Source organism: Uloborus diversus, chromosome 10 (genome assembly GCF_026930045.1).
Source record: "Uloborus diversus isolate 005 chromosome 10, Udiv.v.3.1, whole genome shotgun sequence".
Lineage (NCBI taxonomy): Eukaryota > Metazoa > Arthropoda > Arachnida > Araneae > Uloboridae > Uloborus > Uloborus diversus.
The window spans coordinates 78,679,914-78,824,092 of NC_072740.1; the positions used below are offsets into that span (position 1 = coordinate 78,679,914).

A 144,179-nucleotide genomic window follows, 5' to 3' on the forward strand; every position below is an offset into this window, starting at 1 on the left:
TTGAAACTGATTAATTACGCAAAAGAAGTAAGATTTATATTTGAGAAGCAATCACAGAAAAGTTATTTCGAAATACTTGGATGTACATACATTTTGGTTCAAAAAGAAAAAAAAATCAATTGCTTATTAGAAATATGGTAATGCAAATATTTTCTAGTATTGTAATATGCTTCACAAAAAATGTGCCGGTATAATTTATCTTTTTTTATTATAATTTATTCATTCATTTAAAAATATTTATACCATTAGAAAATGACCATGTTATCTATTAGTAAGAACATAGTTATGAAATTAATTCATCTGCTTATTCATTTTGTTAAATGTGGTTAACAATAAAAAAATTCCTTGACATTAGTTCCGAAAATAACATTTCCTTCGTGGATATACTAGTTTAATGTAGGACAGTCAGGAGGAATGAGTCAGTGGCAAAAATGGAACAGCTGCATTTACATGCTGAAATAAAAAGTAATATTATTTCATGTCATCGTTTTAAAAGTGATCAGTTTTTAAATACTATGTTATTAATATGCAATGCACATATGGTGAGAGACTGTGCCATTGACATTTTCAAGGGGTTGCTTTTTTTTAAGGTGGGGGGCGCTTTATATCATTTTATTGGTGCACCATCACTCTTGTGGTGTGGGGGGGGGGGAGACTCTCGTATATATGAAATGGAATAATCATGTAATAGAGTTCAATGTTTTCATAAATAAAATATATAATGCATTTTGCGCACACTCTAAAAATAAAATCAGTAACCTATTTTGATTAAGTATCTATATTTGTGATAAACTGAAAAAGGGCAAGAACAGAAGAATAAACCCGAATGGTTCCAGCAGGGGGACTTTGGTGTCATATTTAAATTCATCAATTTCTCTGTTGGTACTTTTCGGTACACTATGTTCGTCAAAGAAATTGGCTTGACGTGAACGAATTTCGGAACGCAAAGTGTAGGTAAGTTCTATCAAATTTTATCCGAAAATAAAAGCTATCAAGTTTGATACAAGATATGTTTTTAAGTTCTGCATTAAAAATACAATATGTTGATAATTTTGTCTTGAAAGTATTGAGAGAAAAACTGAAGTTTAATTTTGTTTAACAAACAATCCCACTTTTGAGAAAGTACTCCCCTTCCCTCCCCCGACGATTTTGTGATTATGAATGAAACTACTATATTATTTCATAAATTTTCAAAAATTTATAACTGTGCATATGTTATGCTGTTAACCATGCTATTTGTCATTAGAAATTCAGAAAAAAAAAAAAAAATCCACGAATGATTCTAAAATTGCTTGTTTCATTGCTCTTAGATATGAAAGAATTGAAACTGATATGGCATGCAATGCTATAGTAAAGAATTATTTTTTAGAAAAAATCACGGAAAAAGGATTCCGAAATTCTCAGAAACGTTTTTGAAAATTGTTTGGAGAATTCCGAAATACTCGGAAACGTTTTCGAAACTTTCATGAACCACAGCTGCACAGAATACTCAGAAACATTTCTGGAAATTACGGAAAGAGGATTCCGAAATACTCAGAAACGTTTCTGAAAATTGTAGAAAGAGGATTCCGAAATACTCAGACACGTTTCTGGACATTACAGAAAGAGGATTCCGAAATACTCAGACACGTTTCCGGACATTATAGTAAGAGAATTCCGAAATACTCAGAAACGTTTTTGAAAATTTCATGAACCGCAGCTGCACGATATACTCAGAAACGTTTCCGATTTTTTTTTTACAGTGTGAGAAAGGCTGTAGGCTTTTTTTTTTTTTTAACCAGATTGACCAAAATATTTGTAATTGCAAATTAAATATTTAATTAAATTGTTTAGTCTATGAATTCCTAATAGATGGCGGGGTAGGTTCAGTTCTATGAGTTCCTAATAATTGGAGGGGCAAGTTAACTCATCCAGAAGGCGCAAGCCAACAGTGTCGATAGCTGAGAGGAACCATGCCGCGCAGCTCAGACGTGTGCTCGGCTAAGCTATTGTGGGACTGTTGTGGTCAGCGAACTGAATTTTTAACGCTTTTTTTTCCGATATTCAGGTACATAATTTGATTTTGTAGAATTTTTCTTGTTTTTTTCCCCTTATTACTTCAACGTTTGTTTTTGTTCTTATAGTTGAAGATAATTACTTATCTAAGTAAGTAATTTGATTTATCATACTATTCAATTGTGGTTGTTCTTTATAACGTTTTTATTATAGTTTATTCGGCGAAATATTTTAAATTGTTGAAAAAAAAACCGCGTCACTCGCTAGGGCAGGGGGCAGGGTTACGGTAGCATGGTTGTTTGGCGCGTTAAACGATGAACTATACAGCTGAAAAATGATTTCGAGATTTAAAGCTACTGATAATCTTTTTACGTGTATTGGCGAATAGTTTTAAATTCCAAAGAGACTAAGAGACTTTAACAGCCTTTTTGAAAAGGTGTGTACGAATTTTAGTAGAATAAAAATGATCATTTCACATCAGAAGGGGGGCGTGAAAGTCTGTTGAAAAAAATATTTTTTTTTTCAACAGACTTTCTTTAAATGCTTAGCACAGGCATCGCCGTGCGGGTACTGCTAGTTTCATTATAAAATCTTAAGTAGTCTGGGAGAACATATTTGTTCTCTAATTCCTTCGCACCTTTAAACTTGTTCACTTTGATCCTTATTGAACAATGATAAAGGATATTGTCTGATTCTGAAAAGGATAAAGTGGTATTTTGTGTTGGACGTTGGAATGCTTTTTTTAGTAATGCCAAAAAACTGCATTTCTCTTTCAGAGGTTGAGCATACAAGATTTGTAACATTTTAAACTTCGCGCTTTGAAATAGGTTGTAAAGTAGACAAAGGAAGAGAGCCTAGCTGTTTAGTACTCGAGTTCGTAGAGCTATTAGAGAATGACATTTTGTTAAGCTCAAAAATGGATCACTTTAGTGTTGTACTATTTTTCTTGTGACTCAAAGCCAGTTGCAGCCTCTTTCCCTTAATACTTTATGGAATATTGGTTGGAGTTGTCTTGTTCTTAGACAGAATACTATTTCCCTTAACATATTTCAATGTAAGATGCAAAGTCGGCTAAAAGTGGAACTGTCTCATTCTTGCTACACTGTGCTTAGATTCTTTGACCACATCTAAAACTGCTGAAATTTAGCAAAAAGAAAAAAAAAAAAACTTTGAATACTTAATAAATTCATTCAAAACTCTTTTTTTAAAAATTTATTCATATTCACATGTAATAATTTCAGCCTTTTATCACTTAATTATTTAAAAAATCTACTTCTGCTTTTACACATTTTCCTGTGGTTACATCCAAAGCGCTTACTTTTATTTCTGTGTCACCAAACATCATTCGTGTTTGAATTTCTCGGGACTGGATGTACCTACTGTCTGATAGATCTAAGATTAACGTTGCACAGCGCTTAACTCCAGGATCTGTTATAAAGTAGACATTATCTTTTTCGCTACAATATATGTGTATAACGATGCATGACTGTCCATCTTTTGCTGGAGTATAGCGTCTTACAACGACATCACCAACTCCTACAGATTGTTCATTAACTACAAATTTGTCAAAAACATCTGCACACCATTGTATGTTATCTTTTATCACCAGTTTTTCACGTGGATGTACTCTATGTATAAAACGATTTAGAACACCCACTCCATAAGTCATTCTTAAGCGTCTAATATTTACTGTTGTTGGATCTAATCCAAATAGAACCGCACCTTTTAATATCGCTAAACTTACACCTTGTGGTATAACTACTTTTACTTTAGAAGAAAAAGAGTTTTTAATTTCTTTTTGAAGAATGAGTGACTCAGCAAATCCTCCAACTAAGAAAATATGGTCTATGTGAATATCTTCTTGTGAGAGGATACTTTCAATATGCTCTCTGATTTGTTTTATAGTTCTTTGAAACAACTCTTCCATTGCTGATGGTTCTAATCGCAGCATACCTTGGGAAGACCATTTGACATCTTTATGACTAGACTTTTTGATTGCAGCAGCCACCTGTAATTCAGATTAAAAATAATTATGATTAAAAAAAATTGATCTAAATTATGTAGATTGAAACATGTGGTTAATATACTTACTGATCCACCATGGCATTTTTCGTAGTAGTCTATGAATGAGAAAGGGAGTGAAATGTTCAAAGGATTGTTCTTGTATGGACTTGCATTTCTTTTTCTTGCTTCAAATGCAATCATTAAATCAACGTAGCCTGTTGGACGCTTTGATTTGAATTGTTCAAAAAAATCTTCACCAAATATATCACGAAGTAATTTCTCGAACTCCATATCTACTCCCATTGAACCATAAGGGCCACCTGAAGCTTTCTGAAGCTCTTTAAGTGTTCCTTGCTTATCCAACAACTCATGAACTGTTATATCAACTGTTCCACCTCCACAATCTACTACCATGTATTGGGTTCCTAAAAAGCAATAACTATATTGTTGAAAGAGAAAAAAGAAATGTGTTACAGAAAATGTATTTCACTGCAACTATTAAAGTATTAGGAGAAAGAGAGGTGTATTATGTGAAATTTAAAAAAAAAAAAAAAAAAAAAAAAAAAAAAAAAAAAAAAACCTTCTTCATTCTTTCAGGTTAATGGTTTTTACAGTTGATTTTTTAACATTGAAATGTTATAAACAAAATTTGGCCTGGAATGAAAATAATGTTTATATTATCTCATACTTAGTACATGCTTAAAATGAACCTGTTTTTTTAACAAATAAAAAAGTTGAAAATGTGGTACAAGAATCATGTTGCTCAATGTGTAGTACACGTTGTAATTAAATGTTGTGTGAATATTTTAAATGTTCCAGGGGTAGAAAATCTGCTCAAAGTGAGGCAGTTTTAAATTTCCGATACAATTTGATACAAAACGTCCGAATTCGCGGTTTTTGCGGTGAGGGGTCTATGCGGGAAAAGGTGATTTTATTATCCAAAAACATTCACTACAAGAAAAACAAATAGCAGTTGCATTCGTTTTTTGTCATTGAAAGTAAAAAAAGAGCAAATAAGCAAAAGAGAGGGAAAGAAGTCTTTATGTCTCTCCTTTTCGCCGAAAATTGCATGCTGTGCTTTAAATTTCAACCCTTTAGCATCCTGTAAATTTTGCAATTATTTTGAAAAATGAAAGTTATTTTAACCTATGCTACTTTAAATTGATTTATTTTATTTCTTATTTTAATTATTATTTCATTTTTTTTTTGAATAAAATTAAGACTTGCGATTTAATAAAATTGTTTTTTGAGTTCATAAAAATATTATTATTATTATTATTATTTTTTTTTTTGAAAAAATCCAATTTAGAAGTATGATCTCTGCCACGTAGCCGAAAGTTCATTTCAGAAGAGAAGAACTATCTCAAAGGAAAAAGACAATGTTTGTAAATATGTTTCCTGCATGAAAAAAAAAATGAATAAAAATGGAAATAAATAAAACATTTGGAAATTTACTAAAGAAATAGAGAAAATTACATTTTGTTACTTTTAAAACCAGATTCGATTAAAAAACGCAATTACGCTTTACAATAAACAAATTAATAAAATTGGAATCTAGATTATTGTTATATCGGAGGGATTTCAAACGTCATACCTGGCAACTCATAGGGTTTTGGTGAAAGTCTAGCGAATTTCAAATCCCTTTTCCCATTAAAGAATCATTCAGATTTTTTTTTTTTTTTTTGCGTATTTCCCTTTTTGAGTTAATTTGAAGACTTAAATAATATTCATTAAAATTTAAAGAATATCTAATGTGCAGTGTTTTATATGAATTTTCTTAATTTTTGATTTCCGCAGGCAATAATTTATTTTTTGGAAACATGATTGAAAAATTAGCATTAAATGTCAAAATTTCTGTTTATATGCAGCGAAATGCAGAGATTTATCTTAAGAAATAATTACCCCTATGTAGTTTTTCAATTCACTGTCTAAATTCCTGTATCTGGATTACATTATTTAATGAATTTCTTTAAATAATAAAGCATCAATGTATTTTATTAAGTATGTTCATATGAACGAAAATTTATGAAATCTCAAAATCTAACTAGAGTGGTTGAATTTTGCTGTTTATCAAAATATTTCTGCAACAATATTTCTCAAAACGTGATTGGAAAACCACTTTTGTTAAGAAAATAGTTCCAAAACTTTAATTCAATATAAAGCATTTAATATTGAAGTGTTAGTTTTAATAACCACTTTTCATGTATATTTGTTTGGTACATACTAAACTGCATATATGTGTCTCAAAAAAATGTAACATGCGTAATGTTGGGTTATTTTATTATGTTAATATATTTGATTTTTCCTTCATTCTTAAAACTTACCGATAGTGAAAGACCCTTCGTTTCCTTGTCCTATTGAAGTTGGAAAGCTAAAATCTAAAAGAAAATTTTTATACATCAATGTAATTCCAACAAATCATTTTATTCTACAAATGTAAATTATTTAAAAAAAAATATCATTTCTGAAACGTACACCATTTTTCTCTATGGGTGTAGCTCTCTCCTCTTAAGAGAACCTAGTACTGGCATATGTATTTGACTCCTTTTTGTTTGAATTTTTTAACACATTGACTACGTCGTCGACAGCCTATATTTGGACCCCCTGCGCTAAGCTAATTATTTGAAACAATATGAAGCTAAACAGTTTTATTGAACTTTTTCATGAATAATACAGCATACAAAACAAATTCTATGTATTTTTTCTAGAAATTTTACACACTATGATATTTTTCAAAGCAATGGACAACACATAAGGTAGGTTTGGACGCACATGTTTTGCATTGATAATGCAATTCTTTTCGAATGTTCAGAGAGTGGCAAACGACGCATTTTCTTATATACTTGCATATGTAAGACATATATTTACATTTGCTCATTGTACGTTTTTATTTACTCAGACTACAGCACAAAAAACTCGCGCGCTATCCCGTTTGATCGCGCGCACGCCTGCTTGCATCAGAAATGTTTTCACAGCAAACGCAGTAGAGACGCGATCTTGTGTTCTCTTTTTGAACCTTGTCTAAATGTTCGTCTATGCGAGGCAGAACAGCCAGGAAAGCCAATGGAACCCGATGAAAAAATATAGCAACATGTTGGCTGGAGCACGAGTTATCTCGTCCCTGGCGCATACAGCATAATTCTGGAGGACGAGTTATCTCGTCCCTAGCAGTCAATGTGTTAAAGGCGCTTTTGAAATGTAGCAATAGCATTTTCTTAGTTTTCAACTAACAGAACTGCATAATGGATACAACACTAAGATCTTACTATTAATCCCTTGATACAAAATGGTGATTATACACAAACGCTCTTGTGTACAGCCATTATGCATATAGGGTGTTCCGTTTTAAACTACAAGACCTTTTTTTTCGCAACCGTTAGTCCTAGATGTATACTTCCAATCGCAAAAATGTTCAAAATCAAATGCAGAGTTAAGATATTGAAAGTTTGAAGCAAAAATAAAAATGAGTCAAAAAATACAAAATTTAACTTTTTATACAGGCCCTAAGTCCCCTAACTTATATTTAGGGAAATAATCTCCATTGAAACTATTACTGACACAAAAAACTTGACATTTGTGCGACCAAAACTCAAGGAGATATTCCAGTTCAAAGTTTTAAGGGACCATACAGAAGATGAGATTGGATCTTATCGCCCTTTCAGAAGAATGACAGGTCGTCAAAATTTATATTTTTTATTGCAATTCAAAAATAAATGCAAATGCTGTGCCGTAATACGCAAAAATACACTAAAAAACCTCGAACAATTTGAAAAACCGCACTCTATGCACGCATATAGTTTTAAACACTTGTTAACAGCTATATTTCCCCCAAAAGGTGTTATTGACAGCGAATAAAAAGTGATGTAAGTCACAAAACGTTGCGTTTCATACCTCGGTGAATATTGGTTGTACAAATTTCAAACTTTTTGTGTTGGAATTGTTTTTCAATGGAGATTATTTCCCTAAATATAAGTTAGGAAACGTGGAACCCGTATAAAAAGTTAAATTTTGTATTTTTTGACTCATTTTAAATTTTTCTTCAGACTTACAATATCTTAACTCTGCATCTGATTTTGAACATTTTTGCAATTGGAAGTATACATCTAGGACTAACGACTAGGACTTCTTTTTAATATTTTAATATTTATTAAAAGTGGACATCTTGAGTTCGCGCATGAGGCTGAAAGTTTGAAAGAATATATTTTTTAATAAATAATTCATATATTAAAAATAAAAAAATAATAAAATCATTTTTTCAATGCATTTATAACGCAACAGCCAAAAAATGTCAGTATATAGCGTAGTTTGAAATTAAAAATATTTTATAGCTTTGACATAAGATCTTTCGTTTGCGCATACGCCTTAGATTGGGCTAATATCTCCTGCCCAATCTAAGGTGTATGCGCAAACTAAAGATATTATGTAAAAGCTATAAAATATTTTTTAGATTCAAACTACTCGACAAACTGACAATTTGTGGCTGTTGCATTTTGAACAAATACAAAAAACTAATTTTATTATTTTTTAAAAAATTCAATTTTTAGCATATTTTTTCAAATTTTCAGCCTTATGCGCGAACTGAAGATGTCAACTTAGAATTTTTTTTATCATTTTTTCCCAATTGAGGATAACAAACTACAACTTTTGAGAGGTAACGCGATTGCGAAATAAAGAAATCGATTTTTTTCGAACCACCCTACTAGGCAGTGGTTTTCGAAACCTTTTCACCACTGAGGACCACTTGGTACCCTTCCCAATCCTAAGCGAACCATATAAGATAGAAATAATACTTCCACAACAATTATAATAGAAGGTGACATGAGATGAACCCAAAAGTTTTTTTTAATACATTTAATTACAATTATAAAAATGATATCGATTAATTCTCATTAGCCATTTCCGGACCACATGAAAGTTGCTCGTCAACCGCAGGTTGAGAACAATTAATCTAAAGTATGTTTTAACCATACAGTGGTATCATCTTGTGCATGGCAAAGAATTCATACAGCATAGAAGAACTATACTCCATTGTCCATTCGGGGGGAAAGGGGTGTGTTTAGATGCGTTTTGTTCACCTGTGGGTGAGAAGCGTTTTGCATGTATCGCACCCAAAACGGTAAATGCTTTTGATTTGTACTTTGTATGGAAAAAAGCAAAACTTGACTCAGATTTTAAATAGTATTTATTTTCGTTTTCATAGCTACCATACACCAGAAACTGTTTGCCTGCAGGATCGGATATGTTATTTATTACATACTCTGAAATGTACTTTAAAAGATTCCTTTTATTTTCAGGAATGGCTATGACACGAAACCACTGGTTTAGTACCTTGTGCATTTTATGGGCAAAGGAGACTTTCCTAAACTTCTGGTTTTTAAGTTATGAAACGACATTGCTGTACCGATCTTGTATAAGGTCCACTCGCGTAGTTTGACTATTAGAGAAAAAATATTATTCATTTTTATTTGGAGATCTGCAAAATCTTTGCTACAATTGAGAGTAGTGTGTGGAACACTATGGATCAGAGTCAGCCCATCAGTAGTTTGAACCTTGCTCTTCAAATAAGTTACTTCTTTCAGTTTTGCTGTAAGAATTCTCATTTTCAATTACGTTCACGAAATCGGACCTCGCGCTTTTCTTCAGTAAACCATTCTGATGAGCCTAACCTAGCGTAGGGCTTATTGTATAGGAATGTTTTTCAGATTTACTAACATCCTTTTTGAGGCTAAGATTACAGTGTAAATGGTTTTTTTTTTGGTTTGCTTTTGCTATTTTGCAGTTGCCATTGAAGACGTTGCCATTGCAGGACTTCTCTAGATAAGAGACTATTCATATTTTCTTTAACGTTCTACTGAAATTTTGATGCTACCTATGTGACAATAGCACTGCTCACTATGTTTCATAACTCATTAGTAAAATCTTCAAAAGGGTTGTCATCATCATTTATGAACTTAATAATAAGTTATACCACTTTCTGCTCAATTCTCAGTGCACAAACTCTTCAACCTCACCAGTAGGGTCTTGGAATTTATCTCAAAATTCTTGTTGGGGTCGACAAATGCCAGATTTAAAATTATACAATGAACACCAGTCTTGTATTGCACTTTCATTCAATGAATTCCAATGAGACCTTAGAAATGCACTCCAGCAGAAGAGCTAATTTAGGACTGCTCCAAAATATGACCCGAGGCAACATTATTAAATTGTCCTACTTTTATTCTTACAGAAAAATATCCTTGATTGAAGTCTACCTTTAACTCTTGAGGTTAACGGGCTATATCTGTAGGGTAAAATATACATCCCCTTGCATCGTTAACAAGATTAAATAGTAAAAGGAATGGTACGAATCTATTGACATCACTCTCAACTCTTTCAGCTCTAGTAGTCTAAAAGAATTTCAATAAATTATTGAAAATAGTTACACCACTATTTGAAGGTTTCGTAAGAAAGTGAATTATCTTTCAAAAATTCTTTAAACGCAATAAAAAAAAAGGGCCCCTTTTCCGTAATTACTTCGTACTTGCACGTTTAAGCTTTAAAAAGAAGTGCCATTGTGACCCCATACTAAGCAGTTATAATACGTTAAATAATTACTTAACTAGAACGTTGTTTTGATATTATAGCGAAATAAAACCGCCAAAACAAGAACCACAAAATTTGCCTTGGTTTAAGTCGAGTCGTCAAGGTACATTTTCCAAGCTTGTTATTTTCATGAATTACCACAAATGCTTTTTGAGTTTGCTTATATTTCGTTTTTTAACGCTTTGATAATAATTAAGTAATTTTAAACGAACTGGATAGTGATATTTCAGATTTTATTGGTTCTCTTAACAATTAAACAATTTTGATATTCGAAAAAAAAAAAAAAAATGCGTATTTTATCCAAAATTTTTGCTTGCTTGCGAAAAATGGAATTTTACTCAGAAACCAACAAAGATAGAACCATAATCATATTTAGCTTTTATAAAGCTCTTGTTTTGTTGCGTCGATTGACACCTTTTGTAGGGTTTTATCTAAATAGTTCGCGAGTTATGAGGGTTTTAGCAAACCCTTCCCCCCACTGCTTTCCCCCTCCCCCGCGGTCGTCGACCATCCAGGGGGGGGGCGACGACATGTGGTTTCATAATCACTATCGTGCCTGTAACAATAATCAGAAATAATATTGCGTCAACCTTTCCATGCATGCTCAACCCCCTTCAGATCCCAGTCTATATTGTGCATAATGTATTACTGGGAATATACCATCAGAAAAAGTGATGGGAACATCACTACTTTCAATTATGTCCCTCTGAAATTCGCGAAATTTTTAGCTCGCGAAATCATCGAGATCTTCATTTTCACCAAAATTACGGCTCGCGAAAATAAGTGCTTTTAGAGTGCTTATAAAAAAATCAACTATTAGAATCGGAAGCACACTGATTTACAATAGGAGCATTTGTAGTCTTCTATTATTTATAAAATCTCATGGTTATTCGGCGAAAAAAACTGCAATTTTTTAAATACCCGTTTTTTTTTTTTAAATAACAATTACATTTACCTTTATCACATAGCGATGAGTTAACTTCTGAGTCAGTATCATTTTCTTTTTGCCAATTGAAAGATGATCGTTGGAACTGAGTTTCTTCTGGAACCAATTGATGTAGCCTCATTCTTCGACAATAAATTGACGCTGCTTCAGGCTCTAAAGCGATTAGAAGTTGATCAGGGTATTCAGCAGTAGCAATACCAGCCTATTAAAGACGTAATTGAACATTTATTAAAAATTGACTCATGAATTTGTGTTTTTGTTCATAAAAAAAACTGGCCTTAAATTAAAGGAACAGTAAAGTGACAGTCATATTACGCTTTTAGTTCCTAAGAATATACATGAAACTAGAATATAAAATACTTATTTGCGATTTTTTATACTTTCCTTTTCAAAAAAAAGAAATTTATTTCACTTTTTACTCAGTCTAAAATAGGATAACACACCATATCACTGAAGTATGGTGCTATTTAAACGAAAGTGACGTAAATCATACTAGTTTCGAGTAATTGAGGGTTTTGTAAAATCTGCAAATAAATAAAGAAATAAATAAATAAAATAAAATATCAAGATTTCGTAATTTTTTTCAAGAGAAGGATTTGTATTTAGATATGGGTAATTTTTATTATGATGCATCAACTTGTATCAAAAGTTAAGTAACTTCTAACTTTTTTAAAAGTAATTTTAAATGACTACCACTGTTATTCAACTTTTATGATGGGTTTACCATAAAGAAAGTCAAGTACATGCAAATACTATTATGAACTTACTATCCTCCCCCTACCAGAAAGTTCTTACTGCTGAAGCAATCCGCGACATGTAAAATATCTTACACCACTACCGTGCTCACCTCGACAACATTCCAAGTTAGTGAACATTTTTTATGGTCCTAGTAGACTGTATATTTTTGTTTATTTTTAAGTAAAAGGTGTGCTTGGATAATTTTTTACAAAAGTGCACTCATTACTGCTAAACTGATCAAAATGACTACATGGTGATAAAAGAAAAGAATAAATTGATTAATTTTATGCCACCTGAAGTTTGGGGTTCCAGTTAAAATGCGTCAGATATTCGTGTGGTAATGAGGTTCTATTTAAGATTTATTTTGCATTTAAAAAATTAGGAGAAACTTTTTGGTTAAGAGTTTATAAACCTCCTTTTGCTACTTTCTGTTTGGATGAAATTTGAGAATAACTTATAGTTTTGTGACGAAAATGCCTTAAGTTTTTTAACAGAAATTCCTTTTGTGAATAATTAATCGACAATTTTAGAAAATATATATTTTGGAAAATTCTTACAATCTATATATATAGTGTTTTTTTTTTTTTTTTCAAGGAATATGAAGAAGAAAATAAAATTTGGCGCATTTTCAAAGGGAATGCAATGACCCGGCTTCTTACCGGGAGTAGATTTTAATATCTTTCGTTTACATTAGTACAACTTACTACTGACAGCTTCTTCCTCTAAACTATTCCACTTTGCACCTAGTGTGGAATAGATCCAAAGTTCTACTTGCATGATCCGTTTGTTTCCCTCCTTTTTTCCTTTTTAAGGTTTTTTTTTTTTTCGCGGTTTTAAAAATCCTGCAATGAGCCGGCTTTTTGATCAACGTAACCGGGCTCTAAATATTATTTAGTCAAATGAAGACATTTTGGATCAAAAAGAGAAAATATACAGAATGATTGTATGATGTAAAAATGAGAAGATGCTCTTACTTTATAAGCGGCAGCTCTCATAAATTGCTTTGCTGGTTGCCTCCAGATTGCTGGAACAGTTACTACCCATCGTACATCTTCATTTAAAATTCTCGTTGCAGATTGATCACTGAGCTCTTGCAATGCATGATCTTTAAAGTAACGCAGTGCATGTGCAAATACTGTCACTGCTTTCAGTTGTTTTCCATTTGCAGCTGCAATCTCTGTGTCCAAACTTAAGTGCTAAAAATATATTTAAAAAATATTCTTACTAAGTAAAAATTATAAATTAATTATATCAAAGCTTCGATTGATTTCACTGCCAAATTCAAAAATGAACACTGATTAGTTAGTTTTCTTTTATAAGATGGAAAATTTATCCATTTTACGAGTACATCAATTCTAGTTCTCATTGACTTTGTGATAACTTCTTCTTAAGTAATGAGCGAATTGTTTAAGATAATGGTTAATTTTTGTAAGAGAGAAGTTTGACTTTTTAGTACTGCTGAGAGAAAGCAAGAATAATTTTTAATTGAAAAACTAACAACTTTAAAAGACTTTTTTTTTTAATGCAGTTCTAAAATAATTCGGAATATTTTCGAAAAATTCGGCAGTTTTATACTGACGTTTTAACAAGAAGCTCATTAAAAATGGATCACACAACAATTTATACTTGTTATCACTAAAAAAATTAATGACTGTACTATTGGAGGCAGTGAGAAGCAAAGGGATGTAAGTGAGCAGTTTCAAGTTTTGAGTAAAACGCGTTTAAAGATAACTTCCTAGGTAGGCTATCATTGAATTTTTTTCTAAACCATGCTGTACAACATCACCTACTAGGGAATTCCAGGGCTTCCAGTACTATATTTTGCCCCAAGACAGAAGAGAGGTTCACCTATCATTTGTACTGGTTATTTCCAAATTTTAAATTTTGCCACTTTACATCTCTTTGCTTCTCACTGCCTCAATTGAAAAACCTCAAAATAAGAAAATATATCAGTAGTATCAGTAGTTCACGACAAATAATAAAAGCAAATATGGAGATATTAGTTTGAAGTTTCTAATTTTTTACGCTAATTACAGGTACTTCTATTAAAGTAATGTTTAAATTAATTTGGTAATTTTATCGTTTCAATTGTTGCTGCCATACCTTACCACATTTTTTAATTTATTATACTGTTAGATATTTATCTTAACTTGAGATTTGCAAGTAAAACGTCGGAAATGTAAATAATTCGAATCATTTTTAAGCTCATCATTAGAGTAAACCCCCATTAACCCGGACCCTATTAAACCGGACTTTGCTTAATCCGGACAGCCATTTAGATGTACATACTGGATAAATGAAAAATGAGTTAGCACAATAATATATTTTTGTGTGCCATATTTTATATATTTCTAATGTATTTTATATTTCACTCTCTTGAATTCAAAATACGATTTTTAATGTGTACATTACAGCATTGCTTTATGTACCTCGGCTGAATTTATAAGTTATTTTGTTTAATCCGTACTTTCATTAATTCGGAAGACCTGGATCCACTATTAGCCGAGATTAATGAGATTCTACTGTAGTTATAAAAGCTCAACGTAACAATTTCAGAAAAACTTGAGCATTTATGTTTTTGAATTTTATTTTTAGTGTTCGTGCTTTACACATTGCTCCAGGTACTAGAGCTGCTTCAAAAGTACGTTTCATCATTTGTTATATCCAAGCTTTTCTATAAATATAGACAGCAAAATTCTAACTTTTTTCCCCATTTCCCACCAAGACGCTAACGCTATCAATATTAATGTATTTTTCGTACCGTGCAATTAAGTTTCAAAAACCATCCTGATAAAAATTCGGCGCCCAGTGAAACAATGAGAAGTTCAGGGGGAAGATAGTTCTGTAAAGCTCTTGATGGGTACCAATTTTCCAAGGGTAGTTTTAGAATTTTACTTTACAGACAACACAAATGCATCAATGTCTATAACGACTATTTGGAAAAATTACCAATAGTTATTATTTTTATGCCACTCTTCACTGTATGCATGTAGTTAAATTCCTTTGAGCAAAAAAAGTGACGAACCTTACTTTCGGAACGTCTTTCGTTAATAGTTCACTAAATTAAACTTACCTCATTATTATGTAATGTCATTTTAAATTTTTCAAAATACAGCCAGTCTTTTGCTTCTTCTACATCTAAATCGTGATAGTAGTCACGAGCAGAGTAGCCAAAAGAATGGAATTCTCCCTCAGGAGTTAGAAGTAAGGTGGTTGGCGTTTTCTGGTTGAAAACACCCGGATCACCTCCTACAATAACAGTCATATTAAGTTCAACAAAATCATTCTCTACTTACCAGGAAACCATACAACAGTGTAATAATGAAATTTTTTAAATTAGTTGCAGTTAAAAGAGCATAGCAAGACGCGTTTCTGGATGCATAAATTATTTGCAATCGTGTCTCCGTTATCTAAATATAAGGTCTTAAACTGTTTTGAGAAAAGTTGCCAAATTTGGCAAGTTTCAGTGAGTAATGGGAGACATATCTCTCGCACATTGCAGATGAATGTCCTGCTACATGCAGGCAATGAAATCGCGTCGTATTTTCAATTTCACGACAAATCTTCGGATTTGGCTCTTTTCTTAAAATTTCTTTAAGAAAAGTCTTTGAGACCTTGTATCTCGATAACGGGGTACGAGGGCAAATAACTTTTGAGTCAAAATATGTCTCAGTACGCCTTTTTCAAACATTTACATTATTGCACTTTTATCGTGATTCCCAGGTTACGATATGACACTAAAAATACTGACTCTATCACAAATTCAATAGGTTCAAGAAATGTATTTCCTTTTAAAGATCTACATTAATAATGAGGCTTACCATCCCACTTTTTCATCATATGGATATTATCCGGATCTCTTGTGAAACTAAATGCATATCCACTATATGTAGTTCCAAAATCTATTGCCACGACGACAAAATAACCTTGATTATGAGAACTAGTCCCCGAATCCACTGAACAAGGACTTGTCCTACTGCAGGCCACCACATCCTGTGCAACAGCAGAATTATCGACAGAAACTTGCAGAGGAAGAACTGGAGAACTTTCTTCTACATGAATGAGAAATAAAATTTGAGATAAAATCCATTTTTAAGGCATACAGTAAATTCCCGATCATCCGCGGAATAGGGTGGCACGGTAACCGCGGATAATCCGAACAGGGTAAAAAATGGGTAAACTACTGTATCTAAAAAATATGAATAAAACTCAAACATTCATTCAAGTTATAGCTAAAAACATTGCTACATTGCATCTACTAACATTGAATGTAAAGAAATATACGCATTTAGAGCTAAAAACGAACAGTAACACAATCATAAGTTTAAAAAATATTTAATGACCGTTAAAAAAAATAATAAAATAAATCGTGAAAAGACCCGCGGATAAGCCGAGCCGCGGATAATCCGACCGCCGATAATCGGGAGTTTACTGTATTTGCATTTAACTTACAACTAGAAATTTATCTTTCTTACCTGAACTAATAGACATTGGTGGAGAAGACTCATCTTTAGCATTGGACATTACGTTGACTTTTTTCATTTCATCATTTGGCAAATCATAATCTGATAATCCTTCGCCACTGTATTGAGTTTTATTTAAATTACAAGTCCTGGTTTCCAAAGGTAATCTCTGCCGTGAGAATGAAGAACTTGTGCGAAATTGAAAATTGTCACTGTATTGGCTTTGAACAGACGTTTCAATTTTATTCTGTTTAAATCCAGGTAGATATTTTTGAGCATTTGGATGACAACCGAAAGGATAATGTTGAGTGTTCATGTTTGATATAATTACTGATATACTTTCTCCTTTGCTTTCAGAATCAAAGTCCTTTTGTTGACTAATGGGAACAGTTTTACTGGTATCAACCAACATCAATTCTTCGATTAAATTATCACACTGTATTTTGTCTTCTTTAACAATTTTAGGAAGTTTTCTCACTTCAGAACTGTTTGGTTCCCTTGATTTAATGATGTCAGGGTCTATTTCTGAATATTCACTTTCAATAATTATTGGTTTTTCTATCGCTTCCATTAATGATCTGTCTAAGGCACTAATAGCATCGATGACATCAGGATCTCTGATGTTCATTTTTTCCATTAGTTTGCTATTTTGAATTTCTTCTAAAAGTTTGTCAGAAGTATTTTCACTTTCATTTTGATATGAGAAAATGTCAATATTAATTTCTTCATCATTATTTTCCGATTCTGACGACATACTGTGTTCAAAACCATTTTTGGACTGTGAATCATTGTAGGATGTCGAAGGATTTTCTTGAGCCTCATGTTCATCTTTAAATTTGTTAAATTCGATATCATCTGCTTTTGGCTTCTTAGTCACAGTTCTTCTTTTTACTGTACCTGTATCTTGAGAGTCGATGCTTTCTTCTAACGATAACATTGTATGACAGAAATCATGAAAGCCTGCCACTATCACCTCTTCTGGAGCATCTAGTTTAACATTATAGCATTCATTGATGTCGCCATTTTGCATTCCATTTGTTAAAGAATTCGTGTTGCATTCCCCAAAATCTAAGGCATCATTTTGTGAATTATTACTCACAGAAACCTTTATTCCGGGGAAAATATTTGTATTTTTATCAATAGCGTCGTAGGAGTTACTCGATTGATTGCAGACTATACTGATTAATTGCGGCTGCGGAGTTTTCGACTTTAAACCATTTTGTGGTTCTCTTAAATAATTTTCTGATACTTCTGCGTGAATATTATTTTGGGGTATTGTTATGTTCTGATTGTTAAAAATAGTTGTAGGATGATTCGATCCTGATTTGTTTGAAAGACTTACGTTGTCAAAGAAAAATGTTTTGTTTGAGTTTTGCTGCACTTCTTTCGTAATTTTAGAATTTATTAATATGTCCTCATTAATGACATTTTCTTTCAAAATGAAATAGCTGGCATTTGTACTTTCGTTGGATTTGGTTGTTAATATCTCATTGCAACTTGAATCAGCAATTATTTTTTTTCCTTCTAAGTTTTCTCCAATATTTTCTTTCGTAACAGAAGCTAAACTCTCATTATGATTGCTATTAATTGATATTTGGTGAACATTAATTCCATTTTGCAAAGATGGAAAATTCCAAGATGCACTTTCGACACTTGTTTGTGCTATATTAAATTGGTGGTTAACTACAAAGTTACTTACATCTTCACCGAAATTCGTTCCGTTGTCCAACGTTTCATTTTGTGGTATCCAGTGGTTTATTGCTTCTGCGAGGGAATTTTTTTCTGACGATTCAATTTTAAGGTAAATTTTGCTGCTGGAAGTATGACTTCCACTTGAGACCTCTGAATTTTTAAGTAACTCATTTGAAGCTTCTGTTTGAAGTTTAACTATTTGGCCGGAGTTTATAGTCAGGTTGCTGGAAGTAATGTTATTTCCTTCTGAATGAGTAGAACTATGAGTTTTTATGTTATCACTGACTGAAAAATTTCTATCATTGCTCACAATTTCCGGCTTATATTCATTAATAAAGACTGCTTCGTTGCATACTGATTTTCCAATATTCGTATTAATTTCTGATTTACTTTCAGATCCATAATCTTTTCTATTCATAGAAACTTCTTCATAAATGTTTACGGAGTCCGTTAACTCGTCTGAAATATCATTTCTAGATTGGTGTTCAGAAACAACGCAAGCATTCTCTGAAACAATAATAACAGTTTTTTCAACAACTTCCGCATCAGATAAAGTTTCTGAGTTTCTTTTCTCTTGCAACCGGCAAATGTCACTGAAATCAGTTGAGCTTTGACATTCTTGATTAGGCCTGTACGTGTGGTATTTTCTTGGTTTATGAAAAGCAGATTCAACTCTGCCAATGTTTTCTCGTAATTTGGCTTCGCCACTTAATTGTAAAATATCATCAATGTTCTTTCTTTCGTCTTGTCCTGAATTACATTCTTTGCCTGCTTTTCGTAGTAACTCTGAATGGGATGTCCATTTAGTTAATTTGCAAATTTTATTGCGTTCATTTTTCAGTTTATTTGAGCTAGATGTTGAGTCTGTGGTTTCCGATTCTTTTACGGCTGTGGGAGGTATTTTCGGCCGACCCTCTGTTTGTTCTGTTATTGTTAAAGCAGGACAAGAATTTCTCCTTTGTAAAGGTGGCTTCAAAAGTTTGAAAAACTTTCCAACTGGAAGCAGTTTAATGGGTGAGAATCCAGATAGTTTTCGTTGGTAAAACCTTTTTTGTTCTATTGAGGACTTCTTATTCTTTTCTGTTAGGTTATCTGGAATGATGTAAAAGATATTTCTTAGTAAAATACAGCACTTAAAACTATTATCTAAACCGTGCACAAAATTGAATTATTAGTGTTTAATAGTGATGTATCATAGCAATAACTTTTATTTCGATTCACTTATAGAAAATTATTAAAGCATCTATTTGATAGTGATATTGAGTCAAATATTTTTTTTATATAAATATCTGCGAATGTATGGACAGTATTTTTAAATGCGGAGAAAATGGCTTTAGTCATTCATCTAGAAAGGATTTTTCTCTTTTGAAGTTTCATTCCCCCCCCCCCCTGTAATATGTTCAAATGACAACTAACTACTAACAACATGAGAAGAAAGTTTAACTCAATGCGTGCTATAAATTAGATGTTTTAAATCCTTAATGAACTTAAAAAAAAACCTTATCAAAATGGAATCAGTATTCGTAACTTTTCATTCGACTAATAAACTGCAAATTCAAAATAAATATATTTCTATATATTTTTTAATTTATTTCAAACAAATCAGCATACGTCACTATTAGTTTTAGAAAATTTCATTTAAAAAATTAGAATATTTGGCAAAAACTAGCGTTTAGAATCTTACCAGATGATAAAGCTAGTAGTAATATTATGACTAGCTTTAAGAATGTGAGAACTGCTTGAAGTGGACTATTTGAGTTTATTGATACTGAAGCATGAAATTCTAACCGCATGAGAATGGATCGTGTCTTAAAATTGGTGCTGACATACAGATTACTGCAAAGTTTTGTCATCAGAACCAATGAAAATTCTTTGATTTTGTTTACGGTGAGAGACATTCAGTTCCTCATCAGAATATAACATGCATTCCTTCTGTACAGTTACCTTCTTGTTCAAAATGTCATTGCATTTTACCTTGCTCTGCAACTGTTTCATCATTTAATTTATTGAAAGACTGTAATACTTATAATCTTTTCTCGAATTTATTTATAATAATACATACTTAGGGTTGGAATAAAATGCAGAAGGAATGCAAAAATGCAGCGATCTATTATGTATTAGATTTTAAGCTTGAATCTTGACAAGTCGTTGTTAAGTAAAACAAGTTGTAATGAGAATTGAATACGCATTTTCATAGTTAAAGAACTTCATCTTCAGCTTGTAGAAATCGAGTTGTATGATTACAGCACCATAGTTTTCTCATAGAACTCGCAACAGAAAAAGCACGTACATGCTTATTTTCATTGCATTTTGTGCCTTATTGCGTTGCTGTTCTTCATTCTATTGTGCGCAACGGATAGTTTCAATTCACCTGTGTTATATCCCGAATGGCATTTTTTTAAAACTAAAACTAGTTATCAGGAATTGTAGAAGCTTTAAAAAAGGTTACATATTATCCTAACATTTTAAATCCTTTAGCAATGCTGAGAGCTGCCCAAATTTCTAGCTTTTGAAAGAGAAAGAGGTAAAATTATATAAAGAAGAATGAACCCTGCCTCCCCCAGAAATACTTATTTTACAAAAGTAATAACAGAGTAAACTGAAAAAAACATGCTTGCTGTATGTTTGACTATTCATGCACAATTACTTTCAGAACAAAACACATCTTTAAGGAATAAGTTTAACAACGTTAAATCACAGAAGTCTCACAATTGACGCAGAGACGCGCAAGTAAGTACCCTCCACAATGCTACTATTCTACTTAAACTGCCATTCCAGGAATCTGATGCACTTTTAGTAAAAAAGTAAGATTACAGCAATTTCAGATCATGAATGGGGAAAGACATGATGGGCAATGTCTTGTCTTTTTCGATTTAATGACATTGCCAGTTCGACACGGGTTGTAGATACTAAGCTTCGTTCAATGGAACAAATGTGATTTTTCACGCATGGCAACATTGAAGATGGTTCATTGGATATTAAATTGCAGCAATGAAAGAATCATAAAATTTTCAAGAGTTACCTTCCGCATTATAGCAATTATTCTTTTTATGCGTTTTTTAGTGTTGAGAATAAAACTCATGAATAAGTCAAACATTTAATATACAGAAGTTTTCGGTTTAAAAATAGGGCAATACATTTGCCAGCAGCCGTGAGTTATTTGACTATCAAAGTAGCATATCCTTCTAGTAATTAATTTTCAGCTACGTGTTCAATGGAAATATTCTTGCCTTGTATTACATCTTACAAAACGTTACCCATTTTTTTTACGATAGTCGAATATCAATGGAAACAACTGAGTGTATCAGAGTCGTTATTTCTCAGTCCTTACTGTTTCTACATAATACGTTTTTGAAAAGCTTAACCCTCAACAACCTATTTTCTGTATACCGTGCATAATCAATTGTTACGATGACCATAGTAAAGATAAAATGTTTACTCTTTGTCATATTCTTCCTAGCTCTTTTCGAGCTCTGAGAGAACGTTTGATAATTAATATTCTGTGCAGTAGATTAGGGAATTCAAACACTTCAGACTAGAGGACAAGATAATAGTTGTTAAGTCCAAGCTCTTCTGTTTTTAAAGGAGTCATTATCATAAAAAAGAAAGGGAGTATCAAAAGGAAATTCAAGAAAGTCGTGACCCCCCCCCCTCCCCTTAAAGTCTGGATCCACGCCTGAGCCCAACAAAGCCAAATTCCAAGAATTGGTAAATGATAGAATCAGCATGGATAAAGCGTGATAGAATAGTGCGCTAACAGTATTCGACTTAAGTCGAATGCATGCAGATTAAAATGAGAAATAACAACGTCAAAAAGCACAAATTGCATATTACTGCAGACACGTGTTTAGGCGTCACAAGCAGGGCCGGATTTGGAGGTGTGGAGGCCCCGGGGGGCTACGAAGGAGTGCAGGCCCCGGGGGTTCGAAAAGATCATCATATTTTCGAAAATGTCCGATACTTTGATATATATCCAAATATTTTGATATATATGTATATATCCGATATTTTCGACCCGTGAAAGGTAGGATATTTTGTAAAAAATTGTACTGTGGGGGCCCCTTTGTTGTGGAGCCCCGCCTGCCCTCCCCTAAATCCGGCCCTGGTCACAAGGAACGACTTTTTAATGCAAAAGAAATGAGCTTATGGATGAAAAGATGTCATTTCATCCATAAGCTCATTTCTTTTTTTTTTTTCATTGGAAAAGGCGTTTCTTGTAACAGCAAAACACGTGTCTGCAGTAATTTTCAATTTCTGCTTTTTGACGTTGTTATTTCTTATTTTACTTTTCAGGACAAAGGTATTTATTAAACTTAAATGCAGATTGATTTCTGTTAAGATGCGTCAAATTACTGAGTTTTCTACTTATAAAATTTGGACTGTGACAACAACGGAAAGTTAATAGAATAATTGAGTCATCTGTGTGTGGATTGAACGAGGTTCAACTGTATTTGCGGTTAATTACAAATCATGCTGATTTCTTTTAATAAAAGGACGTTAGACCTTCCTTGAATGATTTCAGCAATTTATTGATACACATGAACCCATTTTCAAAAAAAAAAAAAAAAAAAAGGATTCATTTATTCAAAGCAAAAATGTTAAACGGTGGGCAAAAAAGGTGCTATGCCTTATTGGAACTTTTGATTGGAATTAACTCCTCGACTAGATATCTGAGTTCATACGGGAGCATTTGCTCACTCAATTTGAAGAAGACTCTTTAAATTTAGAAGAGCTTCGCCCTAAAGGTCCTCGCCTCCAGTTTTATGTATGATGAGAACGACAATTATTTAAAATTTTATTTATTAACAGACAGCACAACACAGGAAAGATTTACAGCGCCAATGAAATCACATGATTAGACACGGTGGCCCTAGCTCTTCGACTAGTAAAATATTTATATTAATCCTAACACGGAATCATAAGTAATAGTTTAAAGGAGCATCAAAATGCCTATTGAAGCTTTCAATTTTTGGCAGCTTAACATATCTTTTTATTCGCTATAGTGAAGATTTATTGGTAATTAAAGGATAAAAAGTTATATTCAATGATAATGCTTCTTTATCATAATAAATTACTAGTTGCATACTTTTCAATTTCACAATTATATAACATACGGCATTAGAGAGAGAGAGAGCCGTTACGTCGTAAAATTCGTGGTTCACCAGGTTTTTCAATAATTTTTGTGTGGTCTTTTCTAGCATGCCGGAAAAAACGAGGTTAAAAAAAATACTTAATTTAGTATAACGAATATATGTTTAACGTAAAATATAAAGTGCTAAAAACTAAATATTATCTTATTTTATTAACAAACGGTTTAATTTTGTAAAAATATTTATTAGCAATCCTATTCTTATTATTCCGATAAAAAATTCTAATTGATGAAGAATAATGTTATACAAGAATAAATTAAAAGAAGCAAACATTTATAGTTCAAAGATTAAAATATTTTACAGTTGCATAAAGAATTTAATAGAGCAAATCAAATTAAAAAAAAAAAAATCAACTGATATTTCTAATTGGAATTTAAACTAATTTATTCAAAAAATAAATCGGAATTGCCATGATTGTTTCTGAATTAATCATCTCATTGGACTATAACCAAATCTGAGGACAGCATGCAAAGCGCCTTGCCTCCGAATACACAGGACACATTTCGATTCGATTCGATTCAGAGTCACAACTGACTTCAACTGCATTTATGTCGAGGTCTGCATACTGAGTGCCTTACCTCCATTTTTTTATATACCGATAGATGGCAGCACCATCACCGGATCGAGCAGTTAATGAGAATTTAGAACTAGTCCAAGAGCTAATAGCTACCTGGTACTAGCACCCCCAGAGGTATCGTTTCACTTGGAGGACATTGAGACCACGAGCATATTTAACGTCGCCCAGTCCCCTTTAATGACAACGGTGGGTCTTCGACCAGCAAGGATCGAACCCGAGGCCCTCCGGTCCCGAGTCCAATGCCTTACCGATCAGGCTACCACGGCCCACAGGACACATTTACAACCCAAGTGAAGGAAATAACACCCAAACTACCGGCGGCAATCGAACCCACGACCTCCGGATCAGAAGCTGAGTCTTCTACCACAGAGCCACGAAGACGCCTCGTTTAACTTTAAATATTTGAAGGGTTCGGGGCAGAAATGTGACAAGCCACAAGGAGTGACTTTTTGGTCAAAATTTTTGTTTCTCATAGTTAAAATGGATTATGTCATTTGGAGAAAAACATATCTGGTTTTAGTATTGCAGAAATTGGCCTTCTGAAATTCACATCATGTGGCATCATTTGTATTTTTTGCTAAATAAACTAAATAAACAATGTTTTTTTAGTCTACTTTTTTTTTTTGCAAAGAAACCCCAAATTATCCAGCATGCCGGGAAATTCGAATTTCCTGTGATGCTGGTCAGTACTCGGGGCCTGAGGGTCTCGGGTTCGATCCTCGCTGGTCGAAGACCCACCGTCGTCGTTAAAGGGGACTGGGCGACGTTAAATATGCTCGTGGTCTCAATGTCCTCCAAGTGAAACGATACCTCTGGGGGTGCTAGCACCAGGTAGCTATTAGCTCTTGGACTAGTTCTAAATTCTCATTAACTGTTCGATCCGGTGATGGTGCTGCCATCTATCGGTATATAAAATAATGGAGGCAAGGCACTTAGTATGCAGTCCTCGACATAAATACAGTTGTAGTCAGTTGTGACTCTGAATAGGAATAGGAATAGGAATGCTGGTCAATCTCACTTATTTCCGGCATGCCAGCTAATGCGGAGTAATACAGTATTATGCACGAAGAGGCCTCTTGCCAAGTGGCGGAAAGCGCTTGCTTTGACATCGTACTGAGCACAGTAAAGATGGTTGCGGGTTTGATTCTCAGCGGTGACCTGGGTGTTGTTTCCTTCTTTTTGTGATGTTAATTTTTCCTATGTATTTGTCCAAAAGCACTGCGCTTTGTTCACAGACCTCTGATGTATGTGAAGCTGTTCAGCTTCTTCTATGGTAATAGTGATAATGTGGGAATATATTTTTTATTGCTGAATGTTTGAGCAGAAAAACTTAACATGATCATCAATAATCACTAGTATTTGGATGTACATTTATTTTGCGTTTATACTTGCATTTTGTTTCTTTAACCTTCATCTGTATTTGAGCTGTTGTTTCGTTTTGTAAAATTGATATTGCAGTTTAAGACTAGCAGTTAGTTTTTTTTCTTGTTTTATGTTTGCATCCATGGCAACGTTGTTCAGTTTTATCTTACTTGGGAAAATGTTAAAGGCCACACGAAGTTTCAAAGCATATATTTAACCTTAGCAAAAAGCAAAACAAGTATTTTTGAATTACAAAGATTTTTTGTTTCTGCTTCGTGTCGAATAGTATTTGGTTTCTCCAAGTATGACTTGTCGGTAAATAAGTTAAGTTGTTTAATGGATTCAATGTTTAACAGGTAAGTGCTTGTTCTGCTGGCTTGTTTTTTGGATTAAGTCTTTATTAAATAATATTGACTAAAATGAAATGAAAGAGGCAGACATTAAAAGCTTAAGAGGAAGATAGACATTATCAGTAACTTGAATCCACAATGGTTTTTAATATGCAATTAAAACTAAAGATTGGCATCGGAATGATTATCTGCTAACCAGTTCTGACACCTACTAATAAGTAGCTTTTCTGATCCATTGCAATCTGAACAAACTTTGCAATGACCTTCTTTTGTAATAAATTCTAGACGAAGGGCTTATTTGCTAATGAGAGGCTATGATAAAATCTGGATAAACATAATGCGTAACTTATTCACTGCGGGTGATGAATTAAGAAATTCGTATTTTTTTAACGTTTTTCGTTATGTGCCTGTTTTGAAGACAAAAGTTATGTTTTTATCATGTATTATGTATAATTTCCATACAACTTTCAATTTTTTTTTCATACTTTTAAATTAAAATATGTTTATCTAAAAGTAGAACTGCGAGCTACATGAGATAGTGCAAAGTTTACAGAAAAGATGAGATGAAATACCCTTTAGTGCGAATAGTTTTATTATGACAATTTCAATTTTTTTCATACCCTTCTTATTTGCAGATTTGTTAAAGTGCTCGAGTAATGCTGAGTTCTCGAAACGTGAATAATGGATAATGGTGTTTGTAAAAAAAGTATAGTCAAAAAACTTTGTAGTACGAAATGAGTAAAATGAGCCAACGCTTATAACAGTACAAATAAAAGCATTGCAGCAAAAGCAATAACAGCTAACAGCTGCTTCGAGGCTATCAAAATCAAGTCTCTTCATTAAAGCATAAAAAGAAAGAATAGTCCGAAGTAACTGTCAAGTGGTTGCTGCGTTTTCAGCACTTTTTAAAGCTTTTATTTGTACTGTTATACAAGTTGACTTATTTTACTCAGTTAATGGTGTTGGTGATAATTTTCGACGTCAGAGAAATTATGTATATAACACTACTCATTAGTAAAAAGTAAATTATCACTAAAGGTCAGATTAAAAAAAAATCCACCCAGTTTATTTAATAACAATTGCAAGTATGAGGCATGACAATCATCGTACTAGAGCCAAATTTATTCAAGGTAAAGCTGACAGTTTATGTTAATAAATGAAATTCAAGTTCTAAGACGAGAGAGAAGAATCGAAAATCCTTGTATATTGAATCTGGTCGGTAACTAATGCAAGTGACATCACTTTTACGACTATGAAAATTGCTCTGCAGTAAGTTTCCTTTTGGTTAATATATTGCTGGCGTGAAACTAGCATTTTGAAAAAATATTGTATTTAATGGAAATATGGATGATTGGAGTATACACGTTATGACTTTTAATTTGCATTTTAAACTAATACCTTCATAAGTGACTGTCACCATCTATTGTTTCACTAAACATATTTCTGTTTCTTAATTCAAGGTTTTTTTAGTTCAAATTAAGTTGAACAAATATAATATAATTAGGTAATAATTTAAAGGAAGTCATGAGATTCTATTTTTAGAAAAAAGAAGGCTCAAAAACTCACCACCAGCGTGAAATGACGTTGTATGAAGAAATTGCTATACAACTTTTAATAATATCTCTAAACAAAATAAGACTTCATGTTAAACTGTAACCAAATTTGACAACATTTGGTTCAGAATTTTTTTTGGTGCCATTTCAAAATGGCGCGTATGGGTTTTGTTTTCTGTCAGCTTGCTTAGTATCACGGTATTCTGTCATGTTGTAATATCTAAGTTTTGTTTTCATGATCTGGTATTCCTGTACCACGCAACGTTTCCAGTATGTAAGTGTTTTCGTGTGGCTAAAGTAGTTTCCCTTATCCAAAAAGGGTGCTACCGCTCTGATTGCACATCATATACCTAATCAAGATGACCACAAGCTTCAATTACTGCAAAGACACTGTATTCTTTGCTAGTTAATTTTGATAAGTGGATTATTTTACTTTTAAATTAAAAAATTGGTACAGATGTGATATACCCCCCCATTTGGCGACATTCGATTTTTTTGCACAAAATTAAAATATTTTTCTCGCCAATGAGGCGATAATTTTTTATGCATGGCATCCCTGGCCAAACTAACCTGTGTTTAGCAACCCGAAGGCAATCTTACAGATCTGTTCAAACTTGTTTACTTGGGTTGTTTGGGTTTCACGCAGGAGAGATACGTGGTGTTGTTTCGTGCAATATACCTTACAGGAATGCTTATTTTGTGTTAGTTTAAATTCAGTAGTTGTGTTTTGAAGTAAAAACATTAGAAAATGCCAGTTTCTTCAAACTTGAAGGTTAATTAAAAGTTAACTCCAACGTGGTGTGTAACTGTAACGTGCCATTTTCATATGATGTATTGTTTTAGACTGAGTGTGATTATTTATACCATATAAAAAGGTAAGTTCTTTATTTTAGAATTCAAAAAAAACCTCTCACTTCCAAAATTCTTTGTTTTTACAAATCCTTGAGGGGTTCTTGTAGTTTTTAACTTTATTTTTACTGTATGTAAATTAATTTTACAGAAATAGTACGGTTATTTTGTTCTAAAAGTTAATTCTTATCGATGCCACGAATTATTTAGACATTCTATTAACGTGCCTCCTTTAGGTACTGAATTTTATGTTAACAATTGAAAGTTCTTTCGGTTGTACTCTTAAAAATGCTGAATTTTATTAATAAATCTGCACAATAATGGTGCATATTTCACACTTAAAACTGTGTCATTATTGTACACTGAACGGAAGGAGCCACCCTTGGGTGTCTCCATGAAAATATACATAACTGTGACCATACTTCGACTGTAATGTATATTAACAGTCGGAGGGATAACGGACCGTGCGGAGCGAGGTCCTGGCGAGCCAGAGGTCTCATAGTACTTTGGTAATGAGACCGAGGCAGGGCCGGCGAGCCGAGGTCTCATTACGAAAGTACTATGAGACCGAGGGCTCGTATCCCGGAGAAATGATGAAAAAAAAAAATAATGCATTAATTTCGACTTGTAATTAATACAATAATTTATTTCATTGTATTTTAATATGTTTACAAAAAACCCCGGCCCTGTACATTTTTGAAGCATATATTCGTGATGTTTTTTGTTGTGCTTTTATGTTGTTTTTATATACATTGTGTTCTGAAGTGCTTTGATCATGTTTTTTATCTGATTTTTTCCTGTTGGCGCTAAAAAAGCATCGCTAAGAACGATGTATGACATATGTCGTCATACATCGTTTTCTTGGCGCCAACAGGAAAAAGTCGCCAAGGGTGGGGTATATCACATCAGTTCCAAAAAATTATTCACTTTGATGAATCTATTTTGAGAAAATTACTAAATTTATTACTTTTCTTGTACGACTGATCTTTTTTAAGGATACTTTGAATCTAGAACATTGGAAAATTTGAACTCTTTCACAAAAATAAGACTTTTCTGGACAGAATTACTAATGTGTCCGAGAATAAGTTTTTTGTTCAAGGAATTTAAAAGTGGGTAAAAAATTGGAGCACTGAAGTGTGTAGTGAATGAACTAGAACTGTTTATTCAGCATAAATATTCAAATTTTTTCATTGTATTTTCATTGATGTGGGTTTTGAAAATGTGATAAAAGAAAAGTATTGTCCAAAATGTAATCTTAATGTAAGCAGAGTACTCGTTAGTGTCTTCAACAGAATACTCATTTTCAAATTCTGCTATTCTGATTTCGAGACATCAAAGCAAAAAACGAAAGCTTTACTCGAATAACAAAAGAAACTGATAAGAACTTTAATCTTCTGGGCGAAATCAAGGAAAAGAACCTGTTTATACAAACCAGCTTCTGCATCTTACCTAAAGATCTATTTCTATGAAACAAGACTGGGGATCGTATATTTGCCTAGATAAAATACAATACCTTTTCCTCATTGTAATCAGATATGAGTTACTTTTTACGAAAGATCTATCTTGGCATTTTGACAATTGAAGTTTTGCTACAGTAACCAAAATCGGTGACTGACAGTTTTTATTTGAAATTTTTTTTGCTTTCTTCAATGTATTTACGTAGGAGTTAGACCTGTTTTTGGAAAGGATTATCTATTGTAATAATTTGATTCAGCGTGTTTTTTCATTATCAATTAACAATTATGATGATCCGTTTCAACGAAATAAGTTGTTTTCTGAACTTAATTACCATTTTATTGCTTGAATTTCACTACAACGAAATTCCCATTAAAACGAAAAAAAATTTTCCGTTCGCTGTAACTGAATTTCACTATAAAGTTGAATAAATACCTTTGTACTAGAAAAGTAAAATAAGAAAAAACAACGCATAATAGCACAGATTGCAGATTACTGCAGACACATGATTCGAGATGTCAAATAACCCCTTTTCCAATGCAAAATAAGTGAGCTTATGGATGAAAGACATCCGACAAAAACGACATCCGGATATTTTTTTCATCCATAAGCTCCCCCTACTTTTCACTGAAAAAGGGATTCCTTGTAACCCCGAAACCAGGCCCGGAGCTACGTACACGCGGTGCAGGAGGCCCCATGACTCTCAGGAACCCACGGCCCAGGAAACCAAAATAAATACATAAATAAATAAATTTAAAAAAACTGCGCTCAAGTTTTAACAGTTGAATATATTTTTGTAATGTTTTGGTAAAAAATAAGAGGAAAAATTGAAACTCAAGACTTGGGTTCTTGCTGACATAACTAAAAATAAAATGAATTCACAAAAATCAGAATAAAAACCCCACACACGTTCTCAGACCCCCCCCCCGGCCCAACCCTGAAGCATTCAAACAAGTAAGTTAAAAACCTTAAAAAAATAATAATACTAAATAAATAAGACATTTAAGCAAATGAATTGAAAATTTCAGCAGGAATATTGAAGATGTTAGAAACATACAATAATAACTCGTTAAAAAATCATTTTTTTGGGGAGGGGGGAGCGATCTAGTGGGGGGCGATTTTTTTCAGGGTGCAGAGGGCCCAAACTTTATAGATCCGAGCCTGCCCGAAAGTCGCGTCTGCAGTAATCTGCAATTTATGCGTTTTTACGCCGTTCTTTCTTACTTTGGGATTTAACTGTATCTGTAACGAAATTTCACCCGCTGATATCCAACGATCAACCCTCTTTATTTTCTTTAATCGCTCGTAAATCACTTTCGCTATAAAAAAAACAAAACATTTTCTTTTCCGTCTTCGAACCATCAATTTGTTTTCTGCAATCTCTTAAAATGATGCTTTGTAAGGTGAGACATCACGCGTAGAATGCAGAAATGAAACCGCAAGAACCGTTTTTATGCGTTCTTCTTTGTCTGGGTCACCGTGATGGAAAGCATTGCATTGCTACAATGAACGCATCACGCTGTGCTCTACTTACCGAAAGCCTTTTCAGTTTTGTTTCATGCCTGCATCGTCCACACCTCTAGTGATTTTGATGTTTACAAGCTGTTTCAATTTCATTTTTAATCCCTTGTGTCCAAAGAAGATGCTATTTTCTGAATCCGCTTCGATTTTTTTTTTGTTGGCCTACACTTGAAGGCATTTATCTTTCTAAAAATAAAATTGTTACATGTTGTGTTACGAAAAGGAATGTGTAGGGGAGAGTTGGGAGGAGTGGGATGGTAGGGTTTGATAGGACAGCTGCATTTACGCCGAAATAAAATGTGGAAAATTATTTAGATATGAGTCTCTTGCTTGATTTTATTCTACTACCGCTGCTGAATAAGCTAGAAATAACTCTTTTGGATGTAACGCATATCGAATACATCACCCCCAACCTCCAAATAAATTGCATCAGCTCCGGTGAGTTTTTGCCGTGACACCTTCATAGTAAATTACGTCGCAGTATCCAATTCCAGTGGATATGCCACATCCACTACAATACTAATTAAATCTAATTTTTTTCCATTTTTTAAATTTTGGCACAAATGGCAGCTGTTCCTTTCCTCCAAACTTTCTCCTAAGTTTGAACTGAAGAGTCAAACATGTATTCAGTGGAAAAACCCCTTAAGGTAAAATTAGTTTTTGTTAGTGAATGTACCATTAGAAACTATAGATAAAATTTTTAAATTTGGAGTAGTGCATATTTGCCCTCAATGCTTGCTTTTTTACTAGTGATTTTTTAAAACCGTTTTTGCGTGCTGTATTTATGTCAGTCCTGTTCAAGCATTCAAATTTTAAACAGGTTTTTAAATCAAGAGGCTTATTAAAAGTAAAATAAACATTGATCCCCTGATAAGTATTCATAAATTTGTAGAACATTATATCAACTACCCTTTGCTAAATAGAGCACTAATTCAAGAGGAGTTGTTATTTTTACCAGAAGTACATTGTAATACTTAACTCTAGTGTCAAATCAAACTATTTTAAGAAAAAAAAAAAAAAACAAACGATTTATTTGCATACTTACTCGATTTATTTCTCTACTTTATGTAGATTGTTTTAGGCTTAATTATATAAAGTGCGACGATTACTCATGATATTCACAACAATATCTTCCTCAGCTTGGAGGCTAATATCTTTGCATCTTAGACATGATATGATACACTTTAAAATAATTTGCATGAAATAAGTAGGTGAATGCACGTATTTATTTTTTAACAGATCAAAAAAATAGATGTCCGTTTGAGAGACAAATGTCTGTTCTGCACTGAAGAGTAGTGAGAGAGATTTCAAAAGACACATACAATTTTCAAATAACTACCTTATTTTGCAAAGCTCTACTTTCTTGCAGGTGTGATTTCGAATCGCGTAGATGCAGATTTCATTGCGAATTTGTGCGTAAAAACGTTCGATTCGTCAATATGCAGGTTGCTAATATTTTTGTGGTGGTTAATGAATATTGTAGTGGATGTGTCATATCCATTGGAATTGGACACTCAGACGTTATTTTCTGTGAAGGTGCAATGTCAAAAACTCACCGGGACCGGTGCTGATTTGCAATTTTTTGGAGGGTTAGGGAGTGATATATTTGACATACAGTGGACGCCGGTTAGTTAAATCAGTGGTTTATTGAATCAACCGGTTTAATGAATCAAATCGTCAAAAAAAAAAAAAAAAAAAAAAAAAAAAAAAAAAAAAAAAAAAAAACCAGCTTTATTAAATTAGCCGCTTTATGGAATCAAAACTGTTAGAAAAAAAGTGATTCATATAAGCAGCGGCCACTGTACCTTACACCCAAGGCAGCGACTTCATACATGGGACACGAAAGGGATTCTTATTAAAGCAGACAGTATTATTCGTTACCAGGCGATATGAAGTTTTGAGTAATTTTTCAAACAGAAAGAAATCAATTGAAGAAAGGGGGCAGATATGTATGGTGAAGTGTAATAACAACTATTGTTCCCCCTTAATCACCAGTATAAAATTATACCTCAGAAAAAATGTGAATTTTATGTATGGAAAGGCGAATAGGAGTAAATTTTTATTGATCTTGTTCATTTCCCCCTATGGCAAGTTTATGTGCCTTAATGATCTTTTAACGCAAAAGTGAAGTTATTTTTAATGCTGTTTGTTCATTTTTGAGCCATCTTAAATTCTAGTTGGAATTAAGTCAGGTTCAATTATTTAAGTTGTTGCTGTAGATTCCATCTGTAAGAACTATTTTCTCAGTGTAGTATTGTTCAGCTTAGTAAAATCTGCCCTTTGGAAAGGTTTCATGGGTGGGAAAGGATTTTAATAGAAAGACAACGTGTTTGTCAATTGTGAGGTTTCTAAATTAACTAGACTAGAAGTAAATAACAAAATAATTAAATTTGATTTCATTATGCCAAAATTGTTCAACATTGTTACACATTCCGTTAAACCCGTTAAACCATTTTGTTTCTGGAACTCTAATTTGTTGATCTAAAATTTTAACTTCGTTCCGTTGGGAGTTGGAGTTATAACTCGAGTTCGTTGAAGGGCGTTGTTGTTCTGACTCCAATTTGTTTTAACTGTAACACCTACTCTAGTTTGTATTATTATAATTCTATCTATTATTATTTTAACTTTTGTTTCTTTATCAAGCTCATGCAGAAACATAATTAGAAGGAAAACAAAATATATATTGAAAAAAAAAAAAAAAATCAATGGGGGGGGGGGGGTATTTTGCTAAAATTGAGAGGTCTATGACGGATGTTCTAAAGTGCGTCCTGCACGTGACAGGTAGTTTAAAAATAATCACCGAGAAAGATTTTTAAGAAAATTTTTTACTTAACAAATCACACAAGTAAAATACTTTAACATGGTTAGCAGGTTTTTAACTTTTAGCCTTAAATAGTTTGTGCATATGTAAAAGTGCAAGGAAAAATTCTGTGAAAGCCCAACTGATGGTGGAACAACAGATAAGAGGAAATCTTCGTTTGATTCGATGTTATGAAACTGAAACCCTATTTGATTCATGACATGATCCCCTATTTGCATCACAATTTTGACTTGAAAAATGGGAGTTGCGAAAAAATAATAAACGTCACAGTGGTTTTCATTCAATAATACCAGAATAATTCCTTGTATTTCAATCCAATTAATAAAAGTCTATTCACTTTCATATGTAAAAGCATTGGAAATACTACTTAATCAATTTGAATTTATATGTAAAATTATATTATTGCTCTTATTGTCGCGCAGTTTAAAAAGAGAGGATTGCTTCCGTTACACTTCATTCAGCAATATATTATGGTGCATCCCCACATTTCATCATGTCATTTCTTAAATCAATTAATGGTATTACAGAGACAGGAGTGTTCTTTTTTCATTCATACATTACTCATGCCAAAATGTAACAATGAAGAGTAATAATGACTGACTTGCGTGCTCCTGCAAATTCATTCTAAATAAGAAAGACAAATTGCAGTTCCAAAACAAGCAAGAGTATTTTTTATTTCACCTTGATAAAGTGCCTTGCACTTTTGATGGTTCGTTTAACAAGCAAAAAGCATGCATCTGCCAAGTACAAGGAAAAGAAAAGCGTTGAGTGAACAAAGTTTTTGAATGTAATCCCGAATCAGATTGCTTACTTCTTTCAGATTTGATGATAGCTTTATTACTGTATAACTCTCACTATAGAACATTTTGCACACTACTATTTCAAGAAAGTTTCATATTCGTTCTGGCTCTGATATCAGTAAAAAAAAAATCAGCAAAATACTTTTGCATCAATTAGCACTAAATTTTAGAAAACTTGCCTTTCACAATGGTTTAAAATTTACATATTTGATTTGCACTCTGCAAGTTTTGAAGAGCAAAATTACTCTAAATAACTATTTTAAAGGTTTCACTTCATATATATCAAGGACTCTTGAGTATTCCTCACTCTTACTGCTTCTGTCTTTATTTTATTATTGTTATTTGTATTTTTAAAATTGTTTCTTGTATTTATTTAGTGTTTTGATGTTCTTGTTGCTTTTTAGTAAGTTTTCTTAAATGTGAAGAAAGTAAAATTCGCAAAAGTGATGTTGTAAATGCAACATCACAAGCACGTGAATGTTCTAATACTCTGCAAATTAATAATTTCTCGTATTCTGGATTTTCATATTTTGGAGTTTGCAAGCACGATGTTGCACAATATACCCGACATTTCCCTGTTTGTCACTCACTATAATTAATTATCAGTTAATGTTAGGCAGGTTTAGGTTTTTTGTTGTACTTCAAATTTTTATGAATTAAAAGAAATTTATCAGATGTATGAAATTAATGTTAAAAAAAGGAACACAAGAGAAAAAAAGTACGGTACGCAAATTTTATCGTCACGTAACTAAGATTCCTCTGGAAATGAGGCATAAATGAAACAACAATACTTGAAAACGACATTACTTTTCATATATTTTTAGTCGAGAGTTTTCAAAAACGGCAAACAACTGACAGAGACGTATTTGTAGGTAGATTAAATTTTATACTTTTCCGAAATTCTGAAGTTGTTTCTAATAAAAACTGAACACAATTTTTTCTAAGCATATCACTAATAAATAAATAAATTTGAAAAAAAAAAAGATTTTTTAAAATTAATTTTTAAATTTGTATTCCAAAATCATTTCAGTGCATTCAAAAGCAATATTTCAGTTAACGGGAAACACAGTTTCAGTGGGTTCAGTGGACGCTGATCACCTGTCGAGTTTGTCTATAATTTAAAAAACAAAAGAATTTCTTTCCTATTATTATTATTACTCTTACTATTGTTATTCAAGCTTATATTCAAGGAAAAGTAAGTAGTTTTATTTTTCTTTATAGAAAAGTTGCCGAGTTTTATTTCACTGAAAAGTAAACTTGAGGAGTTAACTTTCAAAACGATTATCTCCAGTTTTTTATTTTTTTGGCAAAACGAGAAAAACGTTTTACGCACGAACACTAACTGTTAGAGTTTCTAATTTTCCACAATGTTTTGGAAGCATAACAAGTGACTATTAGCATAAGTCTAGGAATTTTTCCACAATTTTATCAGACCTAAATTACCAATTTTGTTTTCGATATATTTCTTTTTGTTGTAAGGTAGTGGATATCATCCCTTTTGCAAGAAAAAAAACATGCATTTTCTTCAGGAATAAACTTTTAAATTGAAACAAAATATTCAACATTTTTTAATATATATTTTTTTTACTCTACTTTATTCCTTCCTACTCACTTTATTATCTTCATTGAACATTTCAAAAAAAAAAAAAAAAAAGGACCTTCGATCCAATTAAGTATGAACAATGAAACCACTCAAGCGATTCAAATAACAACGTGTAGGTATTAGGTTAAAAAAAAAGAAACGCCAAATTTTTCATGTCGACGACAAAGCTTGGTGACCAAAATGGCGATATATCGCCAAGTGTCCTCCAAATTATAAAACCTCTTGAGTTTACATCGAAATTAACAATTATTTCCTCCCAAAAAAAGCAAAAGACCCCTTTAGAATCACCCGAATGCAACCAAAAAGAGAGGTGCACAACTAGATCCCACTAGGAGTCTACGTACCAAATTTCAACTTTCTAGGACTTACCGTTCTTGAGTTATGCGACATACATATGCACATACATACGGACGTCACGAGAAAATTTGTTGTAATTAACTCGGGAATCATCATTACGGATATTTCGCGTGTCTATACGTTCTTAGGCACTTATCCACGTCTGGTCGAGTCGAAAAACTCAATATTCATTCGGGGGTGAGTAAAATGGAAATTAAGGTCGATTTTTGAGTGAAAATTTTTTCGCGAATACAATGCTTCCTTTTTTGTAAAAGGAAGTAAAAAAGACGATAACGGAAGGACATTTATCTATAAGCTGATACTGGGTAATATTTAAGAACGCTAGTAGAAAACAAACTATTGCTTCAAGTTAGTAGTCATATTAAAAACATATATAAGTAATATTTGAACAAAAATTAAAAGTGCTTTTATTTAAAAAATAAACTTTTATTTTTAAATTTAAAAAAATGTTTTGTGCGATTTCATTTCTTTTATTTTATGTGATAGAAATCATGAAAACTACACTTAAAAATTTCTTAGCATGTGAAAATCATTTTGGTATGACATGTTTGTGATATGACAAGCCAATTCAAGCAGAAACATTTGCTTACAAACTTGAAACTTATATTGGAACAATACAATATTGAAACTGCATTCAGATTTGTTGCCACAAGTCACAGGAAAAGACTGTTGAGGGCACTGGTTTAACAGTTGAACGTACTACGAAGAGATCAGTAAATTCAAAGATCAACTTTCACAAAGATGGAGTAATATCCATTCTTATCCTGACACACAAAATATGCACTATTTGAACGCTGTAACAAGTTATGTTATTGAATATAGTAAGTACTTCAACAAATCTACTTCAACAAATCGAAGCAGATTTCACTTCAAAGTCAACAGACTGAGGACAGTTATAAATTATGTTAAAAATGAAGATGCAGCTGAATCAAAAACACCAAATCATAAAGAATATGCCAAATGATTCATTAACGTTTGGGCAAGTTTTGTTAGTTGGATGGAAGGTAAAGAAATTAACAAAAAGCAATATTAGACAGGTACTTCATATGGAAGATAAAGGTATAGAAATAGCTTGTTTGAGAACGCATAATAATGTGGGAATGATCTTTGTATTTCCTGAGGAAGAAAATAAATGTTCTATGGATTCGGATAAAGTTATTGAGTATTTAAAGAATTCAGAATTGTAACAGATGGCTCATTCATTAGATATCATTGTTTCAGACAGCTGTATTAGCTGAATAAATGTTTTTTAGTTGAAATTTACCAAGTTTCATTGCTTTGAACTTCTTGTCCTTTCGTTACTGTCCTTCCGTTACCCTTAACAAATGCATAATTTATATGCTTAAAATAATTATTTTTTAAAACTAGATGTGAAATTGTAATGCCTGAACACTCCTGTATGTACTCTAATTTTTATAGAATTTTCCCTTTTACAGTTTAGCTGAACTTTTGGGGAGAACTTGATAGCGTGAAAATCATGTCGCAAAAATATTCTTCCGATACCGTATTTTAAATTTCATTTTTAAAAAAGTTATTAACGAAAAATTCTTGGATTTGGCTTTGGCGTTTTTAGCAACTTACTATGATGTGTATAAAAGTCGATGCATCAGTTTTTGAAAAAATATGTATTTTGATATGCTCACAGACAGAAATCCATCGATTTTTTTTGTAAAAACCATCCTTCCGTTACCGCTGGAATTCACCAATATTATATTAGGATACTACATAATATTAAAAAATACACTATAAACAATAATGCATATTGAAATTTTGGTTAGAACGTAGCCCTTAAAGGAATGCAATAGCAGGAAAGTTTGAATAAAATAGAGAATGAAACGCTGTGATATAATTTTCAGCACAAGATCACGTAACAAAACAATGAGGAAGAGTCATGTAATAATTCCTTAAATACTCTTAATCATCTCTCAGAAAACATTACCTGTCCTAACTGTCAATTGGACAATTAAAGAAGAGAAGAAAGGAAAATGTGGAATTGAAAAGATTTTCTCCTTGCTTCAGTAAGCATGGCATCGCATCTCGGCTTAATTTACACGACTCATTTACTTTTATGTGACGAGACCTACTTCTGAAAGAACTGTTATTAAGTCGATCATAATAGATACCCTTGTTAATGAAATAAAAAAAAGTGTGGCTAGCGTTAAATTATTTCATTCACAGCTAGAAAAAGGAATAACGGGATTGTAATAACACTGTATGGCTTCATTCTCGTTTTATTTTTAATTTTCATGAATGGCAGGATATTAAAATGAGAGCAATTTTATTTTTTGATCACCTTTTTCTTACTTTCGATGCATTGATTATTAATTAAGTAGAAAACCGCCCTTAAGGTATGACGGGTGAAAATTGCTTCTGCATTTGAACGAAGCAATTTCCTGTTTAGTGATATTTTGGTAGTTGAAATTTTAACCCTAACTTCAGTGAATTAACCCTAAACTCCAATAGATAGCGTTAATTGTTGAACTTTTATTTTCATTTCTTCCTTCTCCTAAAATTATAGTCTTATTAGTAAAACAGTAAAGTTATCGGATTCAGTTCAGCCTTGTCAAAATAAAGCATTTCCCTGCATGTCAAACATTACCAAAAACATATTATCAAATTGGGATGCGAGTTTCATTGCTGATAACGTCAGCTGTTATATGTATATGAGGATACTTTTTTTTTTGCTAAGTAACTAAATGCGATGTACTGACTGCCACACAAAAGAGCACTCCTGTTATGAAGTCGGTTTAAATATGTGGACAATTTCTGATGGTAATTTACTTCACTTTCCCCGGCACCCTATTTTACCAGATTTTCCCATGTTTTTCTTTTGGTGTTTACCAGAAGAACTTTACTACATCAGTTTAAACCAGACATTCTCGATGTACACTTTAGTCTACTCGTTGTTACAGATACAAACTATCTGAAAAACAAATCGAGTTGCTTAGCTTTTGCATTTAAGCGATACTGATATACGCTAAATTCACGAAACTCATACACTCAACGTTCGTCAGTACATCGCACATAACTTAGAAATTACTTATGCAAGCCTTTAAAATAAGTTCTCTCGTCTTGGGGCTATTGTTATGCAATATTGTAGGACGATCAGAGTACCATTCAAGATACAATTTGTCTTTACGCTATAATAAATCGATTTTTTTTAAATGGAAATTAGTTCAGTTACGGTTATCAGCACTTTTTGTGGGTGAGGTGTCTTAGACCCCAGCAAGAATTGGACTTAAGCATTCAAACGTTTTGTAATGTACGAGGTTAATATGTATATGTGCGTCACTTACGCTACTTTTTCAGTTGTATTGATATAAATAAATAATACAAAAATATTGGAAAGTTTCCTTAATTTGCTAAATTTTGTGCACTGTATAAGAAATATAATTAAGGGATTATATACACCCCACCTCGCCCCTTATATTACATTACCCCCTCCCCCAAATAATAATAAATAAATAAAATGCAAACTAATTTCAGGGTGTATTCCTGTGCGTGAACTTCCCGTAAATATTTAAATAAGAACTGAGAACTCAACCAAATTAAAAATTCACAAAAAAATTAAGAATTTAAGATGTGTAACATTAAAAACACTTACATGAGAACACGCACCAATTTTTTCTTTTATTTCCCATTTAATTGTTTGTGTGAAAGATTATCAAATATTGAAAATATATTTCGTGCTGCTGAGAACACTTATTGGGAGTGTTGATTATACGATATTTTGTTAAAAGTAGGAACATTGCATTTAGGAAAGTCACGAAAACCATTATCGCGTTATTGATAAAAGCACAATGCCTAACTACTGCATTGAAATGTTTTTATACCATCTTTTATCCTCTTCAGGATCGTTCCTTTTCAGCCATGTTTCACATTAATAACAATTGTTTACTGTTACTCTGAGCTCCTGTTTACAGAGAATGAAAACAAATTAAGCTACATAATGATGCCCAAATAAAAACCAGAACTAAGCAAACTTCTTTTTATAAAAGCAATTAATTCTAAACCAATTTTTATCAACCTACTAGCCTACAAATGAACCTGCTTGTACCTTTATTTTCATCTGCCGAACTTGGTTACATTTTTTTTCTCCCGATTACTGAAGGTCATTTCAAATGCCAACATTGAATAAAGGACTGTTGAAATACTAAGTAGAAATTCCACCATCACAATAGCATGAACGCAATTTAAGTTGGAATTGCTTAATATTGCTCGATCAAACACCGGTTATAGCCTCTTCAATGGTGTGCCTTCCATTCGCCGATAGGATCACAAATCGGAAACAAAGAAGTAATAAATAACAGGATGTGAGTTCAATTAGAAAGGTTTATATTGATCGATGATTTGATTTGTGTACCTTGTTCTTTTTATTTGAGTGGTGCACAGTTTCTGTCGAAATATTGACATAAATTGTTTACATTATAAATGTGCAATAAATCAAAAGCTCGTGTGTGAAGTTGTCATGATGAAATAGAAACAAGTTGTGGCTGTTTTTGAAGGGAAAAAAAACTTTTCTTCTCTTCAAGTTTGCGATGTTCCCCTTTCGTCGAGTTCATGATTTCGTTTTCTTTCATAGTTATGTTAATGAAGAAAATGTAATTTAGTGATCAGTGAATCAACTAATTAATTTTTATTAATGAATCTTAACTATTTAAAATAAGTGAAATCATTTACATTTTTATTTTGACTCGAAAATGATAATGCGAGTTGTAAGTTGTTTTGAGGAATAATTGATACTTAAATTCTAATAGATATCGAAAAATGGAACTGCCCACACCATGAACAAGAAATAAAATACAAGTATATAGTTACATAATTTTAATAGCTTTTTAAAAATAAAATATTCTGTTATAAGTGATTAAAACATTTAGTTTTTGATGAATAAAAAGAAATTTTGACAGAAATAGAACATATTTGTACATTTTCAATGGTTTTATGAATCTGAAAGTTGATGATTATTATTGAATCAAGTAGTTTAGATATTAATGAATCAAGTTACTTTTTAATACAAGTCGTTTATCTACAATTCTACAATTCGCGTTGTCATTTTTAAGTTCCAACTAGAATTATATGAATGTAAGTTAAAGCTGAAATTTCAACGTCACATAGTCAGTAGATATAAATGAGCAATATTTGTGTTTTTGTTCTTTATTTATTTACTTAAATACCGAAACTCATTGTGTATGTGTTAAGCTTCAATGTTTGAGTAAATGAATTATTCATAATTACATCGGATACCTTTTTAAATGTCCAAAGGATAAGAAAATTCATTTCGCTGCAACGAAATTTCGCTATACCGATATTACGAATCGTGTCATTGTTAATGTATAATTTGAATTGGGGATTACGAAATTCTTCGTTAAAACGAGACCTTCACTGTAACGGACTACGCATATAGGATTTAACTGTATTGTAAACTGTTGAATGAATTATGCAAATATGACTTACCTTCATTTGAGCACTGAAAATAGTTTCTGACCTTAGTGCAATTTTTAAACAAAAAACTCGAAAGGGAAAACAGAAAATCCAAACTGCATGAAATCCGGCACTCAAATTCCGCGAAAAACATTACTACATCAACTAAAACGTAGGCATTTAAGAATGATGTAAAACCTAAGTATCATTTTTTCTTCTGTGACATGGCCACATACCCTTCAGTATATTCACAGCTTGATGAGTACGTCAAACTGAGTACTCAACTATGAAATGTTATCTAGGCCAACTGAAAGTCGGATCCCACATTTACTGCATGCTTTCTAAGCGTGTTTTTTTTTTTTTTAATCCGATTGAAAGACATCTTTTGACACAATGCAATGAACATCGAGTAGCTTTCTTTCACTTACTTAAAAAAACTGAAGTGAAAAAAATAGAAATATTGACATTTATAAAGTATTTTGTTGTGTTTGTTTAATTGCGCCTTTGACTGACTAAATTTTTTAAAAATATAATCTATAATAAAACCAAACGATTAATGATCCATTTTAAATGTTTAAAGTTAATTTTGCTGAAAGCAAGTACCGCCAACCACAGGGAATTTTAATTTCACGACTCAAACAATTCGAAAACAATAACAATTCTCAGTACTTAAAAATGTCAAAGCAGTTTTATCTTGAATTGTTGAAATATGTATTTACAGCGATAATATTTATGATTCAAAGTGCAAAAAACTGAGTTTCCTTGCATATTATATGATATTTTTTAAAAAGTTCTTTTAGGCCTTGGTATGACGTCAAAAGAGTATTAATATTTATACTTTAATTTCAAGTGCTTCTGTTAAAAATGATCAGTCCTCTTTTCATTAAAGGGGAGTTAAACTTATTGAAAACCGAAATACAACAGTATGAACAGGCTTGTCTAAATAAGTTACAGTACAATAGTAAATGAAAAAAAAAAGGTATGTGTTATCAGTATTTCAGTGAAAGTAATTTGAATCGTAATAATCGAACCCTGAGAAATAATACAATATGATTCTGATCATTTATAGCCCTCAACTTTCACATTTCCCAGCCCACCGCTATTGCATCCCATTATAAGTTGCGTTAAATTGAAAATTTCTAAAACATTCTCATAACACAACTACATAACGTCAATATTACGTTACCTGGCGTTTTCATGATAGTAATGCAAAACATGTTGGCGAGTTTGACACTTGATAAGTTTCAAGTTAAAACATAGTAAACAAGTAACTCGGGAGTGAAAATTACGAAAAAAAATCACAAAACAATCCCATAAAGTTACTTCTACGCGTTCGATCTTCGGTCTATTTTATACCTAAAAATGTATTGACTTCTTTAAGTGATCTGCATTGATTAATTTCCCTAAATGAATTGTAAGCAAGAAATTGAAAAAACTCATTCATCCCCCCCAGAGTTGAATATGTCTAATTAAAGTTTTGACTTGTAAGAATTTACCAGTAAATTCAATATGCGAGTGTTACAATGATTTTTTTTTTATATTTTTATTATTATTTTATTTTTTTTTTTTAAAGAAATAAAACAAATAATTCATTCAGAGAAGAAAAAAAAAAAAAAACTTTTCATGCCGAAAAGCGGCTAAATTTGTTATATTACGGGATATTAAAAAAATATATATCATATATTTAGGGCAGAAAATAACTGAATTTGTCATTATTCAACTGTAACAGTGTATTGCTGTTGTCTCGTGATTAAATTAAAGAAAGTATAGATGATTATTAAAAAACGAAGAAATTAAACTAAAGTATAAATGAATAAAAATGGACGCGTGTTTCAAAGAAAGACTTTTCAAAATTTTGGTAAGTCACTAGTTGTTACTACTCTTATTAGTAGATATATTTCATTTTTTTTCAGTTTGTAACAGTTTGATCTTATAGAATGGTTCCTACGAATTAAAACTTGCAGTTTCATCACTTGTGGATGACAGAAGCGTATTTCACGCATTGAAAATCGAAGTAAGTCTTAAAAAGTTAATCTAGCGTATTTCCATGCTTTGTATTTTAAATAAAAGTTCATCATCGTGGAAAATGGAAACAAAAATTTGAATGTTTTAACTCTTGGACTCGTATTATTGCATCTGTATATATATATATATATATATATATATATATATATATATATATATATATATATATATATATATATATATATATATATATATATATATATATATATATATATATATATATATATATTAATTTTAGATTAAAATGCTAAATATTTCGAAAGGATCAAAATAGTCGTACACATAATTTTCTGTCCCTCCCATCTTGCCTCTCACGCAATTTTTCTATGAAATTGATCACTATTATGGATTTTACTATTTTCGTATTGTAATTTCACTCCTGCAAAAATGCATTTTACTACTTCTTGGCATTTTTTAGAGAAAAAATGCCAAGAAGTATTTTCACACCTAGAACAACCTCGAGCAATATCTCTGCATTTGGTCATTCGAGATAAGCATGGGTCATATAAATGCTCTCTGCTGTAATAAGGTCGCTAGATAATACCCCCCCCCCCCCTCCAAAAAAAAAAAAAAAAACGAAGCATGGAAAGCTTTATTGAAGTAGTAAGGAGTCATATTCGTTTACTAAGACGTGGAATCGGTGTTTCATAAACGACCTGTTTCCGGTAAAATTTCCCCAAACACAATATTAAAAAAAAAATTCGTACAAACAATATGAGGTTGTAAATTAATTTATCTTTTTTTTTTTAAATCATCATGATATTCTCCTTCTCTTGACGATAAATACCATATAAAGGCACGTAACGTTTCAGTTTGTCAATAAATGTCCAAGAGATTTAGTAACCGGAAACATCGAATGTCCTAAGAACAAAGAAATATTTCTCCTGTTTGTCATTTAAAAAAATAATGGCTGTTTTTAAACTGCAGACGTTCTTGACGGGTATAAATGAAAAGGATTTCGTTTTTACTTTTTTTTAATACTCATAAGTGAACAATTCATTATTTCAGGTTTTTTTTTTGTGATTGTTTCAACAAACAGTTGTATTTAATGGCAAATTTATAATCTTAACACATTTGACGTAAAATCATTTTGATACATAGGCATGACATATGAAGTATTGTTTAAGAAATTGATGTGTTAATAAATAAATAAATGCTAGCTGCAGAATTCATCGCTAGCCCTTTCGAATTCAAGAGCCTTCGCCCTTTCTTTAAAAATAGTTTTAACAATACTTAGAGCGTTTGCAGCATTAAGCAATATAGGAGAAGGTAGAGCAAAGAAATTATAAAATATTCTGTGGCAAAGTCTATTTCTTTTATTTATTCATTCATTATTAATTTGTTTATTCATTGATTGATTTATTCATTTACTTATTTATTTTCATTCGATATTTTTTCATTCATTTACTAAGTTATACACTCATTATTTACTCAATCCTCATTTTTATATTCATTCATTTATTTATTTAATGTTTCATTTATTGATTCTTTCATTCATTCAATTATTTACTCATTTAAAGAAAGTAATTTTGTTTTTTCACTCCAACAGAAAAATATTTGATCACCAATTTTCTTCACGGTAAAATGTGAAAAGTGATAATTTTCCACTTTTAATTTGAAAGCACAAATATACAGTCGAAAATGAAAATAACATGTAATACCAGCTCTATTCCGATTACTTTAACTGTTCAATCACCTTAAATTGGGAGTCGACCTTAAAATTTAACTTAAGTCTAGATAAATACAGGTCATAGAAACAATTTCATAGAATTTTGATCAATAACTGTACATTCTAAAACAGTTTTAAAACATCAGAGGTATTTATTCTAATATTACTCATGTTTCATAGATGTACACAAACTTTTCATGCATTAAAAATGTACTTAAAAATTACCGATGCGTTTACTCAAGACCTACTCATACTTTACTCAAAAAGTACTCTTGTATCTCTCATATTTACTCAACGATATTTTTTTTTCTCAGAAATTTTACCAACAACCTCTCATGAACGTAGATTCACTGTACAAGTTAAAAACAACGTTTTAATGCGCAATCCGTTGAAATCTACGGAACAGAGAAGATCTATCTTTGATAATGAAGTTTATTTTTAGCCTAGATTCATGCTAACCAACAGGGGGCTAGGATATTGACGATAAATGCTTTTTTTTTTTTTTTTTTTTGCATTTTCGGATTTTTCCTCCTTTTGGGGCTTTATTCGTGATACGTTGTCTTTTTTTTTTTTTTTTTTTTTGTTATTGGATTTTTTGAATATTTTTAGGCTTTTCTAAAATTTCTTTTACTTTTACTATTTTTCTTGGAACTTTGGAGAACAATTTAAGATAAAAAAGCATTTTGCTTGAAAAAATATTAACTTTCATACTCTCAAGCGATCTATGGACATTTGACAGGAGAACCATCATCCCATAACATCAACCATTTAACATCAACAAACGTTGATGTTAAACGGAGTTGTTCCCTCTTAAAGAAATAGCTTTTGGATAAAAGGTTTTTTTCGATTTTAAGAATTTAAAAAAAAACTATGATAATACAATGCAGTTCTGACGTTCCAGAAAATTGAAACTAGAAATTTATAAATTCTTATTTACTTTATCAGGTATTAATTTACATTGATTTAATTTCTAAATTACATTGTTATTTTAGATATTACTATTTTTAAATTAAAGTTATACCACGAGTACATATTTTTACATTATATTTATAAATACAAGTTACAATTTATAATTAAAAAAATAGTTAAAAAACAAAAAACAAAGTTAAACATTTTTTTCGTAAATTTCTTGGGAATTAAATATTATTTTATTTATTTATTTTTTTTTTTAATATTTGGAAGTTTTTTTTTTTTTTTTGCACTTTTTAAGGGTATGTTTAAAGAATTTTTAGGCTGTTAGCATCCTTGCTCTACTTATCAATTTCCGTTTTAAAAGTAAATGGTTACTTCCCCTCATGTAAAGTTAAAAGCATCCAGAACGTTTCACTCAAAATACTTTTAGTCCTGAAAACTTCATCAAGATTATTCCCAATGAAGTTTGAGAATAATCTTCTTTTTTGCACGGAAACTCATTTTTTACAACTTCTTCTGTCTTACGCAGAGTTATTAAGTGAGTAACTAGTCGTGCCGGTTGCTTTTTTCGCTTCTTGCATTTACTAAAAAAGAATTGCCGGAAGAAGCTGTCGGGGTTAATTATTCCCGGAAGATATTCAGTAGATGTTCAAGGTGTAAGGCGTATTGTTACGTTATTTCTTGCGATAAATTATATTTAAACTCCTCTGCAAATTCTGCGCAGTTAGTGCAGATGTCATCTTTATTTTATCCCGTGGCTGAATTTCAACTTTGGTTTCTGAGTGTTAAACGACATAAGTTTGGTTTTCTGAAACAAATAAGACTTAAAGCGAAATGAAATAGTATAAAACTCTAATTTTCTTGAAGCATTAAAACTTGACCTTTTTCTCAAAGAAACAATTCAGTACAACAACACTGAATCACATGTTTTTAAAATTCACTTTCCATATTCTTCTCAATAAATTCAAGGCAACAATTGTAACAAACTCTCTTCCGTCGTTTACGATTGCTTGCAGGGTGGTTAAAAATATTTTTGACTAAAAGTATTATTAGAGCTGTAGCAGCATATTGTTTTTCTTATGACTTGTTCCACTGATAACTCTTTTCCTTTGTTAACCTACTTTCCCGTAAAAGTAAATAACGAAATAGGCTTTAAAAATGAAAAAAATAATAAAAAGAAAAAGAAGAAAGGTTACTTTATATGGCAGCTATGGCATTAAATGCTAAACCAGACCTAAGTAAATTATCAAAACAAGTTGAAGTTTGAAAAATGAAAGCAGCCACTTGAAGAAATGTGAGACAGTTCTGTCTCTTTACTCTAATCTCTTTTAAAAACTATTAAGGAAACTTTCTTATGAAGATAAAATTTAATTAATTGGGAAATTATTCTCTCGGAAATTTGATTTCCACATTTTCTTTTGCTATTTAAAAATATTTTTGTATAATTTTAAGCATTAAAAATGTAATAATTGGCTTTATAAATGAAATTTAATCTATACTAATAATACAAAGCAGTAGAGTTTGTTTGAACGCGCTAATCTCGGGAACTACTGCTTCGAATTGAAAAATTCTTTTTGTGTTGAATAGTCCATTAATTGAAGGCTGTAGGCTATATAACACCAAGCTATGACTAATGGGAGAGGAGCAGCAATAAAAAAATGTTATGAAAACGGAAATATTCATATTATAAAATAGAATGTTTGGAACGCAGAATATGAATAGCCACGGTGGCTCGACCTGAAAGTGTGGGCTTTGCGATCCTGTGGGCTTAGGTTCGAGTCAGCCATGAGGCAAGTCTCGAGAGTACTTTTCAGAGAAAATCCTAAACGAAGCTAAAAATGGTTCGTAAACAAGATAGTATATACGTATCATTGTCTTATTTTTCTTATTAATTAATTAACTAATAAATAAAGCTGAAGAGATTGTTTGTTTGAACGCACTAATCTCAGGAACTACTGGTTCGAATTGAAAAATTCTTTTTGTCATTTATTAAGGAACGCTATAGGCTATTTTTTTAAAAATCAGATTGACCTAAATATTTGTAATTGCAAATAAAATGTTTAAATTTATTGTTTAGTTCTATGATTTCCTAATAGATGGCGGGGTAAATTAACTCTTAGAGAGGGCGCTGGCCGACAGTGTCGATAGCTGCGAGGAATCATGCCAATTCTACGCTGTTGTGATCAGCAAACAGATTTTTGAATGCGTTTTTTTTTTGGTGTTCAGGTACATAATTTGATTTTGTAGGATTTTTCTATTTGGTTTTGTTTTCCTTACTTCTTCAACGTTTGTTTTTGTTCGTATAGTTGAAGATAGTTACTTATCTAAGTAAATAATTTGATTTGTCGTATTATTCAATTGTGATTGTGCTTCATAACATTTATATTATAGCATTGTTTGTTTAACGAAACACTTTAAATTGCAGGGTGGCGGGGGGAAACCGCTTCACTCGCTAAAGGGCAGGGTTATGGTAGCGTAGTTGCTTGGCGCCTTAAGTGATGAACTATGCAGTTGAAGGATTACTTTGAGTTTTAAAGCTATTGTTAATATTTTTATGTGTTTTGGCGAATATTTTTAAATTCAAAAGAGAATTTAACTGGTCTTTTGAAAAGGCGTGTACGTATTTTAGTTGAAGAGGAATGATCATTTCACATCAGAAGAGGGGGCAAGGGGCGTGGATTTTTTTTTTGTTCAACGGACTTCATTTAACTTCTTAGCACGGGCATCGCCGTGCGGGTACTGCTAGTTATTTCTATTAAATAGAAGGATTTCGTTTGAAAAAAGTTTTTTTAAAGCACGTTTCTGTCTGTATTTGAACATCTAAAAGTAATTGACATTGACGTCTGATGTACAAAACGACAATTTAGCGATTCCAAATCTCTCACTGAAACTGTTAAAGAAAAGTGAAAATGTTGAATTCGTACCAAAACTTCAATATTTCGTAAGAATTTCGAATGCTTTCTTCATTTACTGTCATTTGAATACTTTCTCTTGCTCCAGAAAAAAGAAAAACGACCAATGAATAAATAAATAAAATGAAATAAATTAAATAATCTGATATAATCTACGTTTCCTAATGTGTAGGGTGACTCTGATATGTTGAAGCTTGGCCTTGAGAATTTTTACTTCGTTTAGAGATTGTAGTGAAAAACGAATGTGTTATTGTCACGGATTTGAGTTGGAAAACCTTCGCAAACCTACTGCAAAAATAACCTAACACAAATCGACACCAATAACTCTTTCCCCTAAAAGAAGTCAATATTGTCCCCGTCACTTCAGCTCATCATAGCCACACCGTGAAACGTTAAAGGAAAACGACAACGCTTAAGAAAACACACAGATCGACTTAAGAAATTTTAAATATTTAACGAGAATAGAGTATATTTTCTTTTGATAGAAATTATTTCGCCAATTTAAACCCCAATGTAAAGTACTACACATAACAAAAAACAATACACGTGTGAGAAGACTTGAAGGAAGGATATGAGTATGTATTTATTGGTTTTTCTTTGTGTGTAAGAAGTTAGTAAAGGATTTCAAAATTTCACACACCGTTCTTTTATTTATCCACCAGCTGTGTTGCCCGGCGTTGTTTGGGCTACTTCGAAAATAAGATTTGTGTCAAGTGACGAATGTTCAACAATCATGCATAAATAAACGAAAAAAATAGAGCAGAATTTTCTGCCAATTTGTAGGAAAGAGCAACTTCATGACTCAAAATTTAAATTTAAACCTCTTTGGATGTTTTTTAAATTCCAAAAACCCCGCCATTGTTGTTAATAGACGTAATCATTCCGTTTCATCGACTTTCAAGCAAAAAATTGGGCAGAAATTTGACTTAAACTGTGTATTTTTATAAGGAAAGCACCCCTCCCCCGCCCTTATGTAAAATCCTGAGCATCAAAATACATCTGTGCCAAATCTGGAAAAGATCCGACCTAAACTGTGGATTTGTATAAGGAACATATACACATGCGCCCACAACAGTCATTCTTTCTTATATATTAGACGAGTTAGATGATTTAGACTATGGGCTTTTGTTTTTTGTCATTTAAGAAATAAAAAACAAAAGCAAGCAAGTTGTTTGTAGAAAAAGCTTGATTCACTTGAACTTTGGCTCTAAAATTGCGAAGATAAAATCAAAATAAATGTATCTTGTTCCTGACTGAAAATCCGATAGTCAAAAAGTAGGAAGTTTTAGACAAAATTAGTCGTTCAAAATTTCTTCTTTGCTGTACTAACACTAATAACAAACACAAGAGTCAATGCAACCCACATTTGCATAAGCTCACAGCAGATTTTTAAATAAATTATCGAAATTATCACTAAATCTAAGAAACAGTTATGCTTCTTCATACGCCAATCAAGTCCACACTTCCATAAGCTCACAGCAGATTGTTAAAGAAATTATTGAAATCATCACTAAATCTAAGAGACAGTTACATTTCTTTATTTTGTAATAGAGATAATGTGAAGAAAACGTAAGAGTAACATAAACGGTATAGAACAGAAAACTTGAAGAGAAGGAAGGGCATCAACAAAAGATAACCCAAGTAGCCAACAATAGTCTCCAAACTTTTTCTCCGAGTACCTTCTTCTACTTAGCACGAATTCTATGTTCGAAAGTTAGGGTGCAAAAAATGTGAACAATGGAATAGTAGAAAAATATGAATATTAGGTTAAACGGTCAGCAATCAGATTCGAGGAGTTTAAAGATGATCAAAATCAGAGTCGACTTCCGTTGAAACATCATCTTCTCAGGACGTGCTGCGAGTACTGATTGCGAACGGAGAGTAGTTTGACTGCCCTTTATCAATTAGGTTCATGATACTAATTTAAGCAGTGGGATGCGTTCTGTATCATAGCTCGACGAAACCGATGAACCTCTGAATACTGGCTTCCGTTACTTGAATGCTGTTGGTATTATTACATTCAGAATGTAATCCATTCTAGTTGCGTTTTAGAATTAATATTATCTTTAGACCAGCGATTCGCGACCGGTCTGCAGAAAATTTTGCCGGTCCTCATAGATTTTTAGTCGTTTAATTTAAAAAAACAATCTTTACTAACCATGCCAGTGATAATAATATCGTATGGGACACTTGTTTTTCTTTTGTAAGGGAATTTTGTGCTAGTCCGTAGGTCAAAAAATGTTGAGAAACGCTGCTTTGGACTATTGAATATGTCCTTTTGTCTTTAAATTAGAGAGAGTCGTATCAAGTGTCAATTGTAATTGGAATCCTTGTCAAAATAGCAACTATATTAAAGTTTATTATCATGATCGACAGGGTCCCGCAAAACCCGGGCGCCAAATAAGTGAAGGACTAAAAAAAGACCTGGACGGCAAGCTCTTTTAAAATGAGAATCTCTCAGAAATCAATTTTTCTCTGAATCTCCATATAATCTCTGAGTAATAACATGTCTGGCGTCCGATATTTTGCAGTAGCTTCTAAAATCTTACAATTTTTGTCGGTCTCTGGTTATAATAGTTCCACAATATGAACCAGTTGCGTAGCAAGAAAATCCTAAAGGTGAACGTCCTGTCTAAAAACAACCAACTCTTATGCTTGGAAATGCAACTAGCAACAGTGATGATTTGACTTTAATTTTACATAGACAAGTTAATAGATGCATATAACTGATCAAATGATTAAAAAGGTATATTGTAGACAGAATGTAATAACTTTAATTTTCATTATTGGAGTTTAATTTTGAGTTTCAAGAAGGGGTTCGAACCCGGGAACCACCCCCTTTCCTACGCTACTGATACGAACTAATTTAGTAGTTGAGCATGTTCTATCGGAGAGACTTAAGAACTTACAAAGCAGACTATTAAGGATATAACACAGTCAGGAATGCTACTTTTGGCGCGTTGCGAAAGAGCTATTGTTGTGTTAAAAAAGGTCAGAATACTGACTTTAAATTTGTCAGAAATATATCTTCATACACGTAACTCATTCGTCATTGAAATTCAGATGGATATAAAAAAAAACTGTATGGAATCATAGTTAAAATGAAGAAACTGAAGAACGATTTTATTACAATTTTGTATTGTCGCTGTCTTCATACTATTTTAGGGAATTGAGTAGTTCTGTGTCATCGATTGGCGAACTTATGCAACCAACTTTTGCTGTTAGAACCCTTTTGGGATCCATTGACCATTCATTGACCATAGATGCGACATGTTATGTAGTTGTCTTTACAGCGAAAAGTTCTTTTATCCATCCTTCGTTTCCCGAGCTACCTGTTTATTCACTAACAGAGCTACATCGAAACATCGAGCAGTTACCGATCAGTAATATAAAACCATGTCAAAAGCGAATAATCAGACGGAAAAATGTATAAGAGTATTGTTAAATTGTTGATAGAGTAGAGCAGTTATTCTGTATTAATAATATGATGGCAACTTGTTGATGAACTATCTCCCATTCCACAAACATTCGAACCCTCTTAATGGAATAGCCATTTTGCCACAAAAAAATATTCTAATAAGCTAGATATTCCATTAACCAGGATCAAAATAACTCATTACATTGGTTTGGTAAATTGAAGATGTATTATAATAAGCGGAATATTCTTTTAACCAATATTCTAATAAGCGGACTTTACTGTATATTTACGGCTTTTAGAAATCTCAAGCAAGAGAAGTTATCATCGGTGTTAAGTTCCAATCCATTAACTTTATTTTTGAGGAAACTTACTCCCGTCTTTTCACTCCCTGAGGTTCTTCAGTGCCTGTCAGCATTTAACTTGACCTAATAAAGAACCTCGGGGCAGAGAAGCCAAATGACGACGTGACATACAGGCATATGACAGATCGCAATGTGACATGGAGAACACAATTTTTAATTGAAATAAAATAAACAAAAAAAAATGTTAGGACTGAAGCATCGCAGAATGCACCGGACATATGAGTCATCTACCCTTACTCCTACCGTACCTACATGTCATAAAATTCACATAATTTATTCAGAAATTTATAAATGAAAATTGCTTTCTTCATACTTAACCAATAACAATCAATTATGTTGAAACTTATCTATTGTATGATCAAACTACGTAATTCATTGAACGGTTTTTGTTTATTTTCTTTATCAATTTGTTTTCGCTTGGCTTATATGAGGAGAGATTATTTTAAAATGATTGCAAAATTATTTTGAAGGTGATGCTATTTACAATGACGAATGGGCGTACGGGTGTGTCTAAGTTTTACTCATTTATATTCTAATACAGATAGCAAAAAAACCCTTTTTCACTTCCATGGCCCACTTCTTTACAAATCCGGTTATGAGAACTATTCTGTGCTTCCCACCATGAACGAAGTTTTTAATTGTGTGAGAAAAATAAATTTATGTTTTTGTGCCCTTAATTTAAATATTTTACGTCTTTAATGAAAATAAATTCGCTTATAAAACTTTTAATTTGAATTCCCCACAGAATTTAGTTTCAATTCAAATGCCCTACCGACAACCAAAGGAAAATATTAATATCAGGAAATTAATTGAAGATTTAATCGACGAACGTGTTAAGTGACATTTTTGAAGAAATAGCAATTTACGGCCAGATAAACATGTTATTACCTCTTTTAAACATGTATTTTTCTTTTGGCTAATACTTTAAATAAAGTAAGTTTCAGTATAGATGAGATATTCTCAAATTGAACTACTTACGTTGAAAAGAGTCACAGATCCTATTCTGAAACTTATAGGAGAAAATATTAGAATTTCCTTATCACTATAGCATCGCAATAAAAAAATTTATTGTTTGTAGCAGTTTTTTTCTTTTCTTTTCTTTTTTTTACTTCCTTTTACAAAAAAGGAAGTATTGTATTCGCGAAAAAATTTTCACTCAAAAATCGCCCTTAATTTCCATTTTGCTCACCCCCAAATGAATGTTGAGTTTTTTTTTCGATTCGACCACATGCGGAAAAGTGCCTAAGAATGTATAGACACGCGAAATATCCATTTTGACCATCACCGAGGTAATTACAACGACTTTTCTCGTGACGTCTGTATGTATGTGCGTATGTGTGTATGTGCGTATGTGCGTATGTGCGTATGTGCGTATGTATCTCGCATAACTCAAAAATGGTATGTCCTAGAAAGTTGAAGTTTGGTACATAGACTCGTAGTGGGGTCTAGTTGTGCACCTCCTATTTTGGTTGCATTCGGGTGTTTCTAAAGGGGTCTTTTGCACCTTTTTGGGGGGAAATCATTGTTAATTTCGATGCAAACTCAAGTGGTGTTATAATTTGGCGGTCACTTGGCGATATATCGCCAGTCTTTTGGTTGCCAAGTTTTGTCGCCAACTTGGAGAAAAATTTGGCGATTTTTTTTTTTTTTTTAAATCTGCTTTCAATGTGGCCATTGCTAGTGATATTTAAAGAGTTAGAGAGAGAATCCCATTAAAATTGCAATAATAGGGAAATAGCATTAAATTGGTGTAAAAGGAAGTCATGTGATGCACACATCAGCTCGTTTTTTTTTGCGAAAACAGAGCAACCCAAAATCTTAAAAATCGATTCACTTCAGTGTCACATAACATGTTCTTCCACAACATGTCGCCATTATGTGAAAAACCAGGCATCACTTCAGAAAACTATAGTCTTCCAAGGTAATGAAAAAGCTGACTTCCTGGCTACCGGCTGCTTTAATCAAGAGTTGAATATTTCTCTTGAAGGTATTTATGATCAAAAAACGTTCTCCAGAAGGTATTTCTGGCTGCGTTAATGATGGATTCTGTTTCTGATTTTGTTTTCTTGTATTTGTGTTTATTTTTTTATACTTGTTTTTTGCTATAACTGCTCATAATCTGCCATTAAAAATGTTAAAAAAAAAGCTTTGAAGAAGGCAAGTCATTTTGGAAGAGTAATATGTGTACGAAAGTAGCGACGACCATAGTGGTGATTAATTCTATAGAAACAACCTTTCTAAGGATGAACTGGAAGAATATCAGTCTGTAAGTTCGACTTCAAATATGATAGAGCATTACTATTTAATAAATTTGCGAAATTTTCCAGAAATATATTAAAGACAGCATCCGAATAGTGTATAAATTCCTTATGTTAAATGCAAAGAAAATGTTATTTCCACATACAGTTCTGGAAAAAACGTTACTTTATTAAAGTGCTAAAGGTGAAGAAACAGATAGTTTTTTTGACAATGCTTTATGTAATTCTTCAATGTATTCGAAATACTTGTAATTATAAACTTCTATTTTTAATAATATTTGACGCAAATCTTCCTGGGACATAAATTCTTCTTCTAGAACAAATTAAAGCTGTGGTTACAGAAAAAGTTCTAATAGTTTACTAACTATTATTGAAATTCAAGATTACTTATTTCAGTCCTCATGCATTTATTAACATCTTCGCTCAGTTGTGCAACGAAATGTATGCATCTTTTAAAATCCAAATTTTTGTTTAGATTTAAATTACTACAAGATATTAATTCCTACATATCAGGAGGAGGATAATAGTAGCAATAAATGAAGTTGCATCTAATGTAGCATTTAAGTTAAAACCTATTACGTTAATTGTAATTTAAAGAGTTCAACTATTCTGCCATGTGCAGGTAAACGGCAGTAACTGCAGATTTTTCGATTTTCATTTTTTTTTTTTTTTGCATTTTTGATATCTATATTGATATAGTTTTACTGTACAAACATTTTTATTTGGTTGCCGCAGAAAAAAAAGCATTTTTTTTTACCAGTGGTAATTAGCAGTAACTGCTTTTATCGCTACATTTTGCAGGTAATCGGCAGAATGCACTTACTGCTCTTTACCTGCACTCGGAAGAACGGAAACTTTCTCCCGTGGGCAGGCAAACGGCAGTAACTGCAAATTTTTTGATTTTCATTTATTTGCATCTTTGAAATTTTTTGCCCACAACCGTTCTGTCGTGGGAAGGTAAACGGCAGTGACTGCGATTTTTTAAATTTTCATCTTTTTTGCATTTCTGAAATCTATATTACTTCAGTTTTATGGTGCAAACATGGTTATTTGCCTGCCGCTAAATAAGAGCATTTTTTAAAATCAGTGGTGATTAGCAGTAATTGATATTATCGCTGCATTGTGCAGGTAATCAGTAGCATGTATTTACTGATCTATACCGGTCCATAACCATTGTCCGAAGAATGGAACATAAATGAATCGCTACCAAAATTTGCACCAAGACGCAAAAACCGTTTTCACGATTTTTTTTAAATACTAAACTAAGCTCAAGCAATAGCGCGCAGATTGGAGGTCATTGCGTGGCCTCTCAAAAAATTCTTTATTCGGCAAATTTAGAGACAATATTGCATTTTTAAAAATGATTCCTAATCGCTTCTCATCAGATGTAGATATGCGTGCCAGGTCGTATTTTATCAATCGCCAAAATTGGGAATTATCGCATGTCAAAAATTTAACTTCGGGCATCCTTCAGCGCAAGAGAAACTTAAAACCATTACTTGAGGAAAATAGCCATACTTTATTTCAAATAAAGTCCAAGAAAACGTTTTTTAATTTCACAGGCCTCAGACATTTAAAAAAAAAATGTTCTTTGATTCGTCATATTCGTGTTCGAAAAATAATAAAACAAAATCAGTTCTTGCTAACATACAGTTGTAAAAGATAACATACGAGCAAACACAAGCAATTCTTGGCAGACGATAAATAAACGTGTAGCAACAGAACGATTTTGTTCCATTTGTTTTGTTTTGTCGCAGGCGATATTTTCCGCAATTTTTATTTTAAAGCGGCTGCAATTTTAGTTGTTCGATGACAGCCATTGTTAATATACGAAGCATTTCTTTTGCCTAAATTTTCATAGAGATTTATTGGAACATTAAGCGATTTTTCATAATTGACTAAAGAATCGTGCAGTTGTCAAGTTACAACACAGGAACATAAAAGAGTTTTCGATAATGCCGTAAGCAATCAAAGCATATGCCTAGGAATCGGAGCAAAAAGCACTCATTCAATAAATCCTCAACTCGAAATTCCATGCAGAATGCCGTTCTTGCAGCGGAGATAGCAAATTATGCTGCCCCTTTTCCAAGACAGCCTACAAAAATACGACGTAGAACTCAAGCTCAACGCATTGCTCGAGAAAAAAAAAGAGAGAGATAGAGAGAAAGAAAAGAAAATCTACTGAAGTGTTTTAATATTCAACGTTTTATTAAAGTCAAAAAATATAAACTAGAAATCTGAGCTTGTTTAGCAAGGACTGCTTAAATAAGCAAGTATATCTGGTATTTTGGTAGGTACGTATATGTTATTGCATTAAATTTCTATCAAATGTATGTAGGTCATTTTGTTTGATACATATTTAAGTTATATCTTTTTAAAACCAACATATATACATAGGCATTTATTTCCATTTTTGTATGTAAGAAAATAAAATTTTCTTTTTATTTTCAAGTTACATTTAATTCATTTATTTTAAATTTATGTCAAGTACACGGTATTTATTTATGTTTTAAAAGAAAATATATTATTCACTTTGCAATAAATATACTTCGTAATAACGTATCTACTCCGTATTATGTCGAATCTGTAATTATTGGTCATTCAATAGCATATTGTGCGGTTACTGCTAACTACCAGTCAAAAGTGGATGAAAATTACTAGTACGAAGAGCAGGTAAACGGCAGTACCTGCATTAATCAAAATTTTGATTAAAAAATCAAAATGAAACAGATTAATAACCCAAAAAATATTTCGATATAAACATATAGAATCACCTAAAATCGAACTTTAATATTTTATTAATGTTTGTGGGAAATCAAAAACGCGTTTCTTCAAATATCTCAAAAACTCATTTTTGTAGATACTGCAGTTTACCTGCACACGGCAGTATTGATTAACGCATTTAAAGTATCCGACTGTGTTCGAAGATTTTTTTTTTAAATACCTTGGACATTTTTTAAAATGTTATTTTTTAGCTGCATATGTTTCGAAACTATGAAAAAAAATGTAAAAACATGATTTCAAACTATTATTAAAAAAATATTGACAAATTTGAAGGAAAATATCGTTTTTACGTGTCTTGCGCTAACAACTGTGGACCCCATTAGGTTCTAATCACACATAAATCCTCGTAAGTACATTTTTATGGCACTTGAAACTTAATTTTTAGAGGACAACATCAAGCATATTACAAAACACTGTCTCAGAGAATTTTACATCAGTACTTGAATAACTTTTTGAGCTACCATTATTGTAGTAGACAGCTTTCTTCAAAAATTCATTCTTCAGAAAACGCATTTAAATACAACTTCCGATCTGGAGTTTATTCTAGGACTCGGTAATCATACAGCTGAAACTCCAGTTGTAACTCACGTAAAGTAGAAAGTAAGACAGTTTTAGAAAGCCAATGAATCAGACTACAAAACGGAATCATAAATGTTTTTCGAAAATTTCATCGAAAATGCCGATTTTAAAGCAGTCGGGGGATATCTTAAATGATAAAATAAATAAGAAAGATTTTTTTGCTTTCAAAACAAACTGTCTTGAATTTATACAGAAAACTATTTTTGACCATAAGTATGCTTTATATGAAAGAAAAAACTATTTTTCACTCTACGGCTAACGTATACATCGGAACTTCTGGACCATTCACAGAAAATTATTTCTCAACTTAAAAAAGCGCTAAATCTAGACTAAAGTTCGGAGATTTTTTAAAGTGCGACGGCGAACAAGTTTTTCAAACGTAGAAATCAGAAAGATTCACAACAAACTACAAGTTAAAAGAGAGCAACCGTTGCTTGAAGTTATTGGTTTGGAGCCAGAAAAGTTTCATTGTAGTATAAGCAATCACTGAGTGGATTTCTATTTCTGTTTACGAGATGCTTTTCCGTACGCCTCATTTGAAGCTCGAAACAGACAGGAAGCTTTTGTTATCTGCTGTTCCGCATTATCATATGAAAATGTAAGTAGGTCACGTCAGCAGAGGATTCCAGTTTTAAGAAGGTTTCCCTAGGTAGTTCAGAGTTCAAGTGTTTGTTGTTACCGATTGACTTCATAATATACTTTACATTAAAGAACCTTTGTAGATACAGGTGCCTTCTGTTACTGAAGCACTTTTTTGAGAAGGTGTCACACTTTTAAATTCAGAGCAAAGTCTTTGTTGTTAGAGAATGATTTAATAAAATACTTTACATTAAAAATATAGTAGGATGTAAGGAATAAATGAACATCTTTGTGCGATGATTTAATGGCAATGAACAACTTTTGGATGTAAAGACATTAGGTAAAAGCTCTTACCGTATGTCTTTGCATCCAAAAGGTAATTATTTTGCTTCGAAAAAGGAGTTCCCTGTACCCCGAAACACGTGTTTGCAGTAATCTGCTAATTTTGTGCGTCTAAACGTTGTTGATGCTGAGCGGGGAGTATCGTTTTTTAATTCAGATACAAGTTTTTGTTGTTACAAAACAATTTCGTTGAATAATTTCATTAAAAACATGGTAGAAAATCGTCATGCAACTGAAGCGCTCTTCTAAGTAAAAAATAACAAATTAGCCAATAATTTAAGTGTTAGTATAAATTGACATCTTAATATTAAAAAAAAAAACACTCTTTGAGACACAGTCTGTTCCTAAAGTGATTTTCTTTTTATATATACAAAGGGAAAAATAAGAGTTATCGTACTTTATTTGAAGATACAAGCATTTGCTGGTACTGAACGATTTTATAACATCCCTTTACACGAAACATATGAGATATCACCTTTTTGTAACTAAAACGTTACTTAAAGTTATTTTAATTCAGGGTAAAAATGTCTGTTTACATTTTAAGTTATGCAACATGAAAAAAATATTCAGTTGCTAAAGCGCTCTGCAAAACAGGATTCATATTTCTCTCGCATAATTTCAAAACCGAATACTATGGAAATGAAAAGAACAAATCAGAAAGAAATAAATGGAAATTCACGCACAGAGTTATCATTAGTCGGAAGATTTGAGTCAGTTACTGAAATATCCCCTAAAACTTATTTACCCAAACGGGAAATAAGAGATTTTGAAAATTTTAGAAATGAATCACTTTTTTAAAGAAATTTCAACAACCTCAATGCCATAAAACTATATATTCTTTTCTTTCTTTTCTTTTATGAAAATGACACGGAGAAAATTCTCTACTTTTATCACCGCAAAAGAATTGAATTAAAAATGCCACTACTTTTGTTTCATATTGCGTCGATTGCAAGGCTACCATTCACAAATTAGGACAAAAACCTAAATTGTAATTTAAGAAACGCAAAAACACTTAAATGTTCTTGTACAGTAAAGAAAAGCAACACAAACAGTGTTATATTATCCGGAAAGGTTTTCATTACGAAGTCCTTAAAGTTTTTTAAATATAAGTTTCGCATATTTCTTGACAAGTGTCTTGAATAATCTATCGTACGGGTTCTGATTCAGGTTCGTATATGAACATTTCAGTTACATCTACTTGTTTTCTGCTTTGGCACTATAGTTGGGGCAAACCTAACCTGGCACCGTCATCATGCTGTAATTAGGATCTACGTAGCTTTCACAATGTTGCCAGGTTAGGTTCGCCCCAACTATAATGACTTTTTTTTTTCAGTTTTAGGTTTAAGTGAGTCTTTTTGTTTGCTTTGATATTTAAGTAGATTCTTTATTAGCTTGTGGAACAGTGGCAAAGTAGTTAAACAATTCATGAAATTAGAAATACCCACAACTGCAAAATGCTAGTTAAATTCAATTTCTATTTAAATGTAAACCCCAAAAAAATATCTAGCACGGGAGAAAATGTCGGAGAAAATCAATTTAAGCACATTTTAATTTTAAACACATTCACCAGTATTACATTCTACAGTATTTTGTCGTCGTAAATGAAAAAGTCAAGTGCCATATCTCGCATTTTATTTCTGAATAACTATTCGGATTTGCAGTGGCGTCTTAATTAATATGACCAAGATGACTACAAACTGTTGTGATACCTTAACAAAATATTTAATTTAGAATGAATAAAAATAAATTTCACATTAAAATTAAAATATCATTTGAGAAACTCAACAAACGAATTCTTTTTTGTAAAAAAAAACCTATCAACCCATATGAGTATAATAAAACACAATAATGGGTGGAAAAACCTAGGCGTGGGATTATTGGCCGAATTTCGTTCCTTACTATGCCTCCTCTACTCAAAATGTAAACATAGGTCAAATTGACTAGCTCATGCATTATTAATGAAATGAGCGAACGAGCTGTAATATAGACACAATTATTTTCACCCACAGTCCTGGTTTCTTATCGATCAAACGAAATCTTTATACTAAGCAAAAGTTTGTGTACTTCATGCAAATGGTCACAAATGTACTTAAAATTTTATAAAAATTAACTATTGATTCATATATTTGTTGAGAAATTGTACATCAAACAAAAAATACTTGAACTAGGTTTTCGTTACGAGTTTTCATTTTCAGTGACAATACATTTACTGCAGGGTAAGTATATATATTAATATAAAATAATCTATTTTTTCTCATTCACTTGGAAGGTAAGTTAGCATTGAAACGTTTCATGTTAAAACCAGACATCAGGAAATTGGCTAAACACTGGTGCCTTTTATGAGAAAACATTTTTTTTCAACACTTGTTAAAAACTTTTATAAAATAACGAACGGAAATCCCAGTTACTGTGTTACTGTTACTAAAATAATTTGTAAAAAGTTAATCGTTGAGGTGTGGCATCATGTTATTTTCACGGTTCAATTTTTACTTATTTTAAAATAAGTTTACTCTTAGAAATTGTTGAAATAAATATTTGCTCATTCAAAACTAAGCTTCATAAGAGTCAAAAAAGTTATGGTACGTTCTTGAAAACCTTTTAACGTGCTGTTCAGATATCACGTTCCAATCGTGTTTATTATAAACTGAAAAATAACGCCACATAATTGACCATAATAAAACGAGTAAAAAGATTTTTATTGTCATTATATTCATTCTTTCGTTTTGAGAAACAATCTTACGTTCCGAGCTCAAGTAATACGGCAATAATAATTGCTGTTTTATCACAATTAGCAAACTTGGTTTTGAAAACAAGAAATTTGAGGCTTGGAAGTTTGAAAGTTAGTTTATGTTTAAAGAGCAAGGCAGCGTTTCATTGAGTTACCTGTTGTGACTTAAAGCATTAAGAAACTCATTTAAAACACTGTATGCAATGTTTCAGTAATCATCGACCGTATACTATGAATAATAAATTAAAATTACTTTTGCTTCATGGAGAATATTGTTCTGAAACCAAATCAAACCAAATATTATATAACTGCAATTGAATTTAAAGCAACAATTCTTTGCCATGTAAGAATGAAGGCTTTCACGGCCGGTGTCAATAATGTTGTATGTAATTGCGATCTGAGTGTTGTTGCCCCAAATATTACCCCAAATGGGGTAACAACACTCAGACCACGGAACAACAGCCCGGAATCTTACAACATTAATTCTATGCAATTTTTCCGCTCTTTTATAATTTGTGCACGTTTTAATTTAGATCAATTTCCCAAAAATAAATAAAAAAATAAAGACAGAAATTAAAAACTCAGGATAGGTGCAAAACGTTGAAGTTAATAAAACCTTCATGATCTTGGACTTCGAGAATAACGAGAATATGGAATTTAGGGTTCAGTACCTTTCCAGGCAGTTGATTTAAATTTCTGTCTAGCAGAACAAAGCAATTTATTTCTCGCGAGATTTTTTCCAGCTCTTAATATATTCAAATGACGAAAATAGATCTGCTTACCCTATTTGTCCACGAAATCACAGTCTTGCGTCAAAGATATTCCGCACAAAAAGCGCTTGTTTTGTCTTTTCATCTCATTTACCGCCATCCGAAAGCAGTTTACCTGGACAAGTAGTCTTTTGTAAATCTAGAATTCAGAGCGTTGTCCATCTTACTGGCTTCGTGATGGTTAATCCTCCGGTGAAAAGTGGTTTTGCCTCCTCCCACACCCACCCTGCTCGGCCCGACCGCAATTCCGGATTTTGTGAGGGATTCTCTGCTTATAAATTTGGCGAGATTGTGTGGACAGTGATGGTAGTGCGTTTTAAAGCTTTCTTTGGTTGTTTAGTTGAAGAAGTGATTTTTCTCCACACGCACAAGATGGAATTGAATCGATTTTTGGGTACTTCCATCACCATTAATTGTTAACGCTACTTAAGCTGCCTCTATGAGTAGCGTTTCATTAAAAATAAGCAATTAATATTTTAATCTTTAACAGTCCAGTCGGCCCATATAGTTTAAAAAGGGTGTCAAAGAAGGCTATTTTGTAAAGCATTTAATCAAGCTAATTCATATGAGGCAGTGAGAAGCAAAGGGATGTAAGTGGGTTTTTTAAAGTTTTGAGTAAAACGCGTTTAAAGATAAGGTCCTAGGTAGGCTTTCATTGAATTTTTTTTTCTAAATCATGATGGATAAAACACCACCTACCAGAGCTACTAGTACTATCTCTTGCTCTAAGACAGAGGAGATGTTCACCTACCATTTGTACTGGTTTTCTCCAAATTTTTAATTTTGCCACGTACATCTTTTTGCTTCTCACTGCCTCATATGCTGTTTCAAAGATGCAAAAATGAACTCTCCATTCAAGTTTCAAAGAATCCGGAATATATATGTTGTAGCACATAATTGTAATATCAAAAGATAAAATCATAAGCTTGATTCTTATGTTTTAGGATTTAATTCACACTATAAATGAAATCTGAGAGTAAAAGAGTTTTTCTTCGTTTTGGTTCATATGCTTTTCATTTTATGCAGAATACAAGTAGTACATTTCGTGAAATATTAAACAATGGGTATTCGCAACACATTGATACGATCATGTTTGATTTCAGTAACGATTAGTTAAGGGCCAGTTTGACCTATTGAAAATCTACTAGTCTAAATGGTACTCAACTTTGTACGCGCTGAACAAAAAGTACAGCTAGATTTTGCTATACATTTCATACAGGTCTAAAGGCCTTAAAAATTATATTGGCTTTATTTAGCGATCTTACCTTACATATATTTTAAAAAACAATAATTTTAAAGTTTAGTGAATTAAATCTGTTGAATAGGAAATCAGGCATACTTTGTGATTTCTTAGGAACAGAATTTTGTTCAATTGCTTTTTAAATTATCGTTTTCATTGATATATATTAGCTATCTCATACGCAGGGTTGCCAACTGTGGAGAAACTATTTGAGGAGCATCTGTGGTGATTTTGAGGAGCATTTTTAAATTTTGCGGAACAGCTTGGTATTTTGAATAAAAATATTTTAAAAAATAAACCTCTTATTTGAAATTGCTTTTAAGCTTTGATATTCATTTTAAGAACCAGAGTAAAAATAATTTTTAAATAAATAAAACAACTTTAAACACTATGTCATGCTTTAAGTATAAGCATCCTTAAATTCCCCTATTTACATGCCTGTCATAATAAACTAGCAAAATATAATAAAAAAATAAATTTTATTTTATTTAAATCTTTAGTAAACCTGGTCAGACTTAAGACCAAACAGAAATGTGGAGCAAAATAACTTCTTTGCAGAGCTGCGGAGTTTCTCTAGTCTTGCGGAGCAGTTAGCAATCCTGCATACGGAACAAAATGAGTATTTTTTCGTGGAATGGCGTTAAAACGCAAATGATTAGGACTGAATGGGTATTTTCCCAATGACTTAGGAGTTAAGACGTTTGATTGTCGCTTTCTTCTTTGAAGTAATTCCCGTTGTTTTGTAATATCTGTCGCTTACTGTGAATAGCGACTCCGAAGATGATCCAGTGTAACATATCGCACTTTCTTTGCAAGAAGGCCACAGCTCAAAATTTCCTATTCTCTCAGGATAGGCATTTACAATTTTTAATCAAAATTTTAAAATGTAATTTTTATTTTACTAACATTTATCAGAGGTGAAGTAACGTTCGGGATTGATTTATCTTGTGTGGGTATTATTGTTTTTAAATACATGTACAATTTTGTGCAATAAAAATAAAATTATCTGATATTTCAATTCCAGCTATTAGTTGATACGTGTCGAAAGCATTATAAATTTACTCAAATAATGGCATGACTTCATCACACCCAGAGGACACATTTAGCACATAATTTATTGCTGTTTTTATCCCCCCCTTTTTTGAGTTTTGACCTTGTTGCACTGAAGGTGAAATATGCAACCAACAACATGCAGATGGTGCTATGTTTAGGACATTTTATCAAAAATAATAATAAGTTCAATGTCTTAGATTTCTTTGCCGGCTTAATTGTTTCATAATAAGCATTTTAACTGAATTACGTGAACATTGCTCCATAAAAATGAAAATAATTAAGCGAAAATTTAAAAATAAAGCGATAAGCAACATTTTGGAAGATTTTCATTATTTTAGTAGAAAGAGCTGAGTTTTGGACATCATTAATGAAGTTTATCGAAAAAGGTATTACGTGTCTGAGGTCTTAAAAAATTATACATATTAGGTTCACTTTATGGTGTTTATATCCGATTAGAAATTCAGCAATGATTCAGGACTATAATCACCACCAAATTATAAATCAGACGTATTCGGGGGTCTCATTGCTGGGAACAAATGTCATTTCTTTCGCTTATAGATTATACAAATTATAAATCAGACGTATTCGGGGGTCCCAATGCGGGGAACAAATGTCATTTCTTTCGCTTATAGATTATGTATGATTTTCCTGCATATCTTGATTTTTGCATGAATCATGTCACTTGTCTTTTGAAAAGATCTAATTAAAAGCTTGAAATCTGACAGAGTTAGTTGAGTTGAGCCTGTATGTACAATATTAGCTCTGATATCTTATATACCCTATTTAATGAAACGTTTTTCTTGCATTGAAGCGCCTGCTTTCACTTTTTAATAGTCTACGTGTAGAAGGAAGGATAGGTAAGCAGTCTTTGTGGAAAGAATTCCAGCATTTTATGGAAGATAGAAAATATGAATTAGCTTGACAGATAAAAAACTGATCGCATAATTAAAATTTCTCAGCCGCATAAAAAAATACATACATTATTAAAAAAATTATAAAATTTTGTGAAAACTAACATCTACTGAAAATAATTCAATTCAGAAATTTTTTATGAGTATTCTGACGTTTAAGATTCCAAAAATTTTGAAAAGTTAATCCGTTTAAATTAAAATATAAGATATTATGATTGTTTTTTTTTGAAAACTGGACATTAGTATTCGTTATTTAGTTAGCAGTTTATTTTCTCAATTACTTGCTCTAAAATATGCTCAAATCAATTTTTTTTTTCGGAATCATAACTTTTGTCACTTGAATTTGACAATTTCCGTCAGATGCTAGTCATAGGTCTAAATGCACATTTCTATAAATAATATGCTTTCGATGATGAACTTTAATTAAGGTTTTGGACGCAGCACATACATGGGCGAAGAAACTTGCGAATTGTAAATAAACTAAATTGAAATGGGGTAAAAATGCTGAACGCTTGATAGTTAACTACGTGAAAAAAAAAATGCTTACTTGAAGAACTTGTTTCCAAGAACTATAAGTATCCTTTTTATACCGCTGCACTTGATAAAATACCGCTTTAATTACTGAGACATTTTAAAAACTCTTATGACAATCGACAATATACATTTAAACATTTATTTTCTATGTAGTAATTCTTATAAATCACCAAGGAAAATTAATTTAGATTAAATAATGAGCCAATAAAAATGTGGAACTTTGTTAGAAGAAATTTGAATTCAACGTATCTTAGTATAGGACTAGAAAAGCTTGAACTGTATATCTATGTAGAAATTTCAAAATCTCCCCTTTTTTTAAATGATGTCATAGTATTGAACTAGAACAGCGATGTGTAGGAGGGAAGGTTTAAAAATATTCATCTCGCCTGGTACTAGCGCTAAATTATCCCATTTTCAGCGCTAGTCAAATGATAGTTATCAATTCTGCGAAAAGAAAATCAGACTCCAAGGGTCCATCATAGTTTTAGAGCGAATAGAATTAAATGAAAGATACAGTGGTCCAATTAACTGTGTCTCCCGAACTAAAAATTTAAAGCTACATAAGGAGTTGACGACAGTTGCACTTAGTAAATTTTAAGAGCTTCTTCAAATATTAAGAAAGGATTTAGAAAGACTAATAGCGAGGGAGCTTAAGAAGAACCAATTCAATCAAAAAAGTTTTTGAAAGGGAAAATAAATGTATCACTCCTTGAAAGAGTTTTTAGTTAAATATTATCGTTAATTAACCAACGTAAGAAAATACACATGAGTAAAACTAGAAATAGAAAAGAAACATATACTAAATGATCTTTAAAAACACCTTCAAAAAATCAGACTGGGGACTTGACTTTAATCAATTAAAAATCCTTTTAATGAAACTTTAATTGAACGGACGTCTAGAGAGAGAGAGTTTACTCAAACAGTATCGTAAAATTGAAAGTGAAGTACAGTGCAAGCAAAAATACGAAACTATATATAAAAATAAAAGAAATACCGACCAAGTAAATATTCAAAACTACATCACTAAGGTTCCACGATACATTTATTCTAGTCGTGGAGTTAAATTAAGTAATAGATATAGTAATGTAATTATTTGTACTTTCAAAAAGATCAAAACTACATTTAAGAAAATCAGATCGGGTGAAATTTAAAGTAACCAAATGAATTTAAAGTTGCTTTTATAAGGATTTTAATCGGTCGTACTTGTGGACAGAATTTTTTTCTGTTAACTACTATTATAAATTAATGAACAAAGCCCAGCACTAAAAAATGGTTGACAACAAATACTTTAAGTAAATTTTAAGAACCTCCCTCAAATCTCTGCATGTAGAAAAATTGAGTTATTACATCAGGGGAACATTGCAGGCATAGCGGGTGAAAGAAGCTCAATTTTAAATGCAACTCACGTTCACATGAAGTGTTGCTGCAGAAAATATTTTCTTTCATGATCTTAGTATTTATGGTTTGAAAACCTACCTTTAGTTCCTGAAGGCTGTTCTGCTGGAGTAGCAGATGAACTCGTTGAATAGTCTGTAATTGCCGTGATGTCCCTATTGACAGGTTCGGGATCTACTTTTGATTCTGGAAGACCATCAAGAATTTCTGTAGACACTTTTTTCCTGTAATATCCAGAGTTGTTAGTACTTGATGGAACAAAATTTTGATCCAAACTCCGCAAACGGTTGCACAATCGAGTGTTGCTGGGAACTGATATTGGAGTAATATTCCTTTGATTTATGTGTTCATTCTGATTTATATCTTCCTTTGCTCCTTTTCCATCCTTGGCATGTTTAGCAAACATGGGATGTATAACTCTACTTCCTTGCTTTACGCTCGAATCTGTTTTCAACTCGATGTTCCTGGCTGTAGACATTTTTTTGAAATGTATTGACTCAGACTTCAATATTCACTCCGATCAGTCAATGCCATTGTTAATTGGTAAATATCAACAAGCAAGGCTGTATCAATATCAAACCGATCTTTTTTGACTTTTAAAATGGCAATAACGTTATGTTCTCCTGTGTATACACACATTTTTAACAGTTGATTTAATCATTGCTTTATAATTAAACAAACAGTCAGCATTCGAAATGCATAGAACACTTGGTAAAAATTGTAACTTTAGTGGATGCCTAATAAACAACATGCCATTATTAAAAGATATCAACAATGTCATACCAAAATTTATCTTGATGAACGACGTAACTGAATTTAATGCACCAAAAAAAGCAAGTTACCAAGTTTCATCAGAACAGAGAATAACACATTTTGGTATAAAATATGTAACAGAGCACCGATATAAAGCAGTACCACACCTGAAGTTATACCATCATTTTCAAAGCATCAAAGTTAAGAAATATTCGCAGTAACACAGCAGGGACAAGAACTACCATGAGTACAGCAGTATATAGACATTATAAAAACATGCCGGAAATTACAATATCAATAGTATAATGTCTAAAACTAAATAACACATCAGCATTCGCTATGCTACTTATGCTATTGGAAACACAAGATTATTTATTTTTGTGTGACAGCGGTACACCAAATCCTCCAATAGCATACCAGGACAACATTAACGAAACATCAGGATTTGATGAATCGGAAATAACATGCCAGGGTATTGAAACAGCAAGACACGAGCAGAAGTATCCGGCAACAATACGCCCAAATGCGAGGAACGTTTTAATGATAGGAAATCATTATATCCATAAAAATACGCATGAGTTGCCGCACCGCCAAGAGCAGAAATCTTCATCATCAACCAACGATACAGATTCTTACACCCTTCCTCCAACAACGTGGTGTCTGCACCACGGTTTGGCAGCGAAATGCTCCCCGTATCGCACCATGTCAATACAGCGCATCGTGGTCATTCATGCGTGCGACAGTTGAAGGCGTACCGTTTATTGTCGTTGTGTCCAATCGCGCCTCACACGAACAATGTGACCTAACACTTATTTCGTCCACTGGAAGTTTATTGCGTGCTGTTCGGTTCAAACAGCTCCCCCAGATCGCCAAAAATATATTTTTTTTTACGAAAGAAATGGGTTCTTTGGGGAAATTTGATGTTTCCTTTATCTGGTTTTAATGCTTTGAACTGTCATGATTGGCGAAGAAAAAGTTTTTGTTTTTAAAGAATTTTTTTAGCGATAGCTGGAGATGCCGTTGACTTCCGTCAATGATCAAGTGGAAAGATAAAAAACAAATAGTGACTTTAAGAGCATAAAACTGTTTAGAGGAGTTTAAATGGTTTCAAAAGAGCTGCAAAAGTTTATAAAATTTTTGTTTGCTCATGTTAAATTTAATCATCTAGATTATTTCATCATTTTGTTTAAGTTGGAAATAGTTTGAATAAGGAATTTCAAAATAGTTTTTATTAAAAATCCCATGAACCTAAAAATTGTTACAAAATTTGCAATTTACAAAATAAATGTGATCTTTAGATGACGGTATAACGATTTTCGATTTATTGATCGTGACTTGTCAAAAGGGCATCAGAGTCACTCAAACAGAATTTTTTGAAACTGATAAAATGTAAAGTAATATAAAGGAATTGAAATGTGGGAGTTTTTTTCCTCCCTCTCTTAATCACAAGTGGTTCTAAGAGCTCATGTGCTCGTATAGAGAAACTTATCATTACAGTCATTTAGGCCACCTTTAAACCATTTGGGTTAAGATTCAGATTATTTTGTATATTTGATTCAAATGGAGCAGGTCTAGGTGGCTGCACAATACTGGCAAGGCTATTGAATCAGTTTTCTACTCTTTATTTTAGAAATTAACCCTGTGTACACAGCTAATTTTGAAGTAACTGTTTGGAAACTATTTTTGAATGCTGACTAGAAGTTTTTGAAATCTCTTTTTTAACAAACGCATTGTATGCGATATTATGGATAGGAATTGTAAAAATCTTTTAATGCTGTGAAATAAAGTACGGAGGTTTAAAGTATTTAGAAATTAATTTTTTTTAGTTTAAAGTTGCAATATTTTTATGAAAATATTTTATTTTACTTCACACATCTGGAACCAAATCAACCATAGTGTTCGGATAACTTTGAAGTCAGGTAAGAATTCATTGTGAATCGTTTTTATAATAATTATTTCTTAATTTTTAGAATGAAAACAGTTCTAAAGTATGTCTCTGTTGGTGTTAGTTTTTTAGACACATTTTTCCCAGTGCACGAAAATGTCAATATTAAATGCCTTGTTTTTTTTTTTTTAATTTTAAGTTTATTAATCACTCAATGTCTCCCGTATACTTAAACAAGGTGTTTAAAAAATCTTTCACGGTTTTGTATTAATTAAAAGGAATGTACAGCGTTAAACTACATGAAAGAAAGCTTCAGTATTAATTTTTTTAACAACGAAGTCATTACCATCCAATGTTTATGTTTTCACCTGGGACGTAGCGCATCACTAAGTATTCGTAGAATTAATTTTACAAATTTTAATCACTTTGCGGAGAAAAAAAGGTGAATTAGATCTTGAAATGTCCTTTAGCTTAAAAAAAAAAGCATTTGATTTTGAATTTTTAAAAAATATTGCAATCGATATAGTGTTGCATATCATAAAAAATAGACAACGTTACTCGAAATTAAACCTATTTCCTGTCTGTATCTCTATTAGAAAATATTTCATAGCAATTGAAACAACTGCCCTTCCTTGTTTTTAATACCCTTTTTACAAGTTTTACAGTCCTGTAGATCAAGAGTAGATGCATGTATTGCGTCAATTTTTATACATTTATTAGACTGTACCAATAGTACACATGTACTAATGTCAAGAAAATTTGAGATGGTGAGGTTTAGCCACTGAGCTAACTTAACGTGGAATGAACAATTAGAGTAGGCTTACAACCAAAAAATGTTTTACATTTTTAAAAATCTGCCTTGGTTATGATTAATGGACTTTTGTGTCTTGATTGTTATTCTCTCTTCGAAATTTCCGGCACCAAGCCTTTTTTTAGTGTACTGAATGTACGGTGCTGTAGCTTGTAGCAAATTAAGAAATAAAAACTCACAATGCAATTAGTAATAAAATGTTAATAAAATGTGTTGATTGTTTTAACAAAACATGATTTAAAATTATATATGTAAATTAGTGATACAGGAAAACTCTCCCATTCCCTGTCATTCGGGACATTTGAAGGTGATGTGAAGCATTTGGCAGAGGGATTTTCGATCTCCGCAGTTTCAGGACTTCACCATAGAAAAAAAAATAGCACCACCTAGAGATACAAAATACCCATATATTTTAAACAATAGAAATAAAGCCGGATATTCTGGGGACTAAATCAAGAACTTAGAAAGGAACATTGAGAAATTAGAGAGTACACAATATCTATTTGTTTGACATCTTGCTATTAGTTATAAAACATGATCATATAAAAAAAATTTCAGAGAATTTCATTTTTAGAAATTCGTGTATGCTCTTAGTAAAAAGCAAATGCTAAGGTAAAATGAAGAAGAACTAAAAATGTACTTGTTAAATAATTTTTTTTTTTTTTTGCATTATACCATAATTCAAATTTGTTATTGATATCCGAAAAGTCATTGACACGTTTTGATACGACAATTTGTTAATTTTCTATGAATTTTAAAACGTGTTGAAAGACTTTTCGGGCACCCTGTGCATAAAAAAGGTTTGCTCATATAAGCGGATAATATGAATATTACGAGTTGCTGTGGGTAAAATGATTTTATACATCTGTATGAGTTTGGGTACAATTTTCTATTCTTTCTAAGAAACTGGTACGGATTCATAATTCAACACGGGATTATGTTTTCGTTCACAATGTGAGATGAAATCTTAGTGCTATATAATTGATCTCATTTCCTCGCAATAACTTGACAAGAAGCCCGTATTCGACGTGTTATGTTTAAAAATTAAATTGCTTTGTAGCCGTGAACTAGGGAAACGGCACCAGTAGCAGACAAGGGTTCAGTAACAGACAGCCATAAGTTTGGATTTAAATAATAAGAATTTTAGGCGGGTAAAACTGATGTTGCTGTGGCCCATGAATACGGTGCAACCATCTACTGTTTTCAGAGTGAATGTTATGATCCAGTTGGCATCTACAAGGCAGTGGTGAAAGGTTATGAACAGTCACCACGAGGTCAGCTGGTGTGTTTAATGTTCATTTAAATTTAATAAGACTTTAGTTCTTAAAATAAAGAACCTTTGCACAATTTGAAGAGGAAAAGGGAATTTTTTTCCATTACTCATCCTTTCCTCATCCTATCCGTTACTGGGTACCATAAGATTTTTCTGTGTCTGTTACTGGGAGTCGGACCTTTTTTCGAAATTGAGCACATAAAAATGGAATTAACTAATTCCGAGAATTCAGCAGGAGCCAAACGTTAGATGAGATGTAGTTGCATGCGAGAAAAATAGTTCAAGAAGTCTAAATAAATTAAAAGGCTCAAAAAATTGAGTTAACCTGAGAGCTTAAGCATGTCTGTTACTCGTGCCGTTACCCTGCTTCTAACTGGTACTGACAAATTCGTTTTCGATGTATCGCAAATGAATATTTTTGCCGAACGAGGGGAGAAATGGAAGGCAGAACTGTATACCAGAAACGCAAAATGTAACTAATTTGAATCTGAAATTGATTTTAACTAATATATTTTTACTGAGGTTTGACCCCCGTAATGGGGCAAAAAAACAGAATAAATGTTCTGTGCAATCCATAAAATGGCAATAAGGACGTAAAGTTAAACATTTGTCTTATGCAAATTTATTCTAGTATTTGTTAAGAAAAGCTATCAAAAATCCACAGCTTTGACAAACTCACCTGAATACATGTGCGTTATCAATAACATTGCCTGAACCTATTGTTCCTTAAATGCTTTCTTTTTTTCTGAGTTTTTTTTTTCCTTTAGCAAGAAGGTCGATACTGCTTTTGTCAAATAAAAAAATGGAAAAACCAAATAGAGTTAATACTTTGTTAAATTTATTCCTCCATAACTATCAGTTTTGGCGTAAAATATTCAATATTTATAGTTCTGGTGCTTATAACCCCACCTCTTGTCCTTTGTTTAGTCTAGGGAAGCACTTAGTGGAGCTTTCTGGTTCCGAAAACAGAAAAAGAAGGGAATTTAGGGAAAAGTGAAATTGTAAAATATTTTACTCAGCTTACAGAGATAGCGGCGCCACCTCTGTGACAATATGTTAACTATGTTATTGAAGATGTAGTTGATTCCAGTCGAAAAATAGTTCCCTCTGCAGATCAAATAAGGAACATCATATTACAAGAAATTTTCAAAATTTGATATTATTATTGTTATATTTTGTGGTACATCAAAAATAATTTTTTTATTGTAAAATGATAAAGTTCTTGTTATTCACATTTCAAAAATGATTGGAGTCTGCTGATGTTTAATGCAGTATTTATTTGTATCGGACTAAGCATATTTTTTTTTTTTGAATATGTTGTACAATTGTCGAGTGCATGACGGACAAAGTAAATGTAGTAAAGTGAAAGACTTTATTTCATTTTTTTAAGCAGATTTATGAATTTATAAATTCATTAACATTTTCATTGATTTGCTTCTTTCCTTATTCATTCGTTGTAATTCATTTAAAATACTTATTCTTCCCCCTGAAAAATTTTATTTTTAATAATCAAATAGAAAATATATTTTATTAGGAAATACTTTTACCATATCTTTTGCCCCATGTATAGGGCAAAGTGATGATTTTCCACTTTAATTCATGGGCGACTAATTACTGCCAAACACAAAAAAATAACGTTTCAATCTTCTTCTGTTACAAAATACATTGCCTTCTTTTTACATACTGAAATTTCCAAAATAAATTTCCAATTGGGTAATTTTGGTAAATACAACAAATCTTAACTATTTCAACTTGCCTCACATTCATCTACTCTTTTCAAAAAACTAGTTATTAATGTCAAAGAAAATGTACTCTTATTTACAAACTGAGTCAGTCTATTCAAGAAATGCTTCAAATATTGCTGCTTTTAATTTATTTGATGTGTAGTTACTCTCTTTTACAACCATGAAAGCTATTCGTTCGAATTAACTAAAGTAGGCTCTTCTGCAACAAAAGCTTCGGTAAATTTAGCATTTAGCGTTAACCAACTTAACAACCACGAGAGCATTTCCGTTGAATTTAACTAAAATAGGTTCTTCGGCAATAAAAGTGCACATAAACACCTCATCTTTCATGCTATCTTCGATTATACTTTGTAAACTGTGTAACAGCCGCAGTTTCTGCCGAAATGCTCTGCTACACAAATATTTCCATTGCACTTTGTACCGCAGAGCATCAACACGCTTCGGTGCCATCCATGCTTCGACAGTGAGCTATCATCCGAAGAATGATTATGCTAAACATTTTTCATCAATGTCTCTGAAAGCAAGTGTCTTTGCCCAAGTGGGGGATGCTACAATTCATTAATGTGTTCAGTTTTTATTTTTCATACTTCCTGCCTAGAAACCCGTTGCTCTGCGTGACTAGTATTGTTAAGAGCTGCTAGAGGATTACTTACTTGCAATGTCGAATTGAGCTTGAGCTTTGACAATATAACTTTAGATAACAATCATCCTTTGGCGTTTATTCATTATTTATCAAGTTCAGGTTGTTTCTCTAGAAAGGTTTACTTTCAATCAAAGGTTTTAGATCTAATTAGAAAGTTGCATTGTTTATATAACAGAATAGTTGTATGAAAAATTACACCTCATGCAGTTTTTTTGATAAATACCTCAAATTAATTGATCGTTCCAAAATCATTTTAGTCTATTAGTTTCATCTTTAAAAAATGTATTTAAAAAGAAATAAGTCAGGAAATAGAAATTTTTTCAAGTACCGACTGCGCTCACTGTAGATTAACTTTCACTGCATAGACGTATTCACTGCTGAAAAAAAAAAAAAAAAAGAATGCGCTGTTATCTACCAGTATCTTATCAAATACTAAACAGAAAATTAAAATAACATGCATATAAAATATATTTGACTCACTGTAGAAGTAGTTACATCGACTGTAATTTGCATTCCCGCCCAATCCAAAGTTGCGGGTGTGACATTTACACTAACTAAATTAGTCATCGGCAAAAATATTTTAGAGTATAGGTTTCAATTTTTATATTTTTCAATAAAGATTACTTGCAGGTACATTGATGCCAATTTGCAAGTTGATTGATATTTTATTTATTTTTTAAAAAATTAATTTCTACCCGTTGCGGGTGTGACATAAAAAGGACATGCATTTTCACCTTGCGATCAAAACATTCAAAACTCTGTGAATTATCAACTGATCGAACTGTTTTTTTTTTATGTTAGACAGTAATACTTAACTAATTATTCTATACAAAAATTTAGATACTCACTCAATTAGTTTCACTGTAAAAAATATTCAAAGTTGCCGTTGCGGGTGTGACTTGTGTGGCCAATAAAATAACAACATACACAAATAGTTATCAATCAGACATTTTATGATTAGCACAGTAATAAATAAGAGAAATTGCAAATAACTAATGAAATTTTTTTTACATAAATCTCATTTCCAATCTAGAATTGATGATTTCAGGGGGTGTTAGTTTTCTTATTACAATGTTCTGTTTCTCCCATGATATGTCTGACTGATTGGGCCAGATGTATACATGTTCTGAAGGGTTTTTTTTCCAAGTATTCTACTTGTATGTCTTCTCCATCTATTTGCTTGAATTGACCATTTTTTTTTTTTTTTGAGGTAGAAAACAAAACTAATTCTACAAAATCTCTAATAGCATTTATATTACCAAGGGAGATCGTTTCCGACTGAGGCACTTTCTGCAGTTAGTGCCTGCCACTTGAATTGTACCCATATCGATCGGTACAACATGGTGTACCGATTGTAAGTTTGGTATAGCTTTGTACAAGGCAGCAGCGTGCGTGAAGCATTTTTACAACATCTTTTTTGATGTCGCTCTCCGCAGAATAAAGTACTCTGATTTTTTTAAGAGCCTTTTCTGCTCAAATGGCAAAATCCGATGCAGAATTGACTGTTGCTCTAAGCTGTAGAACGGCAAGTGACACCATTTTTTTTTTGTTACCGCACCAACACCATCCACAGCTCCTTATCTATGAGTCCTTGCAAAGTATGACCATGCAATTTTAATGTTGTAGTCTTTATGGTTGTATGACATTAACAGAAGATTGTACCTGTCTATGGATTGCATTACCAAAGGTTTGAGCTCTTCAAAAAATTGCCATTGACTCCGTTTCTACAGCTGGAGATGGTGTGGCCCCTTTTGTCGAAGATTTCTTTCTCTCTCTACACTTTCTCTGCCTCTCATTCTGGTTTTGCCTCTACATTTTCCTTTTTTTCATGGCCACAGATATAATTTTTTAAAGTAGTTTCTTCGTAATTTCTATTCTTGCTTTGTTTCTTTCCCTTTCTTTTAGAAAATATTCCGAGTATTTAGCCGAGTTTTCTTTCATCTTTTTACGATGATTTCGGAATCTTTCAGTGCTGTTCATTCTTCTGAAAAAAAAAAAATGTGTAAAGTGAATAAATATAGCACTACAAGTCCCAGAATATATTGTTGAACATGTTTTTTTTTTGAAGTTCTTTGAATTTTTTAACCCCAAATGAAATTAAAAACATTAAGTTTTGATTCATTTAAAACATTAACTGACAGAATTTTATACAAAGTTTTTTTTAATAAATATTTTAATAAAAGTTTCATTACTATTTTTATCATTTCTTTATATTTATTTTGAATTTGAAGTAAAAAATAATCTGTACCTAATATTACATTATTCATTTTAAAAAGTAAAGGGGGAAAAAGTCAAATGCTGAAAGCAAAATTATACACTTTTATATATATTAAAAAAGATAAAATATTGTTTTGGTTTTTTAAAAATTTATTAAAAAAAAAAACAAATCTTACCTTATTGAATAGTTGCCTTAATTATAAATCAAGAAATACAAAAATGTTTCTTAGGAGAACCAATAATATAGAATACCAAACTAAATAAATCAACTGCACATGCTCTAAAGATACTAATTTTGAATTAACTGGGGTCTAGACAATTAAGTCAAAGGCCAAAGGTTAGGCCAAAGGTTAAAACATTAGTGCTGTCATCTACATGCATTCCAGAATTACATTTGTGTTTAATTTAAAAAGATGTTGCGGGTGTGACTTTAACTAAATGTCACACCCGCAACAGGAACACGTCACACCCGCAACGCTTAATAACTCCAATTAAAACATTAATTAATTTTTTTTCTGTTTGTTATTCAAAGTACTTTAGTAAACTATTTTAGAATACAAAGTTTCAAAACTTTTAGGCAAATAAATTTTTCTGTGGAAATATAAATGCATTTTTTTGTTGCGGGTGTGACACAATAATTAAGAATAATTAAATATGCTTACCTTTTGTAGTGAAGATTAGTAGACATTTCTCTTCAGGAAAAAACTGTTGCTAATGAATGTCAGATTATGTGTGAAACTTTATAGATTTCTAGAATTATTTGTTCAGCTGTAATAGACCATGCAACATAAGCAGTTTTGGTGCAGTCTAGTTCGTACTGATATAGTTCCACTTTAGTAATTAAAATAAGAATGTTAATGACATAAATGAAATTTTTTTTCAATAAAATATGAAATAGTATACTTTTAACAGTGTGTATGCAAAATTTCAACCATATTGAATGAAATTTGAATTTTCATCCTCATGTCCACTTTTTTTTGGATTGGGCGTTCCAATTAAAGTTTCGCTCATTCGGATACATCGAGCTTTTTTGTTGCCTCCCCAAAAGTTAAATGTAAATTAAACCCTACTTTAAATTTCAGACCAATGAAGTTAAAATGCTGCATTTCCCAGGAAAAGTCGTCCCCCCCCCCTTTTTTAATAAATGAACTAAGCTAGTGTTTTCTATTTCTCTCAACTCGCTGCCGTAAGCTGCATCTTTGGAATTTATTTTTATCTAAAGAAAATAGAAATACATATTTTTAATTCCTTTTTCTATCTTAAAAGCCCAATTGTAAAATATTTTTTCACCATAGTTTATATTTTGAAAATTATCCTGCATGATAATAAATGAAAATACTTTTAAGTATACACATCCTTTACATAAACATTAAATGAGTAGTTACTTTTCATAGCCTCGATTATATCGATATTTCGGATATGTCGCGATTTTTAATTGTATCCCGGCAAGCGGACAAGCGCGATATAATGAGGGGTTATTTTACAGCGTTTAACACCGTACCGATGGATTGGTTCCATATTATGTTTTTTAATTTTTCTGCTCTATATTGTTAAACATAAACAAGTTTACTATCCACGCACATTTTGCACTGTCAGTACAGTAGAGTTTACTTCTTTGAACACACAATTTTTTTATATTTTGAATTCAAACTACGATTTAATCTTCGTTAAGTTCTCATTCATTTAAAAAGTGTCCCTTTCAAAAATATATATTAAGTTAGAAAGTCATTTATTTTAGAAAGAGTACACTACATACGCTGATTGGTAATTTAATCTTTTGATGCAAATACCAGCGTCCAAACGATTAAGACCACCACGTCATATCTTATTGCAGAATTCATGGTACACATCTTACAGGCTGAGAGAACACACAATTTACATTGTAAATTCTTAAATGGTGCGTTAAAGCTCAAACACTGGAAACATACAACAAAAAGGTACATTGTTTACTTAAAGAAACGTTGAAAATGCGTTTCTTCATTGAAAGATTTTCAGTGATTGCTCACATTTGCATCTATCATTCACAATACACGCTTGAAACTCGGCGCTTGAAAACGCTGATGAAGCTATTGACTTGTAAATTTAAAGAGGCTGTGTATTTCTAGTACGCATGCAGCATTACACATGAAGCTAGAGAAGAATTTAAATGATAACTTCAAATTAAGGTTGACAAAGAGATATTAGGTCTAAAAAGTGAAGAAGAATTACAAAACAAATATTGTGTTTCGTTATTTCTATACTAAAGGAATATAAACCAGCGTGTCAATGTATCATTCTGGACTATTACACGGAATCATGACCTTGTGTTTGACTGTTGAAATTGAAAAGTGTTCAGAAGGCGAAATCATGAATTGGGAAAAGTTTTTTTTACCCAAATTTTGAATTTGGAAAAAATGTTTTTATGAGGTCAAAACTGAGAAAATGTTCTTAATGGGTCCACTTCTGAGCTGATTCTGTTAAGACCTGATTGAAAAAAAAAGAGTAAAGTTCTGGGATGTTAGTTACAAATGAGTGCAATTTAACATACCATTACTAATACCATTACTAAACCAGTAATACCATTACTAAACATGACTCAGGTGACATTTGTTTCCCCTGAAAACGGCACATCTCACAATTTTAAGCAACCGCATGTGTATTAAAAAAGACGCATATTTTTCAGTTGCTGCTTTGTGACAAAAAGAACAGGAGTAAAAACTTAAAGAATAATTGATGTAAGATTTGTTTTTTAATGCACAAATTTACGCCAGTACCCTGATTTTGAAAAAATTTGAACAATCTGAATTTCGCAAAATTTTTCTTTACATTCATAAGCTTTTGCCTTGAAATCGAGGTTCCTTGTAACCGCACAGCACGAACTTGCATTATTTTTTCTTTTTTGTAGCTGTTCGTATTTATAACGTTGTTTAATTTACTTTTAGAGTAAACGGGGTTTGTTGAAACTATTGAGAAGGGATAACTAAGACTATTGTTCTTAAAGCAAAGACACCAAATCACGTGATAGATTTTAAAACGAAGCATTATATATAAGAAAAGAGGCTTCTTTCGCCAGTAGTACTCAAAACGTGTCAACCATTCGTCGTTGTTAAGACACGTGACTTAAGCTTTTGCTAAGACAACGATTGAACTAGCTCCCTCCATTTACTAATTTCTGCTCTAAGGTAGAAACTATTCCCGGAAGACGTCCTCATACAAGTAAACGAGGACTTATAAAATTATTGTACATACTTTAAATAAGCAATTTTATTCAAGAGAGTTTGTTACTCTAGTCACTGTTAAAAAAATGCGATTGTACAATGAAGCTAGAAGTAAATATTATTACAAGTAAACTCCCGATTATCGGCGGTCAGATTATCCGCGGGTCTTTTCACAATTTTTTAAAACTTATGATTGTGTTATTGTTCACTTTCTGAAATTTACACATTTTTTATGTTCAAAGTTAGTAGATGCAATGTAACAATGTTTTTAGTTTTAATTTAAATGAATGTGTGAGTGTTATTAATATTTTTTAGCTATTACGATACACTAAGTATCGTTTTTTTTATCTACTATTCGGATTATTCGCGGTTTTCTCTTATCCGCGGTTACCGTGCCACCCTATTCCGCGAATAATCGAGAGTTTACGGTGCAATCTTATCTTCCATGTCTATTTTTTGTACTTAAAAGGGAACCACATGAATAGTGTTAACAATGAAAAAATTAAACAGCTAGAAATCACACGAACATATTGGGACATTTTTTGCAACCCAACTGCTGTTACAACCACGAAGTTGTTGAGATTTATACGTAGATTAAAATATAAAAAAAAAACCGTTTAAGAAAACAATTAAGATAAGCGATTAAAGAGAGTATAAACTAAAATTTAAATCATAAATTAAAAACTGTGAGCTCTAATTTAAGCGTTGCTTTAAAGTTCATCTTTTAGTTAGTGATACATAGCTGCTAAGGTTTCTCCTCCAATGCCTTAAAAAGAACTTATCAAATGTGATCAGTATATTCCGAAGTTTTATTGTTTATGTTACAGTGAACTTTTTTTACGGTATCTGGACACAAGAGTAAGGGTAAAAACTTTTTGCATAATATTTCTCATCTTTTACCTGTAATGCATACTTATTTGCATTTGAAAAATCTTTACGAATTTTTCCATCGTGAAAATTTTTTAGACAAAATAGGACGGGAAAAAGCAAAAATAGCTAACAATCAACTTCCCATCATGAATATTTTTCAAAAAACAATGGATGCACACAACATCTCTGAGTACATACCGCTCTCACGAGTTTCTTCAATTGCCTGAAGCGGTTCGAGGACAGTGATTTCTGGAACTCCATCAGTCGATTACAGTAAGCCGGCGGGAACAGTTGGAATCTCCTTCAGCAACAATTTTCTTTTCCAAAAAAAATATAAAAAAGTCAAATTCATCCTTCTGCATCACGTGGAACGCTGCTTCAGGTCAGGCGACAGCTATTTCGTGGGTACTCAAGTGTGGTAACCGAACCCTTGGAATCGAATCCATCCAAAGTTTAAAATACTTTCACGAGTCAAAGTCTTCGCTTCAAAGATTTTCGATATTTCATTGGATTTCGTGAAAATTGTTCATAAGCAACATTTATTTTTCAATGATGAGGACTTTTAGACCACAATGAACCATTTCTATTTCAGCTCAGCAGAGCTCGGGCTCTGCTCGAGTTTTAAATGCAAAATGTTAATTCGAAGACAGGAGTAGAAAGAGAAAAACATAAACCACTCATAGTCAACTTTTTTACAACTACAGTCGACTCTCAATAACTCGATGTCGCAAGGGACCGGCTAAAGGCTTCGAATTATCGGAAGTTCCTTTGCCAGGCTTTTCCAAGAATAATGTCTTTTTATTATGATAGATAGACTAGTAAACTAGTACAGATCAGATAGATAGTAAAGATCAGTTCAGAATACAAAGAGTTATTAGTACAGTACAAAAATAATTTTACAGTTAATAAATTTTATTAATATACTTTATTAAAAAGAAAAAATTACCTCTGTCTGATCGAGTTATCGAGAGTTGACTGTATTTCACGCTGACCGCAACTTCAAAACTAAGGACAGTTAAAGTGCGTTATAAACAGCTCGTTCATTGGTAATGTAACTGAATTCGCTTATCAAACAATAAGTTAAGCAAATCTGCTAGTCCTTGCGAAACGTTAAAAAAAGTTCTTTTATAGTGTGCAAAAAGCGTGTATTTAAAAGCAATGAATCGGTTATCAATTTGCGCAATAATCATAACTTAGGGTGATTTGGGGCAGAATGTCAAACAGTTTGTTTAAGGATATAATTACCAGGAAAATAAATTGCAGTTCAGTCGAAGTCCAGCATTTAGTGGCTCAAATTTGTTCGAGGATTAAACTCCTTTATTTCAAGAAATAAACTAACCCCACGATAACGCTTATTCGGTACACTTATTTTTATATCTCATTGAATATATTTATACCTCATTGAATTCCATTTGAATTGATAAAACACCACGAAGGCGACTTTTATTTAACAATAAAAATCATTGAATTTAATTATTTTATTTATTTGGATATTTTTTTCACGATAATTATAACTCGCACAGACGATAAGCTAAGCCATTTCTAAAATAAGGTTTCCCTAAACTTAAATTATTTATAAGGCCTAACTAGTTAATTTAGACACTTAAAGCTTCGACACGAGGTGAGAAACTTCGAATGAGGTATTTTATGGACTTCACAAGCGCATCAAATTCAAAACAGTACAGTTATTCTTTCAAATAAAAAGACTGTTTTATGCCACTTTTTGGTTTAAGTTGGACTAAAAAGGAACACATTTGAATATTGAGAAGAACGCTTAAATGCATCATAATGTGATCCAAGGTATGTACTTGTAACCTTAATAACCACGCAAGCTGTGGGTTTGTGTAAGGAAAAGCCCTCCCCCCCCAATGGGGGTTGAGGTTGCCTCCCCAGACGAAACCCTTAGGGGAGACGAAAACCCTTATGTGAATTCTTTAGGTTCGAAGGTCCTCTGTGTTGAATTGGGCACAAATCCGACGCAAACTGGATTTGCGTAAGAAACACACACACAAATAAATATCTATCTATCTATATATATATATATATATATATATATATATATATATATATATATATATATATATATATATATATATATATATATATATATATATATATATATATTAGGGTGGTCCTTATTTTTGAAGTTCCAGATATTTTACGCGACGCCCCCTCAAGTTGTTCCATTATACAAATAAATGGTCCATGCAAAATTTTTAGTCAATCCATGTATATTAACCCGTGCCCCTAGGGCTCCCTTTTTTGAGTTTCGAAGAAAAATTTGCGGATTTTCTCATTTTTATGTAAAAATATTCTTACGTTTCATATTTAAAGTAATTTTGAACCTCATTAGATGTTGCTACTTCCAGACGAACCACTCTCTCTCTTTCATTCAGTAAAATTTTACATTTTACAGATGGTACATGTACACCAATGGTCTTGGGACAGGCATACCGCTATTCGCGCTCGTTTCAAACCAAGCGGCAGGGGAACATTTCTTTCCACCAAAATGGACACAAAAGATTCTAAAGGCCATTAATGAATGGCCTTGGCCATTAATGAATAATCTTTGACAACAACAAATTGCCTCCTCCAGGCTTTGAGGGTGTTGATTTAGAAAATTTTCTGTGTTTGTAATAGGTGTTGTAAATAGGGTCGCTAGGTTTCAATGCTATAAATATAAGTAATGGCAATTACATTTTAATTCGCTGTTTTTTTATTTATAAATGTACTTAAATGTTTATGCATTCTTAAAATATAAATTTTGAAAAATCCTCGATTACTCTACCATAAAAATATACTCTATATTCCATATCTAAAATATAAATGTAAAAGAATTCCAGATCGGAATAATGTAAAATTCTATACTTTAAATTGTCTTCTTTTTCAGTACATAGTTCTTTATTACCATCAAATTCTTCTTGCAATTCACAAGATTCAGAAACCGAAATGTGTATCTATCCTAACCTGTTGGAACTTTTTTTTATATATCTGGTTTACCACAACGCAAAAAAGCTTGACAACAAATTGATATCTGCTCGCATTTCATCAATGTTAGACAAGTGCCATATTAGGGACAAAGATGCTGTTCATGTATTAACACCCTATGTAGATGCAGTAAATTTAAATCCAAATGACCTTATGATCAATCGTACATCCCTTAAGAGAGCAAGAGAAAGTCTTCGAGAGGTAAAATCAGATTTCATGAATTTTAATTTAGATTTCTTAGTTTTTAACTAGGATACAAAGCTACACCAGACGCAATTGAAAAAAAAAATAAAAAAAAAAACGCCGATAGGCTTATCGTGATAGCTTCAGGTCCCAATGTTGAACAGCTACTCAGAATTCCTGAGATATTTCTTCAGTTGTATATGATATCTTAGATGATTGCTCTTTATTGCTAACTGTTCAAGCTCTAGTGTTTGATACAACAGCTCACAATATCGGCCGTAGAAATAGTGAATGTAATTTTTTAGAGCAAAAGATGAACGGTGGTATATTACATTTGGATTGCCATCATCATGCACTTGAAATAGTACTGCAGAGTGTCTTTAAAGAAGTTCTTGCCTTTCTTAGTTCTAGCTCGTTATTTCATTATTTAAGCGCTTCAAAATTTTGTGGAAAGATCTCCATCATTCAGAATTTATAACATTCCAATGAAGTACACATGCCACTTAAATTCTAAAAGACGAAGTTGATGACATATTACTGTTCGTAGAAAGCGGAATTGAGAAATAGTACAGATAATTCTCATAACTTGTAATGATATTTCTTGGTGAAGTCGTCCCTCCTACAGTGTTATGTTTTCGGCAACCTGGAGCTTATCATTGAGCCAGATGGGTGGCAAAAGGAATTTATTGTTTGAATATTTATATATTTAGGAAACATTTTGTATTGACTTTACATGAAGAGAATGCCCGTAAATGCTGTTTCACATATAATGTTGTATGAAAATATTGCTTTTCGCAGCAACCCAATCTAGGCCCTTTGAAATAATGTGTCTAAAATACTAGCAGTGTACAAAATGATGACAAAAATGCAGCAGAAATCACACTTATGGTACTTAGGGGATGAACTAGTAGCTTTGTCCGTATTAGATGAAGGACTTAATTTTGAAGATAGAAAAAGACTACTCGAAAAAAAAAATGCTTGCTGAAACAGAAGACGTGACTTATCACTTTATAAAAAATTCAGATAACAGTAAATGATTTGGAATATTTTCTTTGTAAAGATTTTCCTCTTTATAGAATCAATCACAAATCAATAAAACTGTTTGATAAGTTACAAACACCAAAAGGTGTTTTCCTATTTGATCCTGATTCGTGGCAAAATGAAAGAAGCTAGTTAAAGGGAAGAGATATCGTTAAAATGCTGAAAGTTGTGAATGATACAACTGAAAGAGGAGCACACTTAATCGAAGAATTTCAAAATCAATTTACCAAATATGAGTCACAAAAGCAATTTAGAACTTTACAGACAATCCAAGACTATCGCGAAAAAAATGCACAGGATTGAGATACATTGAGAAAAGCGTACGATTAAGGTAAAGTTTCTAAAGCACTAATCCATTCTCATTCAATGTAAAATCTTTAGATGACATGAAGTAATTAAAAAGATTAATTTTAGTGCTACCTCGCTGTAAAAATATTTTGCAAACCTAGGAGAAACGATGTACTGGGTCTGAAGTAAAAACTCGAAGATTTGTGGGAAAATTATCAAAAGTGTTAAAGTTCAACGTCCTAGGGGCACGTGTTATTATTGACCGATCGATTTCAAATTTTGCACCGATTACTTTTTATTATAGTGTCACAAAACTAGGGGGCGTCACTTGTTGAATTCCGAAAAAAAATTTTTTCCCATATAAATAAGGACCACCCTAATATATATATATATAGATGAAATATTAGGATAATTATATATTCCCTTCTGATTGCTTCCCGAGTCTCTGGCATATGATATGTGAAAAGTACATATAAAGCGACATAGCTACAACAGTCAAATATGATCTCATCCCATAATTTGTGAGACTTCAGGGTTACTGAGTTAAATTTCTACTGCAACTAAAGGAGTTTATATCTGAAAACTATGGAGGACTACATAATAAAATACTACTTCTTTTAGTTTTTCTTGAAGATTGGTGGAGCCCTTAATGTGTTTTAAGGCATATTTTCTAGCAGTTTTGTAAATATTCATTATATAGTTTTTAACTCTCTTATGGTTTTGAAAAAAAAATGTATCTTTGTTATTGTTTAAAGTCTGTGTAGGTTCTATTATTTATACATTGATCAGTGAAGTGAGAGTGAAATTTAACTCTTGAAAAATAAAACTGTTTTTAATTTTCAGCTTTAACATTGTCAGGTAAAATATCTTGGGATATATTTTGATATTCTTTGTGTATCAACAAGTATTTCACTAATATTGAAATTAACAGTTCCTCTAGACGGAAATGCACACCAAATCAAAAATTCTTCCTCCAAAATGTTTTACTTTTTGAGCAACATTTCTAGGAATTAATTTTCCTCCTAAATTTTGTGTCGATTACATACAGAAAATGCTAAATTAGTGTTCGTTAGTGAGTCCAAGGTTCTAGAAGCTTCGTAAGCTATTTTTATAAGCTTACTTATTACGCTCACCTGCTTAATCGATATTTCTTAATTTCACTATCCTTACAGCAGTTCTCTGATTCCACGGTATATTTTACACCACTAGTAAAGCGTGTGAAAGATGTCCTTCATTTCTCACTGAAACTCGCTAAATTTGGCGGTTTTTGTTAAAGTTTTGGCATAATTTAAGACTTTGGCTTTTAATGACGGAGAGGCGAGAGCAAATAATTTATGCGTCTAAAAACATTTTTTACTACACTTTTTTGCTTGTTACTTATTTAGATTTTTCCCTTATCATCGTATTTCCTTACTAGGGCATGGTTTCCTGGTGAGGAGCGCTATAAAGGGCATTGCTTGTCTTAGGATCAGTTTTTAAATACATCATATTGGCAAGAGCCGAAAACTTATGCACTCATTAGAATCATATAATTTTTTTTCGTGAAAAAAAAGTCATTGATTGTAGAGGTAGATTTTAATTTGTATGTTAGAAAAGCACTGTAAAATTGTAGGTTGTATTGAACCATGTTTTGATGCTGATTTCATGCTACGAAAATGTCCTGATTGCTTACATGACGTTTTCAGCACCAGAATGATCCACAAACGAAGGGCAGATCCAGTAATTTTTCAAGGGAGGAGCGAATGAGTGTTTTAATATAACCTTTACTACGTATCCTGGTATGCAAATGTTTCAAACCGCAATTCTAAAATTTCCGGGGGAGAGCACTAAATCTCTCTTCTCTAATTTATTTTTCATTGTCCAAGAACATCAAAATTTGTGCGTTTTTTTAATTTCAGTATCGAAAGTTTACTAATGGAGAGTCAACTTAAGGGAGGTGCAATCGCCCCTACCTTGTATCCTCTCTTGTCACAATCACGCATATACACAGTGTTATTAGATTATTACTTTAAATTCAAGCAGGAGCATATTCACAAAATCTTTATCTTACAATCCAGTGTACTCCTTTTATAAATTGTTTAACATAGTAAACTGCTTAGTCAGAGAAAAAACAGACAAGCGGAACAAAAATATATTTATTTAAAAATATCTTCCATAACTTTTAAATGATTAGTAATATCACAAGTGTATCCTTTATAAAATGCATTAAAACATTTATCCCTTACAACTGACATATTTTAAAACACAAGAGTTTTCAATTTTTATAAAGCAGATAAATATGTGCCCATGAAAAGTTGCTTAGGAAAGGAAACTTATAACAAGATATTCATTAATTCTGTGAGTCCATTAAGAATAAATCAGAATTTCCATTACTTCCAAAAATCAGTAAATATACAGACTTTTTTTCTCTCTCACAGAATACAATGGATAAGCTGAAGGTAATGCTTTTCTGATTCCATGCTTCTCTAAAATATTATCATAAACATTATCACAATACGTGAAATACACCGCCAGCTCAGTCATTTCCAGCCGAGGACTGCAGTTTCGTGCTTATTAGCACTCATCAGCCCGGCATAGGAAAGTGACTGAGCTGGAGATGGAAAACCTCTTAAGGAAGCCAAGAGTGCGAAACAAACTGGTAGCTAATATAGAATTAGCAGACCAGACGAGTGACCGAAGCAATGGTTCGGTTCAAATCGAAGATTGAACGCGAGGCAAGGTATATTCAGCCGAGGACTCGGCTGGAAATGACTGAGCTGGCGGTGTATTTCACGTATTTCTGCTTTAGCCCTGGTTTAATGGGCGGTAATTTACTAAATTATCACAATAGTTATATTGTTATTTTAGGAGTTTTCAGGGTTTTGCATAATATTTTAACTGATTTACTTTCAAGTACAATCGAAATCGCTTATAACGAGCTCTGATTTACGAGAACTCGGTTTTAACGAGGAAAGTAGAAACATTTGTTTAGTACAGAGTTACGTCTATGGGAGCAAAACTCACTTTCAACGAGCAAACCCAGCTTAAAGCGAGCAATATTTTTGTGATTCATAAAACTTCTATTGACATGGGGCAAAATGATGAGTCTAAAATCCTTAAAAGAATTTTTTTTATTTGTAGTTAGAGAAGAATTTAAAAATTGCATATTTGTATACTTCAATGTTATTACTTCCAAGATACTTATTTCCGATTATGTTGTAGCTCAAATTTAAGAAGTTCAGACAAAAAAAGTCAATGAAAGTGACGACGATAGGAAAAATTGGGAAGAATTTGAAACTGAACTACCATCGACATACTCAATGTCTTTTAATATGCAGAAAAGCTTCACACGTTTTTCGAAGTCGGGGTGAAAATGACGATGTTTTGCCTAATGAACATTCTTCGATAGACATCAATAAAGCAAGAAAAGAAAAGGACAGTTCAAAAAAATTTACCAACTTCTTTGGCCTTGTAAAGAAATTGAAATTAAACAAAGCAAGTAAGCCAACTTAATGATTTTTCGTAAACCTGCTTTTTATGAACACTCGGTTATAACTAGCAAATAACGTGGTCCCTTCTTTCTCGTTATAAGCAAGTTCGACTGTACTACAATACGAATAAAACATTTTTTAGATGTTTTGTGGTAGGCAGGCTCGTAATTTAGAGGAGGAAGGGGGAGGGTTCATAAGATTTTTAATACACATTTTGCTGTTTTTATATTTAATTGGATTTCGTTTTTGTTGTTTTCCGACACAATACGCCCCCCCCCCCTCCTCTGGAAAAAATCGAATCGACGAGCCCGATGGTAGGTTTTTGTTGTCCAAACTAATAGAGTATTAAAGTAAGAAATTACTTCAGAAAAAGCACAAATTCGCAGATTACTGCAGGCACGTGTTTCGGTGTTACAGGGAACGCCATTTTCAACTGCAAAAAGTAATGAGCTTATGGATGAAAAGACATCCGACAAAAGCCAAGAGCAGATAAGCATACAGCTTAAAAGACAAAAATAGCGGATTAGCCAAACACCAATGAGAAAGTTATAAACCGATAAGGAACCAATAGGAATGCAAACAAAGGCCAAGAGTTCTCTGTGAGGTACAGAAAGCCGAGAGCAAGAATTCAATTGGACAAAGATTAAGCCAAAGCTTAAACAATAAGAAAATCTCAATAACTGTGAACCGCAATAAAGGAAAAGCTGAATGGAAGAAAAAACACCAAGGAATGAAATCAACAAAAACAAAATTTTCGGAAAGGAAAAATAAAGATAAATAGAAGAAAAGGGGGGGGGGGGATGTCAACCAAGACAAAATAGTTAAAAATAAACAATGCCAGATAAATAAAAATGAATGGAAAAAATGGATGGGGAAAGGACAGTGTTAAAGATATGGGAGCCAGACATTGGAAAAATACGGAACAGCTTTAAGATCATTAACTAAGTTAGAACTGTTCTAACTTAGACGAACACGTGTCTGCAGTAACCTGCGAATTTGTGCTTTTTCTGACGTTGTTATTTCTTACTTTACTGTTCTGCACAAAGGTATTTATTTATCTTCATAGAGTATTGTTAATGTTTGAAATATTTTCTCTAAACTAATGATAAAATTTTAATCAATTTCACTATTGATTATATTGATTACATGCCATTACGCAGCAGTTAACTGCCATTTTGAAAGTTTTGTAGCAAGAAAGAGCATTAAACTCAGATTTTAAATCAATTGCTAGTTAATTTCTACCAATTTTTGAGAGGACACTAATGCCGCCGTTAGCGATTTATCATTTTTGCTATTACTACTGCTATCAACTACAATTATAGTTGCTGTTGTTATTGTTATTATTTTGAAATTCTGAGAACAGATGACTAGGAGTTTGTCTATAATTGTAAATGTCTTAGTAAAAGATATTTTCTAAAATAAGTGTTGCGCTTATGAAAACTGGTTTACTGTGAGAATGTACTCTACCTGAAATTTAGTTTTAATTTTTCATACCGGTAAGATAACTTGATTGACATTCTCTAAACTCAATATTTTTTCAGCCTTATATAATTAAAAAAAAAAGAATATATTGAGTTGTAGTATTTTTTTTAAATCAAAGCTTTCCAAATGATGTATCATGTAAGTTAGTATCAAAAGCAACACTCGACAATGTCAGCGTAGGACAATTGATTTACATGGCAATTAAAACATCTGCCTGACAAACTTTTATTTTAAATGCTTTGTTCAGTGTCTAACAATGCCAATTTTACTTTTCCCAATTCATCACACACTTTGGAATGGTAAACAGAGCTATTGGAGGACTTGAAAATGAAGTTTAGTTAGATGAGTCAATAAATTTCCTTCAATATGGAAGGCACTTTAGAGCTAAACTATCTAACTGTTAATTTCTTGATAGAGACGTTAAATTTCTTTAGAACTAAATTATATACTTAATTTATTTTAGAAAAAAAATACGTATCGCTTCATCTTACACCCGACATTCATACTATTTGGACGTAAAAAAATCGCATTGAGTTTTTTTAAGATGGCTTAGATGCGGCGTTTCATGTATCCGCTAATTAATCATAAACTACATATTTCATTCAAAAGCGTTGATGTTTATAGATGAGTGAGAGGTTGATTTTAAAGAGTTGATGTTTAAATTTATATAAATTTTAGTTCGTACATTACTTGTTTAAAAAAATATCTACCTCAAGTTATAGCTTTAAGCTCCCTAACTAGATGTAAATGGTGGAACAGTTTGTCGACTGGTACATTAGCATTCATTATTTTCTTCCAAATCAACATTAAAAAAAATAAAAATAAATTATAGCTAACGTTTCTAGCTATAATAGAAACCTACGTAGGCGAACCGATATCTTCAATTAACTCAGTTACAGACCAAGAAGTAAAAACTGTTTCAATATGCCCTACTCTCTTCTAATTAACTTACTATTTCCTTCAGATTTTCAACTGCTCTATGACGTAACCATTTAAAAATAAGGTTATTCTTAAGCTTAATAAATACTTATAATAATATTTGATTAAATGCTTTTACATGTTCCATTATAAAAAATGTATATAGGCACCATATAAATAAATGAAATGAGTCATGTGGTGCAAATACGGTTTTATTTTGAATACCAATATATGATCTCATTTATTGCATATTTATGTATATACTCTCAAATTTTGCGCATTAGATGCTCTAATAGTTTCTCAAGCAAACGATTTTGCTAGTTAAACTGAATATTGCTAATTTCAGAAGTTTCCTATTTCTTAGTTTGCGGCTATTGTTAATGAAGCCAGTAATGTTCCAAATAATATGTAGGCAAAGAACATCCGTCACCTCAGATCAGCACTAAGACATCTAATCCCAGGAATAACACTAAGATATCCTACTGTTGCTCTGAGGCGATGATCGAGTGACATATTAAATCATTCAAAGTTAGTCAGACAAAGGATATTTTATTGTTTCAAAACTTGTTAAACCAATTTGGAATTTTGTTTTTCAATTTTTAAAGCATGGTAAGCATGGTGGTTTTTATAGCCTGACTCTGATAAGTTGACTTCTGACGGGCTGAGGATTAAAGGATTTAGTTTGTTGAAATAGGGTAGATTAAAGCTGGTTTGTGTTGCTAATAACAATCATTGCTTTGTGCCAATCTATCAATTTCTCCTCTTTCAAACAAACATAAATTAGCACGTCCAATATCAAGTACCATTTCACCAGAGCCTAACTATACTTCTGACTAGAGATGTAAAATTTCCGGAAATTTTGAAATGGTGGAAAAAAACCGGTTTTTACCGGTTTTTTCGGGAAAAAAATGGAAAATTTGATTTTTTTATGAATAAAATAAGAGTTTCTTAATAGCTATGTTTCTTGGAACATATAAAGGGTTAAGCATTAAGAAATATATGCTATCCACACATCTGCTTGACAGAAATACACATAAAGGTAAGATTAATTAGAAAAAAAAAACCTTTTTGTTTTATAAATGAGAGCTTTCATGATCAAACACCAGAAATAAGTCAAGTCGTCATTCAACCAATAATATTGGGTAATGTGTGTCTAATCGTAACAATTACATTTTTCTATTTTAGATTGCCTTTGAAACTTGAAGTATTAATTGAAATTTTCGACTTTCAAACATGATCGATTTTTTTAAAAGAAAAATAATACAATGTAACTTTACTGTCAGAAAATGAAAGATATTGAGTTTTCATTTTTTCCAATCCAGTCTCAGACCAAATCAAAACTAAATTGGTGTTTCTTAAGCTGAACCAAAACTTAAACTACAGTTTCAATTTATTCATACGGCCGTGCTAAGCGTGCTAAGCACAGTAGTAAAAGTCATACCAGCACTTTTAAACAAATTTGAGTTATTATAACCAAGTTGTTCTCTGTTTCGTATTTTACTTAATAAATAAAATGTTTTAGGGTCATTTTTTCAAGAACTATTGTTTTGAAAAATTCTTTAAAAAAAAAAAGACATTTGAATCAAATCAATGGAAGAGCCACACTTTAAAATACAATATCTCAGCTTGAGCTTAGCTGCAAATTCCCCTTTTTTGTTTAGCATGACAGTATACAGGGTGCGGCAAAAAAAAATATCGGACAAAAATTGTATCATTGAATGGAAGAAAGGTAATTTCATTTTAATGAGTGCCTAATTTATTTTTGTTTCTCACTTTATTAGAAAATAATTTACAATATATTACCTAGTTTAGGTATTGTTTTTCGGTTTTCTTACAATTTTAAGCAAAATACCTGCTATTTTAAGTTGTTTAACCAAGTAGAATGACAGTTCGTTTGCTTGTTGTCCCTCGACAAACAGTATTTGAAACGGCAAGCCGTTTCAAGTGACTGGGAAATGATAGTTGAGAATGTGTACAAACACGAACAGTGAACATTTCAGTTAATCGTCAGGTCATCCAAAAGTGAGTTGAATGAAATCCTTGGGTTTCCACGAGAGAAGTCGTTCGTAAGATTTAAATATGTGACCCATAAGTGGGGCTAAGGGAAAAAGCAGCTCAAACAGAAGTTTTACGAGTTCCAAAAAGTTCAGGCATTCGTATGTCTCCAAAGATGCCAGAAACGTTTGAGACGGGCCGCAAGTCCATGCTGGAAGAGATACCTTTCACTGATTTACCGTTCAACCGGCTCACATCCCCCAGAACCATTAGGATTTGGTTTGTAGACACTCCAAGCACCTTAGAAAGGGTTAGATATCGCGAAAATCTGAAGTCATGCTTGGTCTGAGATGGAATCAGCACAAGCGACAAAAAATCTGTAGTTTTTTGTGTATGAGGGCCGTAAAATGAATCAAAAAGTGAACCAGAAGGACATTTTAGAGGTTATTGTACTTCTGTGGGCCTAAGAACACTTCAGCATTGTAGAGACTGAGCATTTTCCTTTAACTCCACACCTATTCGTATGGCCAAAAAGACAAGAGTATCGCAAAGCGCATTGTTTTTGACATATCATCTTTAGAGTGGACGTTCTACTCGCTCGACCTCAATCCCATTTATTACACTGTATGGTCTATTTTGGAGTCAAAGGTCTACTCTAAACACACATAAAATTGAACTCTCTAAACCAATTGCTTTATAGGGAATAGGATTGATTAAAGGACTTGCTGCTCTTGAATGACAATTTCAATAAGCAGTTGCATCTCTGTATTACTGCAAAAGGCTGCTAGTTTGAAACCAATTAAATTTATTGATTGCAAAAGACTTCTCACATTATTTTTTGTGTTTTGTTAATTTATTTGTTTTTAATAGAGTTTCTTGGGAAATTGCTTGCCCGTTTTTTTTTTTTTTTTTTTTTTGCTGCACCCTGTACATTTGGTTCGCACAGTCAGCAGGAACATAGTTTTGTGATTGAAGTTATGCTTGTTTGTTTTATGAAGAAGGAAAATAAATTCTTCACTAAGGTTATTGGTTTAAACTTTTTTGCAAAAAGTATTATTAAACATTTTTTGATCTATAAGCAAATTATACTGTCATACAACAACTTGCATTAATGTTAGACAGTTTTTTAACAAAAACGGGCGGGGGGGGGGGATGGAAGTTGCATCAGAATTTAAGCGTGAGAAATTTTTAATCACTTTTTGCTGAAAATTTCAATTAAAACCCTGAAAAGTTGATTTTTTTTTTCAATTTTTCCGAAGTGGAAATTTACTCTTTCGGAAAAAAAACGGTTTTTTTCCGTTTTTTTTGGGAAATTTTCCGTTTTTTTCCCGACTGTTTTCATCTCTACTTCTGACTAATACAAAAATTGCAAAATTCCATACATAATTGATCCTGTGAAAAAAAAAAAAGTCACATTTAACCGCATTTCGCATAGGTACATAGCAAAAACCCGAACATTCTTTACCTTAATACATATGCATTAGGGTGGTTCAAAGAAACTTTTTTTGAGTCCAGGACACCTCCTATTTTTTTAGACTTACTAATAGTATCATGCTGTAAAACTTTTAGCTTCTTACTCAAATTTTAAGAGGGTGCTCAATGACCCTTTTATTTAACATTAGCCGTAGCATAGAAAATGCCACAAATTTAGAAACATTTAATTTCCCCAGCTGTTTTTTTTTGTAAATAATTATTTTATTGCAATGTATATGCATATTACTAGTGTATATTATGATATGTGGCATTGGTTTTTCAGTTCAATGTATTTTTTTAACCTCCTCCCCATACGTATGAAATTTTGGGGCAAGGGGTTGAGCACCCTCTTTCAGTTGAAATAGGACGCTAAAATTCTTCCGGTATATTGCTATCCACAAGTCTAAAAATATTGATTGGTGTCCCGTTATCTAGGAGAAACTTTTTTTTACATGTATTTTTGAACCACCTTAATGTGCATGCTACTATTAAGAAACTACGCAACTAACTGCATTTTTAGATTTCGAATTTAGTTCCAGTTACGTCATTTGCCGTCACAATAAACGACAAAATTCGAGCTGAGCCATTTCATGTCACAAAATTTCAGCTTTGCATTTTAATATCGCAACATATGGCGAAATTCGAGTTGTGACGTTTCGCATCGCAGCAAATGACAACAAATAAATTTCATTGAGCATACAGATAGTTTTATAGCAAATTTTGAGAGTATACGTTTCTGTAATTATTCTTATAATCCATACACATTCATTTCTGGTGACTTTAAATACTAGTAGAGGCGTCTGGGACTAGTGAGCTCTTCTTGATTTAGAGAAGCTTTTTTCTTCTCTGCTGCTTTTCTCTTTTCTTCCTCTCTGATACTCTTCACCTTAAAAAGAAAATTATTCATTTATATTGAAAATATTTGTATAAAAAAATAAGTTGATAAAAATGAATTTGTATTCAGTTTGAAATATGAAAAATACCTTTAAAAGTAAATCTACTTCGCTATACATCCATGAAGGTTTTGGCACACAAATTGTTTTCATTATTTTCAAAAATAATGAAGCATTTTGCCAAAAGGATTTTACTAAAAGAGCATTTTTTTTTTGAGTGCAAGTTTCGGAATTGAAATATATAAATATCGTATTCAAATGCCGTCCAACAACCAAAAAATCCAGATGTCAACGGACATTTAAAACTTCAATAAGTCACGAAATAATTTATATACTCAGTAAAAAATGGATACTTGAAGGATTTTTTTTAAACAAATGACAAGTAATTAGTAAAAATGGCAGGAATCCTGAAAGACGCCTTTCTATAACAGTACTTCAGTCTTTCTACATATGCGCTGTTCACAAAATTATCCTTCGGCTTCAAGTCTCGAGGAAAAATCTGTGTCATTGAAGAATGTCGCCTCAGAACGTGTCAACTATACTCAACCTCCTGGTCACCAATCACCATTCTTTGGTATCAATGAAGACCGATATGATGATTATTTATTTAAAAGGAACCAACGTCTTTGTTAATGATTGAACTATAATGCCAAATTACCGCATTTTTCCGAAGATAAAAAGTCATTAACCAGGAAAGTTCTCTATTTTCCATAAAATCAATTGATGACGGTCTTAACTTTTTCCGATTTGCGTATAAAAATGACACGTTAGCTGACACGAACAAGTAATAAATAAAAGTATGTGTTATAGAAGAATGACGCCTTAGAATATTTAAACTGTACTCAACCTCCTGGTCACCATTCTTTAGTGTCAATGAAGACCGACATCAGATTATTTATTTTTAAAAAAACAATAATCTTTGCTAATGATTGAATTGTTATGCTAAACTGCAGCTTTTTTAGCAGATAAAAGCGTCATCAGTCAGGAAAGTTCTGTATTACTTTTTTGGGGGTTTCAATAAAAGCATTTGAAGTCGGTCGTAACTTTTATTAATTTATGTGCATAATCGACACGTTAGTTGCCACGAACAATGAGGTGAGAGTCCCGATCAGGCCACGAGCGCCAGTGAGAAGATCTTGAAAGACAACCGTGTTTTCGTTCTGCAATGTCAGCAAAATTCATTCAAAATTTTGACAAGTAATATTTAAGCACATTCATGGTTCGATCCTAAAATTATTAAATCGTAAATTTTTAATTCAAATCAACTATAAATTGCATTGTCAGTGCCATTTTTTACTGTCAGCTTCGGAAAATGTATTGTATCTTAACTTTTGAAGGCCATAGTATTTTACTTCAGTACTTACGCATTACTCGGTCAATCATTTTCGTCTTATAATCCAAAACAGTGACCAAACGACAATTAAAATCAGAAAAACTCGCACCTTCTCCCGAAAGTTATCCAACACTTGCAGAGTTGGTTTCCGACTCCATCTTTGACAGCCCATCGTGCGTTTAACAAAGTTTTGATTTTTACGGAAATGGTCGAAAGAATAATCCGTAGCTACCTTTAACTCGAATTTAAGCCGTCTTAATCATATGTAAAAGGATCTGCTATTCATTATGAATTTTCATCACCCGATTTTTTTTTTTTTTTGTCTATTCAATGTATGAAACAAAATGTAGATATAGCTGAAAATGTAAAGAATTATCATGAATTTTGAAAACAATTTTTATGTAACTCACCAAAGCGATTACATTGCCAGACCCTAGTCCCCTTGCACCAGATCTTTTTATTATTTCAATAAAGAATGTTTTTCTACTGAAAAGTGGGTGGGCAAACATTTGCATCAAATACCTGTGAGAGAGAACACAAATACATTAGAACTTTATTCGCAATTCATTAAAATGTTTTTAGATAAGACCAAAGCTCATTTTTTTTATTTTATTTTATTTTATTTTTTTTTTTTTGTCAATTTGAAGTTTAGGATAAAAAAGTCACTAGAAAACCCCCCGAGTAATCGAAAATCATGACACAAAAAAGCAAAAAAAAAAAAAAAATTAAGCTTTAAGTGTTTAAAAACATTCCCTGTTAATCTCCCAAAACATGGTTTTCACAAGTTCAGTGCATGAAATATATTTTACACTTCGCATTCAAATTTAAATTCATAAAAGTAGAGCATTATTAATCTTTTTGATCATCTTTTCTAGTCAGTTCGTTTAGTATAGAATTTCAATCCGTAATATCTTTTGAAAAGTTAATTAGTTTCAATCAGTTAAAAAACTATTTAGGAAGTTCAATTATTCTAGTGCGTCAAAGTAAATATCTTCTCCTTTTAAATATTTTATGTTGTCTAGAGATTCTTTCACTTATAATCATTTTTAACAATGCAGTTTATGTGCTCATTTTTCGTAATTTTGGTGCTGAATTGCGAGTGTGCAAAATCCTGTAACCTTATTCAGAAACGACAACTCTAGATTTCAGAAGCCTATATGAAATTGGAGGCAACTTCCGATTTTCGTATAACCTTAAGGTCAGGATTGACGGTGAATACAGCGGTTAGGGTCTGCTCATATGAAAAGTGTGCTTTGGGATTGCGTGACGTTAGATTTATCAATGGTAAGAGCTAGCGCGTGTTAGAGAAATACCAAGAGAGCGTTCATATGCAACGCACATTGATTTCAACGCAACTTCAAGTCTAATTTTGAATGTCACTTGCCAATGCGCGTTACGTAGACAACATCGTTTTACTCACCCTCATTAGCTCTAACCATTGAAATTTCTAACGTAGTGTAATCGCAACGCATCATATTAACAAGACTTTAGAGAAATATTATTGTGAAGCATGAATTGATAGATAAAGATATCTGATGCAGCACCATCGCAGTCATCTGAACTAGCCTACATTTCTCAAGAAATGTAAAAACTGCAGACTCGTTTCAGTTTTCTGAAGTTAAAGGTCTGGTGTTACTTGTTTAGATTATAATACAGAAGGAAGCTTGGGCGGATCACTCAAACAACAGAAAAGTGTTCACAGAATTGTATTTTAACGAGAAAATTCCGCTCATATATGCTTTTTAAATGTAACAACCAAGCAATTTCAGAACACACATGCGCTTTGGTATTAATAACGAAGATAATTCAGCAAGTGCATTCGCTTTAGTAATAATCACAAAGGAGTATCATTACATCAACAATTCATCAACACTTAGCAAATGCAAGATAAAGGACTTTCTTCTATACTGCATTCACGGGAGAGATAGACTAGATAGAAACAAAGAAATGGGCCATTTTTCAACGTCAATCACGTGTTTTGTTCAGACAGAAGCAAATGGGTGCCAAGCAGACGGAGAATGCGAATATTATTGTCTTACTTTTTTTTTAATTCCAGAGAAAATCAACTAAAGTGGCCATAGTGACAAACCTTCTGGCAACCTGCTTGTGCACTTTCGGTCTATCTTTTCCGTGAACAGAGTATTGTTTCGAGTTTCAATGTAAAACTCCTTTTCTAACTTGCTCCTTCAAGTGTCTAACTTTCATACTCGCTGATACATACGTCATGTATTGGCACTTTGACTAACTACAAGAGTTGAAAAACACATAATGGTGAAAGCAAAACGCGTCTGGCGCAGTATCAGTATAATATATAGACTATTCCTCAACAATTTCGAAATTTATTGTATCAATTATATTAAGTACCATGTACTACGTCACGAATGAACTAAAGAAAGAAGTAAACTCACCTCGGCTTTGAACAGTCATCTTCAGCGAACATTGGTTCGACTTCATTGTCTAAAAGAATGCCCAATTTTTCTAGAGTGTTCAAGTCTTCGCCGATTTCTTGAATTTGACGCTGTTTTTTCAGTTCATTGTAGTAAGCTGTTGGAGGTTTTCTAAAGTTGACACCAAGGGAAATCATTTTTTCAACTGTCTCCATCATGTTATTACATGAAAAGGCAATATGTTCAACTCCAGGACCTTCATGTTCCCGCAAGAAGGTTTCCACGTTGCAGTTTGCTTAAGAAAGAAACAAGAAAATTGGAATCTCGTTGACAAGATGATAAACAATGAAACATTACTTAATTTTTTAAATGAAATGTTGTAAAGCAGCAGTCATCATAAGTGTGTATTGTGCAGTAAATGCTGAACAGACAGCAGTTATGAGGAATGGGAAAACAACAAATGTTTGGAACGATAGCTATAAGCTTTTAGAGCTTTTAGCAGATATCACTGTATCACAAATTTTTGTCATATTGAGGATTTTTTTAGCCGTTCACAAGGCAAATCATTTTACTCAATTTTTGTAAAGTACTACAGTTTTGCTCTGAAAGGACTGTACTTATGTACTGTACGGAAATCCGAAACACTATTTGATAAGTTCATTTTTAACCTAGGTAGTGGTAGAAATTGTTAAGAGAATGCCCAGTTACTTTCACGAAAAACTGCCTATTCATCAATTATTGAAACAATGGATTTGATGGTGGTATCGGTATTACTGATTACTTACCAGTTTAAGTTTCGAGTATATATAAAAATGAGCAAAAGTTCTCTATATTAAAGCATGAATAAAATAAATAACCAACGTATGTAACTAACGAATGGCAAAAATACGACTATTTTCTCTTTTATTACGCTAATTATTTACAGGGAAATCCAAAAAAAGCTTCCTCTATGTATGAAACGCTAGCGGCTCATTCAATAAAACCAAAATTTCAGACATGATTGTTTGAAGGTACGCGTTGGAGATAACGATGGTTTTTAAACAAAGCAGAGCTCACGAGTAAGATTACAAAGAGGGAATTTCGAAATTTTCGTCTTTGCAAATGCTTTGGACCCTGCAATTTTGTCACATGCCAATTGTCATGTGACAAAATTGCCAAACCCAACGTCATTTGGTTTTTCTATGCGCTGATCAACTTACGGACATAAAAAGGCTTAGTGACATTCAAAATTTCAAAATTACTTTACTACAACCATAACTGCTACTTTTGATTGGTTTAAAACTGTCACAATATCCAGCACATGCCATCAAATAACTCTGCCTGAAATATTGATTCGGCTGGTTGAGCGGATAGGCCGCTAAGTTTTCATGTATAGAGGAAAGCGTTTTTTAGACAACCTTGTATTTTTCGCCTCATATATGAGTTAAATGAATTTGACATAAATACTGGTGTCCATGTGGTTGACATTCAGCTCTCTCATGACTTTCTGTTATGGTGCTGAGTTTTTTTCACTGATGAAGAGGCCCCATTCTAACCTTGAAATAGCTATGTGCTGTATTTTCTTCAGAATTAGTGCTTTATTTACGTTGGGTTTTCAATTTAATCACTCATATATGAGTGTTGCAGCCTTTTGTAACTTATAGAAAAGGAGGAAATTAGTTTCCATAACTATTGGTTCCATTCTGTAAGATTAAAATGTTTCATCTGATACTATGGCGCAAACACAGCAGAAACAATTTCATTCCTCTTCAGTAATGAAAAATATTGGTATTGAAAAAACGCTCTAATAGCAATTTGAACCACCCTTTACTAATTAGTATGCATGCACTCTGGCTATAAAGCATAAAAATATTGTGCACAAATATGCGCGTTAATGATCATGACCAAAAAAATCATGTTCATAATGCAATGATAATGCAAATAGTAGTTGCTCGAATAAAAACATCGAAGCAGGTTAAAAGTAGAACAAGCTTCAGCGTTTTTTCAAAACAATGATTATATGGATCAATAGATCTCAGAGATCAACTACACTTCATCAATTTCTAAAAATACTAAAAGTGTTACTTTTAAAATGAAAGTTTTTTTTGATTTGTGTGCATTCAATGATAAATAATAACTACTTAAATGTTAAAACTTAACTTTTCTTCCTGGTGTTTGTTACTAAATCGATTCAGCAATGGCTCATTAATTTTTGGACGCATTAGTTTACAATTTCATCACGGAAGATATACTGAAAGAGCATGTGAATCATCTGTTCTAGCCAAGAGGAAAGTTGTATAGAAAATTAATGACCTTATAGGTTAGGTTTATAAGTAATGATTTCTCTACTGGAGAACAACCACCAAAATCTGTAAAGGAGTTTTCCTTAACTAAATTTTCCAACGTCTTGGATAAGCTTAACGAACTTTTTTTATGCACTAATGTGCAATGTACATGATTTAAATGTTTAGAAGTTACACTATTTTAAAGTAATGAACAAAGATATCAACTGAAAACAAATTAAAAATCTACGAATATACGAGGAATAAATCTATAACGAACATTTTGCTTCTGAAACATTAAAAATTGGTTAAAGATACATAAATGATATTTTATTGAATACATTTGACTATCAATACAGGTGCATCAAAAATATTATGTCTCTGAACTCATTTATCAAAGAAACCCAAGTAATTAATTTTTTTAGAAACAGTTTGGGTTTAAAGTTGAATGATTACCATTGTGCTTGAAAAGTAAAAAAGAAATAAACAAAGTTAAATTGCTCAAATTTCAGATTGCTGCAGACACGTGTTTTGTAGTTACAAAGAGCCTCTTTTTCATCTTTATCGGCTGACTTTTCATCCATAAGCTCACTTGTTTTGCAATGAAAAAGGGATTCCAAACAACCCGAAACACGTGTTTACAGTAATCTGAAATTTGTGCAATTAAACGTTGTTTATTACAGTTTGGGTTTATTTTGAGGTGGTTTCAAAATTTCATTTGTTTAAGCATTTTTTTTTTCAATTTTAAAAGCTGGTGACTTGTGCAAAAACGTGTTATCTGTTTACACATTCTTTAAACAATAAACATTTTCTATTTCAATTCACTTCTTTTACGTGCGTACATTATAGGAACGTTGAGCGTTCACTTTTTTAAGGAACAGAACCACTACATTTAGTATCGTGCACTTTTTCAATTATCATCTATTGATATATAGCAAATACAGAGTACCGTTTGAGAGATTCATCGTGTGCTACAACTTTGTAGAGCAAAGAATTTAGAAAGAGAATTTAGCTTCGTAAACTATTTTAATCTAAAATTTTTAATGAAAACACCAAAAAGTTTTGTTAACCTCTTAATTTATAAATTCATACATTAAGGAATTGAGGTAACTGCATGGGATTAGTCTATGTGTTAAGATTCTTTTTAGTTTCACTGGTTATTACTTGTAGTAAAATGGCCCAAAGTAAAGGATCACTAGTTTTAGATACGGTACCCATTTTATGCTTACTGCTCACACTTATTCATTTATCAACTATTTTTTATACAGGATTTTTTTTACGGAAAAAGTAATCATTATTCTTAGTGAAAGATTCAATTTGAACCAATTCAACTAAATCGTTTATAACTTACTTACTTTGGCCAGGGAGCGATTCAACGACAACTAACATGACTGAATTTTTATTTCTTTGACGGTTTCTAGATGATGCTGGATAAGTTAAGCCTAATTCTGAGCACCGGAAGTACTCCATCGCTTTTAATCTAAGGCCAATAGAATCTTCAAGTATGAGGCCATCATCAATATCGTCACTGCTGCAAAACAAAAGTAAATGCAAATTAATGAGCAGTCAAAAATACCCCAAGACAAATGATTTCATTATAACAAAAAGTTAATTCCGTCATGAAGTAAATTTTAAAGGAGTGTGACAGTGTGATCTCTAAAGTGTCATATAAAAATATTTTTTAATGAATACTTAACAGAAACTAAAACAATTAAATAACTGCGTGGGCAGTCCCTTAGTAAAATGCCTTACGGCCATATTCGCCAGCCGAGATGATCCTTAGTTAGACACCCCAACCGTCGACCAAAGCTTTCTTCAACCAATCAGATGTCTTCAATCAGTAGTTCGGGCTCCTGACTGAGGTACAACTTCGATCGTGAATATGGGAACTAGTTTCATAACTCTCAGGAAAACCTTTGGTACCATGTTAATAACGTTCTGGAAATTAAAAATGTTGAAAACTTTCCTAATATTCAGAAAGAAAATGTTGTTTTAACAATTCAAGCACTTCATCGTAACTTTTGTCATGAGGTCATTTGGGGAAAACTAGGCAATGAATAATACTGACAGTCATAATTCTGCTAACAGATAGTAGTGTAGATTTTTTTTACCATAAGTGATTCTATTTTTTTCGAGGAAAACTCTTAATTGCTCTTCGTAAACATTCCATGAAATGGCTTTAGAAACATCAGACTTGACAATAGGGACTATGGTAACCAGTTAAATGACAGACTTAGAAGATACTTAGAAAGAAAAAAAAAAGCAACATAATGAAATTAAATAATTGATCCAAATAACTTATCTAAATTAACTTTGATACGCGTCACACTAATATCTCATCTTCCCCGTTTCATCGAACATTTTAGAAACAACGTTAGGAATGGAACAAAACGCTAACACATTTATTAGTACCCTTATCCCACTAGATGATCTAACGCCAAATTCGGAGTCAAAAATCAGTTACCAAGAGAGAGAAAAAAAAAAAAAAAAAACACTAGCTTGAATATACTTCACCGCTTTTTGCCTAATAAGCTCTTCGGCAAAAAGAAAAAGAAAAGTACGCCAGCTTGGCGCTATGCGATCTATTTCTCGCCAAAGTTATAGACAACGCCCGGAAAGACAAATACACGGCAGCGATGTCAACAGGTTTTACTACTATAGAAAATGGAATGGAATAATTCTGGTATGTTGCCAACTCTTCAGATCAGAGGTAGAAATATAAAACAAACACCATTAAAGCTACAGTCAAAATACTGAAGTAATTTCAATTACAGAAAATCTAAAATGGTTTCAAACATAATTATTAAAAATACAAAATGAGATACATGCAAAAATTAATTCATGCAACATTTTCTAGAAAGTACTTGTATGAAATGATAGATGTGTTTTCTTTCCACACCTTGTAGATATTTCGTAAGGTTTCTAATCCCTCAAAAGCCATTTTTGAGCTAATATGTTTTTCGAAAGGTTTTTTTTCTTCATGAATCTTGCAATGAAAGTTTAGGAGTTAAGTTGAAAATTATCTTCCTTGGGTGTTCGAACATTTTAAGGACTTAAGATAAGCAAATAAAATCCCGTAAGCATGGTAAGAAAAGCAAATAGAATCCCATAAACATGATTTCTAGGCATTTTATTCTCAATTTGTCATATGCTGGGGTGAGTTATAAGTTTTGAAATATTTGAGGCATGTGAATTTTCGTAACGTTTTGTTAACATATGCGCATGAAGCGTGAAGTATAGAGAATAAATAGTGAAAAAAACCCCAGTATTTAGGCTTCCTAATAGCAGAATAACATTAAGCTCTAGGACGAGGCTTGTGAAGTGGACGTATTAAAAATGGGCGGCCAAACTCTGTATATGGTTAACTTTTGCTTCAATAGTTCAAGTTAGACCCTAACGTAGTCGAGGCTACGCGAAACATGCTCCACTAAAGGTAAAGGCTCGGTGAACCACATCACTACATGATGGTTATTAAAAGGCCATTAATAGCGAAGCACCGTTTATACGTTTTTTGAAGGGACTGTACGAAAAAAGCGTACAAATGAAAAAACCTCTGATTGCTATTGGTAATTGTTAATGTGTATTAGACTCTGCAGGAACCAATTTAAAAGGCGTATAATTGATAAAAACATATAAAAGAGAAACGTATAAACGGTGCTTCACCTATAATCAGGTTGGTTATGATTATAATAATAATAAGTTTCCTCTTGGTATCGAAAGAACTGTTAGAAAGGTGCCTTAAGACTCAATAGAAAACGATGGCCTGCACTTCAAAAGCTAGGTTTCTAAAGTTAATAACGAATTACAAATGAAATAAAGTAAGTAATTTGTTACAAAATTTATGACTCACTTTATTAATTATAATAACAATGTTTTCTTTCCGTGATCAAAATGTATTTTCAAGGACAAATTTCAAAATGAAGGATGTGATTGGATATGTACAAAAGAGGGTCCGGTATATCAATCTCCCGTATTTTGGAAAAAGCGCCGAGGGAATAGTAGAGGTTGTATGGATGGATAGCAGAAAACTTGTCAATGCAACTGCTGAAAATAGCGTGGTACGGAGGGCATTGTCGTGTGTTGTGGAGGAGTATATTCGTAATAACAGTTCTGTGTTAGTCAGCAATTCGTATTCTATTCCAACTTGGCCGACATAATCCAGTTCTAGATAGAAAAAACCATTCACCTTTCGGTATCATATTTTAGAGCCACAGGGAGTGCACTAAAAAAAGAAGAAAGCCTGACCAAACCCAGACCATGACAACGTTGAAAAATGTACTTAAACATGCAACTACCCCTCAATTGTCTAAAAGGAGTGCAAGAAGAATTCTGCACTGTGTCTTCACAAAGTAACTATTTTTCTAACCGACCAGGATCATGTTGGTCAAGCTGAAACTAAATGCAAAATGCTTGTTGAGTATTAATCAACCACTATTACGAATTTATTCCTGTACAACGCACGACGATGCTCACCACATCACGCGATTGCAAATATTGTAAAAGGCTCGTATACCACTATCGATCGATAAAGCTTGACCACGGAGAGATGGCGGATAAGTTTGAAGTGGAAACATCATTTGCATCATTTGTAATAGGCAGAATCAGCCAGAAAGCTCCAAGTAGTAAGAGGCGCGTTTCCGCTGGTCCTATCTATTACAAAATTATAACAAACAACCTATCATAAATGATACAAAAGATGTTTCCGCTTCAGGGTCATCCACCATCTCTCCGAACTTACACAGCGTCTTCTCCAAACACGGGAGGTTGAATTGCCGGACCTTGTATATGAGCAATCCCATTCAACTGCTGCATGAAATATTCTACAAAAATCCCTACAAAGTTTCGAAATATGTTAGATCCTTGTTTCATTGCATGAACGACGAGGAACATGATTCTACTTCTAGTAATGCAATTAAATTCTGCAGATGTTCAGAAATAATTAATACATATAGTATTTCTAAATGGACGTATGTTTGTGTGTATGTGTGTTTGTTACACACATACACACATGAGTCATAAAATTGATCTTTTCTACACGTGATGGGAAGTTTTATACTATTTTGTCCCTTTATTTAAGCCTGATTGTCGAGCTGAGCAATGAGCATGCGTCACCTGACGCAACTTTTATTTTCAAGGTAGATCAGGCAGCGCAGCAAGTATTTAATATACTTTGGCACAGTAACGTATCTCATAAGATACGTTATGTCTGTTGAGTAAGCAACAGAATAATACATTTCACTTTAGGTGTTGCAAATAAAGTAGAGAAAAATAAGGGAGAGAAATTTTTACGAAAATTAGTTTTTCCATTTGTTTTTAAAAAGAAAAAAATCGTCAAATGTTTATCTCTATTTGTGACGAGGGCAATATCCCTTTTTTTGTTATATGGCTACTAACGAGAAGGTTGAATTTCAGAAAGACTAACGATGGTAACAAACCTCAATATTGACTATAAAGATTTGAACTTTCGAGTAATTTTCTTGACTCTGCATTCCGAAAGAACATCGGAGTTATTTAGAAACCTAAACTTTTATTCAAAGATTATAACGTCGATAGACTTAAAACACATTGAAAAAACCAACAGCACGAAAACTGAAACAAACGAGAGGAATCACGGGACGCTGGAGCGTTCCGACCGCCAAGAAAACCAAACGTCAGCAGCCAACAAAAACAAATCCACTGCCAAGAAAGACGAAAGAAAAAAGCGACTAAGGAACAGTTTACACGACAGAACAAGTTGGGGTTTTCTGGGTTTTTCACGCCTCTGTGTCTCAGCCCCATGAAGACCCCCCGGAGTTGATTTTTGGTATACTCAATCTCTAGTGGCACCTGACGACATAAACCAAAATACAACCCCCAGGACAATCAAGGGGAGAAGGAATTCAAGTTAGAAAATCGCTGTTCAAAAAAGTTTTCGCTTCCTTTGACAGGGCTACAGCCCAGACGAAAAGACGAATCAAGCTGAAATTTCGTACACACATTCCTTGTGCCCTAATGATGTGCCTTTTGTGCCATTTGACCCCCTCCCCCCATCATTTTACCCCCCAAATTGTACCTTCCCGGCTTTCTGTCACAGCCCCCCGAGGGGCTATGGTAATGATATTTGGTATACATATTCTTGGGGGGCCATCGAGTACATATACGAAAATTGAACCCCCAGAGACATCATGGGCTGGAGTAATTAAAGTTTGAAAATCGCTAATTTCCCTTAAATTCTTATGTACTTACTCTCAGCTAATAGGGTCTGTTAATCTCTGACTGCAATTGCAAGGTTAGAACAGATCTAACAGTTGCTCAAAGTTGTCGTAAGAAATGAAATTCAATCAAGACTAAAACAGATCTAACAGTTGCAACTAGACTTTAAATCACGGATATCTCAAATTTGCCACAGCGACTGCGCATGCGCGCGGACTTAACTCATTGGGCTTTCTGTTTTAAGACTCCATGTTGTTTGTTTACATTTAAGCAGAGAAACAAATTAATGAATGAGATAAGAATGCCGTAACCCCCCCCCCCCCCAAGTTTTGCCGATACGAAATTTCCTTCTCCCTGTTTTTCAGTTTTGATATATTTAAGGGGGGAGGGGATTTTAAATGTCGGTGCGAAACTGGGATTAAACCATTAGAATATTTTACGTGACATATTATATGAAACTATACGCATATGAATATGATATATCTAACTTTATAATTGAAAGCGAAAAATAGCCCTTTTTTTATTGGCTTGCTTATTTTCTAAATTAATGCATATTTCACAAACATAACACATTATGAACTGAAAATATATGAAATACGTGTGTGGATATCCGTGTTTTGCAGTAATTTGTTAACAGACAAAATTTTTGTAATTAATTTAATCAAGACTTTTAAAGAGCTAAGCCCGCGTGCATCATACGCAGTCGCTGTGGCAAATTTGGGATATCCGCCATTTGACGTCGAGTACAGTTGTATCTCATCAAAAACAACCCTGTTGTAAAAATTTCCCCGCCAAGAAAACTCTTTTCCGCAAAAAAAAAAAAAAAAAAAAAGTGCCTTTACACATCCTAAACCCCAAAACCCTCAGCCTTAAAAAATTATGATATCTAGTTTACCCGCTAAGTATCTCTGCCAAACTATCATCCTCCCTCTTCTCCTCTTTCATCACACCTACTTCCATTAGAACCTCCTCCCACCTTCAACTCCTCAGAAATATTAATAGATCCTTTAAATAGTTTATCTTGTTTGGCGGGAAGCTTCCCTTAAGGCTGAGGGTTTTTGGGTTTAGGATGTGTGAAGGCATTCTTTTTTGTGCGGAAAAGGGTTTTTCCTGGCGGGGAAATTTTTGCAACAGGGTTGCTTTTGATGAGATATAACTTACAGACCCTTGGTTAGCAAAAAATAAGAAGTTGAAAGTTAGCTTTTTTGCAGAAATGGCTAATAAAATATCATAGTTCCATTAAAACTAACAAAACTTCCATATTTCCAACACAAATTCGTGCTATGATTATTGGTTTTCTGGAATGAAATATTAAATTACAGTACAATAACGCTGTGTGTATGGGTGTGTTCTGTGCTCATTTCAACCGCCTATCATCATCATTTGAAAAACATAGTTCTACACCAGAGGGTTTTAACTGCATGTTAAAAAAGAAACAAATACTAAATAACTGAAGGAAAGGATTCTCATTTTGATGGAAGATGTTATATTTGAAAGTATGTATCCAAGCAAAAAATAAAGGAAAAAAAATATTGATTTTTTGTTTCTGACAAATTACTGTTTTTGCAACCAAGGATTGTAGTTTCCAGACAATACTATTTGTTTCTTTCTCTCTCTCAAATGTCTATGTTCTATATTTGATTGCTTCATATTTTTAAAAGTTACAACTTTGCATAAATATCAGAATATCTTCTCAGTTTTTTTATTCACGTAAGATATGCGTGCGAAAAGAACACTTATAAATCAGAATACTTCAAAAATTATGCCATTTTTCGTAAATCAATTATCAAGAAAATAAATTTCTATGCAATAAAAATGTACACAATTGTATTAATTAATGAAATATATTCATGAAAATGCAATATTGATTTAAAACATAATAATATCATTAATGAGTAAGGTAAAATCGCGCCAATTTCAATCGTCTGCAAACTTTAAAAAATAAAATATGTAAAATCATTTTTCGCGTAGCATAAAATAGCGCGTTTTTGATCATTTGTAAACTTCTACAAAACACCTGTAAGTATCGCTTGCGAGAAAAGGACCCAGTAAGATGCTAAAGGGTATATCGTTTTCAAATAAATTAATGAAATGGTAAAAAAGAATCAATTATAAGAAAAAGATTTATCGTGTGAAAAAAAATCAGTGTGATGTGAACAATGATTCGTCTGCAATATGAATAAATTAATTAAATGTAAAACAAAGAATAATATGCAAAAAGATTTATCTTTTTCAAGAAAAAAGATTAATAAATTAAAAACATAAAGCAATCAAACTTCGAATTTAATATAGCAATCGAAAATTACTACGCTATTTAACAGACCATTGACTACCGGAAAGTCGCATAATATAGAGTTGTATAGCAAAATAACCTACACTCATTGGGGCCGCCGCAAATAAACTAGCATCCGCTCCGCTACAGTGGAGCTGCTTTTCGTTTATTCGCAGCAGCCCCGGCTTATACCAATGAAATATACCATTATATGCTCGATTTCAAACGCGTATATGTCGGAAAACGGGAAAGTTGAGAAAAATAACTGAACGCCTACTGTAAAATTTAGCGCCATCGATATATATAAGAACAATGTTTAAATTTAATTTCTGGAAAAAAAAGAGTCCATACCGTTCCCGCGTCGTTTTGTTATGGGGTTGGTTGGGGGAAGTGCGTAACTGGGATAAGTGGGTCACCCCCCCTACCCCCCTAATTTTGATAAAGTTTTCTAACATTTTTGCACTGATCATGTTAAATTTCATCACAGTGATTGGTTTTGCACATATTTGGGTTTCGTGGATTTTTTTTCTATATCATAGTACTTAGTCAAAAAAAAAAAAAAAAAAAATCAGGTTTTTCTTTTTTGCGAGTTCAAGTAACATTTTTCAAATAAGTATTTTCAGGTTAGTTTTTATTATTTTTTTATGATAATTAATTTTTTACGTATAGTTTAACTTAAAGTCCATACAACAACAAAATTTTTTGTATAAAATGTAAGTAATAAGTGTTTAAGAGGAGGGATCCCCCTTACCCCGTACATTTTTCCTATAAGGGGTAAGTTGTTCCCCCTATAATAATGGGGATTCCAAAATCAAAAGCAACTCTGATTAAATATTAGTATTAGTGAAATACAAGAAAACTATGATGACTTAGGTGGAATTGATAGTTCAGCTACAAAAACTGCTAAAGCTGGTGAATATGTATTTGTGAAACATTACATGAAAGAAAATCATTAAGATTTAAGTAGATCTAGTGTTGGAAGTTGATGACACAAATTAAAAACTACTGTTGAATTTGCAAGAACGAATAGAAATAGTGACACTTTTTTTAGCATAGTGCAGATGATGTTGGAATAATTATTGAGGACTAGCTTATTACCCGGCGTTGCCCGGGTGCTTCTCAATGCAACATATCATTTAGATAATTAAATTGATGGATTCTATCTAAATGAGAGTAAAAAACTGCATTCACACCACTCTAGGCTCAAATTTTCAAAAGACTGTAAATAGCACATAAAGTTGAGCATTTGCAGGAAAAATAGCATCAAGTAAAAACGAAAAAGCATAAGATATGTTATTGGGGTTCTGTCAACGATATTCTTTGGTTCTTCAGGGTCCACTGGCACGTTGTCTGCGGTTGAATCATACGGGCGGAACATCCAATGTCTTAATGCAGAGACAAATCATTGTCTTGCATATCTTGTGGGACAACCTTTTGCGTGGTGCTTCGAATACGAAAATTGTTGTGCTGCTTTTGACGGTTTTGTATACCTCAAGACATTAAAGCATGCTATAGTACTCTTCACATACATTTTGTTCTGGGGAAAAAAATCATGGGGTGTTTTCCTAGAAAGAGTCGTGAATAAATTCAATTGCTTTTATCAGTTACAAATATATGCAAAATATGCCACCGTTACAATATTTTCAGATATGAAAATCATCCTCAATGGCCCAAAAGCTAAACAGATAGTCCACTGTTCAGAAAATAAGGAATTCGGTCTCTGTTATTAACAACCGTTAACATTTCGTTTTACGGATAATTGGCGGTGTTTTTACTTTCAAGGTGTCACGTGTTAGGTAGACTCATTTTATAATTTTTTGTAAGTGTTAAGGAATGTAAGCACATTCCGTAGAAAACGTTCACTTAGTATAAATAACTTCACAAAATGTGTCTGTTTGCCCTTTCCGTGGCGATTTAGTAGCATGCCTTGGAGTAATATTAGATAAGTGTAAATTGCATAAAAAGACGTACGTCAACTACATTTTATTTCCTATATTTATGTCAAATTTCTATTTTCGTAGGTAAAAATGACAGTTAGATATTAATATTGGTGTCCTGCAACGATTCAAAATTTGTCTAGATTAAAATTTTATTTCAAATTTTTAAAACCTCACACTTGCCGTAAATGTTGTACATGATAACTCAAACTGATGCAGGTAGTAAGAGCACTTATTTAAGTTTGCTGCTCTGAAGTACTCCTTTGAGAATATCGAAATTTTAATTTGCAGAGACACAGTCATCATTAGGGGTAGGAATGGTTCCACTGAATAATAGTTGCCATAGAAACAGTTACAGTTATTATTTTAAGATACATAAAGCATTAAAAATGGAGTACGTGGACGCGAACTTATGAAACGAACTATATAAAACCCACATTTTGGTCACTATCCGCGTCGTTTTTTTTTTTTTTTTTTTTTTTTTTGATTATTTGCAGGCCAAGAAATTAAAAGAAAGAAAAAAACCGTCTTGTTTCTACTTACAACTGTATAATAGACAATTCTTTTGTTTATGTTTTACAAAAGCTTGTTGCACATTCTGTTCCCCATATCTGCTGCTTCAAAACGAAGGAAATGTATTTCCACGTTTAGAAACGTAATCGAAGAACTAAAAAGATAAATTATTTAAAATTTTCTAATTCTTAAATTTAACTCAAATCTTGCTCCTAAATACAATTTTTAGTTCCCCCTTCCAGCAGCAAAATGAAATACATTTTTGAATGAACCCAACCTTAAGCATGCAACATAAAATTATCTATATGGGAAATAGGTAAATTTCACATGCATTTAAAGTACTTAATCGCCTGCCCTTCTGACTTATTGATCGTGATACAGAACTTAAGTCTCACTGGAGATTTTAATTTCTTGAATTTTAAAGAATGATGTATTGCGATTAGCGGATATACGTGAGATACAAATTGTTTCACCTTGTCCCTCCACTGTGAACAGAGTTGCTTCTATAACACTGATACGTATCCATTTTTATCTTACAGCATTTTTTCAATGACGGTTGACTTACTTAGTGGTAGTTACAAACAGAAATATTTTTCGATTGTTTACAATAAAAGTTATCGAACTGAGAGTCTTGTAACTGGAAATGGAGCTCTGTAAATTAATATTTCTTTACATTTTTAAAACTTTAAACTTTTACCCTTCTAAAACTATGAATTCCGCCGTATTAAATTTTCGTGTGGTTTCGAGTCTAAAGGTGCACAGCACTTTTACTCTACCATACATTGGCAATCCTAGTATGATAGTTTATGTACATGTAATGAACCCCATGAATATCCCCCTCCCCCTTGAAAGATAAATTCAATCTACGCTACTATGCACAAAAATGATTTTTTTGCAATTCATTAGCCATATTAGTATTTTTACCCCTGGTCTTTGATAACCTTTAGCGATTTCTGTGAAACATAGGTGAACTGAATTAGGTAAATCATGGAATAGTATAAATAGCATATACATATTGATTTGTTTAAGGATAATACAATACTAAATTATATTTCCGATGCAATGATGTCGTTTTAATATAAATTTAGTATTCTAATTGTAAAACTGTTGAAGACTGTACTTCGATAATACCTATCTCATTTTGGTATTTTCTGTGCTGTTTATGTGTAGAAAATACAGATCAAAATTTCGTTTACAGTTACGGTATTATTACTTGAAAACTTATTAGCGAAATTCGCAAGCAAATTGAAGAAGAACCACCGAGGCTGATTTCAATGCATCCCTGTGTCTTTGCAGGGTGCAATTTAAGAACTACTGAAGGACAGCATTTCTTTTTCGTTCGGCTTTCTTGCCAAGCATGCTATACGTTTGTCGCTAAGTGACATTAACTTTTGTGTTGATACTTTTTGTGTTGATTGCATTTAAAATATCTCCTGGTGGTTATACGTTGTTAACCATTTTCATTTGCTTTGAACCAAGGTTCACAAATACCGCAGTTGAACCGAATTACTTAAAGATTCGACGTAAATCAAGCAATAATTTACGTCGAATAAGACGTAATATAGTCTAAAAAGAATATTTAAAAATTGATAAATAAAATTTAAAAATTGAAAATTGGTTTGATAAGGATCATAGAACATTAAATAAAATTTCTGTTGAAAGGATGAAATAGATGTGGTTTTAATAAAAGTAGTCTAATGTTGAAACAGTCGAAGATTGTACGTCAATATTGAATGCAATACTATTACCTTACTCATGTTTGTATTTTCTTGCTATTAACGGGATAAACACTGATAAAAAATTACACGAAGCCTTACTGTTGTGGATTTTATAATTAAACAATATTTAAAAATTATAATTCAACGTTAGCATTCAAATTAAGTAGCACCATGAGTAGCATCAATGGACCCCTGGGGCCTCGTAGGTCGCAGTTTAAGATACGATGTTACAGCATCATTTATTGTATTTACGGCTTTCTCGCCAAACATGCTTCACCGCTCATCGCTCAACGGCATTGACGACCATCGTTTAGGATACGTTTTGTGTTGATTGCATTTAAAATAGCTCCTGGTGGTTATATGTTGATAACCGTTTTCATTTGCTTTGAACCAAGGTTCACAAATTTAACGATTAAAGTCAATCTTTGAAGAAACTTCTTCTAGGGCAGTTTTTTACGGGCTTTTCGTTTAGACTAAATTCATAACTATACAAAAATTCGTTCGTGCAGAAAAGAGCAATTTTATGACTCAAAATATGAAATTAGACCTCTTTGGGTGTTTTTAAAATTCCAAAAACCCGCCTATATGAATTCCTGAGCAACAATTTACCTTTGTGCCAAATTTGGAAGAAATCCGACGAAAACTGTGGATTTGTATGAGGAACATACACACATACCCACAAACATACATCCATTTTTATATATATAGATGAAGCGATAATGGTTCTTTCTCTTAGCCCAACTTAACATAGACGCAGTCGTTTAGTATTTCCAATTTCCTTTTCAACTTATAGTTTTGGTTAATTTACTCAATTTGATCTTAATCAACTGTATTACGTTCATTGAACACACACTTTTATATGTAAAAGTAAAATATACCCCTATAGGCTTTCAATAAATTTCACAAACGAAATTGTTTGGTTTTTGTTTTAAAATTTTCCGTAGTACAGATTTAAAAGACAGTAAATATCTCATAAATGGATGCGTTTATAAAAAAAATTCAAGCTAAAAATTTACATACTTAATTATGTAAGACCTCCTTACCCCTTTTTTAGATATGCTTGATTTAAATTGAAATAAAAAAGGGGTGATTCATCCCTTACTTATTACTTATCCCTTACTATGGGGTAAGTGAGACACCAGTCCGATTTTTTAAGAAATATAATCGTTAAGAATATTTAAAGCATTATTTTAGAAAATAATGATGAGCTTTTGATTATTAAGACAATAAGTTTATATTTTTTTTTCAAAACTTTTCTATAAGGTTTCAAAAACGAACTATTCTCAAAAGGGGTCTCACTTACCCCAACCATCTCTAGTGTTAAGTTTTGTAGTAGATTTTTCTTCGAAGGGGAACTCCCTCATCCCTAACAGAAACCTGACAGAAACTGCTCCAGAAACTGTTAACTAAGTGCATTTGGAAGCACTAGATACATAAAATAAGAATTTTCATTCATTTATAGCTACCTCCTACTTCAATTTATTTTTTACTTGGTCTTAGTTTTAGCTACTCATTATGTGACAACTTTTCAGCATTTTTTTAAAAAATCTGAATGGAAATTATCGTAGGAGAACTGCTATGTACACTTTATGCATGTACCGAAATTGTTTCTTAAAGTCAAACTACAGTGCTTAATTAAACAGTATTTCAATACGTAAACAACGAGAAATCACAGTTGAATATTTCGGCATCCTTTGTAACTTAGCGGCTCCTTGAAAAAGCTCGCCAAAGCTTGAAAGAATTCAAAATGAATGAAAAGATTTTTAATAGTTTGCTCTAGTTCTGATACACACATTCTGAATTTTCTTTCACGGATACATTTATTTTCTAATCCTTCTATTTTATTTCTCACAGCATTAACCTAATTTTTAAGTCAATATTTAATGCGGAATCTTTGGTTTCATTTAATCATCTCTTTTCATTCTCTTTTTCTCGTTTCAGTTACAGAGTAATTAGTAATGAGAAGTACAGCAGGTTATTCCACATCAAATGAACAAATGGTCTGAAACTTAATATCTCAGCTAACAGAGTTTTTCCTTGAATGGTATTATCAGCTAGTTCAAAAAATAAAACAAAATTCTTAGAATGTTTGGACTTATACTGTTTGAGTTGTTGATTTTTGGAAAGCAAAAATTGCACGGATTTGATAATGCCATAGCGTGAATGAGTAGTCAGAATGAAAATAAATTTTACACACGTGATGTAACATGGATTTTAGCAAGTGATTACACAAAATGAAAGCAAAATGATCATTTATCGCTGGGAAAATCCCGAACGAAGGCGATGCAATCGAACTTTTGGGCACAGCAGTCTCGTACGATGTCCTGCGTCATCTCATACTACAACTACTTTTCACTCCAGAGTCCCCCGTACCTGCCACTATTTGTGGCTTAACCAGTTGGATGGGACACTGTAGACAGCTCTGATTTTTTGAATCGGACCAGAAACCGAGCAATCCCTGGTCCAGCACCCCCAGAGTTATCGTTTCACTTGGAGAACTTTGTGACCACGAGCATATTTAACGCCCCCAGTCACCATTAATGAAGACGATGGATCTTCGACCAACGAGGATCGGACCCGGGACCCTCCGGTCACAAGTCCGATGCCTTACCGATCATGCCACCACGGCCCTATACTACAACTATTGTAACGCGCCTCTAATTCGATCAAACTCATAAGCTGCCTCATATGCCACAAATACGAAAGCGACTTTTCCAACGTACCTAACTGCAGTTTTGCAATGCGCAGGAGCCTCTTAGCCCTTACAGCTCTGCAAGTTGGTACAAATTATTTTGAAACCCGGGGAAGGGGTGCTTTTTGGTCCAAAAGGAGCTCCATTATGCGTTTTTAATCTGTTTCTTTCTAAATGACGATTCAAATCTTTACGAATCAAATAAGATTGCAAAGCAATCTTCGGGGGTTGAGGAGCGTTAGCGAGCAGGGGACAGCCCCCTAGTATAATATTAAAAAGTACAACGGTAATTTTAACATGGGATGTTCGATTAAAAACATAAGAATAAATAAATGATCCAATACTTTCACCTCAGTTATCAGTGAATTGAGTACAATAAGAACTGTATGCTGCACTACTGGATCAATTGGTTAAAGCTGACTTTGCTTGCATATCCATAAGGATATTTTTCACGAAAAAAGAGATTGTGAGAGTCCTGTTTATCAAACGTATATTTTCAAAAGTATACATATATTATAAAGTAATAATCTGCTTTCCATAGATTTTTAATTAATACTATATATTTATTGGGTAAGAAGCATAATTTCTATTTGGAGAAGTTTTTCATACTCTTTTATACTAAAGTAAAAAATGAATAAGTATAACAAACTAAAATACAGCAATAAAAGTAACAGTAGTAAATAAATAACCAAATCTATAAAACTAAATAAAGAAATCTTAAAATTAATGTTATTGTAGCGAAAATTTCAAAATCCTTGTTTAAAATTCCGCAATTCTGTGCTTCAACAGCACTGATTGTTTTGACGATACTTAGTATTTTTTACAAAAAAATAAAGAAAATAATAATATTAAAGAAATATTTTTAGTTAAAATATTTTACAATGTCAACCAATTAACAAAAGTAGGAAAAAGTAAACGTCGTACATTATTATTGGCTGCGTGGTTTTTTTTCTCGTAATTAAAATAATAAAGCAGCTATATCAATATGCACTTTTTTTCTTACGAGATTTTGATGAAACATTTTCGATGCTAATCAAATAACCAGAATAATAAAACCAGAAAAGATCAACATTTTCGGACCCAATCTTCTGGACAAGAGAACCAAAGTATTGCATTTTTTCGAAAATGTGAGTTAGTGGAGACAGATGAATGTAAATTCATCTCAAGCCTCTTGACGTTGTTAACAGTTACAACAAAAGGGCTGGATTTTGATGTTATTTGACCAAGACGAATTTCTGTTTTTTTTTCTTAAACTTTTTTATTTACTGTAGGCCCAACTAATTGTCTACCGATAAATAGCCATCATGCCTTTCTCTATAGACACATTTTTTACATAATACCGTTTGAAGAGGAGGAAAGTTTTTGTTTTTACGTGATATAGCGTAACTAGTAATGAACTTGTTGAACCGTAGTTAAAACGTAGTACCTCCTCCCCCCCCCCCAAGATCAAAGGCACACCCACCTAAATATCGCGAAGACTCCCAAGAGCAAGAGACCTCCCAAAAGAGAAAAATATCCTTCAATACACCTCCGGTTGGGCACTTCTGGTTTTGCCACATCAAGAGCACGAAAAACTCTTTGGAAGAACTAGAACTTAGAATACTATTTTAAACTACATAGCTCAAAAAATATACCGGAAATGAACTACTTAACCAAAGTCTTAAGGTATTACTGAGCGCATGAAAGCGAATTAAGGCTATTATTTTTTGCTTACGCACGTTAAAATGAGAAAAATGATCCTACCATTAAGTTAAAAACAACACAAATGCACTGAAATTTGCAAAAAATAATCAAGCTAAATATTTTAAAACCTTTTTCAGAGTATAAGTAAATAAATACATCTAAGAAAATACTTCGTAAACACTTAAAAGGAAAAGTATAACATTCAACGTATAACAATAAACATTTTCTCTGGCAAGTGATAAGAATAATAATAAGTAAAATTTTGTTCTTTGCATGTATCAAATGAAAATATTCAAGCTTTTTATTAAGCACGTGTTACGAGCAATGATACATTTTGTTACGAATATTAACTGCATGTTGCAAAAATTGTAATCGAAATCCTGTGCTGTTTTTTCTTTAACATAGTAGGAAATTTTCTTTAAAAACGCCAGAAAATATTTCCAATGTTTCAAATTTTAATGCATTTTAAGTTGTTTAAGTTAATACGTGTTAGGGTGATTTCTTCGTCACGTGTAGGATAATTAGACTCAATTTTTACCACCTTTTATATACAGGGTGTTCCGTTTTAACCTGCAAGACCTTTATTTTCGCAACCGTTAGTTCTAGATGTATACTTCCAATTACAAAAATGTTCAAAATCACATGCAAAGTTAAGATATTGAAAGTTTGAAGCAAAATTAAAATAAGTCAAAAAATACAAAATTTAACTTTTTGTACAAGCATTAGGTCCCCTAACTAATATTTAAAGAAATGATTTCCATTGAAAACTATTACTGAAACAAAAAACTTGACATTTGTGCGACCAAAACTAAAGGAGATATTCCAGTTCGAAGTTTTAAGGGACCATACTGAAGATGAGATTGGAACTTATCGCCCTTTCAGAAAAATGACAGGTCGTCAAAATAAGAAAAACAAGGTATTTATATTTTTCATTGCTATTCAAAAATAAATGCAAATGTTATGCCATGATACGCAAAAACACACTACAAAACCTCGAACAACTTGAAAAAACACTCAATGCACAGATATAATTTTTAACACTTGTTAACAGTTATATTTTCCCCTAAAAGGTGTTATTGACGGCGAGTGAAAAGTGGTGTAAGTCACAAAACGCTGCGTTTTATACCTCGGTGAATATTGGTCGTACTAATTTCAAACTTTTTGTTTTGGAATTATTTTTTAATGGAGATTATTTCCATAAACATAAGTTAGGGGACCTAGGGCCCGTATAAAAAGTTAAATTTTGTATTTTTTGACTTATTTTTATTTTTACTTCAATCTTTCAATACCTTAACTCTGCATCTGATTTTGAACATTTTTGCAATTGGAAGTATACATCGAGGACTAACGGTCGCGAAAATAAAGGTCTTGCGAGTTAAAACGGAACATCCTGTATATATGCATGTTATTTAGGTTACCACTAAATAAAATGTAATTTAATCTAAAAATTTGCAGACCAAGGGAACGTATATTACTTGGATGACTTGCTAAGAAAACATTTGCTTTTCAATATTTGTTTTAATTATTATTTTTAAACAGTAATAATAGTAAAGTATAAAAGTATGCATCCGATTTGACATCTGATTTTAGATTTTTAAATTCTAGGCAAAAAGTCTTCCGAATCTATTGTTGCATTTAAAAAAAATATGTACTTTGCTTTCCAAAAAAAATATTTTTCAGTGTTAGTTCCAAAACGAAATTCATAATGGGCTATTCCATGGAAAATCAGACATGCTGTCATGCACGTGACGGCTTTATACTTCATTTGAAAAGTAATATTTAAAAAATGCATTGAACAACAGCATTTTGCCTAAGAGATCCCACATACATGTGTCATTTCTTCGGCGAATGTTTTTGCTTATTTAATTTATTAAGCTGAAATAAATCTGATAATTTGAATTGGTGGATCACATTAAAAGAAAGAAATAAAAATCAAGATAATTACATTCATATAAAACGTTCTTGGGGAGGGATTTAATTTAGGCTAAAATTTGGAGCTGAAACAACCATTTGTGTTTTAAATCATTAATTAATTGGGCATTACTAATGAAAGCCTACGTTTTTATTCTTTGTGATTAAAGTAAATTACTCGCTCTTTACTTAGCTTTGATTTATATACTACAAATCTCTTTTTGTGAGCCTCTCGGGCAATATCCAGCTAACTACTAACCGTTAAAATAAGTAACCATCATACTGAAAGTCCAAGAAATAATTCACTGCACTCACATTTATAGTTTAATAATAATATAAAGACATATATAAACTTTTCAAGCATGTAACTAAGCAATATAAAGTAGAAGAGTTAGCTCACTGTTCCAACAAACTTCACTTTACAAAACAGTCCGAACACTTTTTCCTATCTTGCCCTATATAAGTCCTTATCTAACTTATAAAAACTTTCACAATCATTCTCGAAGGACGACGTCTAAAGCAACAGTTTACTTGTTCCTGGATTTCTTCATCAAGGCATTACACCATACTGTCGTTATCCAAGAAACTGTAGAAAGGAAACACCGTTATTACCCCTTCTCAAAGAATATCAATGAAGTAAAAAAATCCGGAAACTTTTGTAGTTCTGTAAACATCATCAATGCTCTAGGAATGGAAGAAGAATTCCTTTCTGAGTTTTAGTCTTAATCTTGTTAAGATACTACTTATGTAGTACAAAATTGTATTTTTGAAAAAAAAAAAAATATAACGTCTTTTCAAGTTGAAACAATTAAAGCTTTCTAACATTGCTTCTAACCAATAAAGTGCGCCCCAAAAGTTTATAGACAATCATTTTATTGAAACCAAGAGCTAACTATACGAGCAAGCGAAACGAAATAAGCTATGCAAATAACGAATGATGACATAAAAATGATAAAACGCTCAAACAACTTTCATCGATTATAGATCTAATTTTAAAAAATATAAACGAAAAAAGGCTGTCCCAAAAATATATGAACAATCGATGTTAAAACCTGGTTTTAATATTGATAGTCAAAATCTGCATACAACAAGGTCATTTTCTTGTGACGAACAAGTTTTCTGACATAAAAACGAATCTCTGTTTCCGTTTCTGAACGACTGCCAAGATGCCCTGCAATGTGCAGTTCTCTAAAAAGGAATGTTTGCAAATCTATCGTTTGAAAGTGTGTGGATGAAAAGTGATGGACATTGCAAGCAAAGTTGGACGTAGTAGGGCTGGTATTTATCAAATTTTGTCAAAAGATAATTGTTTTAAAGCAAACTTTCGTTCTGGAAGACCAAAGAAAACTGAACGACAAGACAGATGGTGAGATTAGTTTCAACCCAGAACCTGTCAACACGGTCAGTTTGTAAAGAAGTAAACTTTCCAGTGTCAAAATCAACAGTACATCGACGACTGCAGGCAACTGCATTTCTTGTTTATCGCAAAATACGTCGTTCGCCGAAGTTTACAAAACAGCATAAAGATGCTCGTGTTCAGTGGGCCCGAAATCACATGAGTTGGACAAATGAATGGTTAAGTGTTCCTTTTAGTGTTGAAAAGAAATTCAATTTAGATGGTCCTGATTGTTGGGTGTATTACTGGCACGATATTCGCAAGGAACCCCGAACTTTTTTCAGCAGACAACAAGGGGGAGGCTCACTCATGGAGTGGGGAGCATTCGCTTTCAATGGAATAACCGATATATCTTTCGTGAAAGGTCATCAATGTTCCGAAGATTATCAGAAAACGCTTGAAGAACAGTTACTTCCATTTGGAAAATTACTTGGTGGGAACCAATGGATATTTCAACAAGACAACTGCTCCATTCACGTGTCTAAATCTGCAATGCAGTGGTTTCGACAAAACCAAGTAACTCTTATGGACTGGTCAGCCTTAAATCCTGACCTAAACCCAATAGAGAACCTCTGGGGAATATTAGCTCGAGATGTATACCCTAATGGGAGGCAGTTTGCAACAGTTCAAGATCTTAGGCTGCAAATTGAACGCAGTTGGTTTTCATTAAAGCCAGAAGTTCTTCAAACTCTTGTTTTAAGTATGCCTGATCGAGTTTTTGAAGTTATTAGGAAAAATGGCTTAAAAATTTGAACATTGAAGAAAAATAATGATTTGTCTATAAACTTACGGGACAGTAAAGTTTAAGTTTAAGATTTTATTATAAAGTCTGTGATTGTTTATTGTAATTTGTATAAAGTGTTAATATTGTAATGATATTTTTTACGATTCTAAATTGTTTTGAATTCGTTACTTCTCTTTTTAACTTGTAAAACATGAAAATCTTGATGTCTCTAAACTTTTGGGACACACTTTAGTTTTAATATTATGGTGTGAATAAGCAAAAACTGCAAATGTAACAACACTATCTAATGCTTTTTTTTGAACTGAATTTTATATACTACTGAATTTTATATAATTATATAATTTTTAGAATACTGTGAGTACGCAAAAGTGTCCTCCCTTTTACGGAATCTCTCAAAGGGCTGTATTTTATTTGCCATTTTGTGAAAAATTTTTTTTGCCGTCTCTCTTGTATGCATGTATGTAAATTCATATGTATGTATTTATGTATGTTGTGTGTACGTATGCATGTGAGTGTGTACGAAGAAACAGTTTGTATGTACATATGTTTGTGCATCGCGTAAAGTCTAGACCGTTCGATTGCTTTTTGAAATTTTGCACAAAATCATTTTAGTTTGCATTAAAGTTATAACTTAAAAAAAAGTCTGTAGAAGAAATTAATGAATTTTTTGTTACATAATCAGAAAATGATAATTGTTTTGCTCAATTCCTAAAAACTGTTCCGCAGTGATGACATTGAAAAAACTTTAGTACTTTCAGTGCAATAAAACATACTAGTTGAAATGAATAGATTAAAATATTTATGTTTTGCCTTTCTGGTATAGTTCTGCCTTTACTTTTTTCCCTCGTACGGGAAAAACATTTATCCTTAATCTATCGAGAATGCTGCATTGAATACGTCCATACAAGTTAAATAATAAATAATTGTTTTGTTTAATTCCTAAAAAATGTTCTGCAACGATGACATGAAAAATTCTTAAACTTTACTACTTTCAGCACAATCAAAATATACTACTAGTTGAGATGAATAGATTAAAATGTTTATGTTTTGCCTTTCTGGAATAGTTCTGCCTTAATTTTGTTTTCTCGTATTCGTCCTTAATGTATCGAGAATGTTATATTGAATATGTCTATACAAGTTAAAAGTAATTCATGACTACAGAGCGGTTGAATTAAAAGATTTCATCATCAAAACCTGGGGGGGTCATTCCAAGCTCGTCAACTTGCGAGATCGAGATTTTCGCTCACGCGATTGCTTGTGACGTAGAAATGTCGGAAAATAGTATTCTCATCTACTCGAACCTAGCCGCAAGCTAGGTTCGAATAGATTAGAATACTACTTTGCAACATTTCTACATCACAACTAATCACGTGAGCGAGAATCTCGATCTCGCAAGCTAGCGAGCTTGGAATGACCGCCCAGGCTTCTTGTCCCGCATTTGAGATGAAAGCATACAATATTTACAGTGATATCTTACATTTGGGAATGAAGAAGCACGAAAGAAGATTACATTGTGTAGGGATTTTATCTTATATAGTTAAAGAAAAAATATTTTAGTACGTACCAATTTCTTTAAAGAAATCGAATGTCGTAGATAACTTGTACAGAAATTTAAAATCAGTCTGCCCATAACATCTCATGACATTCATTATAATATTATGTGAGCAAGCGTTGTTTATACTTAGCTACTCCTCTGTCCGAGAATAAACCACAAATTTATAGTATATTTTAATGCAAAAAAATCTTTACCAAATATATTTTCATCTTTTGTTCAACTCAAATTACGCAACAGCTAGTCACTGAGAGTATACAAGAGTTTTTACAAATGATATCTTCTGAAGAAACTCTTAATCACGTTTTAGGACGAATATCAAAGTGTAAAAGTTTGTTTACACCCAAAACTCCTAATGTTTTTCTAAGTTACCGGCTTAATTTCTATTGTTCAAAACCTTTCGATGTTTTGCATTAAACTAGTATTCTTTATACTACTGTGTAAACCTGAATCTGCAGAGATCGTATATCTATGGGAGATTTGACCTCAGCGTTGTTACTAATTTATGTATATAGTTTCAAACAAAGTTTTTCCAAAACTGTCAACACATTTTTTTTAGCCATAATGCAAATAGAACTCGGAGGTTTTACTTTTTTTGTTGCTATATGCTTGAATTCAAAACGAGTTGGTGCGGGAAGTTTCTTTCAGAGGCAACTGCAATAATAGTTTTTTTAGCAATCGGAACACAATTCATCAGTTGCAATCACATTAGGTAAAAAAAAAAAAAGAAGGAAAAAATCGAATTCACAGCATTAGTATCAGCTTGAAGCGTTTTATAAATTCTTTTTTTTTTTCTTTTTGATTCTGAATCTAAGTTATTTTTTCACATGATCACGTTATGGAACGAAATCATTTAAAATCTCGGGTTTTTCCACAACAGATGGAATTTTTCTGAAGACATTATGACCCTTTGAACATGTGTAATAATTGTTTTTGCAAAACTGAAGCTCATACTTAATTTGCTTCTTAACAAGAAGAGTTTAAATTTCATTGTGACGGAAATACTTTTGTGTGTAGTTAAGCTAATGAATAAAACTCGCTGTCCATCCAATCTCCCCCCCCCCACAAACACATTCCCCAAGATTTTAAATTCCCCTGGAAGTTCTTCACAAGTGACAAAACAAAAAAAAAAAATACAAAAAGAAAAGAAAAAAAACATATAGTTAATGGTGCGGAAAAGGCAAAATAGCTGTTTGCTTTTTTTTATCATTTCGTCCCTGTACTTTAACTACTGCATATACATTTTATTTGATGTAGTATGTATTCTAGGTTATTAGGTTGTCTCAAAAAAAAGGTAATTTTTCAAGTCGCACACCCTTTTTTATTTCTCCTTTTAGGTCAAAACAATTGTAAAAAAATGTTTCATATAATTTGATCAACGGCAACCCGTGCCGACTTGGGCCTGAAAGTGTGCACACTAGGCCGAATTTAAAAAAAAAAATAAGTTCGAAATTTCATGTTTATAAAACGTTACCCCTATAGCCCCACATATGCCAAAAAAATATTAATCCAAATTTAAAAATATTTAGGTGTCCAGCAGGAGGCCTAAAATTTATAATTTTCTTCAAAAAATTGATTTTTCTTTTCGATTTATCTTTTGAAAAGCTACATATATACATTTAAATAAAATATCAAATACAAAAATTATTGGCGAACACATTTTTAAATCAACATTTGCGAATGAATATTAAAAAAATAATACATTTAAAATGAAACATTTAACTTAAACTTGAAAAAAATCCATATTTTGAGTACTATGTGGAAGACTTAAATATTGCAAGAGAGCAAAAAGTTTGGTTTAACGTTAACTACTGACTTTACTGCTAATATTTTTCAGCTTGATAACTTCTTAAAATTTACCTTACTTTTTAAAAATGCATATAGAAAAAAATCAATTTTTTGAAGAAATTTACAAATTTTTGGCCTCTTTCCTGCAGGACACCAAAATATTTTTTTATTTGGATGAATATCTTTGTGGAACACATTGGGTTATGGGAGCAACGTTTTATTGACATGAAATTTCGAACTTCCGAAAAAAAATTTTTTTTTTCGATTCGGCATAGTTTACAGTCTGTTTCATACTTTCAGATGCAAGTCTGCAAGGGTTGCCGTTGTCCAAATAATATGAAACTTTTTTGCAATTGTTTTGACCTAAAAGGAAAAATCTAAGAGGGTGTGCGACTTGAAAAATCGACTTTCGTGTTTTTTAGGACACTCTACTTTAATATGTGTTGAAGCTATTCAATATTATTTATTTAAACCTGACAATTTCGATTATAATTTTACTCATCCGCATTCATCATTTGCTCTTATGGAATGTAAAAGTTGAACTTTATGATTGCAGTACTTCTAGTATGTATTATTGACGAAAATAGTATGAAGTTACTGTGAGTGTCGATGATTAAGGGCATGATAACGTAACGACTCATTTGCATAGAATAGACTTCCTTTGCTAATGATTCCGAGGGATAAGCTAAAGTTTCCAAGCGTAGTTTCCGAGTTCTGCTTATCAGTTCAGAAAAATAGTTTAAGGAACAAAAAAATTTTAAGCATATTTTATTTGATGTTTCTGTAAGAGAAAGGTGAATTTTTGTGCATGCGTTATTCACCACCATTTTATCAACATGTGGTGCGGTGAACTGCTTATTTGGTGAGTAAAATCAGCTTAGAGAATTTATTTTACTCATTTTTATCACATTTCTATGTTTTTGAAACTCATTTGTTTAGTAAACCCACTTATATAAAAGAGTCAACACGCATTTTTGTCAAGAAAAGAAGAAAAGAAATCTTTCATAACCTTGCGGTGGATTAAAAACTTCATTTTATCGATTTTTTTAAAGTTCTTGAACTTTTTAATGGAATAAAAGAACGTTATTAAAAAAATTTCTACCAATATAAAAGAGGCATATCTTAAAAGTATTATTTTTGACCGTGAGCACATTCTTAGACATTGTGCTTTGCACTCCATAAATAATTACATTGTTTTGAATCGATACATCATGACATTATACATCTTCATTAAGAAAAATCTAATACGCTTATAACTATAAGCCAGATAGATAATTATTGAATAAATATGTTTTAAGAAAGAATTGTTCTGCATCCTTTTTTGCTTACGCAAATATTTACTAATTCAAATTAAAACATTGCTTATTATAATTACCGGACTAAAGCTGCACTAAACGTCATCAATATGTTTTGAATTATATAAATATGATAACGTTTATGTAACAATGTCAAAAGTAATGCTAATGATATGGAATTAATAATAAACCAATGAAATTGTGATCACAAATATGCACAAGATTAAATCTGTACTTTGGAACATCAACGACTTACGTCAAAAATATCAGTTTTGTAAGATGCGTCGTCAAGCATCTTAATGTTTTTGATCTAACTTTCACACCTGAAGCTAGAGAAATTGACTGATACTACACTAAAAACGTATTTGTAATTTCAAATGATTTTAATTATATTTGAAGTAAAAGTGACTTTGCTTATTTCAACTATGAAAAAAAGTTCTTATTGTTGTATAAGCGAAGATCATAGGATTTAGGTTAGTGTGATTACTATACTAGGGCGTTACATTGGTTGCTGTTCAATAGAAAGGTTTACTACTACGTGAACACGTGGTCAGTTTTCTATCGTAAATTACATTTGGTCAGAATCTGACTGGTTGTTGTTGCTTCAAGGTACAGAAGTATATTTCAATTAATTTCACTTCAGAGCACATTTGAAGATATACTTACCTGCTAATTGCAAAACGTTCCATTCCAAAACATGATTCATAAAAGGATATAACTTCCTGTGAATTTCCAGGGGTTACTGCAAGGGTGACATGATCGATGTGTGTAACACTGTTATTCAGGTCAACATGTAATTCGGAGTCATAACTAGATTCCACGGGTTCAAATCCAGGTAGAAAAACACCTTTGTAGTTATCAACATTTATTAATGTGTGCACAACATCGCCAACGATCGAACGGACTATGGAAAAAGAAATATCTCCAGTTTGATCTTCAATTTTAGTGGCTGGCTGAATAACAGAACCACCGTTAGCTTTTATCCTTTCTGTAACTGCACTAACATTTCTCACTGCCAGTGAGACGTTGACCACAGTGTCAACTCGATGTGTTTCTTGGTCTTCGCAACACATGACGGTTAATGGCTCAGCACGAACAGTTCTCTCATTCCAAATGCTGTGATTAACATAATCCGCTTGTCTTTGGGTAAGCACAAAGATAATCTTTCCAAGTCTGGCAGCCCATTGTTGGCAAAATGGTGTTATCCTCTTTGCAAAAAGGGTGAAACCATAGCTGCGTAGTGCTTTAAGACATGCTTCCCAATCCGCAACACAGAGCTCCACATGATGCACCACGGGCTGCATGGCACAACTATCTGCAAAAGAAACATAAGTTTTAGCAAAACTTTTAACTATCTCAGATATATATATATATATATCCCTAGTTATATATCCCTAGTAGCACAATCGGTTGGGGGATGGTTGGTCAACGGTGGAGCTTATGGCTGGCCAACGGTAGGCAATGTCTGCTTTGGCAACCGTTACCCGATCAAACAGTTGCCAACAAAGGGCTAACGATCTGTTACAGTGCCTTACTATTTCCCCACAAAAAGGCCCGTCGAAAATATTCACGGTTAGCCCAACGATGACGAGAAATTGTAGAGTCATCACTCGTTGCCAACCCACAATTCCCCACTGGTTTCTACCGTTAGCCACCGTTGACCAATCATCTCCCCACCGTGCGTGCATGCTACTTGGGATTAGCAAAATTTTTGTGACATGATCGTTTCCTAGAACAGCCATGAGATATTATTTAAGAAAAATATTTCATTTTTGTTAGTTGATTTGTTGACCAAGTACCTATGACAAACACGCAACAATTCTGATGTCCTGTACTAGCAGAGTTTTAGAGTAATTAGAGATGACAAGGAACGTTTTACTGAGCCGTAATTCAATGGTTTATATTGAAATTTTAACATCTCTTTAAAATAAAACTCTGACTGTTTTGGAAAACGAAAACGTAACCGGTCTTATCTTTTACTATTTTAATTTGGTAAGTGGTTGCAATAACAGTGTGCTTAATTAAAACAAATTTTGACTGATCATGTCAAATAAAATTGAGAGTTTCTCCTTATTTAAAAGAGAGAGATAATATCAAAAATAGTGCTGTTACCATTTCTAATCAAACGATTCAATTTTTGCTGTTAATTTCCTGCCTGTAGAGCTCTAAATTGCCTTCCATGACAGTTAAATATAAAGCAAAATCAAGGCAAATAATGTTTGATTAACAAAAAATAAATAAATAAAAGAAATAAATAAATTTAAAAAAAAACGAGTAAGTAAAAAAAAATGATTTACACATTTGTTTTTTGTACTTAAGTCTTGTACAAGATTTGCTCACCTAAGGACATTCTTCCGAAGTTGCAGCAAGATCAAAAGATATCAAGCTGAGTGTTACAAAATCTTCAAGAAAAGCTAAATTTCAGTCCCCAATTTGACTTTCAGCTACTTTAGTTCCCTAGTTGAGCTTAACTTCATTGATATCAGAAAATGTCTTTACGAAAATCATTATAATTATCCTTATTAAACGAAATAATTAGTAAGGTTTTAACAAAAATATCATTAGCGATTAAATGATATAAGTTCAAATTGAATGTCACTTCAACGTTTTTTGTTTTCCTTTTATGTATATGAAAAATACATTCAGGAAATGTTACTTTAATAACAATTTTTTCGCACTAATTGCTCAATATTTTCAGGTTAAATATTTATGATGACTAAACTAATTCGTGTTATTTTTTAATCGAGTGTAAGAGTCATCTGCGTACAATTATCAATTTTATTGAAATGATCTCCGCAATTAATATTTGCTCCTTAAAAGAAAAAAAAATAATTAAAGTTAGAAATGATAAAGCTTGCCAACTTTTGAAAATTTATTTTCACTTACAACTTTTAGCCACATTTATACACGAATTTTAAACGTTAAAAAGCAATTTCACTGAATCCGAATTTTTGGCCTTTTGAACTTTACTATAAGCAGAAATGAAGTATTAAGATAGCAACGAATAATTTAAGCTAATGATCCATCGATAGTCAAGAACGTGATGTTTTCTTTGACGAAAGTTTTAACAAAGAGGAGTATATGAAAGAAATGATATACGCAGTCATTTGAAATACACTATATGACAAAAGTATTGCGACACTTTCAAAAATTAACGTTTTTACGGATTTCTCGAGAAATAAAAGACCAAGTGCTCTGTAATTTTTTTCACTTAAAAAGTATACTGTAGCTGTCATTTTCCAATAACAGTTAAGTCTGCTATTCATTTGGGGGACTAGCAACAAATTTAGGAAACAAAAAAAGGTTTCTGATCATTTTTCATTGTAAATAGCTGGAAATAAGCTATAAATTTCAGAAATAAGTCAAAAATCTATAAAAAATTAAGCATTTCTTTAAAAAATGCAAAAAATTTTTGAAGGTTTTCGGCTCATATCACGCAGAGTTTTCCGTCAAATGTTACTAAACTTCCATTATATTTGACAGCATATTAGAGAAATATAATAATAAAATTTGCAGTTAAAATATTGAAAATTTAATGAAATATGAACGTTTAAAGCAATTAATTTTTCACTGCGCATGCGTGAAAGATAGCAATTTATAACGTTTATTCAAAGATCAAATATATCCTACAACTCATAAAAAAATTCCACCTCAATATCTTTAAAATTAAAAATGTTATCAGCGATCTAAGGAGCCGAATTTATATAATTCTTGGACAGGCGACGACGAATGGTGAGGGGTCGTTCGCAAACTGGCAATACTTTCTTGCTATCGTTGCGGAGTGATTCATGATGAGAACGGATTATTTGCGAACGATCCCTCACGATTCGTTGTCTTGCCAAGAATTATTAAAATTCGACTCATTAGATCGCTGATTACTTTTTAGATTTAAAGATCTCAAGGTGGAATTTTTTTATGAAATGTAGGAAATATATGGGCTTCCGATTATGAAGGTTATAAATTGCAATCTTTCGCACATGCGCAGTGAAAAATTGCTTTAAATGTTCATATTTCATTAAATTTTCAATATTTTAACTTCAAATTTTATTATTATGTTTCTCTAACATGCTGTCAAACATTCTAAAAGTTTAGAAACGTTTGACAAAAAACTCTGTGTGATATGAGCCGAAAACCTTCAATAAAAAATTGCATTTTTGAAAGAAATGCCTATATCTCCGTGGGTATAAGAGATACTTTCACGAAAATATAAAAATAAATTCTAGATAGGTTTTTAACTTATTTCTGAACTTTATAGCTTATTCCCAGCTATTTACAATGAAAAATTATCAAAAACATTTTTCTGTTTCCTCAATTTGTTGCTTGTCCCCTAAATGAATAGTTATTTTTTGTTGGAAAATGGCGGCTGGAGTATACCTTTTATGTGAACAAAGTTACAGAGCAATTGATCTTTTATTTCTCGAGAAATCCATAAAAATGTTAATTTTTGAAAGTGTCCCAATACTTTTGGTCACATAGTGTAGGAGTGAAAATATGGCAGTACATGATGTTCTCATGATGTGTGTTGTAATCACATCATTTTTTTCCTACATTCAATACCTCTGAGGGTACTAATAAAGAGAAATTAAGTTTCTACTCAGGATCAAAATATCGAAATCTTGGCAAATGGATCGACCATGTGTTGTCTGTGCTGCTCGACTTACACCGTAGTGGTGCTCATTAAAACAAAATCCGCACTGAAATAGAGTAAGGTGATGAGCACAAATGTTGGATCCACTTTCAAAAAATCTTATCTTCGAAACTACTGCCCATTTAATAATAAGTGCTACATGAATTGAGGAGAAATATACAAAGTTACAAAGCGCCCATGAGAGATACCTCGTTATTGCTAAATTTACTAGAAATTCACTAGAAGGTAAAAACCCCGTCAAGGCACCATAGCGTCAATTGTATTTTGCTATAGGAGTATAGAAAAAAGAAAAAAAAAACTGTATCAGGGAAGCTTCACTTTTATTGATGTAAAAACTAATTGTTCTTGTTGTACAATATATTATTTTATGTAGAAAAATACATAACCGCATGTGATAAATAAATGCAATGTATGAGTATATATTAAACTCCGGTGATAAAAGTTACAAAAATATAAAAAAACAGCACTGGCGGACATCAAGTTTTTATGCAATACTACTTTTCGCTGATTTATTCTCAAATGCTACAATATAAGCAAAACATTTTTAAAAAAGCTTAAAAGGTTGAAGAATACTTCCTGTATTTAAGAAGAGGCTGCATAGGCCCTTGTTGATAATCCTGAATGTATGTATTTTGAAAGAACTATTACGTTAAAGAATATACTTGCATCAATCAATGTAAGAATCTTAATAATAAAATATATATATATTGATGAGGAAAAATCAACTGAAACAGCAGTGGATCAGCAGGGTCGATCAAACATAATACAGTTCTATTATTTGCAACAGAGAATGGATTATACGCATTAATAATACTTTTATTATTTCAAAGGAAACGTTTTTAGTGGCGTTTGCTAGGATACTATGATTTTTGTTAGCAAAAATTTTTTATCAGGAGATAGTGAAAATTATTGATCATAACATCCCTATTATATCTTATTATCATTACATTAATTTTATGTAAACGAAAATATTATTTTCTATAATAAAATTTAAAAATTTAATGTATGTAAATAAATAGATAATAATCCACATGAAAATGTCAACAGCAATAAACTTTTTAAAATGACTATACGAGGGGGGAAAAAACCTATACTGTGACTATCACACTGATACTGATGGAAAAAAACATTGGAATAGGGAATAGCTTGTGTTTATACCTTAAGATTTATTATGAATTTATTTTTCCCACACATACGTGAAGTATTACTTGCTTAGGACAAGGTGGTTCAAAAAAATGTAACACAAAAGATATCTTATTAAGAAGATTCAACAAAATGTACAAAGTAAAACAAGATGCAAACTTAAAACTACCAATAATCTTCGAAAACAAATACTATGTTGAAAACTCTTTACTTGATTCAGATTCACTCTTTAGTAATATTTTATCTGTACTAAAATCTTACAAAATATCCTATTCTATCCTTAAAAAAGGAGGAGTGAACTGTTTAAAAGGGTAGAAATAAATAAAACGTCAATAATGAGAGGTACGAAATTTAATTTTTAAATTAGTCATGCCAGTGTTTTCATTAGTTCCATCTACAGCTAAACTCATGCACAACATTGATTTTCTAACATCAATTATTTTTTCCATTTAGCTTAATCTGCAACTTTTTTCGGCACTTAAAATTGATTTAAGGTAGCAAAATGTATCTTTTACGTAAAAAGCATTAGTTTCGGGGGGAGGAAGAAAGGAATGCACCCCCATTCAGATATGACAGGCATGGTCCTGGTTACAGAATGCTATATGAAAAGAATTTTAGTTTATATGGGAGTACTTTGGCCTTTGGGAGTTATTAAACGAGAGGTACGAATTTGAATTTTTTAATGAGTCATGCCAGTGTTTTCATTAGTTCCATCTACAAGTAAACTCATAGACAAGATTCATTTTCTAACACCAGATCAATATATTTCTCAATTAGCATAAGCTGCAAGTTTTTTCAGCATTTAAAATTGATTTAAGAAAGCAAAATGTATCTTTTACGTAAAAAAGCATTAGTTTTGGGGGGGAGGGGGAAGGAAGAAAGGAATGCACGACCATTCAGGTATAACAGACATGGTCCTGTTTACAGAATGCTATATGACAAGAATTTTTAAGTTTATGGGAGTACTTTGGCCTTCGGGAGTTATTAAACGAGGGGTACGAATTTGAATTTTTTAATTAGTCATGTGCCAGTAAACTCACACACAAGATTCATTTTGTAACACCAGGCAAATATTTTCTCAATTAGCTTAAACTGCAACTTTTTTCAGCATTTAAAATTGATTTAAGAAAGCAAAATGTATCTATTAGGTGAAAAGCATTACTTTCGGGGGGAGGGGGAAGAAAGAAAAGAACGCACGACCATACAGGTATGACAGACATAATCCTGATTACAGAATGCTATCTGCTATGTGACAAGAATGGTAGTTTATGTGAGTAATTTGTGTAGTTTCCCCACGTTTATAATCCAACTTATGAGATTGCTTCAAATAAGAAACACGCATCTCATTGCTGATATATGTAAAAGATACATGCCCAGACAAGTGCCAAAATAACAAGTGCATTACAGATTTTAACACGCAACTTTCGCAAGCATAAATGCTAAGATCAAGAGTATATTAGAAGTTTTAAAGCATCGCTTTGAAATGTTACATAAAGAAGACGTGTGAGTTATTTATTAATGAACTGGCGAAAAAGAAATATTGCGAACAATCAACAATTTTGTGAAATTTTTAAAATTTCATTTGTAGATTTGTTTTTAAGTACATGAAACAAATCTGAGAATGATTTTTTTTTTTTTTTTTTTTTTTAAGATTTAGATAGCAAGTTACGTATTTATGCATTTTCAATTTATCCGTTGTTTGTTTGAATCGTCCATTGTTGTAAATTTATGATTCTCAAGAAATGGTTAAATCTCAGTAAATTTACAACCGAGTGTATTTCACTGTAATAATTTAAGCAAAAAACTATATATTCAGATGTTAATAATAATATTTATGTCTTGATTTAGAAAGATGTTTTCGGACGTAAATATTTAAAAAAGAGAGCACAAAACCATCAATGTCGATTTTCACTTTCAATGGAATACTGCCGTGGGAAAGTAAAGCGCAGTATCTTCAGAAATGAGTTTCTGAGATATTTGATGAAACACGTTTTGGATTCCATACTAACTATAGGGAAATGTTGGAATTCGACGTTTTTTTTTCGTTCTTTATTTTTAGCGGAAACCAATTAATCAAGCACAATAAAGCTAATGTACAACATGATAAAAATGCAAAAAAAGAGGAAAAATGAGAATTTTCGTGTTACTTCCCTTTACTTTCCTACGGCCGAATAACACACACAAAATTGTCGTTTGATCTAAGAAATATTTTATTAATAGTATATGAGAGAATCTGAAATTAGAGCATTTGTATATCTGCCTACCTATGCAACTATCTATCTGTCTGTCTACCCATTTATCGACACATTATCAACCCCACGATCGACCATTACACGCACTCATTTATCTATATTTACAAACACTTCTTATAATAAAAATTAGGTCAAAATGTCAAGAAATTTTACATTTGATGCGACTTCTTGAAAGTAAATGTCTCTTTATTCCTTTTTAACCGACTTCAAAAAGGAGGCGGTAATAAGATATAGAGTCATAAAGTATTACTTTCAACAAGAAACTATGAATGGCTTTAAAATTTCGAGTGGGAATACCTCCAAACTATGAAAGATATGCTTCATAAAACTTTTGTTAAGAAATGCATAATTGCGTGTAGTAAATTTTCCGCTTCGAAAAAATCGAGGTTTTCGCTCCATGATTACTTTTTCAAATAATTCGTTTAATATATATAAATTCTCATAATCCCTGTTTGATATGCAAAATACCCCAAACACACCACTTACCTGAGCGCGAATTTATGTTTTATTTTTCAATCCCGGCATTATTAAGAATTCAATCATGTTTCAATACAATATGTTTTGATGCATTGATTATTTTCTTTGTGGTTAATACGAGCTCCTAATTTTAAAGTTTGGGTTCATTTTGAGAAGTATATTTTTCCAAAAAAAAAAAAGACATAACATATTTTTAATGACCAAATTTTAGGTGGAAAGCTTTTGTTTGAGTACTGATTGCGAGTTGTTTCTTTTTTTTCCCCCTCAAATTTGCTGCATCACAAGTTCTACATTTAGTATGAACTTTTTTTCTTTAGTGAATTCTGTTGCGACAAAACACTCGCTTAAAAAATAATTTTATCTTTAAAATATCTTATCTACTTTTTAAATAGTTTATATCAGTTGTTTCTTCCATATCGATTCGTACGGAAATTTATTGGCTTTGATCAAAGTTAAACATCAGTTTCACTAAAATATGTTTTTTTCCCGATTGTTCGGTTCATTATAGAAAAACACTAGTTTGAATGTGAATCGGAACTTCTTCATGTATTTTTACATTAATTTTAGTTACATGTTGTTAGAACCAAAATTTAGAATTGTTTATTACTGAATCTCCGAACATACTTTATGTGTGGAAGACTTCTGCCATGTTTTGCACGATTTCTTGAATATAATTTTCCATCTCTTAACTAAACAATTTTTGAAACACTGCCATGAAGTTTTTCGTTCTATTGGAGCTGCATTAGAGGCACTACCTGCTGCAGACCAATTGCAATCCCCCGATATAGCATCCATACTTTCATGTGACACAACTATAGGCGGATGTCATTACCATGACAATTTCGACGTCCACTTTCCAAACCAGATGAAGACACCATGGTCCTCTTTGGCACGAAATTGTACTAGGAATTTCATTTTTACAGGAGTACTCACCGCCAAACGAGTACGCGAAGGGGTTTTTTACATGCCGCATAATCATACGACATGGACACTGTCGATTTTCTGCATGTTGAAAATCCGTCGACTGGAGCTAGGTTCGATCCTATGCCTTTGGGCGTAGGAGACCAGCGTCTAACCCTACACCACCCTGTCGGCACTGAAGTAAAAATATATAAATAGGGCTAAAAGATCCCTTTCCCGATATATCAACAAATTATTAATTACACATAGAAAACGTTTCTGGAATTGTTAAATAGTTTAAAAATGTTATTTGATTGTTTCCACCACATTCAATATTTTTAACGTCTAAAGCACAATGGTTTGATTAGTGCTCATATTGTACTATCCTTTGCATCTTCTGCTTGTCTTATTTGTTTTGGTATTATTATTTCTAATTTCTTAAAATGAGTTTTCACGAGTAAATTCAGTCAAGAAGAGTTTTGAAAAGAGCAAAACACACCACCTTTAGACTGTCTCAAATCGAAATACGGTACTACGTAAATAAGGTTCCTCATCTGCTATTGACGTAAAAATATTTACTATTTTCTTAATATTACAAATAATATGGTCTTCAGCAACTTAGAGTCATAAAGTATTTGTGAAACGAGCTTTCGAAAGTCCTACAAGGAGTATCCTAAAAACGAAGAATCCCTTTTAACCAGGGATAATGAAAAAGCTCAACCTATTTAGTTATGCATGGTTATTCTAAACGTAAAATAAGTTTTATTACTTGCTTTTGACGTAAAAATCTTCACCATTTTTTTTTTAAATATTACAAGGTCTCCAGCAACTTAGAGCCAGAAAATATTTGGGAAACGAGCTTTCGAGAGTCTTACGAGGAGTATCCTAAAAACGAAGAATCCCTTTTTATCAGCGATAACAAACAAGCTCAACCTATTTAGTTATGCACGGTTATTCTAGACAACAAGAAGGTCATTAGAATGCAAAGTCAAGTATTTGCGTGCGATCCTATTTCATTATGCTTAACTTCCTGTATGATTTCGTGATGACCATTTTGATATTCGAAACAAAAACATTGAAAATCCCGAAGGCAGTTCGGTAGAATATGGTGTTTATTTGAACAAAAGCTTACTATGAAACATTATAGGAAGCAATGTGTACAATTAAACCTCATTTGCATTTTGCGCAATTGTATTTATAAAAAGACAAGTGATACATCATGCTGCTTTGTCCAGAAGTATCAGGAATGCCTGCCTCAATTTTCAAAATAATTTTCGTCCATACATTAAGCATTACGCCACGCAATGAATCAACCAAGAAATTGATTTCAACCTTTTTAAAAAGCCCAGTAAAAGTTAAAAAAACTGCATCCAGAACTTTTTTTACGCTTGGAAAATTTCACTGTTCCGCATGTACCCCATTGAGATATTTCTTAAATTGTGCATATTAAAAAGATGTATTCAACTGACTTATAAATCTTGAAGAAATATTAATTTCAAATGAAATTTCAATTAATCGAATTGTAAAATGATAGAAAAATTATATAGTTTTCGTATTTTTTCAAAACAATTTAAAATCAAGGAAAAACGCAACTTTGAACCTTACTGTGAAAGCTTCCAAATTTTTTTTTTTTTAGCAATAAAACTTGACGACGTCCTTTCTGTTTTCTTTTGAAACAGTTTTGTTAATTAATGGCAGTGTTCATTTTTTTTATATTGAAAGAAGAAAAAGTGTGTATTTTTCACTTTGAGTTTTTCCCTTCACCAAAGTCAAATACTTCAATTATGATTTACTGAATTCTAAGTTTAAGAATTCCGCAATGATAAAATTTGTACTCTTGTTCTTTTACCAACTTAATATTTTACCAGTACTCTTTGAACTTTTGGCTTTATGAAGCGAAATTCATTACTTAATAAGACTTTCTACTTAATAAAACCTTTTACTTTTTGGTGACCAGAATTTTTTTTAAATAAAAGGCAACGAATGCCAAAAATTACTTCTGCGCTGACTAATTTTATGCAAAACAGTACGAAAAGAAAAAGCAACATACAATTGAAAGGTGAGAATTATTATCTCAAATTCACTTAAATGTTCGCATGCATAAGAGATTGCTGTGACATTTACAATGGAAACTGCAAATTTCATTACAAATTTTGAAAAAATTTTCCTTAGTATATCCTGATCTAGAGGCGTAATTAAAAGAAACAATTCTTTCATTATCATGCCTAAAAACAATGAAATTGAATTTGAATTTCCAATTAGCACTAAAGATTTTACAGCTAAGAAAATAGATATGTTTCATAAGAATCCAGAAGCACTTACCACGTGATGAAACAGCAAAGAAGCCCAGATTCTTAGTTTCTCGCTAACCGAGAGGAAAATTGATTCTGCTAATACTTACTAGCCGGCGGTAAAATTTCGCTATCACCTGACGCTTGAAAAAGGGGATAAAAAGACAGGGGGGAACAGTTTTCAGCTAATTTCATTGGTCCTCTTCCGAAAGATTTCAAAAACGAGTTGCCTTGACTAACCTGAATCGAGATGACCTCATAAGGTAGAGGGACCATATCTCCCTGACCCAATACAACAAAATGTTTTGAGCTACACTCGTGACAAGAATAAGAGATTAGTCTTGGTGTCGTCAATGTTGGACACACTGCCTACAGACTTTTTACTTCTCTTATTGAAATCGCAAAATAGATCTTGAGGTTGCATCATTCTATCACACTCACTAAATACTAACTACTATAAAGAAGCAGGAAAAATCTTTCCTTATATTTCCTAATCTTTTAATTCATATATTTTGTCACCATTGTAAATACCAGTCTCTTATTGTCAACTTATCATCTATTACCATACTAAATCCTCAATAAACGCTCGCAGCAGCGTTTCGATTTTCCGTACATCGACAATTCAAAACTTCGGATTGCCGAGAAAAAATACAGAAGAAAACAATGCCGTTGAGCTGAAAATAGATAGTACAAAATTACAAATTATTGCTCGTTTCTCTAGCTTTTGTTGAATAGTTTCTTTACCAATAAGCATGTATCATTTGCGTTGGAAAAAAGCGTTGTCTATAACTCCGAAACACGTTTATGCAATAAGTTGCTGTATATACCTGCTCACAGTTAAAAGGTTTCAACAAAATTCATGATTTTCAGGCATCTGTAATATTTTAGGAGAATTTTCCACTCTCTTATTTGACTACGATTTAATATCAACAATTTCAACTTACTAATCAATGGATTTATTTTTAATTCACGAAAATCATCAAAATTAAAAGCAATTTTTTTAACGTGAATATAAAATTAATGCTTTGTCGTCTGAGAACTACAAAGAGAAAATGTATGAACTAGTATTTTGGTTCACGAAATAAGTACCTCAAAAATAAAAAATTTAGAAATTTTCAACATTGATTGAAAAAAAACCCCAGAAAACTTACTAAAAAGAACAGCTTTCTTTTTCTTTTTTTCAATGAATGCAGAAAAGTTCTCCATTTTTATTTATCAGTCACTTGTTTTGTGCACTAAAGCATATTTTATGCATTTTCTCTTCATTTTACCCAAATGACGAGGTATTGATTTCAATTTGAATTAAACAAAATAGTTGTAAATTTTGATAATTTTTGGTGAATTAAAAATAAATCCATATATATATATATATATATATATATATATATATATATATATATATATATATATATATAATTATGAAATTGAAATTGTTATGCTCAAGTGACTCACAAATAAGAAATGGAGAAATTTTCCACATTCATTGAAAAAAAATGAGAAGACTTCCAAATAGGAATAATTTTCTTTTTTTTTTTCAATGAATGCAGAAAAGGTTCCCGCATTTTTATTTATCAGTCACTCGTTCCGTGCACCAAAACGTATTTTATACATTTTCTCTCTATTGTACCCCAATGACGACGCACTGATTTCTATTCGAATTAAACAAAATTGATGTAAATTTTGATTATTTTTGATGAATTTAAAATAAAACAATTGATAATGAAATTTATTATGCATGTATATGTTAATGTTCTCGATGAAATAACGACGTCTCCCTATGTACAATATTTTGACACATGGTGATCGCAATTGCATTTACCAAACCTAGTAGAATGCATTTCGCAATATGCTCGTTCTGCAGATAAAGAGGCTAGAAACAAAGTTTTAAACTCATGACGTTTACCAAAGAAACAATTGTGCATTATGTAACTGTAAGTAGGATTGGTGGTAAAAGTTACTCTGAAAACATCCATCAAAATATTGTACATAGAGCAATGAAAACACGCCGTAATTTCATCCAGAATATTACTATACACGTAAACATGGTAAAAATATTTTCAGAAAGTAGAAAAATAGAACTTCACATTTACAACCATTTATACAAAAAACGAAGCTATGATCGTAAAATAATTCTATCGGTGAAAAAAATCATTTTCTAAATAATATGCTTACTATTTTAGTGTTTTGCTTCTTTGTACATATGTTTTATTATCACAAGATCAAGTTTTAGTTTACTGCAAAACATATCCATTGAAGAAATGGAGGCAGAAACTACAATAAAATAAATTTTAAAAAGATAACTTTAAAAGTTTTTGGATTTTCTTATGTAACATTTAAGTGAAAGGACAAATTACCATGTATTTTCTGCTTAATAAGTAAAATATCTATCAAATCAATGAAATGCTTACTCGAAGAATTTACGCACATGCTAACTTCTGTTTGCCATATATTTTGTGATATTTTTAAAATCTCGTGTGTTTGTGTGTGGTGAGCTAAAACTGGTAGGGGGTGAAAACACTGAGGAGGAGCTCTATTGCGGAAAAAAAGTTTATTTTTCTTGATTAGACTGCTAAATCTAGTAGCCTTTATCAAAACTTCAAATACTTATAGAGATATACCGGGTATTCGAAAAGTCCTTGACACATTTTAAAAATTTATAGAAAAGTAACAAATTGTTTCTTGAATGCGGTTTTCACCATAATGCTTCACAAGTTGAAGATTTTTTTATGACATTGTAAAAAAGAGTAAAAGAAAAAAAGAAAAAACTAATTATAAGTAATCGCTCTATCGTCATAAGAAGAAAAGCAAACGTCATATGAGTTTTTTAGTCATTTTATCAAATGGAAAGCATTACTAAAGTTCATTGTGTGTACCGTAATGCTGAAACCACTTCTAAACCGCGCTCAACCCATATCCACATACGGCACACACTTTGAGTTCCAGTACTGAAAGGCATTGCTTTCTGTTTAATAAAATGGTTCAACCCCTCACGTAACGTGTTTTTCTTACTTTGACGATACAGTGGTTACTTATATAATTAAATGTTTTCTTTCTTTTTTCTTTTTTTCTTTTTTTTTAACGATGTCATAAAAAAATCTTGAACTTGTGAAGTATTTTACCGCAAACCGCACATTCATGCCACAATTTGTTGCTTTTCTATGATTTTTTAGAATGTGTCAAAGACTTTTCAGACACCCTGTACATGCACATATGAATGTTTCGAGAAGTTCTTCACTCAAACTGAATTGTTAATGAAACGGTTTTAGACTTTAGAAATAAGTTAGATTTCTGCGAGTAATAATTCATTTAAGTCTAACTCACTGGTGTCATTAACAACCACAACTTTCGACTATTGGGCTCAATTCACTACACAATTTGATCATGCGATACATACTCAATTTTGTGATTTAGCATTGCATACGTATAATACATATGTTAACTCTTATTTTTGGGGCTATAGTGTAATTTAAACGGTGACCTCATCTCCCCCCCCCCCCCATTATGAGAAGGGACATTGAGCTGCCAGAAAAAGGCGTAGAAGCGAGAGAGACACTTATACGCCCAATAAATGGAAATTCCCAAACAGGAACGCAAGTATGAAATGTTGCACAATTTTGGGGTTAATTTCCCTCTCTAAGATTTAAAGGAGTACCGAACTTTGTTTTATGGACACAAAGTATATCATTGCAAGCAATGTGCAGCATGAGGAAACTTGGTGGTTTTTCAACAAACTACGAATATCAAAAGAAACATAAAAACTCTTTGTACTAAAGCATTGTAAGTTTACTTGAGATTTACCTTAGTGTTTTTGTCAGTAATCAATACAATATCTCTTAATAAAATTTTTCAGATACTAGAGTCAGGCAAAATAGTCCGAAAAATCTTAAATTATTATCACCGGCTTACAACCTTACTTGTTTGACAATAGAGTATCATAGCAAGGCTTCACTGAATCAGC

The 144,179-nt window shown here is 32.3% G+C and overlaps 2 protein-coding genes across 2 annotated transcripts; both read right to left on the reverse strand.

Moving 5' to 3' along the window:
• Positions 1 to 3,192: 3,192 nt before the first annotated feature.
• On the reverse strand, positions 3,193 to 69,188 carry LOC129231062 (uncharacterized). Its single transcript, XM_054865310.1, has 10 exons — positions 68,792 to 69,188; positions 18,428 to 19,512; positions 16,741 to 18,013; positions 16,087 to 16,317; positions 15,339 to 15,514; positions 13,240 to 13,461; positions 11,537 to 11,729; positions 6,324 to 6,377; positions 4,087 to 4,424; positions 3,193 to 4,003 (listed from the first exon to the last, which is right to left on the reverse strand). The coding sequence occupies exons 1-10, from the start codon at positions 69,186 to 69,188 to the stop codon at positions 3,248 to 3,250; spliced, it is 4,725 nt and encodes a 1,574-aa protein (XP_054721285.1). The 3' UTR covers positions 3,193 to 3,247.
• A 27,541-nt stretch (positions 69,189 to 96,729) lies between these two features.
• On the reverse strand, positions 96,730 to 137,908 carry LOC129231064 (4-hydroxyphenylpyruvate dioxygenase-like protein). Its single transcript, XM_054865311.1, has 6 exons — positions 137,863 to 137,908; positions 129,177 to 129,825; positions 104,172 to 104,347; positions 100,583 to 100,850; positions 98,579 to 98,690; positions 96,730 to 96,828 (listed from the first exon to the last, which is right to left on the reverse strand). The coding sequence occupies exons 1-6, from the start codon at positions 137,906 to 137,908 to the stop codon at positions 96,730 to 96,732; spliced, it is 1,350 nt and encodes a 449-aa protein (XP_054721286.1).
• Between the last annotated feature and the right edge of the window lie 6,271 nt (positions 137,909 to 144,179).

Excerpts from the sequence above, each read along its gene's own strand:
- LOC129231064 (XM_054865311.1), bottom strand. The coding sequence starts at position 137,908 with ATGGTGTCTTCATCTGGTTTGGAAAGTGGACGTCGAAATTGTCATG. Across the intron at positions 100,851-104,171 it reads TGAATCGCTCCCTGGCCAAA|CAAACTGCAACGTGGAAACC; the intron begins GTAAGTAAGTTA and ends TTCTTTCTTAAG. Across the intron at positions 96,829-98,578 it reads CTGGCAATGTAATCGCTTTG|GTGAAGAGTATCAGAGAGGA; the intron begins GTGAGTTACATA and ends TTTCTTTTTAAG.
- LOC129231062 (XM_054865310.1), bottom strand. The coding sequence starts at position 69,188 with ATGTCTACAGCCAGGAACATCGAGTTGAAAACAGATTCGAGCGTAAAG. Across the intron at positions 19,513-68,791 it reads ACAGCCTTCAGGAACTAAAG|ATAACCTAACAGAAAAGAAT; the intron begins GTAGGTTTTCAA and ends ACATCATTCCAG. Across the intron at positions 15,515-16,086 it reads TATGATGAAAAAGTGGGATG|GAGGTGATCCGGGTGTTTTC; the intron begins GTAAGCCTCATT and ends CTGTTATTGTAG.